A 144,179-nucleotide genomic window follows, 5' to 3' on the forward strand; every position below is an offset into this window, starting at 1 on the left:
ATCTCAGGAACACAAATACGGAAATTTGAAGCCAAAACAAGTCTTTCACACAACACCCAGAAATTACTCAACACCTAGAAATTGCTCAGTTACCTGGTACTTTACAGTTCATCGAAATCTGGCCAATTCTTGAAAATAATTAAGCCAATCTAAGTCAAAATTCAGAAATATTCAGTCAGATTTATACTATGGCAAAATTTCACCAGGCTGGACCACATATCAGCTCTGTAATCAAGCAAAGGCTGTTATGCTGCTATTTAGTGTTATGCCAGATGAGAAAACAGAAGTGCTTCCACACATCACTCATTTAGCAAAGCTCCCACTAACTGCTTGTGGCCGGGAGAAATATCTTGAGGCAAGAAAGGATTCTCATGTCATTATGTGCACTTGATTTTCATCTCTCTATGTGCATTTGGCTTGTCTTCTATATGTTCTGTTTTGTAAAATGGCCTCACCTTTCTGTGGCCGGCTCATGTGGCTTAGCAGGAGATTCCATACAGCCTTTGTGATGGGCTGCATTATACAGTGCTGAGGTTCTGGGTTGTTGTGGAGGTTCCTCCAGAACTCAGCTTCATTTATCTTCCAGATGGTGTCCCCTTCTCTGCCAAGACATCTCCCCTGGTTGGGTTGGCAGCAGTGGCTGAACTGCCAAAGATGAATGACAGCTGCTACCTAAACTAGAATCAAACCAACAATTTGCAGGAAAAGCATCCTGTTCTGAGCAATCAGATTCCCAGTTTCAGGAAGAATTATCTGTGACACCTTCACACTAAGGCATGTGCCAATTTTTGGGTAATGAACATGGTTTTCTGCCATTCAAGACTTCCAAAGACTTTCATTTTATGGACAATCTAATTTGCTACATATGGGGAGGGAAGGCACAGAATTTCTGAACCTGTGTTTCCTGACAGTGGTAGACTTGACATGTTCTTTTTCCATTAAATTATATTGTCAGCTTTATTTTTCTTCTCAACTGTTGTATAGGATGTCGCAGGATTTGTTAAAAGGCCTTTGCTACTTGGCTGTATGTGTGAATCCATACTACACCTGACTTTGAATAGATTGCTTTTCTGCATTCACAATATATCTTTCAACAAATAGCACAAAAGAAAGAATCCAAGTAATGCTGATGGTTAGAAGTTTCCCTTGTTGTTCATCAAAAATAAGCACATTGTTAGCTTAAATCCAGCTGCGAGTTTTGAGGAGAGTGGAGAGAGGCTGCAAAACCCTGGTTAAAAATAAAGAGTTTTAAAAAAAGTTTTTAAAAAGTGTAAATATAGTTTTTACAGATGTCAGAAGGAATTTAAGAAAGGTGCACTAGATCTTGTACAACTTGTGTTTTTCTTTCACTGAAGTTTCCCCACATACTTTACAAATGCTTGCTTTAGCTGATGAATTTAAGACTATTATTCAGTACAATGTGTTTGCAAACACTGGAAGGGAATGTTTTTCTCCAATGAAAAGGGTTCTTTCACATAGCTGTGTTTCCATTCTTTGATGTGGGTGAGGTAATCTGTACCTAGTTAGTGCTTTGGAGTGTTTAAAAATGTTAAAAAAAAAAAGAAAAAGAAAATCTTCTATATTTTCTATATATTAGATCCCTTTTATCCCCTTGCAAGATGCCAAGAACCTAAACAAAAGCTTGTCTATGAAGAGAGCTATCGGGCCAAAGAGGGTCTCACTGAGCTTTTGTTCACCTGTTTGGTTTGTCTGAAGCCTTTCATGCGAGTCGCATTTCTGAATGCTGTTGTTCATGTTTTATGGGAATGGCTAGCTGGTTATACTGGATTTGTGAAATGCCTGCAGATAAAAAAAAACAGGTGATCATTTTAAAGGCTTTTGTAAAGGAGCTACCTTGAGATCTAGCCCAAGTTGGCCACAATCCTTTGCATTTGGGGCTTGAGGCTCAGCATGTCCTGTGCTGTTCCTGTGGTGTTTGGGAAAGCACAAAGGCTGGAGATCCCTCTGTTCCACCCTTGCTCCCAGGTATTAGCACTTAGCAGCAGTAACTAACCACAGAGGTCTTGCAGAGAAGCTAAACCCTATAAGCACAATTTGCATTTACAGCACAACCCCAGTTATGGCAAAGGAGCTCAGCCCTCTTGGTTTCAATTGCCATGTCACCCAAATGAGTTATGTCACCCTTATATGATAAAACTCATTATGAGGAAGATAAGGTTATTCCCCTGTAACCTGAGGTCTGTGAGTTATATTGTTTCTGCACAGCACTATTATGTCCAGCTTGAGAGACTTGCCTTAAACAGCCATTGCAGATAGGGATTTTGAACAGTTTTCTGTTGAATAGAAAGGATTTAAATTTGAAGGGTGTTTTCGGGCCTCAGCAATGCATTGTCAGAGTTCATATTCCTCTAAAGAGCTCATATTCAAAGGCAGCTGGTGCTTCTGAGCAGCTCTGCATTGCCATTGAGGTAATACACCAGTGCTAATACCCACTCTCAAGATCAGATGGGGTCATGGACAGGAAAAGAAAGCTTTTAGCCCTACATCTACCTCTTCCAGTTCTTCCCAGACAGCTTTGTTCAGCTCAGAGCAGGAAAACAGGAGGTCTGTCCTATCATTTCATACAGTCTCATGATGGACTTCATGGGATGACACCAGAGAGACTCACCTGGAATAACCCTGGACTAAAAGGCTGCTGTGCGGCCTGCCAGAGGGTTTGAAGGGATATTTGCATCCTTAATAAGAAAAGACCTTCTTTGTCCTAGTGTAAGGGGACAGAGGGAGACAGCATTATTGTTTCAGGAGCTCCTCATCAGCCTCCTCCTGGCCCTGGTCAGACTGATCTCACATACCAGCAGGAGAAGAAAGCTGTGTAGGCACCTTGGTGGCCTGTGTCCAAACCTAATCCTCTTGAGTCCCTGTGCAGAACAACCCAGTGGTGTCCTGTCTGGACAGCTTCAGGGAATGGTGGGTGCTCTCGAGGATGCTCTACTTGCTGTCTCCTTCCAGTCCTCTACAGACCAAGTTTTGAGTTTGTAACCTTTACACCCTTTCCCTTTTTTTTCTCATTTGTTGTCTCCTGGAAACAGTTTTGGTTTGGGGTTTTGTGGCTTTGGTTTTTTGTTTGGGATTTTTTGTATTGTTTTGAGGGGGTTTTTTTAAGGCCTTTCCCTTCTGGGAAGGGCTTGACGATTTTGTTAGAGCCAGGAGCAGATGAAATGATATGCTGTCCTGGGTGCAGCCAATGGTTACTTGGAGAACTTGGAGAACTTTTGGCTGTGACCCCAAAGGCCTAACCTGCCTGGAGATAAAGTGCTGGGCTCCTGGGGCTGGCAAGAGACCAGAGTGTGGTAAAAGCTGAATTGCCCAATCAGGCTGAAGGGGTAGGAGCTCTGCTTGCTCTGGTAGAGATGGGAGGAAATGTATTGCTCTTTTGGAACTTACTAGTTCTGTCAGAAACTTTACATCCCAAGAGAAGTGTGATTTGTGTTTCCTGGTAATTGTTTGGTGAGCAGTGTGGGAAAGAATATAGGAATTTTCACACAGTAGCTGTTTAATGGGTTTTCTTGAGGTTGGTAATGGCTGGGATTTGGCTCATGGTTTTGAAACCCCAGGCCAGGACACATAGAAGAAAATCTTAGCAGAAGTTTTTATCCAGAATGACTTTTTCTTTAGTTAACACTAGTGAGGTCAGCTCCCAAACATGAGATTTCCATAAGCAGAAGATAACCAGCCCAGCTGAGAAGTTTGCACTGGAGATGTCAAGTTTGGCTGGAAGAAGTTTATATCTGGACATTTTCAGTCTGCTGAAACTCAGGAAGACAATTTCCCATGCAAAGCATTTAAGACTCTTAGCCTCAGACTGGATCTTGATGTTCTCTGGGACATTTGAAACTACTTGGGGTTGGAAAATATACCTGCAAATTGTAGGCAGTCATGTCTGATTGTGATGGAATTTCAGTTCTTGTAGCAGCCACACGCACAAGTGGAGTATAGCTTGTACCAGTGCTGCCTGCTGGAGTTCAACTGGTGCGTGTCTTCTGCCAGGCCCCACAGCTAAATGTATGCCTAAATATTTAAAACACTGTGACAGTGTTTTTGAATATAGGGTGGCATTACAACAACTTTACTCAGCAGTTTTCTGCAAATAATAGCCGCTTTATTAAAGAAATTCCAGATCAGCTTACAGCTTAACCCCAGTCATTGACAACCATTTATAATAACAAACCTCTACTTTTCAGCGAATGGGACTCATGTAAATTATTGAAAGACCAAACTAGTGGCTGACATACTTTTTAAAGATCTTTACAATTCGATATCTCAGATATCCTTGCAGAGTGAATTCAAATATAAAAGGTCTTTTAATCCTTCTGCAGGGGCTGCATTGGCAGCATGACCAAGTCTTGGCCAGGCCTGGGAGATTTGCATCCCCTCTATGCTTCTGAGCCCAGGGTGACTGCCCCTGTGCAGAGGGGTGCAAAGCAGAGGTCCCACAGTCATCACTGGTACAGGTGTTCATCTGTCCCTCAGCCACAATGACAGATGAATAAAAGCCTGAAGATTGCTCTTCCTCCACCTCCCAAAGGAATTTTTTGGCAGGTCTGGTTATTTCATCTAGACGTTAAATAGCTTTGTTTTATCTTCTTGCCATCACTGCCAAAAGCTCTGAATACTCTTGTGTGTCAGAAAACAGTATTCCTTTAGACCCCAGATAATTAAAATAAAATAAATTTTTTTTATTTTTTTTTTAATCTTAAAACCTGTGAGCTGAAATAAGCTGGAGATTTATTCATTTTTAAGAAATGGCTTCTCCGGTTGACAGGAGTTTAGAAATCTTCTTCAGGTACCTACAATCTGTCCATCTCTTAATTTCTTAACCAAGAACTGATGTTAATAAATGGAGAAGACATTCATTTCTTCACACGCAAAGACTCATGTTGCCACATGGTCGCAACATCAACAGGGGCAAATTTTTCTGGCTTCACAATACAAAGACAGCCATCCACATTAGCTTAGAAACCTGGCTGCACTTAATGCTCTTTCTTTTTTCCAACAAAGGTTCATTCCTGAAAACATCTTGTTTTTTGAATAATGGCAATTTTTGGATGTTATTCTTTGATCTTAGTCTTAGCAGGTTGATCTTTGGTCTTAGGCTTAGCAGTTTGCTAGTGCTACTGTGTACCAGGCCTTCCCCTGAGGGACTCTGCAGTGGGTGCATTGCTGGTAACTGCAGCAGTTTGAGTCCATAATTTTCCTCTGAAATTTTCAGAAGCAAAATGTATTGCTCTTCCCACAGTTTTTCTTATTGAAATCTATGGAAAGTTAGAAGTAAATTCACAAATGTAGCTCTTCCATTGTAGACAACAAAAACCCCTTTTGAGGAGAACTTTAAACCACATTGATATTGCTGTATTTAATCCCTCAAATCACTTCTGCTAACTAATAAGTAATTTAAAGAAAGTTTACATCAAAACTTAGGTACTAGGGTATTACTGTGCCTTCATACGGCAGGTTTATGTGCAACAGCTAAAATATACTTTTCATCATACTCTAGCAAGCGTATCAGGCTGGTCATGTAGCATTAGGTCTCATGTAACATAAGTCTCCTAAACTTTATGGACATAATCTTCCATTTTGCTCATAAATCAATAATAATGGTGCATTTGACTTCTAATTTTCTATGTTCTTCTGTTTCAGAACTAGGTCAGCAGATGAATGCATAAGTAAAGAAATCCCAGTTCCATCTCCGACTGTCTCTTCATAAAAGATTGCATATGCTGACAAAATACACAGTGTGACCTTCCTTCTGCATTTCTTATTTATAAGGTTTCTGGAGATGCACTCCAAAGATACATTTCTTATTTAGAAAGAACAATTTTACTGAAAAAGCAAATAATGACTCTGAACATTTGCTTATTCCAAAAATGTGCTTTTTCACAGGTCCAGTCTGCTCCTCTATAGCAGCAGCGAAGTAACCTTTCCTGCTGTTAGATTATTACATCTTGTCTCTGCAAATTTTGCCATCACAGAACTGCACATGGAGTGAAGGAACAGTGACAAGGATGGGGTGTGCCACAGGTGAAACACACTTCTTCCCATGTGAAAAATGCAAAGCAATACCCAGGAGTAATTCTGGTAGTCAGGGGCTTCATGGTCCCCTCCACTCCCAGTGCACCCCCTAGATGCTGGCTCTCCTACACGTGGCCAGCAGTGGCTGCCCCTCTGGCCTGGGCAGCGTGGTCTGACAGACAGGGGTTTCTAAGCATGCTAAGGAAGTTAAAACATAAACATTCCCAGAATAGCACGGTGGAATGATTCACTGATACACAGCTCCACTACATCATCAACTATCCCAAGTGATGCCCATGTCTCCTACATTTAATATGGAATTCTGTGCATTTTCTCCCCCTCCAAATAGGCGTTTAAAAAATGGCCAGTACAAGACAAATTAAATTATCTGTCTAATTACTTCTGGAAAGCCAAACTCCTCCTCTGACACTTTAAAGCTTTATCTCCAGCTGTGTTTTGGCATACCTCCTCTGGCCTGGTTTTCCTACATCCTCCTTGGGTATATTTTCACCATTAACTAAAGATTGTCCCCCAAAACACACCAGTGCAGCATCCTGTGTGGGAGCTGCAGCTCAAGAGCCTCCTGTCTCGCCTCCATTTGCCCTTCTGGTCTCTGCCAGGGTTTGCTCCAGTTCTGCTTATTCCAGGGATTCAACACTGTCTGCCTCAAGTAGCTATGACTTTCCCGAGACTACTCCCAACTGTGGGAATTGTTCCCAAACATCTCTGCTGTTGCGACTGCCTTAGCCAGCATCTCTTTAAAATGCAGGCTCCAGGTGATTGACTTCCAAGTAAGAGGAGCTGAATGGGTTTAGACAGATTAACATTCTAGCAGTAAGTGGCAGTCATTCCAAGGAGCTAAATCAAATTCTCAAGTGCTCATTAGCAACAGGAGAGAAAGAAAAAAAAAAAAAAAAAAAGAAAAAAGAAAAAAGAAAAAAGAAAAGAAAAAGTAAGGGGAAAACTAGTTTAAGAACATAAAAAAGAATGAGCACATAATGGAGAGACATGGTGAAAGCTGTTTTTTCATTAGAGTTTTTAATTGATGGCCATCTCCCTAAAACACCAGGTCGTGGGGTGCTGCTGCATGGCATTTCCTTGTAACACAAAGTACGAAGGTGCAGTTGACCCAGGGTCACTCCAAGTTCACAATCAGCCCGGTGAGTTTGGCTGGCAGGATGTGTGTTAGCCATGCCGGGCTTCGGTGGCAGGGGGAGAACTACCGCAGCTGCCATTTGCTGTCCAGCCTTGGAAGAACTGCTCTGCACCCTGAAAAGCAAAATACAAGTCTGCTGTGATGATTTCACTCGGGTCATCCAGGGCACTTCGTGTGCTCGTAATAATTTGTCTCTTTGGAGTGTCCTACTAGGACAGAGTTGCAGCAATCGTTGTGAGGGGGAGGTAAGGAGGACGCTCACCACTTAGCAATCCGGACAAGAAATACTGCTCTGTCTCGGGGCGTGCGGGGTCAGTGGCTTCACCGCAGGTTCTGAAAGGTGCACGGACACTGGCCATTGCCAAACTGCACGCTGAGGAGGACGGCACAAGCGGCCCTGCGGCAGCCGTGCCCCGCACGGCCATCCTGCGCTCCCCTCCTGTGGCTGCGCGGCTCCCCTGCCCTCCGCTGCTCCCCGCCCGGGCACCCACCGCTCCTTCCCCTCCTGGCGCTCTCCTCGTCCAGGCTTGGGAGCAGGGTGAATCGTGGGTCCGAGTCCTGCTGGCGAGTGGAGTAGTTTACATTTATACAAAATATTTACACTTTTTTCTCAAGCTTGTTTTCCTAGAGTTCCGCAAATAATGCAAACAGATTTTTGCAGTTCAGGCAGTTGCACTGCAGAACTTCACCTGTTCTCACTAAAAGCATATGAAAAGACATAAATAGGAAAGATTTGGAATTATTAACAACTCGTCCCCTAAAAGTAAAATCAGCTCTACCTGAGTGCAGAAGGAAGTCCCCATTTACCTTTGACATTTCAGAAAAAGCAGAGGCAAATCCTGCCTCAGGTTCCTTTTGCCGCTTGATTTACTCACGGAAATATTTTCACTGCTGTTCCACACAGCACTAATGAGTTTAAAACTCAGTGGGCTCACAGCAGCTGAACGGTGGTGAGAGCACAACCCTGAACTGTACCCAGCTACAGACTCGCCTGCAGGAAAGAAGGAATATCCAAAAGAACTCTACAGGCTTGAATACTTGAAGAAAAGTTGTCTAAGGGTTTGGCTTAAATCAGGCACCCACACCTGGTTTTGTACACACCAGAGTTCCTGATGCCAGCCCTCCCAAGTTCTGCTTGGCTGCTGGCTCATGCTGCTCCATTCCTTACTCTCTCTACCTGCTCTGCACAATGCGCTTTGCCTAAGTGAATCTCACCCTTGGCACAGGAGTGTGATGGAAAGTGCCTGGGTGTTCTGGCAACAGAGTCAGCATTAAGCCTGGAGACAGCTGAATACATTCCTTTGACCGGCACCCACATTTTTCAATACCTTTTAGAAAGCAGCTTTCACTGGAAAAAAAGAAACAGCAGCAAAGAGATCAAGATGTCAGGAAATGCTTTTGCTGACTTGGTGTGAAGAAAATATTTTTCTTATCCAAAACAGCAGAAGAAGCTGAATAAGTCACTTGACCTTCCTTCCTTTCCTCTCCTTACCCTCTAGGCCTTCTGCCTCTGCAAAGGACATTTCTTCAGCCATTTGCCATCCTGCCTAGCACATTTCTTCATTATTTTTTCCCTTACATAGTCAACTCCTTGGACTATTCAAAACACCTCTTGATTTGCTCCTACCTTGCACTGATGGGCATGGCAAAGTCTTCTGCTTGGATCCATCACACACACAGGGGTTATAGAAATTTGCTTAAACAGTAGCTGAAACAATAGTGAGTTTTCTTTCTGGTATTCCGAATCTCTGTGCTATACCCTCAATAGTTTACAAGCTGCAAATTTGTGGATCAAAGCCCATTATGCTTGAAAGCACTGCATACTGCAAAAATTCTTGCAGGAATTTGAGTCATTTTGCTAGGAAGTGTCATGCATAGCTCTCATGATCACTATTACAAAGTATGATCCTAATTAAAAGAAACCTAAACCACAAAAAGCACCTTTGTGTTCAGAATCCTGATTGCTAGTGTAAGTTATTGTTTCTTTCCCTTCTCCTCTGTATTTCTTTGATCCTCTAAGCCAGTACAGGTAAGGAGCAGAAAGTTGGATCTTTTTTTTTTCTTACTATATCATGCATCTGCTCTGCAAGTACAGTCCTCACTGCAAGCACTGTGGGCACAACATAGTCTCCAGGCTCATAATTAACAGTGATGGTTAATGGCAAAGTATGTCAGAAACTGTGGGAATAACTGCTCATCCCTTAAGGAAGGGGGATGCACAGGATGACCTCTCAAAGTCTCTTCCAGCACCATGACTCTGTGACAATACAAAGTCCCCCAGCTTGTTTTTCTAGTAGTCAGCTCTTTGCAGGGCTGCAGCTAACAGCTAGGGAAAAACATCCTTCTATCCGCAAGCAGAGCTCACTGATAGGTATGCAAAACTCTTCTGCCATGGAAAATATTTATAAATATTTGTTTATTTTCTTCCAATTATTACCAGAAATGTACTATGATCATAGCTGCTAATGGCAGGCTCTCTGTTCAAAATTATGCTTTTTGTGACAGCTGTAAGGTATGGATCTAGAAATGGAGCCCCGATTGCAGTAGATGTCTGCTGTCTTGTTAGTTTAGAGACTTCAACCCAACGAACTTTTTTAGAATTCAGTCCAATGATATATACTAAAATTACTATTTTCTTACCTGTTACAATGGAAACAGGCTTATATTAGAGAAGAATGGAGATACCATATCTCTGAGATTTAGATTTTTGTAAAGCTATTTCCATCATTGCTTTTCTACCTTCCACAAGAAAACTAGGAACAACAGCATACAAGTCAATGAAAATTTCAATTTTTAGTAAAGATCCTCACCTTGAAAGGGGAAGATTACTTCACCTGGTGAAACTTTTATGATGCTGATATGAATGGAAGTGTGATGGCGTGAAACTGGTGCCACTGCAGTAGCTTGTGGGCATGAACAGGTTTGTTCCCAGGTGGTGACCATTCCTTGATAACTGGGCATTTATTTCCTCCCCTGCTGCCATCAGTGCACCTCCCTGATGGCTTAGGGGCTATTTATGCTGAGTAAGATGGCTCTGACCAGAACTACATTTTGGGAGTGCATATATGATTTCTTTGTCAGCTCAGCTTCAGCTTGTATTAGCAAAGTGGTAGCAGATGGGAGAGAATAGGGTCAGAGCACTCCAGGTTTTTGTGTGGTTTCTGTCTGAAATGTTTCTCAGGTGCTCAAAGCCTGCTTATAAATTTCTCCACTTGCTCCTGCACACTGGGTAGAATCTATGGTTTGTTGTTGTTGTTTTTTTTTTCCTACCTGCAGTTTAAACTGGTGAATTTTGGGAAAAACTGCAGCTGGGAGGAAGTGAGGAAGCGAGGAAGTGAGGAAGTGAGGGAGGAAGGAAGGGAGGGAGGAAGGAAGGGAGGGAGGCAGGCAGGCAGGCAGGAAGGCAGGAAGGCAGGAAGGCAGGCAGGAAGGCAGGCAGGCAGGAAGGCAGGCAGGCAGGCAGGGAGGGAGGGAGGGAGGGAGGGAGGGAGGAAGGGAGGAAGGAAGGGAGGAAGGAAGGGAGGAAGGAAGGGAGGAAGGAAGGGAGGAAGGAAGGGAGGAAGGAAGGGAGGAAGGAAGGGAGGAAGGAAGGGAGGAAGGAAGGAAGGAAGGAAGGGAGGAAGGAAGGAAGGAAGGAAGGAAGGAAGGAAGGAAGGAAGGAAGGAAGGAAGGAAGGAAGGAAGGAAGGAAGGAAGGAAGGAAGGAAGGAAGGAAGGAAGGAAGGAAGGAAGGAAGGAAGGAAGGAAGGAAGGAAGGAAGGAAGGAAGGAAGGAAGGAAGGAAGGAAGGAAGGAAGGAAGGAAGGAAGGAAGGAAGGAAGGAAGGAAGGAAGGAAGGAAGGAAGGAAGGAAGGAAGGAAGGAAGGAAGGAAGGAAGGAAGGAAGGAAGGAAGGAAGGAAGGAAGGAAGGAAGGAAGGAAGGAAGGAAGGAAGGAAGGAAGGAAGGAAGGAAGGAAGGAAGGAAGGAAGGAAGGAAGGAAGGAAGGAAGGAAGGTGGAAGGAAGGAAGGAAGGAAGGAAGGAAGGAAGGAAGGAAGGAAGGAAGGAAGGAAGGAAGGAAGGAAGGAAGGAAGGAAGGAAGGAAGGAAGGAAGGAAGGAAGGAAGGAAGGAAGGAAGGAAGGAAGGAAGGAAGGAAGGAAGGAAGGAAGGAAGGAAGGAAGGAAGGAAGGAAGGAAGGAAGGAAGGAAGGAAGGAAGGAAGGAAGGAAGGAAGGAAGGAAGGAAGGAAGGAAGGAAGGAAGGAAGGAAGGAAGGAAGGAAGGAAGGAAGGAAGGAAGGAAGGAAGGAAGGAAGGAAGGAAGGAAGGAAGGAAGGAAGGAAGGAAGGAAGGAAGGAAGGAAGGAAGGAAGGAAGGAAGGAAGGAAGGAAGGAAGGAAGGAAGGAAGGAAGGAAGGAAGGAAGGAAGGAAGGAAGGAAGGAAGGAAGGAAGGAAGGAAGGAAGGAAGGAAGGAAGGAAGGAAGGAAGGAAGGAAGGAAGGAAGGAAGGAAGGAAGGAAGGAAGGAAGGAAGGAAGGAAGGAAGGAGAGAAAAAAACATAAAGCAAATGCCCATCTGCACCTTGGCTATTGTAGTAGCAAGTGCTGCTAAAAACCCAGTCATATCAGCATTGGCTTGAGGGAAGGTGCTCCTGACTCTGCACCCCATTCTTTTCCATCACTCCTGCTTAAAACAATACCAATAGATATTTTGGCTGTCTCGAGGTTATTATTAACAAACCACTAATTACTAAGCTAATAGAATTAGAAGAAACACCCCACAATTAAGGCCTATAAAATTTATATAATCCCTTTACTTTTGTAGGAGCAGTCTGACAGGCATGGCAGAGCCCCATTACATGGCACAGAGGGTGGCTGGCTTCCAGCTCGTCAGTGTAAGTCATCAGGTCTGTGGCAACTTGTACTTCTTGCTGCTGTTAAGAGACTATTTTAAGGTGCACAGATTTATTTGACCTTCACTTACTAAGACCAGACTAAGCCATTCATTTTTCTTCTGGTGAATCCCATTAATTAACCTGCCAAATATTTCATCAGCATTCCTAATGGGAAAACCCACTGAAGAGCTAATGTTTATTATGGTCACTAATGTGGCTTATCTTACTGTAGATCTGGAGGGACTTGGTCATGGATCAGGATCCTGTTATGCTAAATGCTGCCAAATGTGGATCACATCCCATGTTTTTCCCCACAGAACTTATCATCTGAATAGACTTTGTCAACAGATCTTCTTTAGGGTAAAGTATGCCTGAATTGGAAAGATGAAACAGCAAGGATGGCTGTTTTTGTTTTGAGTTAAACAATATAAATATAACTTTAAAAGATTCATACTTATTGAAAAGTCAAACCTACTGTATCTGTGCCGCTCTTTGTGACTGTGTTCCAAATTCTTCCACTTGCACATTATGTATAATCAGAACCTATAGGTTTTTTTTGATTTTATTCTTATTCATGCCTCAGTTACTCATGGATGGGTAGACTGGAGACAACTGAGGGCTCAGAACCTCCAAGCCAATGCACAGAAAAGAGAAAAAAAGCAACAGGTTACAGCAGTGCATGTGAACAGTCCTACCGAAAGCCTGTGGAGGAGCCTGGAAGAAACTATTTCATGATTATCTGATTTCTCCTGCATCCAGAAAATTCCTGGTTTTGTTGCAAATCGCTAATTAAAAAAAAATTACCTGGCTATTTAATTCAAAAAGAAAAACAGTGTTTATTAACATAAGGCTTATGTGGTACAAGGGATCTTGTGTATCTGGGTGACCTTCCTGTTTGATGGCTTCCTTTTCTGCATTATAGTCCCACAGCCCATGTCCCTTGTCCTGCTGGAGTATTTCTGAGCATTGGCGCGTGGAAGGGGTTCAGTTCTCACCATTATTTTCAAGTCCCTGAGTCATCTGGATCCTTTTTTTCTGGTAACCACCCATGACTATTACGGGATGTGTGTGAACACCCCCTCCCTCCCACAGTCACAAACCTTCCTGGTTGCTCCTCTGACTTCTACTCAAGCTCACACCCAGCCAAGCAGATAAATGTCTACATGCACTGCAGTGATATCTGATGGTGTCTTGGTGGCCTCTCAGACCTCGCTGCTTATGTGTGCTGAGAGACAGAAGTGAATTTAGGCCATGTCTTTCCTCTCCTCCCCCTTTTTTCAAGGATTAATGAATAGCTGAATTCTACTTGGCTTGACTTTTGTTCTGTTCCTAGGTCTTGCTTCAGTACATAACGATAATTTCCTGCTGAACTGCTTCTGCTGCACTTTGCCTGTTTCACTTCCCTTCCAAAAGAAGTGGCTTCAGAGTAAATACCGAACCAGAACAGTGTGACTCCCAGCCAGGGTTAAATCTGACCACAGAGCTTGTGATTTTACCCAGCTTCTGATTTCACCAGCAATGGCTTCCAGTTTTGAGCTAAAGTATATTTGCTGTGAGGAGAGTGCCCAAGTTTTCAGTTGTGAATTCTCACCAATATGCAAAGAAGAAGATAACCTGTGCAAACTGTCTATTCTTCTGAGCTGCAATACTGTGAGACAAGGGTAATACTACATTCAGAGTGGTTTTCCCTTGCTTTTGCATGTCCTCATTTTATTATGAGGTCTGGAAAACCACTTTGTATGTGTGAGAGAGCTCAGCATAATAACAATGGAAATGACATGACTATTATTATTTCTGTGCTGGAGGTGGTGCTGCCTGTGGCTCTGTGAAAGCATGGAGCTCTCTTCCCTCCAAAGTTTTAATAAAATCAAGAGGGAAGAAGAGCAACAGCTTGTTGCGTTACTCTGTGAGTTGTGGGTTTGGTTGGAGGGTTATGTAAGGGCATGTTTGCATACAGCCAAGATGCATCATGCAGACACCCCTGAACTAAAACACCCCAGTATCTGCCTCGGGCCAGAAACCCCCAAAGACTATTTGCTAGCAAATGCACCAGGAGCACGTGGCATATATACCAACATGCCAGCTGCCCTGAGTGAAGGGCTTACATCAAAGAGAAACAGCTGGAGCTGTGACACCCCCAGCCCAGGCTGATGGGCACAGAACCCCTGGCAGCTCACAGGCCCTGGGCCAAGAGAAGCAGCCATGGAGCCACTGTGGCTGCACCTCTGCTGCTGGGGGCTCCTGCATACAGCAGATGCAAACCCACTGCTTTCTACCCGGCTCCCACAGGTGTAAAAGGCTGCACAGCGTGCACAGAGACCTGGAGCTGGGGCCTGGAGATGGAGGAGAGTTATTGCAGTGAGATGAAGGGCAAAGACAAGACAGCAGCTTCAGCACAAGCAGGCCGGCAACAGAGCTTCTTCCAGGGCCAGGTGAGGGCACACCTCCAGGCTTGTCCTCCCCATCCCAAAACACAACACTGGGAATCTCACTGCTGTCACAACAAATAGCCTTTAGGAGGGACTCAAGGAAAAGACACCAGTGGCTTTAGCTCGTTCTTTTTTGGGGGGATTGTATTTGGTGCGAGGACGGCATGGAAGAACACATGAAGTTACCTGTAGAAAATTACAGTAGAAAAAGTAGAAAAGCAAATATTACCATGACCTGGGCTGGTGTTCCTGGAGTTGTGGAAAGACAGAGGCAAAGTGCTGAGATGGAGACATGAATAAGAAGGGATGAGAAATGAAGAGTTTAAATGACAGCCTGAATCTGAAATGTATGTAGAGGAAGCAGCTTTTGAGAGGGGTAGGATGGTCAAACCACCAAGTAGGAAAGCAAGAGATACAGACTGGGAGGAGATGATGGGGGGGCACAGTGACAGAGGTTGCAAACAGACTTCATGGAAGTATCACAAAGAAAACAAGATCTTTCTGAAGAAGAAGGTGCTGTGTTACAGAGTAAGCATATTGAGACCTTCTATGCAGGAAGGGACATGTTTTCACAGACCACTATCAGAAATGTTCACTCTCCAAACTTCAACTGGGAAAAAATCAAATGCTGTATGATTGCAGACTTATTTATAAACTCTTTGTTTACTGAACAATATTCAAATGTTTAACCTGTAGTAGGAAACATTCTGTGTTAGAAAACTTAAACAAAATTTAGAGTTGAAGTAGAGGCTTTTAAATTTTTGACAAAAGTAGTGAGTGTTCTACTTCTCCAGTTACTTTTCTGATAATTAGAAATTCATTCTTGAGTAACGTACACTCACTTTTTCATAGTTTCCCAATTAGAGAGAGAGGGAAAAAAAAGTTTTGCCATAATCTCCTTAATGAAATGTACTCACCAAACTTTCAATGTGCAGTTTTCTTGCTGCAGTGAAGTCAGCTATTGGGCAGGAGTGACAAATTCTACAATAAGTATTTCACAGAACTGATAATACAGTAAGCCATATTCAGAAGGAAAAATTACAGTTCAGGAGACACAGCCCTCAAAAAAACACCCCAAACCCACTGACATTTTTTATTTTAAAATCAGTTTTGGAGGACACCTTTCTTAATCAAATACTATTGCCTTTAAAGATCAGTGTTCACAGCCTAATCATGCTGCACTTAGCTTAATTTGCTTTGCTATGGTCTCATTAAATTCTTTCTTTTGGTCAGAAACCCTGCCATGGCTTGGCAGAAAAACAGGAAATTTCTTCTCCATGTTGGAGGGTTGTGGCTGCTCTTTCATTTTAACACACAGACTGGAGGGTGCTGCAGAAAATTACATGTGGGTCAATCATTCCTTCCTATGTAAGGAGCTCACAACCCCTTAAAACACTTTGTCAGCTGGACAACTGGGACAAGAGGGAGAAAAATAATCCTTGTGTCAAACATGTCTCAGACTGCTATTCTATCAGTTAGATCTAATGTTTAATTTTAGGTTACCTGAAACCTCAATGGCAACAATTCCTACAACTGATTGTTGAGACTGCTTTTATCTCATCTCAGCTTGTGATAGATTCAGCATTTGGTGGTCAAGAAGAGACTTTCCTGAATTGCTACTCTCCTTTGTGCTGAGAAAGTGCACTTAAGGAACCTGGCAACATTACCTATTATTTGATCTGGAATCTGTGAATCAGAGTAAAGCACAAGTAATAAATAGTAGAGGTTTTACACTATTGTTTTGCTGGCAGATGAGAAATGTAAAAATTGCTTTCCTCACTAAAGTTTGGAAGTCCATTAAAAAGTTGCAAGCAGATGTGTCACGATCATCCCTATGCCTGCAGGAGTATGCAGACAGATGTAGTACCTTGCAGTCTCACCTGGGTCCATGGAACATGTCTTCTCACACAGATGGTGAGCAATAAGGAGTATTTTAATTGCTGGATGAGCTACTGCCAGGGATTAGATCTAACTAGACACCTCTAGTGCTGTCACGCACTTCACCTGCAGGTGAACTGAACTAAGAAGAAAATCAACCTCTTTCATATCTTTGGTGTCTTCCAAAGAAATCTATTTGCACAAGAAAGTAATGAGCTGGCTTTCAGAGGTAAGACCCACAAGCACATGTGCAGAGTCAGTAGAACAGGCAGAGCTACACTTTTAGCAGCATACCTTAAAATAGTTGACTTTACCACACTGGTGCAACCATGGCTTTTGGTAGTATTCCTGTGTTCTGGACATGCAGGACAATGCACTCAAATGTCTTTCCATTTTCTGTACTAGTCATTGTATTACAGAGATGCTCATTTAGATGTAATTTGTACAAGTTTGCAAGGAACTACTTCTGCCAGTAAAGCCAATTCTCTCCTCTCAATGGAGCAAATGGAGCATAGGTTCTCTCTGCTTGAGATGGATTGCCTGAGAACTTTGTTGGCAAACTTACCAGATAAGGATTCTATGTGAAAACCTCCCTTTGGGTGAATGGGTCATGATTTTAAAGAAGAGTACTAAAGAATACTTAAGAGGTTTTTGTACCACTAAACCCCTCATTATTTACTATTCTGGACTATTTTTTCCTGAACAATTTAACTGCATATTTGCTGCTAATGCTGAACTCACAATTTAATTCAAGTTTTTTACAAAAGTTTTCCCCATGATTATTTGTTCATTAATGCAGGTAAGTTCTGAAAGTTTTTTGGTTTTTTTTGTTCTTGATGCATTTGCTAAAACTGGAATCACATGCTTTTATCAACTTTTGAATTGCAATGGTTTAGAGAGAAAACACTGTTAACTTGAACTTTGCAACATTTGACTGTGAGCTTTACATATTATACCAGTAGTGGTTTGATTAATTGGTTTCTGCCTGCAGTAAAACTCTCTTAGGGAGTGAATGTGGATTTGCTTAGGTAAAACCTGTGAGATTTTCCTATACTTGAAAAATAATACAATTAGAGATATTATTGTTTATAAGGACAAATTGCTTTCAAAAAGCATAGGTAATATCACAGAAAAAAAAGGCAGTATGGTGGGTACCCAGCTCTGAATAAATCTTTTAGAATTTAGAAGAATTAAGAAGAATTCTTAATTAAAATTGCTAAGAATTAATTAAGAATAAAAAGAATTCTTTTTTAAATTAGGAGAAATTATGAAAATCAATTCCTTTCACTATTTTTGAGCTCCAATATTATTTATTCTTTAAAGATTTAGATTGCAGGACTTCTAATCTACTGCTGGGGATTTGAACTGTCCAGTTAGCCTAGGTGAAGCTCCTCTGTCTACTCATCAGTTACAGATGTTAATTGGAGTGAGGGTCATGATACTATCAGTTGCACAAATGACCTACATGGAGAAACAAATAGATGAATAATATCTCCAGGTCACCACTAGTGGTAAATATTGCTCTGTTAAATATTTGCATGTACACGACGGAATATTGCTTGTTTGTTTTGGGATTTTGTTTGGTTGGTTGGGTTTTTGCTCTCCAGAAAAAAAAAAATCATCAAAATAAAACCAAACCAAACAAAAAAAACCCCACTAAAAACTCCCGCATTTGAACAAAAGTGACTGAAGGGAGAAGCAAAACTTTTTTTTTTTTTTTTTCTGTTTCATGACAATGCTAGCAGGAATTACTACTTAAAAAAAAATCTGCTGGTGTGTGCTTCCTGTTCCAGTTTGTTTAGTCACAAGTCTGAGTTAGATCTCTCTTGGTTGGTTTCATTTACTATAAACAGGTCTTGTGCTTTGTTTCAATACATCAAAGCCCATAGCCAGGCACAGACAGGTAGCGTAAAAGGGGGGGGAAGAAAGTTTACAGTCTCGCTTCATTGTTTCTTTAAGCGTTCCAGACAACGGTCAGAGGGATCACACGGAGTTTAAAAGAAGGCTTGGTTGTTGGTTTTTTGTCTATATAAACTGGTTTCTCTTTTGTTCCTTGTCTAGAAACCACATGTAACTTTAGGTCAGAAAAGTGTAAAATGTGGCACTTCTTAAACCAGCGTTACCGCTGCCTTGGGCTAACTCGATCAGGCAAAGGTGCAGGCTCCTCTCCCTGCGACGCTGATGCCTGCTGCCGTCCTTCAGGTGAGTACCAGAGGTTTATTTTCTTTTCAAATATCCATCCACCTGAAGGAGGCAGATGGCTGAGAAGGGTATTTTCTCATGACTGACACTGCTAAAAAAAAAAAAAATTCACCGTTTTAGCCCTTTAGAGATAAACGTGAATCACTCCCTCCCACAGTATTTTTAGTAAAGCTGCTCTAAAAGTTTGCTTCCTTCCAGTCCTTGCATCTCTCCAGGTTTTCTTCTCTCTCTCTCTCTCTCTCTCTCTCTCTTTTTTTTTTTTTTTTTTTTTTTTTTTTTTGACATTTAGGGGTTTTTGGGTTTTTGTTTGGTGGTTGTTGTTTTGGTTTGGTTTTGTTTCTGGTTTTGTTTTTGGAGTTTGGGTTGGGTTTTTTGTTTGTTTGTTGGGGGGGTTGCTGTTGGTGGTTTTTTGGGGGGGGGTTTGTTTGTTTGGTTTGGTTTTTTTTAATCTGCCCTCTTGAAACAACAGGAATGCTGGCTGGCCCTCAGCCAGCCAGAACTCGGCAAGCAGGGTAAAATTTCAGTTCAGATTTACGGGAAGGTGTTGGGAGTAAAAATCTGGTTTGGTGAGTTTAAGGCAGGGAGTAGTCCGGAGACAACCTTGCTACTGTGAGTGTAGAGAGAAAGAGAGGAGGGGGGGAGGAGGATAATAAAAACCACCCAGGCTGGAGATTAGAGACCAATTTTTCCCCTGTCCGAGTTTCAGTGCGTGTTGCTGAGCTCCTGCAGCCTTATCGAGTTTGCAGGCAGAAAGCCGGGTCTGGGGGTGCGAGAGCTGCGCGGTGCCGGCAAAGAGCTCAGCGCGCCGCTCAGCGCCCTGGAATGTGCGGCTTAGGGCAGGGGCGAGCAGGGGCTTTGACTTAGCTGGTACTAATTGCAAGTTTTAGTGCTCAAAAACTCTGTTAAAAAAAAAAAAAAAAAAAAGAGAGAGAGAGAGAGAAAAAAAAAAAAAAACACAAGAGCAAAGAAGCGAAGAGCCAAGAGAGGGGGTTAAGATTGGGAGAGCTGTTGCTCCCAGCAGCAGTGCAAGGAGTTGCTCAACTCTCACTTAGCAGCGCGGTAGGAAGGACAATGCATTAAGGTCGCTACCCCAAAACGTTGCCGTTGCTGCGAATGGTGCTGGGCGCTGAGGTGGGCTCCAGGTAGGTACCTTCGCTTTTCGGTTTGCTCTGCGCTTCCTCCATCCTTAGCTGTGGATTGGGTTGTACTTACTCTTCTGTGATTGGATTGACAATGTAAGCGACCAGGAGTTCACTCAGAAAATACATTTTAAAGTATTTTTGCAGAGGAGAGGCAAATGGAGAGAACTGCAGAGGTTTTCGGTGGAGTTTTGGTGGCTCTTTCCAACTGACAGATTTCTGGTGATTCTGAAGAAAGATGACAGATATGAGGCAGATGCAGGTACTAAAAAAGGACAGATTGAGAAGTGATTTGCAGATCTGAGAGTTTTAATTTAAAATATGTGTTTCTCCATGTCAAAGGAAAAACACAACGTAACTTGCCTAATGTCTTTGGAGTCAGTTTCGGAAGTAGTGTTTCGTTTCGTGGCTGTTTTTTTCTTTTTGAACACTTAAAATGCTGTCGTTTGTACAGACCACAGAGCCGTGGCACAAGTGACAGGGAGGTGACAAGAGGGCTCTGAGTCTGCTGTCTGCCAATCTGTTATAGACATTAGCATAAGAATGGAATCTTATCTGTGAAGTTTCTGAAGACCATTTAGAATACCTGTATCCAACAGGAGGTCAAGCATCTTCTTCACGCTGAGATATGCGTGATTAGATGAGAAATACTAGAGTTCATGTTAAAAGAAGCAGCAGATTTTAATTTTTTTTTTTAGAGATAAGGCTACACAGCTCATTTCTTCTCAGGAACTTAAAATAAAACTTTGAGCTAAAGCCAATCTATTATAATGGTTAAAGATGGTCTGGGACCTTACAGGTCACAAAATGCCTACTAAAATTTATCGGCTCAACTGGGCTGACCTGGCAGAAGGCAGGAGCATTAGATGGGGCTGAAATGAGCCGCCTGAGGCTAACGCAAGCTGAGTATCGGTGCCCCGATGTGTCTCTCATTCTGTGCAAATGATAATTTGGACAAGCCTGCAATTATTCTCTACCAGTCCGGCCGAGCTCACATGATGCGGGAGGGGAGCCGCGCGTGTTTCGCAAGGCGGCGGCGGCGCGGCCGGCCCAGGCGCGCTGCCAGCGCACGGGCGCGGGGTGCGCTGCGCGCCCGCGCCGCCGCCGCGCAGCTGCCAGGCCCTGGGGCCAGAGGTCGCCCGCGGTGTTAAGCGGAGCCTGGTATACAGCTGGAAAACTGGAAGGCAGCGTGCACTCTCAGAGAGGAGGTGGAGATAACGCCAGGAACGGGCCGCTGCTTGGTGTCCGGCAGGCTCGAAGCTAAAGCTAACAGACTGCTGTCTGCGAGATAAACGGAGAGACAAACACTCCTTTTGCACATTCGTTCTCTCTCCCGCCACCCCCCTGCATATTCCCGTCCTGTGAGAGAGGCTGTTCTCCTGGCTTGTTTCAAAGCTGTGCATCCTGCCGAGAGCTGAGGGCAGCTGTTCCCACCTCACCTGGCAGCCCGGGGAGAGCCCAGCACCTTCTTCTGCTTTTGGGGTCTGGCCCCTTCTGAGACACGCGCTCCGGGCCCTAAGTATTGTTAGGGAAATATTTGGAGTTTTTGGACTGGCATGTAAATAGGGTTGCTAATAATTTCTGAGTGTCCCTGCTGCAGCTGAGGATGCAAAATATTTCTTTGAAATTTTAGAAAATAAAAGAATGTGCTGCCTTCAATACAACAGATTTTTTTAAAGTTGAAAATGTTGTAATAAAAATATTTAATATAAGCAGTGGAGATGGTAGAGCCTTCAGGGAATGAAGGCTCTATGTTAGTTTGGTCTGAACCCTTGATCTTGCGTGGCCCTCGCCAGGCTGGCTTCAGCAAAGCTATCCCTGGTACTGGGGTCTGCTTTTGCAGCTTCCCACATTTTGGAGGCTTGGTCTCCTCCACATGGCAGAGCCTCACACTTCCCTACGACTCTGTGAAATGCTACACCCTCTTCTGTGAAAGCTGTGAGAGCATCTGAGAGCTAGAGGAGACCAGAGTTACCCTGGAATGGTGTGAGATTACCTGTTGGGTTACCATAGGAGCCCACAGCACTGCTAGGGTGACAGACTCCAGCAGAGGTGACACCACATTTATGGGTGAAACAAAAAGGTAATCTTGGCTTTTTCATTCCTGAACCAATATCACTGTGATTTACTGAGAAATTTAGTAGGGGCAAGTATGTGCTCTTTGTGAAGAAACATGGCCAGATCCTGTTCCTGTTAAAAAAAAAAGAAATCAATGATGAACATAAAGGTGAACATAAAGATCAGGTTTGCTTTGTAGCAAGGAAGCAGATCTAACAGATCAATTGTAAGGAGACCATCTCCATGCCTGTATACGGCTGTGTGTAGTTGCCTCTTTTGTCATGAAGCTGAAATCGCCAAATCACTGATGACTTAAACCAACAAATCCTTCCTTATATACAAAGTAGTCACCTTGAAATTTGTTTCATAAGGGGATTTTTAGGTGCAATTTCCAAGTTTGTAAAATGGATCTTGTGAACAGGATATTTTTGTCTGCTCCCTTAGCAGAGGGAAGGACTCTGACCTTTATCTTTCCAGTATGAGGCCTAAAATAATATTTCTTTCTGCTGTAGTAATTTTTTTTCAGTAAAATGCTTCTGGGTACACCTAGCTCTTGCCAAGATCAGGAAGATCTCAGTAGCCTTGCTGAGACAATGCAGGCTTTGTATAGCTATGGCTGGTAGGGCTTTGGTGACACAGTAAACTCAACAGAGAAAAGCAACTTTTTAGTAACTGCAGAGCTGACTACCTGATACTTGAGGGCATTTTTGTCCTTTCCAGGCTTTCATTTGCCCTGATTCCAAGTAAGATTTTATTTGAATAGAAGAAAGAGGTTTCTGATATTTTTAAAGTGTATTTTACAAAATATGCTTAGAGTCTGGATGTTATCTTTTGCTTAGGTAGGTCATAAAGCTGAGACTGAGTCAGCACAGATGAGCTTATTTGCCATGAGATGGAAAGAAGCTACAAAGGCATGAGGATCCTCAACCAATAATAATGTGGTAACAGTAACTTTCATGGATTTCCAAAGGGGTAACAGCTTAACCAGCCACTAACAACTGAGGCTTTTTATCCTATTTGCCAATGTGAGAGCCATTGGAAGGTTTACTCTGGAAAACAACACCCCAAGTGATGTAGCTCGGAGTTTGCATTCATGTTTTGGCCTTTTGAGTACAATGGATGCACTGGAGCTGTGCCTTTAGAAATAAACTGAGATACTGCTTCTGCCTTTTTGTCTTTTACCAAAGAAACTTTGCTCCACCACAAGTCAGGGTGTAGGCTGAGTTTCAGCAAGTTGAGTTCGCAGTAACATTCAAGATGTCATTTATGATTGCTGTGTCACAGACCTGGGATTCCTGACCTGGGTGTTTCTGCTGTGTGGACCTGCTTATACAGGTGGAGTGGAAGGGCTGTCACTGCCATGTGGGGTTTATGCACCAAATAGCTGGTGAGAGGCAAGAGATGGGATGGATGCAGGTGGAGCACAAGGAAATGGTGAGGGGTCAGCTGGGTACGAAGTGAGAACAGCATGCCAGCAGACTGTCTGCTCTTGGACTATCTCAGCAGCAAGGGAGAGATTTTAGAAGGAATTTAGGAGAGGTGAGCAAAATTCCTCTGCAGCTGTGACCAGGGAGGCAGTCCCAGTGAGGATTTATGAAGGAAAACAGAAGGGCATCTGATGAGAAGCATAAAGTTAGTGTTCATAAGCTGCAAAAGACACCTGGTTGTGCTATTCAGCTCTGCCTGCCTAGGCAAGTATTGTGTGTAAGGACACATTTTATTTTATTTATTAGAAGACAGAAAGAGGATCAACAGGAGCACAGAAAATGAGTGGCACATTCAAAGCTATGAAAATGACTCTTGAAGTAATATTTGGAAGATAAAACAGTGGATCAAAATTGTACATCAACCACAGATCAAATTGTGAAAGAGCAAGAAGGAATGTCACCACTGATGAGTTAATGTGAGGATGAGACTCCAGGGAAGTATTTAAGTTTTGAGGGCAGATAGAACAGCCAATGTCTTTGACATGCATGCAGAAAGCATCAACAGGTCTTAGCTATACCTTGAAAAAAAGGCTGCCCAAATAAAAATTGTGCCCTGCCTGCAAACAGAGCAGTAATGGTCACTGTGGAAAGGAGAGAAAAGAGACTTTGGGTATTGCTTGAGAGGGAGGCAGTATTAGAGGCTCTGCTTTATCCACATATAGCTGGAAGTGATGGCTGGGCTTTCAGCAGACAGTCTTTCAACCTTTCTAGCAGAAGAGAAAAAACCGAGGGCTGTTGGTTGGGCTGGATATTATGGGGAAGAAAATCAAAGAAAATTTAAATGAAGGGAGAATTTTGCAATTTAACTTGGTATAAAGGTAAGGGCTAAAAGCAAAAGAGAAGTCACAAGGGTTGATGGAACAGAAATTGCAAAAAGGCCGAATGGTGGACATAACGAAGGAGGCTAATGGATGGTGCTGAATGGGACCACTCATAGCTTAGCACAGGAAAAACTCAGCAGTAGATAGCCTCTGGACACTGCATGCCAACTAAACAGTCTTTTTTAATGGGGAAAAGGATTGGGGCAGAAGAGGAACAGAATTGGTTAAATGGACATAGCATGACAAAGAGGGTGATATGGGTCATCAGCATAAGTCAGCAACAAGAAGAAGAGAAAAATGGGGAATCAAAACCCAAGGAGGAAGGTGATGGACTTGGGTGAAGGGGAGGCATTTACACGGCTGGGAAGAGGAGGGAAGGGAGAAAATGAGAAATGACCAATCCTTGAAAAGAGGAGCGGAAGGAACAGGAGGAGCAGGAAGGAGACAGGGCAGGAAAAGGTCAGCTCACTGAGTCTGATTCCCGATTGGGATCAGAAAAGCTGAGGCAAAGGTGCTTCATTAGGATTTGAAAGCTGTGCTCAAGATTTCAGGACCTGTAATGGTGGAATTATGAAGAGACTGTGGCTAACAGGTCTTAAATCTGGAAGTTTTGCTGGGGGGGACAAACAGAGGATATGAGGTGTGAACAGCACACAAAGTGCAACTGTGGGAGCTCTTATGGCTGAAGAGGGAGGAAGAGCCAGAGCAGGGAAAAAAGCATGAAAGGCAAGGAGGGAAGATAGAGTCAAACACGATCATGCACGCAGGGACATGTCCTCTAGATGTTTTTGCAACAAAAGAGCACGTTCAACTCACCTCAATTAAATATTAACATTATTACCATGACTTAAGGCCATGTTTCTGGTAGTAAAATTTCTGTTGACTGTATGCTGAAATTTCACCAGGGTTCATACTCTACTATCCACATCCTAATGTGAATGTTCGTCCTCAAAGGAAGCATTTTGCTGTCATTAGCATTTTCACTAAAGGTAGCACTAATATGGTGGCACCTGAAGCTGACAGGAACATAGTCACAGGTAAGGCTGCAAGCAGACCTAGACTTAATTGGTGAGTGTATTCAAACTTTTGGGACTGCATTATAGTCTGGCTCTTGAAGATGGATTCTGCCTTGGCTTCTTGGCCTCATGAAGCAGGCAAGAAAAGACACAACTTATCTGACTTACTGAGTACACACTTTCGATGAACGTGGAGGTGCCTCTGGCTGGGTCAAGGAGATCTGAATGTGCTTGCTGTTGCTGCTGTTTGTGGTGTCTTAGTCAGTGTTTACGAAGTACATGGGATGAGTAGATGCTACTGACAAAGCCGTCTGCTCACCCTGAGGACCAGGCCAAGGGTGGCTGCAGATGTACCCAGCGGCGTTGCACAACCCCAGGGCCCAGAAGCAAGCTTCAACCTGGGCAGGGCTCAAAGAGGCCACAGTTGTCCTGCACGGAAGGAAAAAATGTGATTTTCATAGAGGATAATTGTATTGAGCAACAATAAACAAAAAGGCTTTTACATGCTTCTTCCACATACTGAAGTCCCAAGTCTCAACTTACCAATGAGTCACAGGTCAGACTGTATGTGTGCAGAATAAATCTTCCTAAGCACCAGAGGGGTGGCAAGAGGTATCTGGGATGTCAGCACAGTGCCCTGCTTCCCATGGTGTGTGATCAGTGGGAGCAGGGTCTGAGACAGGCAACAACTCCTGAACAGCTGTGTCTGTGCTGCTCTGCTTCTCTCTGCCTTGCCAACCAGGAGCCCTCCCTGATATTTTAAGGTCTGTTCTCTGACCTGTGTTTCACCACAGGTGTTTGCAGGTCCTCGCTGGAGGTGGTGAGAAGATGTCATCCCATGGTCACTCTTTATTTCTCTTGGAAAGCTCTGGTTGTCTGCAAGCTTGCAATTTTGGTAAGCAGCAAGACAACTGGCGAACAGTTTTAGTTTTTTGCTGTTTGCTAACTTTATGAGTCTAAGTAAGAAAATTCCTGTGCAAATTCCTGCACAAATTCCTGGCCATTCCCATGGCCACCTGCCTCAGGGAAACTTTATCAGGTGCAGTGTCTGGTTGATATACAGGGCACTGTATAAAACCTACAGCTCTGAGGAATGTGGAATGAACTGCCAGAAGCCCTGAGTAAATACAGCAAGTATTGCTAAACCAAAGGCACTGGTGGTCTTGTCTGTTGGCTTTTGCATCAGAATGAGAAAAGCCCAGGGCAAGCATTTTGCTTGAAGATGAGTTTCAGGGCTTTTCCCCCCTCCTCTATCTGGAATATTATCTGGAGTTTCAACAATGGCTTTTTGATTCCTGTCATCTCCCAAAGATGGGTTTGTGGTGGTGTGCCATTGGGAAGAGAGGCACCTTTTAAAAATACCAGGGATTTGAGAGGTGTTACCAGTGAATCCTGCTAGTCCCTGGGCTGCGGGGTTGCTGAGAGCCTTTACCAAGGAGACTGAATCCTAGTCAAATCCTAGCATTTCCATCTGCAGATCACTGAGGTTTTGTGTTGTTTGTTTGTTTATAAAGGAAAATATATTCTTTATATTTGTATATTTGTACACATATATAAACAGCATGTGCACTAGAGGTATCAAATCAGTCTCAGTGCTGGATTTTCAATTCCTAAAGCCCTGTCAGTTACCATCTTTATCTCTGTTTCTGGGAGATGATCTTATGGGATCATTTTACCCACTGTGTCATTTTTTTTCTCTCCTCCTGTATACCAGAAATACTCTTGAGGAGTGCCACAAGAGATGAGCTGTTAAAGAATATACTACATATATAAAAAAGGTGAAGCATGAAGCATCTCTGCATTTTCCAACAGATACAGCAGAGTTTTTGCCTAAATAAATAAGTTGTGTAAAAAATACAGGTTATCAAAAGGAAATTTAAGCAAAAAAAGCTATATGTGGCTAAAGCAAAGCCTCTAATACTGCCTCCCTCTCAAGCAGTGAAGTCTATTTACCCATGGGCAGTGTAAGAAACTTAATCTTATAGAAAATGCCATGTATCTATAAGCCTAGAAGGTTAAGTTCTCAACAAAGCTATATACTGGTAATAGTGAAAATCAGTTAAAGACCTCAACTCTCAGTGCATGCTGCCAGTACACAAGACATGGACTGAACAGGGGGTTTGCAAGCTGGGGTATAAGTTTATAGTATCTTTGGATACACCTTCATGTTTTTAATACATAGGCAACTATAAGTTCTCTGTTTTGTTGTACTCCAAAGCAACCACAAAGGATCCTGCTGCAGTTTGGGAGCCATAATTGTATTACCACAGGGTGGATACAAGGTTACCTGTCCCCTGTACCCTAGGAATACCCACCAATGGGTTGAACAAACCCTTTGCAGAGCTGAGGCTGGTGCAGAGACAATTAGATAAGCTTGCTAGTTGTTGTGCTGCTACACAAGTTTCTTTTGGAGTTCTGTGTTTAAAGCTGGCTCACTGCTTCCCCATCTTCAGAGGTTCACCTTTGCCTTCTGGCACTGGTGCCAGTTTCTGGGTCTCCATGCTCCCTGCATGCTCTGTCTGTGCCAGTGAGTCTGGCACTGTGGCCAGGGATCCTGGCACAGGATATGTGCTCTGAACTGGCTTGTGTGTGCCCTGGTGCTCCACAGACCACCCGCTCTGCATCCGTGCAAACACTAGACAGCTGGATGTAGAGATGTTGGAACCATGGAGAAGCAAAAGGGATGAACCCCCTTCTGGCCAACATCAGGAGCTCTGAGTGACAGGCAAGGTGGATGAACCTGCTTTTCCTTTTCACTGCTTTTCTACATTGTTTGAATGTGGGTTTCAGCCACAATACCAAGACACAGAAAGGGCTTAGTTTCTGCCTGAGTTCTGATGAGGGGACACTGCTTTTGTGTCTTCTAAATCAAGCACTGTAACATGAACAGTGTGAGATGAACATAATTTTGTTCATCCTTCTGTAGCTCCAAACCACTTATATCACATTTCCTCTTCATCTAATCTTATCTGTTTTGTGTTGCAATCCTTGCTGTGCTTCCCTATTTCCAAACCAAAGCACAATCTTTCTGAAAAAGAATCTGAAAGCTGCTGCCATTTTGAAATATGGCCTTTTTCAAACAAAGAACATCAAGTGGTAGTTGACACATTGGTTCGTTAATCCTTTCCTGGAAAGTAACTGATGCCAAAATCATTGCATTCTCAAAGCTCCTGCAAAAATGTCAATCACTATTAAATAAAGGTTTCTTTTGAGTTCGCAAGTACTATTGTATGCATACGTGCAACAGGGTGTAGAATAAGCCAGGCAAGAAGAAAAAAGTATACAAATGACTGGTTTTGCAGGAAAAGCACCAGTACAAAACTTAGGAGAGTTCATGTCCCTGCCTTGCCATAGAAAATAACATGCATGAGTTACCAACGGTACAGTCCAGTGGTTTTTGTGGATATCTGTTTTGTGGTTACTGGTCTCTACTGGTATAGCTGAACATCCCATCGGGTTGTGAGGTCTGCTATGGCCAGTCTATGGGGAACTTCAGCAAATCTCAGGGATTTTTCTGTGTTTGGCTTATGCCTCCATTTCAATAGGGTTGGGTCGTTGTGCTGTGCAAGTCCTGGGGAAGGATGAGGGAAGGTGCCAGTCACAGATAGACATCTAACCCGAACCTCTGGCAGCCCCTGGGCTCCTTGCCTCAGCTCTCCTTCCTTCAGTCCCACAGCCCTGGGGTGAAGGGGACTCCATGAAGCACTGCAATGACACAGCCTGTCAAGGGATGGGAAGGGAACACTGCCAGCATTTCATGATCCAGCTGTGTCCCCGTGAAGTGAGAGCAAGGTCCTGCTGACAGAGCAGTGAGCAGCACCTGCTGTGAAACTCCAGGGACAGGGGAGAGCCGGGAGTCCCCAGGATGCTGGTGGGACAAGTCCCAGGTTTCTGCTTCAGATCACTGTTTTTAGAAAAGCTGTTTGAAATGGACTGGTAAAGTGCCTGTAGCTTTAGTGTTGATAAATAGATATAACTGCTGTAGCCTACTCCAGAAAAAAAGTGTCCACACAATATAACCTACAGAGACCTGGGACTTTAACTGCTCCAAGTGCATGACATTTAGCATCCAAAAGTTTCCATTGTACAAGCAGATGTAAAAGGAAGAAGACAGAGCAACTCTGGTTAATAAGGATGTCCTGCATTTTCTATTAGGAGACCATTTTTATTTGCTCATAATTTTGCAAAGCTTTGCATTGCATGGCAAGATGCCTGAGGCCTGTGAATTGTTCTGCATTTACCTGTATAGAGGCCCAAGAGTCACTTAGCCTAAGAGTATTTGGCAATTTCTGAAAATCAAAGCTAGAGAATTCACTTTTTTTCAATTTGCAACTTATTCCTCAAGTTTCCAAAGTACTTGACCTCAAGCAGGGAAGTGGTTCTTGTGAAGGGGTCAAAGTAGGATGTGAACCTTTGAAAACTGAGTTTCCATGTGTTTACTGGGAACTTCAACTTTTAACTTCCAAGTCCCCAAACCCACTGTTGACACCGCCTATGCTCTAAGAAAACTTGAGTCAAAGTTCCAGCATGAGCCTGCTGGGCTCTCTGCCCTGTGTTCAAGAGCAGTCTATAGGGCATCTAAAGATAAAGCAAAGAAACAGGTACTGGGCCATGGGGCTCCAGAAGAACAGGTTGAACCTAGTGGGAATGGAAGAGGGAGAAGAGAGAAAGAGAGGCAGGAGAGAGAAGACCAATGTCTGCCTTGAAAAGCTGATGCAGAGTCAGAAGGCTGATGGAAAAGGGGACTTGATAACTCAGAAATGACTGAGAAGAGGTAGCTGGGCAGGGAGACAGCACATTTGGGAGCAAGGTCTGACATGGGGGGCTGCACTCAGAGCCAGCCAGGCGGGGGTTCTTAGGGCTAGAGACAATAACAGGAGGAAGGAAATGTGGGGTTTGAGGTACTGCTGTTGGACAAGGGCAGGAGCAGAAGAAAGGGCAAGTCATCCAAGGAGACTGGATGCAGCCCAAGCCAGAGCACTTCAGGATGTGAATTCAAGGGTATTCACCACTCCAACTTTCCCTCAAGAAGCTGTAAGGAGTCCCCCACTCATGCATCTTCCCTCTTTCTCTGCTGCTGCCCTGCCTTTGTCACTTACTGTTCCTTTGTGAAACAGAAGTCCAAGCAGTAAATATCATGTGCTACCCCTCTGGTGACACACACATCAGTAGGATGCCTCATGATGGAATTTGGGGTTGGGTTTCAGTTTGCATAAAAAAAAAAAATAAGGGAAGCTTAGGAAACCACGCAGAGATATATCCTACTCATAAAAATACGAAGTGCCAGATTTATAGTCTACACAATCCTAGTTTGCCTTCTGTTATATATATTATTATAGTATGATCATGGCTTTTTGACACATTCACTGCTGATGAGGTTTTTTGAAGGGGCCTTGCCATATGCCTTCCATAAAAATGAGGGTGGACAATGAACTTTAAATATTTAATTTTTTTTTTCCTGCCATTTGGGATGTAAATGGTTCATGCTCTTGAATTCCTTTGCTCTGAAGAGAGATTTATTACTCTTTGGCTTTTTAGTAGTACTCATTACTATAACATTTAAATACTTACAAACAGTAATGAGATAATCTGCATAACAAGCATTTGATATTTATGTACTAAAAATAGGGACACAGGATATAAATGAAGAAGTTTGCCATAGTTTCGATTATACAGTTTAGGATGCCAGGGCCAGGCACAGGTGAACTTGCTTAGATAAAGGTCATTTTCACTGAACAGTGTACTTAAGGGTAAACAAGCTCTAGCTATAGGCTTATGTCAAGCTAAGAGGTTGTTTTGGGTGATCACAAATACATGTACACAAATAAGTTGATGTGTTATTTCCATGTTTTCAAAATTGTGCAATCTTTTTTTTTTTTTTGCCTTAGAGTGGAATTTCATTTAGAAAATATCACCAAATGTAACGATAGAAATGGGGTAAAGAATTCAGAAATTCAGTGTTTGCCTCGAGGCAAAACAAATCATTCTCTTTTCTAGTTTTATTTGCACTTCAGCTACTAGTGTAAGTCAGTCACACTGCTCACCTCATGACTCTACTTTCCAGAAAACTTAGTTTTTGCTTAAGATCCACATTTTCAAAATGCATTTCCCAAACAGTTCCCTTGCAGCTCTAAGTGTTCATTGCTCCTGCAAGCAAATATCAGTCCGAAAATGTTCCCATCTGGAAACAAGGAACATGCCACTGGTCACCATCTGTACAAAGCTTGGTTTAAATTACTTGGCCAGTGATACACAAGATCCATGTGCAGACCAAAGGCAGAAAGGTGTAACCAAGAGCCTCTTTATTTGCCTTAGCTGTGGGGTCCCAGGTGCTCCAGGGGAGAAGCTCATTGCACCACTCACCCCCCACGCACACATCTGCAAGACTCACCCAGACCCAGGCTGGCACCTTCACTTGGTGAAACATGGGAGTGAGGGCAATGGTCCCTGGCATTGGTCAGGTTGGAGGGTACCCAAGGAAAGCCTGCAATGCTTTTGTCCCTCCTGGGCTGTAGAGCTGTGTTGGGGTACACCAGAAATAAGTGGCTGGCTGTGGTGAGGAGATGCCAGCCCCCTGCCACTGTGTAGTCAGGGATCTCTGGGGCCAGGAGGAGAACTCACAAGAAGAGGCATCCCCATCACCAATGGCTGATTAGGTACTGGGCTGGGAAGGGGAAATCCTGGGTTGTCATTTCTGTGCCATGGCCCCTTTCTGTGCTTTATCCCCATCCCTGCATGTTCATGGGGTAAAAGAGGGAGGAGCAAACCGTGGCTTCTCACGGTTGGGAGTCACTCACAGTCTGAATTGTGCTGACTTAGGGGCTGGCTTGAGGATGCAGTGGTCCCACATGCATCCCTGCTGGTCAGCTGGAGATCTAATGAGCCTGGCCAAGCAGCACAGGTGACCAAAACCTTGCAAGGCAAGCCTCTTGCACTGACAACATTACAACTTAAAAAACAGATGAAAACATAAATGAGCCTGGTGTCCTCTGCATGGTAAGAAGAGATAGGGGGGTAGAGAAGGAAGACATATAGTGAAGAGTATGCTGAGAACTGGGATATTACCTATGCTAAGTGTACTAGGGCTAGACATTTCCTTGCTTAGGGAATATGTTCAGCATGGCTCTGGCCACCACAGTGTACCTCTTCTGTTTATTAAAGTGGCCTGTAAAGTGGCAGAAGACAAATGTAGTAATTCACCCTGTGCTGTTGAGGTGTTTTACTCTCCTTTTCCTGGTGGATGACAGTTACAAGAGATAGCTGCCCGAAGTTAAGCTGTTTTCAGGTGAGGAACAGGAAATTGGTCAGAGACTGAGATGATGGCACTGTGGACTCAGGGTTGCCCACCACACAGGGCTGTGGTTCTCCTTTGCACTTTGCCTTCAGGCAGCCTAGGGCTGAGGCACAGCTGTACAATGGGGCTGCTTTCCCTCCTGTCCCAAAAGCAAATGTGACTCAAGAGAGGCGCAGGATCAAAGCCTGAACGCATTACATTTCCTAGCCAGTGCATACTGGCAAAGCTTTGGTTCTTTTTAAAGCAGAAATGGACAACTGAGAAACACTTGTTGCACTGGGTGCCACAGCAGAGGGAAGGCATCCCCTGGTCAACCTTGGAATCCAGGGTCAGAAATGAAGCACACCAAGCAATCTCCTTCATTCATAGCAAATGGCTGAAGATAAGGGTGAAAACTCCTGTCCTGGGTGGGCTGCAACATGCAGATTATGCTACAGCCTTAATTGAGCAAACCTGAGGTAGAAACTAATGGATGAATGATTGACAAAGAGAGAAAAGGACCTCCCAAAAAATAGAAGAGTATGCACTTCAAATAGGGGACAAAGCAATCATACTCTTCTCTTAATCCATGGTGGTAGCATTACATTCCCTTTCATGTTCCTGTGCTTGTGCTCATCTGCACTTTCTCTGTTCTTCTGCAAGGCCACAGGCTCTAAGGAGGACCTGCAATACCTGATGATTGTTTTATAACAGTAGCTAATAACTTTTATATAGTAACTTTTATATAGTAACTTCTATAATAGTGACTTTTGAAAATATGCAGGATTGACATTATCATTTAATGTCTGTCCATCCCTCTGTTCATTTAATAGAGCAATCATGGAGAATGCAAACCACCCTCTTTTCGTCTTCAAAGCTTTTTTATCAGGTCTGTAGGCTGGCCCAGCTGTGTTGGCCAGATCATATTTAGTTCCTTCTTTGTGTGCTTCACCTCTGCTTTCTCCCACTGACAATACCAGGGGCTGTACCTGACCACCATAATTGGAAACATTCTTCATCTACTGGCCAGATTTCACCTGTCTAGGCTGTATGTGAAGTGTGCTGATACAACAAACAGGGAAAACACAGTCCGAGTTTTGTGTGAGCCAAGGCAGCTTGTGGTAGTGACCATCAAGCAGGTCACAGCCGCCTGGGCAGTCTAAGGCCAGTAAGGAGAGCCTGTGTCTGCACAGGTTATGCCCACTTACTTGAAACTGGTGAAAATCAGCATGTGGTTTTCTGGCCTTCAAAGCTAAATTGATGTCAAACCCCCTGGAGATAACATGCATTATTACTGCAGTACTTGAGTGAGGCGACTTCTTTTTTTTTTTTTCCCTTTGTATTTCCTCTCTATTCAGACTTTGATTTAATATTCCTTCTCTCCCTCTGTTTTGGTGACTTTGTGTCTTAGAGCTTAGAGATTTCCTGCCCATATATTGAAAGTTTTTAATGAAGAATTTCAGCAACATTAAGAGTTACCAGTAAAAGCCCTCTGCAGATTTTGACAGAAGGAGTTATATGAAATTACTTCTAATCTCTTTATCCTTGTCACACCACTCTGCTATGCAGTAATACACCAAAGAATTTCCAGAAAGCAAAGGTTGGCAACTTACAATACCTACTCTCTTGGTTGAAAAAAATAATTAATAAAGGCATTGGGATGTGAATTCAATCTGCTGTTTTGTTAGCTGAGGGACAAAGGAGGGGAAAATTGAGGAAAGAAGTCTGGAAAAAGTAAAAGGTTTCCCAGTTTAATTTTTTCTTTTTTTCTAATAAAAACTTGAGGCCAAGCAAGCCATTTCCCTCAAAAGTTTAGATCATGTTCTGAAAGTTTAAAAAATGAAGTGTTTCAGTTGACTTTTATCATGGCAGCTACCAATGGCACGTGGTTAATCCCTGTGGCAAAGCAGAGTGTAGAGTGGCAAAGCTGCAAAACAAGTAACATTATGTCCTTGAGTGCACCAGTTCTGTGCCTGACAGGTTTTTATTTTTCACCCTGTTGCATAACGCTGGCACGCACATCTGACATGCAGTGTATGAAACTGTCTGAGTAGGGCTTGGTCCTGCTTCCATTCAAGTCAAGGCCAGTACTCTTCCAGTTCTCAACACAGGCAAGGTCATGGCATGTGCTGGAGCTGACAGCAGCCCAATGGGGAAGCCAGGCAGCAATATTTTGGAATAAGTCAGCTGTTTCCTACTCTAGTCCAATCTTACCTGCACTTGTGTAAGGACTCAGCATTTGAAATCCCATGACAACTAATGACTTTCGTCGCTTGTTTTCTCAGATTTATTTCCTTGAAAATAAAAACAAGAAAAAAGGGGAAAAAACTCCCAGATATTATTTCCTCCTGAAATACATACGTACAGAAAACAACATATTTATTTTCTTGTAGTCTGTGTTTGTCAATCTTAGCCAAGCATTGTGTGTAGGTGTAATGTGATTTTAAAAATAAGATGAAATGTGGGTGGGACTGAAAATGCAGTTGCTATTATTCATCCGTTTATGCCATCATACACGTGTGATCAGGCTGTGATCTTCTGCAGCAGCCTAGGAACCTATGAATTGCTTGAATCAACTTCTGTAAAAGAGCCAGGAGATTTGTTATTTAATACTTCTACTAGATCAGCAAGATCTGTATATACTACAATTGTATTTCATAGCTACAGCCAGCCTCGGCCCACACATGTGATGAAACATCAGCATAGAAATCCATACCCATACTTTTTCCCCTTAAATATGCAAGCTCATCAGGATTCCAGCTAGGATAAAAATATGTGTAAACAGCTTCCATACTTACCAAAAGTGAAAGTTTTGTAAAAATAAAACTATTTGTAAGTTTGAGTCAAGTTTGCAAAACAGACTGATCTGTATAAAAATTAAAATTCCAAAGAAAATATTTCCAATTTTCAATTGTGAGCACTTTATGTGGAAATTGAAGTAACCTCTAAAGTGCTGGGGGAAAAAATTAAACTGAAATTGATTTTTTATTTGGTTGAGAAAAGCAAGTAAAAATAATTTTTCTTATTGCTGTTTCTGGGGTCAACTTGTGATATTAAAAAAAAAAAAGAAAGGGTTGTTTCTACACCTTTAGTTTTGCTACACCTCCTCAGAAGGAGTAAAAATGTGGCACTGACGCTTGTCAAGCCATCCTCAGCTGGGTAGAGTAGGGAGTTTTTCCATGGGAGTCCAGTCCTCAATGCTCCTTCAACTCTGTGGAAACTTACCTGTGACGTATGCAGACCATCCAAAAATCCTAGGTACAGATCCCTTATCACGTTTTTGCAGGCTCAACCACATTCCTGCTTCCACAGAGAGCAGTTCTTCTAGCTGCAGGCAGTACAAACTTGCAGTGCTAATTATTTGATCCGCCTCAGTATTTCCAGATGTAAAGGATTTCTTTATTTTACTTGTTAAATAAGGAGTTTGGTTTTCTATCTCTGTTCCCCATTAGCTACATCTCTGCTAGTAAATCAAAGGTGCCCAGAATTGCTCTCTGGCACAGGGGCTGGCTGCCTCCAGAGGAGGATGCTGTGTTGCCTGCCAAAACCAAATGACTTCACCCACGCTGTGTGTAAGGTACGAGCCAGAGCTCACCCTAACCCTCGGTCTGTGCCTGCAAGAGTGATGATCTGCCCTCTGGTTTGGGCAACTGGTATTTAAATGACATGAGTCCAAAGTGTGTCAGCTGTTCTGGACCTTAAAAGGTGCAATTGGTTTCCATTCCAGCACCTAGGAATGCTCACTGACATGGTTTGACTTCACTTACTTCTGTAGAGGTAGTTCTTAACATCCCTCCCTTCCTCATTGGCACTGATCAGCTCAACAGCCTTCTTTCAGAGGCTCCAAAATCAGATGTATAGTTATTATGTCCCCAGGCACAGTGTTTGCATTCAAATAAAAGTATAATTAGTGCTAGCAGCTTTAGCAGGTGCTCTAGAATGAGGCTGGTAGGGGAGAATGAAGCCATCAAGATAAAAACCTGGGATCCATGGGATGTCTGCCCAGGAAGGAGTGAAACAAGGCAAAATGACAGGTAGCAGCAGATGCTGATGGAGAGGGCTGCTGGCTGCTGCTGAACTGAACAGTTTCACTGGGAATAAAGTCAAGAACTTCTAAGCAAGCAAAAGACATGAGTCTGTTTGCAGAGGGGGAGAAGGAGGAGTCTAGAGGCTCTAATGCCCTGGGTTTTGTGGGGTTTTGTGGGGTTTTTTTGTAGGGAGAAAACATTTTTTCGGCACAAATATGCTGTGGATCCAAGTTCAATTTTCCCTAACCTGTTCTAACTGGGGATGCAATTGCAATAGGAGTTCCCTACTGGAAGAAGAAAATAGTTGACTTCTGATTCCTATGAAAATGTAAAAGAAGCTGATTCTTTTTAACTGAGACCTCCCCTGGAAGGACAGGGTAGAAAGTCTTTGAGAGGCACTGACTTCCCAGCTGGTCAGTACAACAATGAGACTCATCCAATTTCTCAGTGTAGTAGAAGACAACCTTTCTGATCAAAGTGTGGAGTTGTGTTGTGCTTAGCCAGCTTCTGGGGATATTTGTATATACCTGTTTAGTCAATGAGCTATAGTAGTAAACCTATAGAATAATAGAAAATCCCTACATGTCCTTTCCAAGAAGAATACAGGAGATCAAGACCAATTTTTACTAAAGCTGGTTTTGCCATTTGTATGTAGAATAAATATATCCCCCTGTTACATGGCAATATTGAATTCAAGGAAGCACTTTTTCTGATGGGATATACCTGTCATCTGAGACTTTTGTTTCACCTGTTAATTTTGTTATCCACTCCTTTCACCCGCACACAGTGCGGTAGCATTTTTAAGAATTAACAGCAGCAACTTTGTTTTCTCAGTTATGTCTAGTTTAACTAACATCTAATCTTCTTAGCTCTTATACCCTCACAAAGAGGGGTTTGTTTGGCTAAAAACTTTTAATTAGCCCAATCACATGGAGCAGGTATTTAACAACCCCAAGGCAAACTAATTTCAGACATCAGAGGTGTCTCACCACCAGATTGGGAGAGCTAATTCTAGGAGCCTTTTGCTGCAGGCTGCAGAACTTGAATAACAGGGTTGGTGAGTGGCTGGCACCCAGTTTTTCTGCATAAGTGGGCAGCATTCTTTAATGGCAATTTGCTGGCTCCAAACAGCATTTCATGATCCTTCACTAACCCCTTGTCTCTGCTCTCCCTCCAAAGCAGCCCCTCAGTTTGTGCTTGCACGAGTCAAGCCAGCTCTGAAGAAAGGCAAGAATCTTCTCATGGGATCATTAAGACCTGTGAAGACCTGGCAGGTTACTGGAACAAATAAACACTTAAATGGACTGACTGAGCATAGAACCTGCTGAACGTTTGATCTTAGTAATTTGAATCCAGGAGAAACATGGCTTGAGCAGTATACGGGTCCTAACCCAGGAAGCACAGGGTCACTGCTGCAGGGCAGGCAAGGCTGGGGGAGAATGCTGATACCAATGGGACCTGTGCTCCTGTGGTGCGTGAAATCAGTGAGAAAAGGAGTGGCTATCACAAAGCAGAAGAATTGATACTTGTGAAAAAGCAGGAATAAATGCTTGCATAATATGCTAAACATGCAGTTACTAACTTGAGACTAGCTCTGCCACAGAACCAGGGCCCTGGCTGTGCAAAGCCCACCCATGAGCTCATCCACAAGTGATTCTCAGGTCCAAGCTGTTTCTCCAGCAGTCTCTCTCAGAGGGATCCTTGGGGGCTATGTGAAGTATTTATGAGTGCTCCTCCAACAGGTCCCTGGGGAAACCAGAGCAATATTGTGATCGGTTGAGAATGGAGGGAAAGACCATGAGTGGTGACTCACAGGGGTATCACTTCATTGCACTTTTACAGCAGTATTATCTTCCTCTGCTGTGTCTGCTGCCACTGTGGTGTTTTGGAAACACCTGTGTCAGTAGAAGTGATGCTGATCAAGTCACCCCCATTGAGTGTGCTGCCATGGGGTTATTTCTGGTCTCTACTGTCATCTTAAATTTGCTTTGGAAAATCACTAAACATAGTAAACATAAGTAAATAAGTGAGAAAAAATATCAGCATCTTCTATTTAAAGTTGTAGAGATATAAGCCTTCTGTATCTACCACTTTCAGCCCTGTGTTTGCAATATCATGAGATCTTTCCTAGGCATTAGCTTTAATTCGTTGTCAATTAACCCGAGGTATTTGATACATTTGTCCCACCATTCTGCACGTATTCGTTCCTGGTTCCAGCTGCTCTTCTTCAGGATGACATCACTTACTCTCAGGGCTGGGTGGCCCTGCCTCAGCAGGGGAGAAGATGCTTGGAAGGTCTGCATAGTGAGCAGGGCAGGATATGCTTTTGGGATGCTTCACAGACCTGTGAGGAATATGACTGGCCAAGCTGATTTTTACAGATATGGTTATGATGAGCTGCCCCTGCTGTAAATAATTAAAAATACCCTCCTGCCCCAGTATGGGAGGTAAACTAGGTAGCCATCTGGTGCACATGTAAACACGAGGTACCTGGTTTAAACATATTTGCTTGTGTTCTAGCTAGACATAAAATCAATTTTTAAAGCAAATGATTCTGATGAATGGATGTAAAATCAATTGAAGGTATGTCACCTGAACAAGATCTGCTTGATCACGCGAGATTTCCTTTCCTGCCCACTTACTGAGAGAACTTAAAATAGCAAAAATATGGAGCATTAGAAATCATTCCTTAGGAAGCCAGCTTTTAAAAAAGTCTGCTGACTGAGCTCACACTGAATTTTTTTGCTTTCAGAGGGCAACTGAAAAACTTACTCAGTAGCATCACATGCAGATATTTGCAGGAAGCAATAAATATATGAGTGCTTGCAGTGCTAATGACCATTAAAAGTTCTGTTTTCTGGCTTACTTACAACTAACTGAAAGTCAGCCATAAGGCAAATTAAAATGTGGCAGAATGATGTGATGGAAGGGAAACATGATGTCAAGCAATATAATGAAAAGCTACTGAGTGCACCGAAGTAATGAGGGGATCTTACCTATAATATCCAAAACTTAATACACCAGGTAAAGCAAAATCTTTGGTACTTTGCAAAGTACCATGAAGAGAGCAATTCAGCACTCACACTCTGGCAATTAAATATTCAAGACCAGCGGCTAACACCAAGCTTTGTGTGGCTGTTGTGCTCAATGTCCAACTAGTGGGTGAGGGCTGAAGTTTTGCCACAAGGATGTTCTGAGACCCTGGGCAACAAGATAATTTTAGTAAATTCCCTAACCCCTTGGAAAAAAAGCAGCCAAAACAGATGTGATAGTCAGCCTCTGGCTGAGTAGGTTCAGGCTCAGGCAGAGACCACCACGGGGGTTTCTTTGATTCAGGTCTGTAAAATCCGGGGTGGTGTGAAGTGGGTGGTTTGGGGTGAGCTGTTCACAGTCTCTCCCAGTGCAAGAGGTAGTGACTGTTAGACAAAGATTTAGGAGCCATTTTCAGAATAAAAGGAGATATTTCTTCATGCAGCAAATACTGGATTTGTGAAACTCTTTACCGAAGGGTATGACAGTTGCAGCAATTTTTTTCAGACACTCAAGAGAAGACTGGGTAAGTACTTGGAAGAGAAGTCTACCACTGGGCAATCTAGATCAGGCTGGAGGAGACCCCTGAGCTGAAAATGGTTGGAGGCTGGGAGATGACTTGCAGAAAAGATCAATTATGTTCATCCTATTGTTGCTATTCTTCAGGGGTCAGTTTTTCATCACTGCTGCAAACAGATTACTGGGCTACATGAGCCCCAAAAAATCTGAAATAATAACACTGTTCTTATATTTTTATTTGAATTGTGAGCCCATTGTATTGTCCACTGCAAAAGTAGGGTAAGCAGGGCTGGGAATCAACAGCAAACAGCAAACATAATCATCTTTTCTGAGAACCACTGGGAGTGAGGGCTGAGGATGTAGTGAGCTGGCACTGAACCAACAGCTGAGGAAATGGTGGAAGAAAGAAGGGTTGAATTTGTGGGAAATTAGTTTTCTTTCTCTGGGAAAGAGGTTGTTTTGTTTTTGACAATCTTATTTGAACAGAAAGAGGAATTTGCCATCTGTGGAAATATCACTTCCATAAAATCTTAACCTTTTCTGATGTGTAGATGAATTTCAGGTGCTCTGACTTCCCATCTATGCTTGAGCTGGAGGGGAGAGCACTGCAGGGAGCAGTGGTGCCACAGTACCTCTGGGAAGCAAGTCATTCTGTCAGTACACCATGGCTATAGGTACCAGATGCATGGGGAGACATAGCAGTAGGGCTCAGTGGCAAGGGCAGCATTGCATGATAGTGTATTTTGTCTGGGGTCCAGTAAATTGCAGGCTATGCTTTGTGAAGCCACATGTTATAGTGCTGCCATTTATTTACACTAGGATGATTTTTTAACCTTGTTAAACTGGCCTGACAAGATTGCCCTAGCCAAGAGGACCTTCTCTGTCTCTTCTGTCCCACTTTGTCCCTCTTTTTGTGCGTAGGAAGACTCAGAACTGAGATCTGTGCTTTCTTATATAAAACTAAAATATTTTTTGAAAAGTTTGTGGATTAACAAATGACCCCAAGTTTTTCCTTTGTCCTCCAAATAAGTAAAACAGACATCACAGCAATACAGCAAAACTTGGATTGCCCTTGTGCTTGAGAACATATAGCAAGAAACATTATACTCGGTAGTTTAAATTAACTTGCTTATCTTCAGAGTTCCAGAAAAAAAAAAAGTATGATTTATCCCCCTCTCTTATAGTCCAGCAAAGATAAGCACTTTGTTAAAAACATCAGTGCAATTCCATTGCCTTAAAGTCTGAAGCTCTAAGGAGGGGAAGCTCTGACAAGCTGTTTCTGGCCCACTGTGTTTTGTGGGTTTATCATCTGAGTGACAATGTGGCAAAGTACATGCAATATGTCCTATGAAGAAAAAGCCCACTCTGATATTCCTATGGCTTAGTAATTGTAAAAATTATTTAAATAAACATTCTAATTTTTTTTAAATATAATGAATATTTTTTATTTATAAATACTTTTTAGAAAGGGATACTGCAGGTTTTGTGTACACATATATGCACAAAATCATGAGAATTGTGTCAAATGTGTGCAGAGATGCATGTAGTCATAAGATGTGAACTCTTCTGTGGCTGCAGGGAGCTAAGGCGTGTTTCACATGGGCTTTTTTTGAGATATGTACATATCTGTACTGCCTGGAATACAGGCTTTTATAAAAGTTTTATAAATGGTATATGCATTATTTAAGGTTTTATATAAGCATTAATTGCTATAGCATAATTGCTTAATTGCTATAGCATTAATTGCTATAGGTTTTGTTTCAGAGGGGATAAAGCAACTTATTCCTGACATTAGTCACAGTGCTTGAAGGTCTGCTGTGAAGCCCTCTGAAACAGTACCTCTACCTTGACTCTAATGGAACTAATTTGTTTTAATGAAGAATGCAGACTCATTAGGTTAAAAGAAGTTGTGTCAACCCATGATCTGATTTCCCAGGGATGTCAGTGAATTCTGACTGACACATGAATTTTCATGACTGAGCATGGTATTTTTCTTCAGGTTAGAAATGCAGACATTTATCTTAGATATTCCTTCAGCATCTTATTCACAAGGCAAAAAGGATCTTGGAGACACAGATTTCTGAAAGAATGTCACCAAAATATGATAGGGATGAAACCTCTTTTTGAGTGACTGCCATAGTCCCACCTTTTCCTTCTTCACTCAACCTGAATGAAATAAATAGAAAATTTATTTTCTAGAAATCAGTTTCCCAGGAATGTGTTTTCAGTGAGACCATGAGAATTCCTTTCACCTTCTCTGGAACATCTTATATCTTCTTTCCTTCCTTGCATATACTATTTCACATAGGTGTACAGGTGGCAAGGGAGGAATTTTAGCAGAGCTGAGACAATACAAACCCTTGCCTCCATTTCCAATTATTGTATAGAAGGAACAGGGATGGAGTGAACTTTGTTTTATCAGTAGAAATTCCTTGTAACAGCTCTGGGCTTATAAATCCATCTCTCCTTTGCTTCTCCCCTCAGAGATACAACATCACAGGTGAGACATCTGCACACCAAAGGAGCTACACACTACCATTTTATTTACTGTTCCTTAACAAATAAAGCAATCAGCAAGACACTAACACCCAAAACATTGACTAACACACTGATGAGAATGAAGTTTCAACAAGGCTTACTCCATTTTTGTACAAAGGATCACTAAAGGCTCTGCCACACAGACTGATTCACAGTCTGGAATTTCAAGCTCATACACAGTGTGATCCCACAAGCTTATATTCATCGATGCTCTGCCTTGTTCATGTTTTTAGTAGGTTTAGCACTGCAAGAAAATAAAGAATTTCACTGATGATTTACTTAACCACGAGCAAATGAAATTATATTCAACCTATCAATAAAGTGACATCAGTGAAGAACAAGAAATGAGCTCAGCAACTTGGATTCAATCAATAACTGAACTATGGCATCCATTGTAATAACATCTAAGTGTCAAATGTACAGATGAAGAATAGCAGCAAATCCAAAAGGTGCATTTCTTCCCTCCCACTGTTCTTCTGTTTGTTTATTTCTATTGGCTGAGTTGCCCTCACTTGTTTGTGTCAAGGAGTGACAGTGTTCCAACATGCCGTCGCCTTTGTTCCTGAGAGCGGCCTCTGGTGAAGAAACACCTTACCTTTCCCCTGGATGTGCTGGGGTTACACCTCAGCCCAGGCGGGGTGGCAGGCTCTGGCAGCTCTCCCAGCATCCTCGTGGCCATGCTGGGAGTGAATGCTGGGGTGGAGGGAGGATCACAGGACATCTGCCTGGTGGCAGGCTCTCAGGTCCAGCTGTCAAACCAGTGCCCCAGCCTGGAAGTGAGCTTGCAGAGAGGAGTGAGGCTGGTCAGAGCTGGTGCCAGCTGGGAGGGCAGGCTCACACCGGCTACGTGCAAAAGATGCTGCAATGGCAATTCTTACCTTGGCTCAAACAGACCCAGTGTCTAGCAGGAGATAATCTATCTCTTCTAATGAAGCAAGCATAAGTGGCAAATAGAAAATTTTTAGCAGCCTTGGCGGGTCCCAGACAAAACACAGCAGAGCCATTGCTCCTTATTGTGTTGGACCTATTCTTGTTCTCTGCAGTTCTTTGCTTTTGAGCAGCCTGGGGTCCCCACTGCCAGCCCAAGCAATGGGTGAAGGTATGGAAACACTTTTCATGATCTGAAACCACTTTCAATTTCAATAATTAAATATATTATATCATTCTGGCTTTTCCTGTGATGAATGGTGCTTGCTGCTGGTACGTTTTGTGTGGAGACAGTATTGCCCTTTAGTAAAAAGAAAAATATTTAGAAGTGGCCAAGACACTCAGTTTCCCATCCCTACATTTTTAACCAGTAGCTGACTAATGTGTGAGATTAGATAAATGGCTATTTTATCACTCCAAATGGTCACAGTAAGCATAGTGAAACCAAGTATTATTTTTTAATTTCTGACATTAATCATTCCAGTGTTCTCCTTCAGAGCTGACTGTATGTCAAAGAAGGTAAAAGCACCATATGAAAAACAAGTGAGCTGGGATTCCTTCAAGGGAAAAGCTAAGGAAACATACACCATAAAGAGGATTTGAAAGCCCACAAGTACATAGTTGCAACATGAAATACCAACTATCACTGCAGAATACTTCAGGATTATTCCAAACTACCAATCAAGTTTCAGTCTAGATTCAGGTGATAGATTACAAAAAAAAAAAAAAAAAAAAAAAAAAGGAAAGTATAATCAATCATGAAAAAACCCTGCTAACAGGTTTGTAGCACTGTTTTCACACTTGGGGACAGGACACCAACAGTTTGGGGTCTGAATTTGATGTTTTGATGGTGATAAATTGAGTGACTAAGACTGACTAACAATCTTTACTAAGGCATCTTCTAAGACTTTTCTCATAATCTGGTGATGCTTGGAGTCTTGACAATCATTAAAATATGGTTCATCATCTCCTTTCGCAGTGGTCTATGCCATCATTTGTATGGCTGTCTCTTTGTATGTTATTTCTGAATGGCTGTTTTCATAGATCTACTCTGTTGTTTAAAAAACAGGGAAAAAATGTAGCTTTCCATGACTGATGTGCAGTACCATAAAAATGACCCAGCTAGGAGTCCACAACACAGGCAAAATTTCAGTGCTCTTCAATATCCTCATCCTAGGGACCAATAAGTGGATCCATAAGAAACTCAAGAGGCACAAGTGCTGCACTTGGGTAAGGGAAGCCCCTGGTATCAAGAGAAGCTGGGGGGCGAAGGAATTGAGAATGGCTCTGTGGAGAAGGACCTGGGTGTGCTGGTGGATGACAGGCTGGACATGAGCTGGCAATGTCCTCTCAAAGACCAGTAAGCCAACCACAGGCTGGGCTGCATCAAGAGAAATGTGGCCAACAGGCCAAGGGAGGTGATTCTCCCTCTCCACTCCTGTGAAACCACACCTGGAGTGCTGCATTCAGCTCTGGAGGTCTCAGCAAAGGAAGGACATGGACCTGTTGGAGCAAGTCCAGAGGAAGGACATGAAGATGATCAGAGGGTTAGATCACCTCTCCTATGAGGAAAATCTGAGAGTTCAAGTTGTTCAGCCAGGAGAAGAAAAGGTTCTGGGGAGGTCTTATAGCACCTTCTAGTAGCTAAAGGGAGAAAGATAAGGACAGATTTTTAGCAGGGCCTGTTGCAATAGGATAAGGGTAACAGTTTTAAAGTAAAAGAGGGTAAATAGATATATCTGTATCTATAGATATATATATCTATATAGCTATATCTAATATAGCTATATCTATAGATAAAATATGCAGACTAGATATACGGAAAAAAATTTATTATGATGGTGGTAAAATGCTGGAACATGTTACCTAGAGAGATGTTATATGCTTCATCCCTGCAAGTGTTCAACTTGATCAAGTTGATATATCTATTCACTGAAGGTGATGGACTAGGTGTCCTTTAAAGGTCCCTTCCAACCCAAATTATTCTATAATTCTATAATTCTAGTATTATAAGATCTTGCTCTAGGACAGATGAAGCTAAATTCAAATGCAAACTTTTGTTCTCTGAGAAGGTTTGTTCTAAGCAGAAGACTTGCAAGAACAAACTGGTCCTGAGAGTCCTTCCATCTTGTGCAAAGATTAATGAGAGCACAATGTGTAACTCCAGTTCTAACATAAATTAAATCCAAGCCTCAATTCTGGATTGTAGCCTGCATCTAAGGCAGACTGAGACCCAGCCAACCAGAAATATCTGGGACTGTGCTTATAAGTAGATTGCACTTTTTTTCACTGAATTACATGTATAGAATAGCTTCTGATTTCATAGTAGTGAGTAGCAGCAGGGTTCTGTATATCAGTTCTCAAAATATGTTGTCTGCCTAAAATGAAATGTTATAAAGTGAATTCTGCATAATCTGGTGAAAGGTTTTTAAATTCTAAAATCTTAAGCAGGAGCAAGATGAATTTTGTAACTTGGGAGTTTGAATCATGATTTTTTCACTAGCCATGCTGTTTGCCTCAGAACAGCCAGATTGAAGACCAGTTTGCCACTGAGCTCAGAAAATGCATCAATGTGCTTGCCAGAGTAGGCATTAGAGATTTGCTCTTAAATATTTTTTTTGCATGGAAAAATAAATCCACTTTCACTGTTACTAGAAGGTTTAAAAAATAGAAATACCATAAAATTACTCTGGGGAACTTATAGAATGGCTAAATGCTGCAGTTTTCTGGTACAGAACATTGTGTTACTCAGCTCTCCAGTTTTCATACAATAGATGGGAACTCTACAAGCAGAAACTATTACTGGTTGTGTGTGCATAGGAGTAAATGATATCTGGTTTTAGTCCTTACATAGAAAAAAAACCCAAGTGTAACAACATTATTTTGTTTGCACATGTGATGTAGCTATTGTAGAGAAGGAATCACTGGTTCTTCTAGGAGCCTTTTATATGAACATTTTTATACGAACATTAGTATGAAAATCTGCTTGAGGGTATTTTTAGCATAAATAGTGTTCATTTTACATTTTTATTCCTCAGCCGTTACCCCTGCAGTTCCCACTCTTCCTTTCACCCTGGCAGCAGCAGGACCTGCCCTCCCCAGCCCTCCCTGCTGCCTTGGCAGGGGCCCATCCCCAGCCACTGCTGCAGCCACAGTGCCCACCCATTTCTGACACTGCACCCCTGGTTGTCAGTAAAGGTTAACAAGCTTGAGTCCGTGCAGATTGCACCCAGCACTGCCTCTCTTTCCTCCCCCTGCTCAACCACCTGCTGACACACTGCTCCCCATTGTTTTCCTCGCAAAATTTTGCACCTCAGGCACTCTCCTGCTGCCCTGAAGAGCTCTCATTTCTCAGCACAGTGACTGTCATTCGATGTCCCATGTCCCTGTTAGCTTTCTACCTTCTCAGCCTCACGGCTTTGCTTGACTTCTTGAAAGGGAAGCAAGACTTCAACCTGGTAACAAAAAATGCTCCCTAACTGATCAGATCCCCATAGGCAGTTTATTTTCTGATCTTTAAGCCTCTGAGCTCTCATCACTTCAGTTTTCCCACCAGTCCCTCTTGAATAGCTTGCATCCTTCCAGCTTCATCACACAATTAATTTTGTCCCTAACATCCCTGTTTTAATGTGGTTCCGTTGCACTGTTCTCTCTGACCCTTTTCCATTTCTTTCTCTAAGTGGACTCCATTTCTTCAATTTCTGAGCAGTGTGGCTCCAGCACCCGGTGCAGTGGTGCCAGATGCCTGGCTTGGAAGCACACTACCCACCAATTCTTCCTTCACCCAGGGACTAGATGTCCTTTTGGTTATGTACTTCCAGTATGCTATTATTTTACCTGACTCACAGGCACTCCTTCAGAGCCATCATCTGCACATCCTGTATTTGTTACTTCCTCTTTCCGATTCCACCCTCATTTTCTCCCTTCTCACAAGCATTACTAGGTCTCATCAGCTGTCCCTCCAAAACAACTTACTTTGCTCCAGCAGCTGGGTTGCCCCATCCTTTTTATTTTCCCTTCAGAAACTGGATTTCCTTTTATCTCTTCTACCCACAAGATGCCTTCTAGCTCTATCCCACCTTCCTCTGCATCTATCACTCACCCTATAAGCAGTTCCCAATATCCTGTTCCTCCTGAACCATATCTGTTGATCTCCATGGGTTTTCTCTTAACCTTCTTTCAGACAATTATCAAGTCACTCACTCTATCCTTGGCATTCTCAACTAACTCGTGTTTTTGTGGTAACCCATCTACCTCCAGCTGTGTCTTAGCCATTCTGCTATTTCTAGGCAGGAACTCCTCATGGGGTTCCACCAAAAGAGAGAAGTGAGAGGCAGCCAGACACCTCTTACCAGCAGATGATAGGAAGCCACAAAGCAAGAGGTCCACTGTGTGGGTCCCACATTCAGATCTTCATCCCATTCCTCTGCAAATGTGTTTTCTTGTGCCTTGAATTTGGTGATGAGGTGGATGTGCTGTAAAAGGCATCTGTGTACTGAAGCTTTGGGATGTTTTGGGCTGCATGGAGATAATTAAGTAAATAATAGCTTCCAAATATGTAAGTACAGTCCTCAGGAACTGGCCTCACAGAGATCTGTATCAATATCTCCTCTGAGATTTTGAGTAAAGCAAATAAGAACAAAAATATTTCATTCATCATCTTGGCAGTATGTTCTGGAAAGGCTGATTCAGACGCTGTCTTTTCCATTCAGCTATAAAATCTCTATATGTACTATCTTCTTAAGTGTTATTTTAAATTAGAAACATTATTTGTCTCCTGGGATTTATTCAAAGCAACTAGCTGCACTTGTAGAGTCTAATGAAGGTTCTTTTTGTCGTCAAATGTGAGGAACTGAATTTGAGAGCAAATATTTGCCCAGATTTAACATAAGGCGCTAAGGACAGTGTAAGAAGAATGCTCAATGCTAAAAAGGCTACAAGCTAGTTTCAGTTCCAATGTTAATGGCCAAGAAAGTAGAATTAAAGTATTGTTAACAACACATGTATTTGCTTTTATTAGAAAGTCTAACTTTTTAGAGCTCCACATGTCCAGTCAGCTCTTATAAAGCATTTTAAAACCTAATGTATCGTGACATAAGGATAGATAATGGATAATAGATAATAAATAAATTAATGTCATGGTCCCTGCACACCAATGCTCCACAGACACTGCTGCCTGCAGCCAGTGCCATCCCAATGGCTGCCAGGCAGTTGTGGTGCCACAACAGAAGGCATCTCCGCCCAGACCTGTCCATTTGCCCCTCTGCACTTGGTATTTACAATTGGATGCAAGGGTCCAGGGATAAGAGGACGACATTGTTAAAGCATCCAGACCACAAATACCCCTCCCAGCTGTCCAGTGAGGATCCTGACTAAATCAGCACCACCAAAGCCTGAGCTTCTCCCTGTTTACACAAAATTGTCCAATCAGCGAATCCCAGAAGCAGCTTCGCTGACTTTTTCATTAAAATCAAACCCATGGGGTATGTACATCCCTGATTTTAAAACATTGAGTTTCCCAGGTCCTTTCCTAAGAGTGACTGTGGGTAGCATCACAAAATGCAGCAATACATATAAAAGTGGTTTAACAGCTGTGTGTTCAGAAGAAGAGAATGTTTTGAAATACTTGTCCACAGTGTGAAGTTGCCAAATCACTAGTGTAGTGTGATCTTACAAAACAAGATAGAGTAAAAATAGGCAATACTCCCTGAAAGCTTTGGATGATAATGTTTCACAATACTATGTTAAAAAAAATGCTACAAATAAGGGAGTGAACCAGAAAGGTGGGATATGTTGATTTGATTTTTTGAAAAAAAAGGCCTCTTTTTGTAGGGTGTTTTCTAGCCTGATATATGATTTTGTATCAGTGTTGCCCATTCTTTGATAGCAGCTCTGCGAAACTGCTTGCAAATGTTCTTGCCCAACAATATTTGGTTTCTCTGTGAATCATGAGCAACTTTTCTTATGTGTCTTGTGTATTTTGCACGGTCTGCTCCCTCTAAGGGAATAGTGATGACTGAAACTCCTATCCAGTGAAACCACAAGCCAAACAGCTCTGGGATCAGCTAGCAGCAATGTTTCGTTTTCCTTACCATCTCTTTTATCATCCAGAGAAGTATTTTGTCAAATGCTGAGGACTCATTCTCTGATAGATGAATATCTACAGGGCATTTTGATCTGAAAGCTCAGCATAAGGTACTAAATTATGGACAAAAAGGATGAGTAGGTATGGCAGGACAGTAGATCTTGCACTGCTGGCATGTCCAGGTAGGATTTCCAAGAGCCCAGACACCCAATCAAACCCACAACTGGAGAGGTGTCCCCATGTGTGCAGCATTCAGGCCACTGTTGAAATAGCACTCTCAATTCATACTTCAGGTCTCTGCTGTTTTACTGTGGTAAAGATCTTCCACAGCTCACAGTGATTATTTTTCCCCTCCCAGCTGCTTTTTAGCAGCAGGTAGTCGCTAGTCCTTCTGCTCCAGAGAAGGGGATGTAGCTCCTGTTGGAGATCAGTGCTGTACCTGCATTTCCTGGGGAGGTAGTTTCGACACATTGCTTAGGGACGGGTCTAAACATATTCCTAATAGCCCCATGTGCTCAGATGCAGGTTCTTTACTGGGAATGGAAAATTTTCAAAGCCTCCACAGTAGCCCCTCTGGATCCGCCTGTACTCTTTTCCAAAGCAAGTGTGGCCCTGCAGGATGAAATACAAATGCATCTGTTGAAAGAGAACTGGAACAAAATTAAGCCCTATTTAAGATTCACAGAAATTTCCCCTCTGTTACCTGATACCCATGTTTTAGTTTTGTTGTTTGGTTTCTGTGTTGTTAAGGTTGTTAACAATTTGTAAGTAGATTGGTGTTTCATTGAAAGACCTTTGTGTATTTTAGGTGCTTTCTCACTTTTAATATCCCCATGTATTAGTTGCTCCCAAGCCAGTATGAAGTTATACAATGTCTGTATTAAATTAATGTTTGACTTTACAGTCTGTATGCTGTTCAACCTGGCACCTCCTCCATTTGCAGTAAGTAAATATACAAGTGTTACATTGCCCTTGAAACCCGTGCTCTGTGACAAAGGTTGCATGCTGAAAAGAGACTGAAATGCCAAGTTTCCATGGGCGCCAGTCCCTTCTGTGAGCCGTGTGTTAATCAGAAGCCCACCCCCAGAGACCTGCAAATGCCCGGTGCAGCACACTTGGGACCAGGTGACACCAGGGCAGACTTGGCCTCCTCAGAAGCATCCGCCTCTCTCTGAGCCTGTGGGAACCTCATCTCTGAGAGGGGAAAATGTGTGAATAACAGACTGAGTTTTCTCAAGTTGATGGCTATATAGGGAAGGCTTTTTCTTTTTTTTTAATTTCTTGTGCAACAATGAAAAAAAGGTTTGGTTTCTGTTGCTTTATATCAGCTAATCTACAAGGGCAGATTCAGAGGGAGGACCCATCAAATTTTCCACTGCTCTATTTGCCATGGGGGACATGATACAACTTTAGGTGTGCTGTCATAGAGCCATCATTTTTCTGTGGTAGTTATACCTGGCAGCTACAACTGATAACTGAGTTTCCTCAAAGTCCTCTGGCCTCGGAGTGTCAATACAACACACTATTTGACTCTCATAGGCTTGTACCAGGCTAACATGATTTGTAAAAGTGTTAGAGCTGTGCAAAATTGAGTATTTGTACAACCTTCCCATAACAGGCAGTAACTTTGTCTATGCTGCCAGGCAAACTAAATTTGAGCTGGCTCCATAACCCAAGTACCAATGTGCTGCTCTTCTCCTTCCAAATCTCACTATTGCAGCCTCAGTTTTCAACTTGCCAAAGACCAGACCATGGCATGGAATACAGCAGTGACAAAAACTATATCTGGTGAAGATGTGTAGCCAGGTCTCTCCAGAGTCTTCCGTGAAATGCTACTGCAACCAGGAAATGTCAAACTGGCAAAAGTAAATATTTTCACAGAAACATGGTCTTTTCCAACTAGGCTTTGTTGGGAAAATCTGAGAGATCTTGAATGGGCTCCTTATCCAAACTGAAGAGAGAAACAGCTTGGCTGGACCTTCTCCCTTGCCTGTGTAGTGCACCTCTCTGAGAGCAGCATTCATTACCAGGTGGAGCAAGACTGCCGTGAGAACTTCCTGCTCCTTAAATCTGGTAAGGCAGGGTCTTAAGCCTAAATAAGCTCTTTCAGATAAATCCCTCCTTCTGCCTGGGGGTCTTGGAGTTGATAGCCACAGCTGAGACTCCAAGTAGCTCTGTGAAATTGCAGGGTCTTCTTACTTCTACTGCAGTATCAGCAAGGCACAAAGAGGCTATCATGATGTGGCTTACAAGCCTGAGAAGCTGGCAGAAGAAGCAACAAAAGATGGGTCTCTCCCTCCCCTGCACAATTATTGCACTTTTTCTCACAGTTTGGGAGCAGAAGCTGTAAAGCAGCTGTGAGGGATTTTCATCCAGAGGGTATACAAATTGATGTTGGGAATTCATGAGGTTCGTGCAAAAGATATTGATAAGTCTTGAGGGTTGTCCTACAGCAGCAGGACTGTGTCTAGCAGCTGTAGGGAAGTCCACATGCCTTTTCTAAACATGCCAGCATCCTGCCCATTCCCAGTAAAGACCCATCCTAGCAGGCAGTCATAGGCTGCTGCCATGGTGGCATAGTACCACATGCATGAGACATTCCCCTTCTGCCTCACCTTTTCCAGGCAAAAGGGGAGGGGAGGTGAATGCAGACTGGCAGGAGGGAGCGACACACCTGAAAACACACAGAGCAAATGGACCTTGGAGAGCTGAGCAGACTTTTGTGTGCTGGGCACGCTGGGCATCTGGTATAGGCTGTAGCCACAGGGCTTGTGTTGCTGCAGCAAGTGGCCATGCAGCAGCTCCTGCAGGTTTGCCCTGGGCTCTGGGCAGTCCTGGCTCAGGCAAGGCACTCCTGATTCCAATGATACCTCTGCTCGAGTCAAGCCACGACCCATTGCTGAAGCAACAGCGTCACATGTGTGTGCAAGCTGTTGAGCTGGATTGAGCTGTGCTGCTGACCGCCTGTGAATACACACACAGCAGTGTACCAGCAGGCAGAGAGTGCCTCTCCAACCTGACTGGACTCAGCTGGTGTCCCTCAGCCCAGCATCACGGGGTATGGACATCCTCAGCCCTTTGCAAGGTTGTACAAGATCCAGATCAAGAGCAGCCCCATCATATGGACCCCATTACAGTGATCATTGTTGCACCATGTGGCATGTCTTAGCAGCTAATCTGAGTAGCTGGAGCAGCTGTGGTGTAGATTTTCTCCTTAAACATGTACATTAAAATACACACTGTTTAGGCTGGGGATCCAAATGAGACAAAAGTAATTGCTCTTCCCCAAATCCCGTGACAGACAAGGCAATATCACAAAACCAGAACATACAACATAGCCTAGATTTTCCCACTGTTCCTCCATGAGCAAACATCTGTGTACCAGGTCCAGAAAATGTCTCCCATGTTGGGAGCAGCCACTCCATGTTGAGTCTCAGCCTCTGGGTGCTTCCCAAGTTCAGCAGCTGCCCTTTCCTCCTCAGGGAGCAGCAGTGTCACCTTATCAGCACTGTGCTCAGTTGCCAGCCCATTTCATCTGCCCTCTGCTTGTAATTGTTAACTTCCTGAGAACAGGAAACCTCTGTTTAGCACAGGTAGAGCTTTAACTCTGAGGCACTCCTGAAAAGCCAAGACACAGGAGTGGAATGAGGTGTTGCAGATTGCTTTGGCCACTTCTTTCCCGTGTCTTTGTGTTTAGGCTCCCTTTGCGTTACTTCATCATGCATTTCAGGTCTTTTTGTTATCATTTTGGAGTTTTAGCTGTCATTTGTCTGAGTGCTCTCTTGTGCAAAAGATTTACTTGGAAATTTATGTACTCCCACAAATCAAGCATTCACTCAGCCCTCAGCAAGGCACGCCTAGGCTTGCCTGCAACCTTAGAACAATACAGAGAAAGGTTATCATGACTTACCTGCCACAAATTATCTATTAATAGCACCACTTATGTACCTTTTTTTTACCCTTCATGACATGCTTTCCCTAGATCTCCCTCTTTGCAAGTTTTCATTTTCTTGAGTGCTTTGTTTTCCCTGTGGAGAACAGGGCAGGTAGAAGAGCACTGGCTCTGCCCCCTGGCCCCGGCACTGCCTTCTCCCACAGGTGTTTGCCAGGAGGGTGGGACAGGGGCTGTTCACAGCCTGGTAAAACATTGACCAGCGCGGGCAGACGAGGCGGTGGAAGCACAGGGCTGCCCAGGCAGGCAGGCAGGCAGAGCCCAGCGGTCGCCAGTGCCCACGGGAACTCACCAGCTTCTCCCCAGGTACCGTTTTCCACTTTCATTTTCCCAGCCTTGAAAGGCAGAAGGGCAATGGTGCTGGGTTATAGGGTTTGCCAAAGCTTGTCTCCCTGGAAGTAGTAAGAGGAGTTAGCCTTGTTATTGTGCAGTTTGCTTTTATCAACTGTAGTTGGCTGAACCGTGTCATCTAGAGCGTGGGTTGATTAACTCACGCTTGATTAGCTAGTTGTTTGGATTTTATCGTCAAATAAACAAAATTAGTGCATAATTGCATTTGAAAATGTCATTGTCTTCTAATAAAACTCAAACCTGACTTCTGCTCATCTTCTAACTGAAGAGTAGGAATAATAGTCAGAGATTTTAATGAAAATGTGTAATCCAACAGGGATGTGGGTAGTGACTCATGCTGAAAAATACGTGCTGATTTTTGACCGAGCTTTGCAAAAATAGGCAAAGTGACTAATTTTTTCAAGATTATTTCCATGTTCCTTGGAACATGGAACATGGACACTAGACACAGAAAAAATGCCAGGATTTAAGTTCCTAGTATGCACATGCCACTCAGAGGGGTTTAGATGAATAGATTCAAATAATTGTTGAAATTTTGCTCAGTGACTGAGAGTTTCTGCCAGCCAATAGAAACCAACTCATTCATGAAGGAGCCATCCTCCATGTGTGCTTTGCTGATCTGGATGTGTCTTTATAGAAGTACATATCATGACTCCTCAGAAATTACTTTTTACACCCCAGGCAACTGTTGAATAATCCTGAAGAGGGCTCAGTGTGAAGTAAATGACATGTCTGTATTCATGGTTTATCATCAGTATGTTTTCTGTGCTAAACAAAATGCAAGAGATTTAAAAAAAAGAAAAAAACTTGTTGCTTCCAGTTAATCAGTGTCTGGCCCTAGCTGTGCTTGCTTCATGTTTAAATCCTTCCTGATGTGACAGAGATTTTCTTGATGTGTTTGCTAACTGTGCTTGCACATGACATGATATTTATGCTCAGTACATGCTCCGTGGTGTAAAGTTGTAGTGGAGTGTGGTAACATATTTGCTTTATTAAAAGTAGTCTAAGTGTGGCTCCAACTCTTAGGAGTACTAAAACTCCTGGAGAACAGTGCAAGGAAAGGTTGCTGGAGAGCAAAGCAACTGGATTCCCACAAAAGGCTGCTTTAAAGGATTGAAATATGATTCAATAAAAATTTTGCTAAAGGCTGCATCATAGTTTCAGTCTGTTGGTGAATTTGTAGACATAAAGCATGACTATGATTAAAACCTGTGATTTTCATCTGTGTCACCGTGTTGTGGGATTCTTGCCCTGTCCTCCCAGGAACAGTATTTGACAGTAAATCGGACTGATGTAAAAGTTTCTTTTGCAGTAAAAAGAAAAAAAAAAGTGGTAAAATCTTATCTGACAGTTCACAGACAATATCTGTTCAGTCTTTAAGTCCTGTTTGAGACAACTTTCAGGATAAGGGAGCCATAACAATCGGTAAATTATGAACAATTTAAATTGTTTCAGTAAATAGTAACATATCATTGCATGCTAAAATGAAGCAAACCAGTTTCATCCCCTGTGCTTGGTTTTCAGCACAGCTGTTTACCAAGTTTCAGTTGGTTAAACCTGTGTACATAGACTGAAAGGGGCAGGGCTGCGCAGGGATCACAAGGACAATCTGGTCTGCAAAACCTTTTTCTGGATATACAAGGCAAAAAAGACTGAGACTAATGTTTAGACTGGGCTAGTTATAGAGTTGCTAGTTAAAAACAAGTCTCTCTTCACTCTTGAAGGCAGTTCCTGTGACACAGGCGTTAATGCTAAACCTATATGAAATGAAATGTCCTGGATCCCACAAAGTTCACATAATGATGCTATTTTAGATTTCTAATTTATATTTGAACCAGAAATTACCATATTAATGGGGTATATTAAGTGGAAATGATCTCTTCAGATACTTTGGGAGTGATGCCCCCAGTCTGAGGGCCAGATATTTGAATGGCAAAAAAAAAAACCCTGCCTAACAAAAACCCTCATGCACCCAGGATTGCAGAATGGGTATTGCAAAAATCTGCTGTTTCCTCCCTGGAAAGTGTCAGGATTTCCCAGCTTGCCCATGCTTGCCAGGGTCCCACAAGGTGAGCAGTGCCCCTTCAGATGCTGGAGTAGCCTCATTCCCTGCTCTCTTTGGGTGAGTGACAGGGCTGTCACTGGCAGGGTGCCAAGAGGAGCATCCAGGCCCTGCTTGCAGTGACCTCCTGCACCTGAGTGCTCGTTCTGGTGGCTTACATTTGCTTACTGTACTTGTTTGTGTAGCAGCTATCACACCACTGGTGAGATTCCCCATTACAAAAATGTTGACAACAAATCACCTGGATCAGATGGGTAACTTGTGTATTGCTGTGCTGGACCTTTTTGTTTAAGAGCCTACCCCAAATGAAAACTTCATAGTTGCTTTTTTTCCCCCTGACAGCCACATGGCAGCTGATTATGGCCATTGCAGATGCTTTGGGCTCGATGCAGAAGAGCAAGAGCTCTGCAGTCTCTGACAGAAAACTTATTCCTTCTATGAAGAAAAGTTACTGGCTTTTCTTTCTAAATATTGAGCTATCTTTTCTATAGCAGTCTACTTGTACATGACCCACATGACCAGAAAAACTTCTTTGTGTCACTTTGGGAGCAATTTAAATCACTGGCATTTTAGTAGCTTATTTCCTTAAGGCAGAAGTGTAAATCTTACTGGGGGACACTTTCTTTCATTAGGGTAAGAGTTTTCTGAGGGAAGTTGTTTTTTCAAAGCCAGTTGAAGAAACATATTTTGAGACAATAAGCTGACTTTCCTCTTTCTGTTGCAGTGAATGAAATTATCAGGTAAAATGCAAACATTAAAAGACAGTGGTTAGAGATAAGCAAACTTACCTTTGCACATTTCTAGCTGAGCTGAACTACTAGTGATGCATTAAAACCCCAGCTTTTCAATTTTGCTAAAATAACACAAAGTTAACCTATGAGTTGCAGCTGAATATGAAATACAATTTCCATAAAATGAAGTAACTTTAATTATTTTAATTACAAAAATTATTTTGTGCTGCATGCATGTATATGTGGTTCCCAACGGCGCCAAAGAGAAATGAGTGCTTCGATCTTGATTTAGTTTTTCCTCCTTTGCAATGTGTGCTTTCAGTGACATTTCTTTATGCAATTTTTGCTTCCTGTAATAACTTTCAGAACTTTTATTTCCTCAGAGGTCAGGTGCTGCACGGATCAGAGTGCAGTATATAGTTGATGATTGAGCATATCTATCCAGATGAATGGCAGTTCTGCCTTCCCCTCCTTGGTGCTGGGCCACAATGCTTCCCTTTAATTCCAGCATTAAACAACTGTCAGTATCAAACACCATTTGCTTGCACATTAGAAGGCAGAAGTAGAAGTTACAACAAATAATTCTGCATAGATGTTTTTTAATGGCTGAACTAAACAAAGGCTTATGTCTCATACCACAGTATTCTGATTCAGAGATTTACCACTCTTCTTCCCTGCAACTCCCAGGCTGTAAGGGTGAAAAGCAAAAAGACACTGAGCAAAAGTGCCATAGTGCCACTGAACCTTTGTATTTTGAAAGAAAAAACGTTGAGAGGTCATCAGATTGTATCTCTTGCATCTAATGAGTATTTGGATTAAAAATGAAAATGCATTGTTCAAACCAAATCTTTTTGGTTTTTGAGTGAAGAGTCAGCCTCTACCAGCTTCTCATCCCTTTCGAAGAACTGCAGAAAACAGTTGTTATTCCAGTCTTTCCTACCTCCTGTGAAGATTTTATCAGACAAAATGCTGTGGTACTATAGCAGCAATGTAGTTTTTAATGGTCTCCAGAAAAATTGCACATCTTGCTCTTATCTTCTTTCCTCTGGAAAATCTATGTTACTGCAACTGGAAGCAGCCCCCACAACAGCCCTTAAACAAATTGTTAGCTGGGATCATGCTAAGCTTTACTGAACAGAATACTTTCACCTGAAAAATTTGGGATGCTTTAAAAGGAACATTGCTATGTAAACATTCTGTAATGCAGAGAAACAGCTTTTGCCACCCTCGTTTATGGCACTTTTTTAAATGCTTCTCCAAGTCACAGCCACTCTTTCATGAAGCTCTTCCTTGAATGATTCCCAGAAATGATCAAACCACACCTGTAGTTAGTTCTGTATGGGCAGACAACTTTATAAATCTGAAACTAAGGACTTGACAATAGAAAATTCGTGGATAGGCATCTTCAGGATGAATTTAGCAGGATTACTTGGTCCAATATTGTTAATGGGAATAATTGATAAAATTTTGATTCTGCAACCCCCCCCCCCCCCCCATCTGGTAGCAGGTTTATACCTGTTAACTTTATCCTGGGGACCTGCATTGCAATTACATCCTACATACTGAATGGGCTGTGCTCATGAGTAAATCTGAAAGGGCAATGCATGTCTGGGTCATTATATGGATGTAACATCACGGATAGCTCTGAATGGATTGCCAGGGGAAAACAGGCTGTAGTACCAAAAAACTAGTAGGATGTGCCTATGGACCCCAGTCTATATATTGCTATATTTTCATCTGTGCAATGTCTTTATTACAACTTCTTGTCAATCAGTATAGAAGTACAAAGCCTAGCTCTGCATCAGCAGTCGGGTGGGAATCTCTCAGCAGAGGGGACACTGTTTGAAATTGAGTAAAGCTGTCATTATCATACCACAGTGCCTGCAAAACCAATATCATAGGGGAGAGTGGGAGATGATCAAGTACATCTATCCAAATGAGCACGACTGATCCCGGAGATCTCTGTGGAGAGGACTTGATATGGTGGTGGACATGTGAGAACCCTGCTGCCCTTGGGTGAGAGAAGGCTGAAAGGCAGGAAAAGGCTCTGGACACCTGGTGTATCAGGACAACATTGAGAAAAATTCCATGGAAGGGAGCAATGTCACAGAAACAAGCAGGGAGAATGGTGGGAGAAGGGAGTGGGGGAGAAGTAAGATGGGCTGATGACCAGCTGCCTGGACTTCAGAAGAGCTGCCTGTTTCAGGGGTGTATCACACTCTGTAGCAGAAGGGTGTCATTTGGCTGGAAATCCAGGACTAGAGTGCTGAGGAGCAATATAAAGGGCCTAAAAAAGCCTGTCTTCTTGGCAACAGGCAACAGGCTCCTCCTTTTCACAATCCGGAGATAAGGGGAATGGTCAGTACATCCAGTGCAGATCTGTTTTGACAGGCAGCAAAGACCCTCCTGATCCATTTTGTGTTGTGCACTTGCTTCAATGAGGCTGAATAAAATTTCTTTCTGATCAGCCAAAGTGAAAACCACCACTGTGATTCTGTACTACCACCATTATGACAGCCCACATTAAAGCTAGAGTCGAGCACAGCTGTTGAATATGGTACTGTTCTATACGCCATTTTTCACTCTAGGAGTACTGCATTTTGTGGTGCAGAATATTTGGATGTAAATGGGAAGTTAGTGTCAATGTTGGATACAAATGCTATGACTTTCACTAACTGGAATAATGTACATACCTGCAACTGAGCATTTTTCAAAGTGACTTCTTTCTGCACAGGTGTAAAGGATATGTTTCAGTGAAGAATGTGTTTCTTTTTAGTTTGTCTTAAAAATGGTAAATGGAAAGGTGAGCAGCCCTTTGTAAATAGAAAGAGGATACACAGAGAGATTTATTTTAAACTTCATGATGACACATCTTCCCAACACAAGGAAAGAGGGAAGGCATGGAAATTAAATCCGGTTAAGGCACTTCAATTTATGTTCATTCAACACTGTAGGCTCAGCTCTGGTCTTCATTTGCAGTTAAACAAGGAAGTTTCAATAAAGGAATTGTTGAATTACTTGGGAGTGTCTTTAGGGCAATGTGAAAAGACAGTGAAAACTCTTCTGTTCATTAACCACAGTGGTAGGAAGTTTACTGAGACTTCTGGCTACATTTTGGGAGATGCAGGGAGGATCCACCCCCAACAGCACATGTGTAGTTTTAGACACAGTGTCATTTTGTTAATGTGATGAAATTTAAACTCTTTTCACTTGCTTAGATATTTTGCTGCATCAGGAGCCTAATTAGAGCTTTGTTTTTTGGAAAACTAAGAACTAGGTTAAAAACAGGTCAAGGAGGAATAACTTCAAAAACATGCACAATAATCATTCTTAATCAAATTTTAGAATTTCTGATGGACAATAGCAAAACTGGTAAACTCATGCTTTCATGAATTCTTCCCTCTCTTTCCTTATGGTGATGAGCAGCCTTCTTAAACTCCTACCTGAAGAAGTGAAGGGACTCTGTGCTAGCACCACGTAGCAGAACTTCACAGTGCAGATCTCCATTAGCCCTGGGTATGTAGGACACTCCTGTGACCTCACTAGACTTTGTGTCCAGAGTCCACGATTGCTGTCCTTGGCAAGTTATTAACTGGCACTTAATTTTATAATGGCGCTGCACTTTGAGGCCTGATTGTTTTGTTCTTGAATATACCATAAAGGTACACTAAACAAAAAAGGAGGGGCAGGAGGGAAGGGGGCAGGGAGGTTATTTTCAAGAGGTCAGATTTTTGCAGGTTTTTAAGGAAGTAAATTTTTTGGAATAGAGTTGTGCTAACATGCCAGGCTATGGGAGATAGGATCTGTGTTTTGGTGGTTTTTTTGTTGTTGTTTTGTTGTTTTTTTTTTTTTTTCCTCATGCTTGTCCAATCCAGTTCCAGGGATTTTGCTGTTTTGTTTAAACTCAGGTTTTCCAGAGTTGAAATTATGTAAAGTACTCAATGTTAATGTTATGTTTCTGAGAGTGAACTGAAAGCAATTAAAAAAAAAAAAAAAAGTCATTCTGTCTTGTAGATGAGTTGCTGTGCCAAGACAAGCAGGCACTGGAAACTTCTCTGGTTTGTGTCCTTCAGGCTGTTAGCAAGTAAGATCTGTGAGTTTGTGTGAGGGGGGTGTACACAAGGACCTGACAAAGAGATGTGCAAGCAAGTCCCTCTGCTCCTCTTCTTTAATCCCTCTGATCACCTTGACTCTGGAAGGCAGTTAATATTCAATATTCCTATATCTGCAGGTGGAGTTTTGGTATTAGAGATTAGGACAATTCCTGACAGAAAAGCGATCGCACATAGCTCAGCAACTGGCATATGACCATTCAAGATCTGACTTTCACCTGATCAAAAAAGAAAAAAAACTCTATTTTTTTTAATTAAGCAACTTTACAGATGTTAAACATTTTTAGCTGTGAAGGCAGCTTTTTGAGACCTCAGATTAGCATATTACATTGGTGGTTTTCTTGCATGCAATAGATTTTCCTGTTTGCTTATAAAAATATCTGGGACTGGCATTGCTTGCAGTCATATAGTTAATTCATAGTGTGCATAAGTCTGCTGTCAGCTCTATCAATAACAGATCAAAAGGGTCAAATATTTGGGTTTTGCTGGGGTTTTTTTGGAAAATTAATGTGGGACAGACTAAAGAGGCTGGGAGGCTGGTTTTTTATAAAGACCATCACCAGAACAAATGTACTCATCTGAAAAATCTCTTCCGCTTTCAAAGAGGATTTATTTCTGATTCCTAACACAGTCTATTTCTCATTTACTCTTCTGACTGCTCATGTGAAAAAGAACAGACACAAATACCAGGAAGATGGGACCCCTTCCCCAGCCATAAAAGCAAGGAAAGTTCACAGGAAAGGACAGGAGAGCTGCAGCCCAGGTCACAGTCCCAGCTGTCCGGAGGGCCTGTGCATGGTGACTCCATACCCTGCTCCATAACCAGATAGGTCCAGTGGAGAGAGAGCAGTTTTGCCTTGCTGAGGAGGACACAATGCACAACCATGACGGATGTTGACTGGGCAGGTACTGAAGGGGGAAGTGTTCAACCCTTTGCAGCTTCTCAGATTATTATACAGCAATTAAAATAGCTCCCCCCATGTAAAAGCATGCCATCAGATAACAGGACACTCTGACTCATTAAATGGACCCTTGCCAAAATTGTTTCTGGAGTGTTCCAGTTTCTTGCTTGGGTCATGATGTTAAATCATTGCTTGTACTCAAGTTCTATGAGCCAACTCACTGGTTGAATAGACCCATAAACACAGCTGTGCTGGCAGCTACCTTTTAAAAGGTTTTATCCAAGCATTTGACTTGACTTTTAAAAATAGCCTGTTTCTTTTGCACAGCCTCTCATCTTCAAAGCATGACCTCCTTGCTGAAATCTGGGTGTGAAATATGACTTTCCCATTCACCTGCTAGCAGTTGGGATGCTTTCTGTGCAAGTTGGGTGTAATGGCACAGTATTTCATTCCTGTTTGGTGATTTAAGGCTCTCAGCAGCAGGCTGGGCCATGACGTGCCTCTCTCTCCTCTGCTTGCCTGTCTCTTCCCAGGGGAAGATGCCCTTTTCCATTTGTGTGGGGTTTTTTTAACCACTTGCACTGCAAATGCCTATGAGATGGGGGCAGACATACGGATGTTTGCAGCATCCTCTAATTGGTCCCATGCTAGATGCAATTTTCTGCACTTTTATAAATGAAATAACCTTTTAGTTACAGGCCACATTTCATACAACTACTCCACTTCTGAGAAACCAGAAGGAAAATTAATTTTGCCTCACCTGACCCCAGGGTAGGTTTTTCCTGGCAGGTTTCAGTAGAATCACAGGAAGTCATTTGGAGGTATGGCACCAAACATGTACAGCTTGCACTTCAGACTTCCAAATTTATTTTGCCTGCTAGATATTGTTTTTGTTTAGAGTAACTTTTGTAACCAGCATTTTTCACTTGTATTTACAAACTATGCTGTGTTGCTTAAGAAAAATAAAAGTAGGTAGTAGACAGTTTATTAATTTAAATTTGTATCAATGTATTATTTGTGTCAGAAGCTGGAGGAGGCCTGCTAACCTCTCTGGAGCAGGCTGGCTCATCCATATAACAGGTATCCCATGTCTTCTCTTGTACATGTGGTGACCCTCCTAGTTCTAAGGCATAATTATAATTTTTCATATGCTTTGTGTTTGCTGTCAGCTCCTGAAGTATAGCAGAGGGGTGTCATGAAACTGTGCATTTGACCAGGGCATAGGGTCACACAGGGTCACCTGGGAGTGCAACAATCCTCTTAGAAGATTTTGCTGCATCAGCCCAGGCAGCCATTCCTGGCACTAGCTAATCCATTTTGTCTGTCTCTGGAGCCACATCTCTACTTTGGTCAGGAAGAACTGGCTGATTCTCTCTGAAAAAAGGACCCAAAAGAGAGCAGAGGGGTTCATTGGCTGGGAATGGACAGGACACATGTACCATCCCCTGCTGTCTCACAGGTCAAATGGAGCTGCAGCACAGGCAGTGGGCAAGTCCTTCCTTCACCAGGAATCTCCTACTAGGAGTAAAAGGGATCCTTGTTCAGAAGGGAGTTTCTGCAGCTCCTCTCAAGATATGAGAGCTAAAGTCCAGGTGATGTGCTTATGTTATGGCCTGTTGAGAATTTTTTAAAGCAAAACACAGTTTTGGTGCAGCACATACATGATTAGAACCAAAAATGTTCTTTTAAAAACTCAGTTTTGATTGAACTTTCATGTCCAGAATGTAATTTATGGCCAAACCAAGAGACAGAACTGCTACAAAGCAGGGCAGAGAACCTATCTGAGTTGTGAGATGCCAGCAGTAACCTCTATCCCAGCTACAAAAGTTGGGGCTCTTGTGTGCCACTCTGCACAGAAATGCAACATATTCCTTTTCCCATGCCACATCTCCAGTTGTTTGTTCCTTTTTCTGAGCTAAGAACTGACACTGGGTTTTATAAAATATTGTGCTCATAGCTTGACAGGCACTTGAAGAAACTCCTAACAGGTTTTGCTGCCATCGTAAATTTGCCCTGCTTTCACACTGTTCCTTATTTTCTTTTATCATCTCAGTCTAAACATATAATTATATTCATTCTGGCTGTGCTGCTGAGGAAGCATTGACTTCCCTGTTCTGATGAGAAACAAGAGTAGTGTTTGATATTAAACAGTATGTTGTTTTGCTGCTTTTGCTGCTTTTGAGTGTAAGGGCATCAGAAACAAAGCCCTGTAATGGGATAATAAATAAACTGTGTTTTCCCTTTGCTGAAATAAAGGCACAGTAGCATGCAGTACATTAGCTGTCAGAGGCTTCCAAACCAACAGGCAGGCAAGCAATGGGATTGTTCCCTTATACATCCTTATCAGAAGATATCCTCTACTCTTCAGATTTCTACCTGTCCTCAGTGTTTCTTCCTTGTTTCATTATAAGGTCAGCTCTTCCAGAATATGTTTCTTTAAGTTTAGGTTAATTTTAAAATTAAGCCTAATGAAATGAAGTACAGCATAATCTCAGAAAATTGATTTTTACTCAGGGTTAGAATGTTACTGTGTACTTTTTTTGATAAAGTTTCTGTGACCTGGGCAATATGTGAGTGATTGAAGTTTGTGTTTGAAAGATAGAACTGATATTTTATATGTTGCTGTTTTAAGACATGAGTAATTAAAGTCAGACCTCCCAAGCCCAGTATCTAGGCACCCATACAGTCTTCAAAGGCTCTTGAGCATGCTTAGTTCCTCTTTATCTCAATATGTATTTGACAGACAAGGACTGGAGGATTTAAAATGATTACAGCAGGCTGATCTATGACTAACACAACTTATTAAGTCTGTTTTTCTACAATATCACTGTACGATTACAGAGCAATTCCAGCTTTAGTCCAGGCTCTCAGCAATTCCCATCCTCTCAGCCTCTCCCCTTTGCCCCTCTCTGCACCCTGTCCTGCAGGCTGTGTGGCTGCTGAGGGCCATGGGTGCCATCACCTGCACATTGTACAGTCCTGCTGGCCACTGCTTCCCCAAATAGCACTGGGGAGAAGCTCACCTCTGCTCCTCCCTCAGCTTCATACATATGTAATCTCAGAGTTAGTCCTGGCTTTCCCAAGGCTGCATGAACTCTCTGAGATCTCTCTCCACCCATGAGTGGCTTGACTGCACCTAGTGAGAGATCCACAAGGGGGAATGTGGAGATGAAAGACTGGGTTTGTAGGCCCTGCAGGGGCAGGGTGTGGGACCATTTTTAGGAAACCAGGATGTGAACATCACACATTCAGCAAAACCAGGAAGAGCATGCAAGTGTTAGGATGTGCAAACAGGGAAATTAACTCAGGCAAAGACAATGAGTCTATTATTGCCTGTTTGAGCAGTTACAGCAGCAAATGTTGTTTGTCTTCTGTGTCAAAATGCACTCTCTCCCCTTCCAAATTTTACAGTAGTTTCTATGTGTATGTTTTCAGTGTCACAGCAGCTTTACTGCTAGAGTACCTGCCATAAGCCAGAGTGGCTTTAGCCTTTTAACCATGAACTGCTGCTGGACTTTGTTCACTTTGACATGCTAACCTTTGGCCAGCTGAAGTAGGAGAGAAGCTGGCTGCTCTTGACGAAACACGATCACAGTGTACCCAGGGAGGAACCTTTTGTAAAATGCCCTTTAATCAGTTCCAATCATTGTTAAGGGTTGTAATGATTTAGGTTTCGTTGATAGTTTCAGTAAAAGAGCATCTGAAAGCACAAGGTCTGTCCTGCTGCTTCTCTGTGACCTCCAAAGTCCCTGGCTGAGGTTTTGAAGCAGTGGATGGTGGGGTGCTGGGGACACCACATTGAGGGAGGCACCAGATGTGTGACAGCTTAGCAGGGCACAAACCTCCTTGTGGCAGCCAGCTGAGGAATGATCTGCAGGTTAGTCACCATAACCCATGGCAGTACTGTGGTTGTGGTTATGTTTCCTATGGTATTTAGAAGGTGTTCAGGCTGTGTCAAAGGCAGCCTGGACAGTGAGACACCTTTTCAGTCTCTCAGGAAGTAGTAGATGCCCTAAAACGCAATGTTCATTGAGGATCTCAGATTATTTCCATAATCTGAGGGTTATGGAAAATCTTGTTTCAGACATCTGTCTTCTTAGTTATTAAATGCAAGAGATTGCCTTATGCTTTAGATAGGGAAGTTGATCCTTTTGTGAAGCTGACTATGCTCTGAGCACGACTGAGAATCCCTGTTAGAAACAGGCAGTCACTGTGGAGGCTCCTGTTTTTCCAGGTCACCAGTGTCCTGTGCCACAGCATGTACAGCAATCCCCATGCTGTGCTCCCCAAGTGCTCTTTTAATGTTATGTTTTATCTTCTAAGGTGATCAATAATAGACCAAAAGTAACCTTTTCAAGTGTATAAAATGGTCTTTTCTGGAGTAAATACACAAAGACAAAATATTACATTTTTTTCCTCTCTGAGTGATACAGCTCAGTAACTATATAAAGAAATTTCTTTTGTTGGCATCATCAAGGCAATTTTAATCCACTTAGATTTCATTTCTAGCAATAATTGTTCCCCAAAGAATTGAGAGCTTCCAAAGAAAAACAGTTTAAAGCCTCAGAATAACCTTACTACTCTTCATCGTTCCTGTGGTACATCTTCAGAAAATAATTTTGCTTCACTTTTAAAGGTCAGAAATGAGAACAAGGCAAACCTCATGACCTGATAGCTTTATTTGCTTTTTCTGGCATGTGGTCTCTTTTACATACCACCAGGTTCATACCATGAAACATACAAAAAGTCAAATTCGTATGTCCTGATTTGACATAGTTGATGTCAAACATGATGATGTGGCACCAAGAGTGTATTGGTTTCCTTCAAATAAACTTAATACACCAACAAAATTTCAACCACTTCTTCATATACACCCCTAAATAAAAAACAGAACAAATACTTTCTCCTACAGATAGAAAATTCACATCTCAGGGTGATGTGAAAATCTAAGCATTTGGACGGATGACAACCTGGTGGTTGCCACATTAATCTACGTACTAGATAGCAATATATTACATATTCATATTCAGACATTCTGTGCTAATCTTATGGAATACTCACCAGTGAGGCAGCAGGAAGGACAATGTCCTCATGCATAAGTCTCTGCCTTCCTCCTTTGGTTCTCTGAAGACAGCACACAGCCCTACAAAGGTCACCTTGCAGCCATTTTAGCTTGCATAGAAACTATTGCAGCTCTTTCTCTGGATATTTGGTAAAATGCTTACTTTGAAGATGTAACCTATACATATTCCCACCAATTAAATGTGCTTCCTTTAGGAGTGAGTTTACCTTGCTTATTTTTAGGATAGGCAAAGTCACTGACCTTTTAAAGTTCCTGAGAAGATTTTAATTTTTTTTCCCAAAGAAAGGGAGTATCTCTGCACACTGACTGCCATTTGTCACTCATTTAACTCACTGACAAGCTGCAATTTCCTGCTTAATTGCAGATTCATCCTTGCAAACAGCTCATATCTCAGGTGCTTGATGAGCATTATTTCTGCCCCACAGCAGAACATTTGATCACATGGATCATATATCTGCTAACAAATAAAACATGCTGGGGTATCTTCATTGAACCCAAAGACAGCATAGCAGACAACCTTTTAGATGAAGCCTTCTCCTTCCCCCCAAAACAAGGTGGCCTTGACCACACAGCCTGGCTTGGGTAGTCCAAGTGTCAACATCCACCCTGTAGAAGTGAAGAAATCTGAGAGAGAAACACAGCAGAGCTGAGAGTGCAGATACTGCTCAAAAGAACTCATTTTGTGGCTCCAGCCCCTCCTTTAACCAAAGTAAAAGTATCTCCCTGTTTCTGGACCATTTCATGTAGCTTCCAAGTCTGAACTTAAGGATTTCGTTACTGCCAGTTTGGAAATGCCCTCTTGAAAATACAAACCTTCTCTTAGAGATAGGAAGTGTGGGACTTAGGCTCTTCCTGAATGAGACACATCTCCTGCTCAGGTGTTGTCAATGGCTCAACAGTGGCAGATCCTGGGTCATTGTAGAGATATTTTCTTTACCAAGAAAGGGAAAGAGCAATTTGGCTAGTGGATTTAGTAATTACTGCAATTCAGACCATTCTTTTCATTCCTAGATATTTCAGCTATTACAGTCCTTGAAATCACAGACACTGCCTGGTTTATCTTGTCAAATATCTATTGAGGTATGTCACCAGCGCTCTGAGATTTTTATTTTTTTTTTTGAGAAGAAAGCATTTTATAGCAGAAGTGTAGTTCTGTAAAAAAATCACCTCACTGTGGTTATTGAGAGCTACCCATTAACACAGCCTTTGAGCACTTTCAAGTTTAATTAGACTGGCTCTACCCCACAGGGTGACCTGGGCAGCTCTGGCAGTCAGGGGGACGATGCCTGAGAGTCCCACACCAGCAGTGGGCCCTGGCCCAGGTGCAGCTGCAGAGGTGAAAGTGCCCTTTTACTATTGAAGCATGTTTCATTAAGGCGCGCATTTTTACTGCAAGGTTGCAAAGTTTCTATCAAGAGTCACTAAGGTTACACTTCTGTTTGTGTGCCATGCAGGTGGCTGGGTACAGATGTAGCTCTAGGACTTGCCTGTGCTGTAGATAACGTTTGGTGGAATAACAGGCAAATCCATCCTGTTTCCTACACTGCAGAAGCACACCTTAGACTGGCAACATAGTTCATGTCACCCCAAAACAGTGGCTCAGGAACAGCTTGTTTCTGGTACAATGTTGGCTGCTGAGAAGAAAGCTCAGCTGGAAGCAGGTTTGCAGCTCCAGTCCTGCCTGCCCGTAGGGAAGGTCAGCAGTGGAGAGGAGCAGACAGGATGCAGAGGCTGGCAGAGGAGGAGCCAGAGTGCTGGGCTGAGGTTAGGCAAGGCAAGAGCACGTGACAGCATGGGTAAATCTGTGCTGGACCACGTGGACAAAATCTGCCGTGCCATGGGCCAAGAGATGTGGCCCCACTCCTGCCTCATGGCAGCACCCACCACTGATGGGTGACTGAGTCACAGCAAATTCCTTCCTTGTGAAGTCCCGTTACAGTCTGCTTAATGCAGACTTCTCTGCTAATGGTGCCTTTGCTGTGCATGCCAGTTCAGACTCTGCCGACATCAGCAAAAGCTGCTTTTTCTAATCCTGATAGTAAATCTGTTCTTTGAGAAATGGAAGTTGTGGACATGTAATAAAATATAATATAAGACATGCTGGAGTTAATGGATATTGTAAATTCCCCAGCAGATCATTCAGTCTCCTGTAGTCTAAAATTTTCCTTCATGTTACTGGGAGGCAGAAAAATAAATTTGCCCTCCTAAAGGAAACTGTCAGTTTCCTTATTGGATAACTTCTTTTTACACACAATTTCCATGTGATACCTATTGTTTCATTTTCAGTAAGACATTAAGAATGAAAATAGAAAAGCTTATGCCCAGACCAAAGATGATGTCTGTTTTCTGGAGGAAGAGTTTTTCCCTTAATATACTTATACTCTCCTGTGAGCTGTAAAAAAGCAGAGCAATTACGGGAAGAGACTGTGTGTGCTAATCACACTCATTTTCATACCCTGATTCTGAAAGCTCCTGTAAATATACATTTGGAGGTCTTTACTCTCCTTTTTGTAAACGCGTATCACATAACCCTGTGGTTTTCTTTGCAAAAAGGCCCTGCAAGGAACCAGCAAGAATGTTATTTGCCAGTAACCTTTTAATAATCAGAATTGATTGGTACATGGTTGGCTTGTGCTGGTTGGATATCCCTGCTAGCCAAAGGAGGTGACCACTGGGTACCTTTTGGTGACCTATTGAGCTCACACTACTGTGCTGCCCCTCCTTCCTTGATTCCTCCAGGACCTTCAGCCCCTCAATAGCTACAGTGCTAAAATCCACCAGCTGCACACAGACTTATAAAGAGTTGCAATTTGCTTTTCTACCCTCTGGTCTCTCTGGATGATTCAGTGAGCGCCTTGGTGTTACAGAAAGGCTGTCATTTACCCCATTGTGGAATCTCATTGGCCTCTGCAGAGGAGGAGCTGTGCTGTGAAACTTGATTCAGCAGGTTTTAAAAGAAACCCTTCCCCTGTTTTCCCATGAATTTGCTCAATGCTGGTGACTTGATAAATGCTTTGAGCCAGCAATGCTGGCAGAGGGACAGGTCCCACCCTCTTTTACCCCTCTGCCAGCACAGGTGCTCAGGTGGTGTGGGTGGGTGCATGGTGCAGCTGCACAAATGCTTGTGGCAACACATGCAGAGGCTGCAGTAAGGATGGAGTGGGACCCTCTGTAGACAGCACCAGTTTACCGTGTTGGTGAAGCTGTGGTGTGAAAGAGTGGTCTGGAGCAGCCACATCAGGCTAGCAAGGACAAAACCTTTTTCCTATGGAGTGTTTTATTTACCCTAGGACTGAAAGGCAATTATTATATTAACCTCCCTTGTAGATATGTCTATCCAGATCCAACCCTGTATTTATTTTAATGGAAAGCAAACATGCCACAGAAATGTAATGGCTATGGCTATATAAAAACAAAAAAAAACTACTTTGTGTTCTGCGGGTTTCTTTCTGTTGTGTGTGCTAATTAAAAAGCTATTACACTCCATGGGTTTATTCAGTATCTGTCTTCTTACATTTTGCAACCCAAAGCCTGCTTTCAAGTTTAAATGAAAGCACAAAATTCTGCATGGGGAAACTGAGCCTGACTGTTACAGTGATCCTCTGTGCTGACTTTCATTGTAGAATGACAATAAAATTTATTTTAGTTAAAAATAGAACAAAACCTTTGCCTTGTGACTGTAATGGTTATCAGAGCAAATCCCACTGCCCATGAACTAGAAAAACCTAAGACTAAAAAAAAAATGGGAAAGCCCAAAGTGCCCTTGGCCAAATTTCCCCCTGTTGGTACTCCACCTTCGTGTCTGTAACTTTGTCATCTCCATGGTGAGATAAGGCATGTGGCTGGCTGGCAGAGCAGATGGGGAGTCTATCTTTAAAAGGGCAATTCTCTGTGTGGCAAGGTAAAGATGAAAACATTGACATAGGTTATGTGTAGAAGAAGCTTGGATGTGGGAGAACTTGGAAAGCTGTACCTGTTACAGACGTCATGTTCTCTGAAGGATCTCCCCAGGTTTTGATCTGCAATAGCTTAGGGAAGTCAAGAAATGACAAATCTGCTGTATTAACTCATATTGTATAAGAACATGTGTAAAATAACATGTTATTAATTTAAATAAAGTGGTGTTGTCCCTTTAAACATTCAAATAGGCAATAAAATTGTTCTATAAACATGTGGGAACCTGTTCCACCAAATACAGAGTGGCTTTGTTAAACAGAGAAGGAAATTATAGAAAAGGAAATAAAATGTTGTTTGTTACATTATGAGATCCCAATTTTTGTGGCTGTATTGTGACTGATGGGTTCATGTGTTACTATACCGATCAAGACTTTCTGAGACTGAGATTAGAGACCGTGCTGGTCACTCTTAGATTCGTGTGTCTTTTCAGTGAAATATTTTACTTGATACATTCCCTTCTCTTTGATACATTCCCTTCTCTTTCTACTGCGGTCTCTCAGTAGTTTTTGAAGACCAAATAAACCATAAAGGCCAACCCATTGCTCACTCCTTACTCTCCCTTCTCATTCTCATTTCACTTGCTCACATGCCTGCACTGTCACATAATACTAAGTTTCCATCATGAAATATCTCCTGAAAACCTATTTACTACCATAATCATCAAAAATACTCACTCTTATCTGGACAATGGCATCCTGCTAATAAAATTATGAGCCTGTGGTCAGCCTCTGGAACTCCCAAAGCATTTGGGTTTGATCTTTTTAAAAATCTCAGAAGCCGATCCAATGTTTCATTAGAGCTTGTCATCACACTGAGGAGCCCAGCGCACTCCATCTGTAAAGGCCAGTTGTTGTGTCTACTTGTAGAGGAGAGACAGCTGAGGGGAAGCACAACAACCCGTTGGAAGTCTTTTCTGCATCAGGGAGAAGGTCCCCATTTTACCCCATTCCCCATATTCCAACGAATATCACTTTTTTTCTTTACATTTCCAGCCTTTTCTATCACTGTGTTCAGGAGAATAATTATTTAGGAAAAATCTTTCATCTGCAATCTACTACAAGAAAAAATAAAAGGCAAAGGAAGGTTTGGACTGGTCTGGACAATTCCCTTTCACATCTCTTAGGATTTAACCCCTGCTTCACTGTCAATAACTAAAATGACAAAACAACTAAATATATATATTATTAATGTAACAGTGGGTGGGTTTTATTCATTGTAGTCAGCTGTACATTAAGAAAGTGCTTATATTTTTACGCCCTAGCAATGGATGCTGTATGAAGAGAGGAACATGTGGTGTATATACAATCCATTCTTTCTGCTGCTTGTATGGCTCTGCCCTTAACACTTTTCCACTCTTCCTTACGTGGTAAGGTATATAAAGAGTCGTGCAATCATTATGAACACAGTGGTTTTGAAGTCAAAGGAAACCAGGTGTCTAATGTCAGGGAAAGCTGGGACACACACTGCAGAACTCTGCCCTAACTTCTGAAGTTTCTTATAAAAGCACAGCCTGCAGGAAAAACTAATATATTTTTAAATTCTGCCACTGGGAATGGTAACACCTCAGAATACCCTGTAACAGATGATCCATTGATGATCCTTGCTTTAAATAATAATGGGAAAATAACTTGGAAACTAACAACAGGATGCAGCTAAAAGTGAACATATGAAATGAAAGCCATGGGTTCAAGAGGCCTCCCTACATGATCTTAATTGACACAGCATTTGAACAGCCTTCTGAAAATAAGCCCATCAGCTCACTAGCATCAGTGCTTTTTCACTTCCACCAGAGTAGTCTTCTCTGGGCATTTAAGTACACACACAATTGTAGCTGATAGGATTCACTTTACAATATTTTTAGCTGTAAGTTTGGTTTGTTTTCCAACAGAAAAATATGAAGTAAGAGAAAGATACTGAATTTTAAAAATCAATTAATTTGATGGAGTTTCAAAAATTCATAACTGCCAATTTTTTATATTCACTTTCTTATAGAGATCAGTGGGATTGAGGCATGGATCTTATTTTGGCAGAATCTCCTAGACTTTTTTTTTCCTAGTTTTGATTCTGATTTTTTCCATAGTCTTGAGTAAACCATTTAAATTTCCATGCTGCAGCTTCCCTGCCTGCAGGGCAGTACCTGCTTCTCTGCAGCTCTTATAGCTTAACATTTGCAGGGATGAATTCTGAAGATGAAAGACTTGCACAGTAGACTTGGGCTGCTAGCACTCTGGAACCAGGATCCAGATTCCAGGTGTGTTTGTACAGTGCCTAGCACACCACAGCCCAGTACAGTGGATAAACAAGAATAAAAATCCAGAACAGAGTGATTGTAATCACCCATTGGTTTGCAGTGTAAGTAGAACAGGTCTCCTTCCTGTTTGCTTTCAGAAACCACCAAAAAGATGCTTCTTTTGCCAGTCTTTGCCATCCTCCACATTTTTCTAACTTGGAGCCTTCTAATTTAGAGTGCTTATCTCTACACCCACTGACTCCCCTACCCCTCTTCCCTATTGACCAGCCTCTGACTTGGCAATATAAGGTTATTTCTTAAGTTTTACGTGCCCAGACGAAAGGACTCAGAAGACAAGAATAAATTATTATGTAGGACCATCTCAAACAAACGGGCAATGCTTCCTCTGCAGAATATACTTGTATTTATGGTTTGTCACTGAGAGCTTAAGACACATTTTCTTGCACATGTGGATGCCCTGAGGTTGTTGCTGTTGTGCTTTGGATAGAGGTTTGGATCAAGCTTTCTTTTTGGGGTGGGAAAAACAGTAAAAAAGGAGAGAAAGAAGAAAGGCATGGTTTTGCCTATAAAAAACACCTGGGAAAGGACTGAAAACTGCAGTTGTTTTGCTACTGCAATTGCTTTTTGCCTTCTTCAGGCTGTCTCCTTTCCCAGAAATTAGCCATCTCCCAAGGTATGCCCTGCTCCCTCTTCTCCCGCCAGCTAGTTGTGCACACTGCTTGCCAACTGGGCAAATCTATCATCCAAAGAGTGTTTCGGAGCAGTTCCTCCTCTTGGCTGCTTGAGAAGGTGTGTTGTTTGCTTTGCCTAAGTGCTCCCAGGGCCTAATGCTCCGTTGTTATGTACAGACCATTTCTACTGTCATGAATCATGTTTTACCACCCCTGTGCTTTTACTTCTGCACCAGGTGCCTTTTTTCCTTTTGAGCAAACACATTGGAGTTTCCGTGTTTACTGCTGACACAGAGCATGTCGGGTACACGGCATAGGCTGAGTTATTCCTACCGTCCCACTGCCGACATGATCAGTAAATCTACTTCTCACTCCAGGAGCTGCAGACCCTTTGTTTTTCCTTCAACCAAAGGTAAATTGATTCGGCACAGCCTGAAATAATTTCGCCAGACACACATAAAGAAAAAAAAAAAAAAATTCACTGAAAATGCCTCATGCAGTCAAGCAAAATATGCCCTTTTCTTATCTTATCTGTCGTGAGTAACCCAAGCTATTTGCACAACGCCTTGTGCTAGGAAGGAGTTGTTTGTACATGTTTCACTCCTTTTTTCCCAAGTTTTGAATTTTGAATGAAATCTTTCTCTTCAAATTCTTTTTACCTGCAAAAATGTTACAGTTTCTCTTTCCTATGCTTCCCCGAAGGTTGGACCCAGCCCTCCCTCCAAAGATCCTTTCGTTGCAGATAGTTTTCTATTAATCTTCAAACCACTTTGGAGAGCTCGCTGCGTCTGGCAGCACTAACATCCCCTCTCCCTCCCGTCCCACCCACTTAGCCTCAGCCTAAGAACCCTTAACAAATGACTCCCAAGGAATTTAAATGGCTAACGCTCGCTGGCCAATAAAGAGATGCATAAACTCTATAACCAGGTTGCACAGCCCTTGCCATTAGGAAGAAAGGCTGCTCGGGCAAAGGCGTGAGTCCCCTTAACCTGTTGCACTTCGATCGCAGGAGCAGAGAGGTAAGGGAAATCTTGTTTGCTCTGTAGGACTTTTTATCTGGTTTTCATTTATCAGGGAGTTGAGACCAAAAGTATGTCATCATCAAGGTATGGGTTCAGGGGTTTGCCTTCCTTTAGAGGGTCCTAAGGGGTTATTTGAGAATTAAGCAACTGCTTGTAAGATTGAGCTGTGAGATCAACATGTGAATATCTAAAAGAATTTGCATAGCAAATACCAAAACAAATGTCAGAACAATGAACACTAAACCACCGATATTTTAGACAGAAGAAAACAAAATCATGTTTCCGAGATATCTTTTCTGCTATCTTAAATTAACGAAGCAAAAGGTAGCCAATTGCAACTGCTTGACATTGTGTTTTCAATCAGTTTGTCTCTGCCGCTGTCTGTGCCACCTGGTATTTTGTTCTGCTTTTTCAAGAGATTGACATAAAAAATCAAACTTTAGAAGTGGATTATCAGTTTTTGGTGCAGAATTTGGGGTTTGAAGGTGGCTAGGAAGGTTTAAGTAAACAAGGTATATATCCAAGTATTATTAATACAAATGAATCTATATAGCTCAATCTGCATACTGAAAATTTGAAAGCATTAAAGAAAGTCTGCTTTGATATTCATATTCTACTTAAGCAGCATGTGAAATGTATAAAACTTGTATGTGACTTTGGACACATGACACTAATCTGTTCGCCCTTATTTATTTAATTATTATTTTATTGTTTTATTGAGGTCAGTGCTGATAACAATAGTGAAGTTTGAACTTAAACCAGGAAAAAAATAAATGTAGTTGTTGAAAGTAAGGTTCAATTAAAACCAAAGACAAAAATGTGGGTTTACATGTGGACCAGATGCAGCAGATGTATGTAATGTTGTCCTGTCCTGAGCTAGGTGGGATTGAAACCGTGATTCAAAATGTATCTGTAAAGCACCCCCTCTCCCTTTGCACATCTAAGCTTGCCATGGATGACAGCCTGTGCTCAGAATATTTGAGGGATGTCATGGCAAATGTTACTGCCATCCCCTGCAGTGCTCCATGGCCTGTCAGACTGGGTTGCAGAAAGGACATCTTTTTCAGTCGTTTTATCACAACTGATCTCTGAAAGCCTTCACACCCAATGCAGTCTGCAGTTGGTGTTAGCTGATGGTGCTGCACCAAAGACCTTGCCAGTGTGTGTAAGAGTTGAAAGAGTTTTCTAATTAAATTGACACGGTTAATCCAACAGAACATCGAAACGTGTCCTTTATGTTTGTCAAGACAAGGCCACATGACTGTCTGTCAAGAATTTGTTGTAATGTTGTTGGTTGGATTATTTTTCCATGGGTTTCTCATATAGCTTTGCACTGTATAATCAAGATTAGATAATATGTTGCATAAAAATAAATTTAACAAAGTAGTCACCATTTTGCTACTCTTTTTAATGATTTCCATTCAATTCTGCATTTCACCTCCAGACTTTGCTGAAAAAAATTATGTTGAATCAAATTATCCTTGTCTTCTTTCTTCAGCTTCTAATTAAAAGAGAAATAATCTCACTTAAGGTCAACAAAAGGTGAATTTCAAATTATATGTGTCTTAAACCCCACTCCTTTTCTGGAGTGAACAGAAATTTCATTTCAAAATCATAGATATTTCCAAGTGAGCTGTAATTTCAGTAGACTTAAATTGTCTTGAATTAACCCAGCACAGGACAGTTGCCCTCCGAGAGATTTCCTGCCTTGGTTAAACATTTTTTTTAATTTATAATATTAACACTGGGCACAGGTAACAAGTGCTGAAAATCTCTTCCTTGTACTTGTAAACCTCGTTTCTCAATTCTCCAACCCAACGTTCAAAGGTCTGTACAAACTTCTTAGATCAGAGGTCAGGTACAAATTGCTGCACTTTGCAGCTCCTTTCTGCCGATATGACAGAATTTCACAGGAGACACGACTGACTTCCAGCCCCCACTCCTCCACACACAGGCAGCGCCAAGCAGTTAAAATGGTGATATGTACAAGTCAGCCATTGGTACCTGGGTTTAATTAATAACTAACTGGGTTTCAGTGGTGCAAGGTGCATATTATAAAAAGGGTCAAATGTCAGTGCACAAAGGAAAAAAAAAAAAAAAAAAAGGACAAAACCCCAGCCACAGACTAAGCCAAATGCTTTGAGTTTAATGTACTTTTAGCAGTGAACATTCACATCCCAACTGTGGTTTGCTTTATGTTGATTTTCATTTCAGGGACCTGAGGGGGAGGGAACATGTTGAGCCACTTTCAGCTTTTCCTGGAATCTCTGCCTCCTGCTGAAAGCAGGGTTGCAGGTTGGGCCCCCTGTTGTTACAGTGTTCACGTGGTATACACAAAGCTTAAAATGTTGCAATAAAGGTAGTGCATGGGATTAGGGTAAACTGAAAATTCTGAAGCTATTTTTATTGTAATAAAATTGACTAAGTGAGTAGACTTTATATGAACAGGCAGGATGTGTTATGTTTCACTCTGGAATCTCCAGGAGAGTTAGAAGAAAAGGTTTGATCAGGAAAGCTGAAAAGGTTATGAACTTTTTAAGATACTATTGGTAGCACTGCAGAGTGGAACATATTACTGTAATATTTGTGTAGACAGACAGATAGATACTGTGTTATAAATTCCTGCACCACAGAGTCCAGCAAAGCCTTTGACAGATATTTTCAATTATTGAATTAAATCACCATGTTCATATATAAGATTTTTCTTCAGAAGGACAAAAAGTGAAATATCGTTATCTTTCCTCTGTAATGATTAACAGATGAGTCTAGTTGCGGTTTTATTTTTCAGTTGCAGAACATTGCTTCTCCTGTCCTTCTTATGGCAAAAGTTTGTGAGCTTCTAGTCCATCCTGAATGAAACTCTTCTCCCTTTCCAAGCAGAATGCTTTCTAAAGCAGGCAGTTAGTGGCGAGGACACACTTACCTATATCAGCACTTCTGCAGAGAACAGTGTTTAATCTCATTTTTGGTAAAGAAACACTGCAAAAAGTTTCTCATCAAGTACAGGTCATCCAGAATAGGAAAGACTACACTGAAATTCATATATCATGCATTTTCCTGTCTGATCATGGTAATGATAGACTTTATTGACTAGATTAAAATATGGAATTTGGGGAGAAGGGGATGGTTGTGCTGTTTCCTGATTTAGGCAGCTGATAATAGTAATTACACAAATCATGTCTTGTCTTCTCGGTCTTCCTCAACGTGTGGCTTCAATAATTGCAGGGTAATAACTTCAGCCTCAGCCAGTAACAAGTCCTATCAAAATAGGTCAGAGTTATGAATTAGTATCAACTGGAGTGGGTAAAAGATGGAGCTGGGGCAAACAGGATAACACAGGGGTTACACAACTTGTTGTACAAAGTTCTGAATGACTTGCAGAGAAGTGCATTATAAAATAAGGGGGAAGACTAGGTTTTGCTTACCCAAACTTCCTTCATAAGTGGTTTCAGTTGAGGTGGCAGGTTTGGCACTGCAGTAGTATAAAAACACTCAAGAAACACACTCTGCATTAACAGAATTCACATTGCAGAATCAGGGTCATGTTAGCAGCATGCTCTAGGTGTTGGTGGTGCTGTGATACATCAATAACTTTTTCATCAGCATGGGTTCATTCTTGCCATGGTAAAACCATATATTCATGAACACATTTTGACTTGTGATCATCAAAAAGCCATGTCAGGAAACAAAGCTACACTCAGGAAAGTTTTCTGCTTTTATTATTTGAAATATCATTACTCATATCTCATTGAACATAATTTTTGCAGTTTTTAAGCAGGAGGTCGGGTCATTGAGGGATCTTCCTCCTGGGAATGTTCACTGCTTGGCATGGATAGTGCTTACATATAATGCAAGCGGAACACACACATGATTAAATACACCATAGAAAGATGCCGAGAGAGTTGATAACAGAACAGGCAGGAGGTTTGCACAACACAAGGTGACTTTATTTTGTATGGGAATCATCATTTTAGCTCAATTTTTTAAATTGTAGATAAAGTTGCTATGAGGTAAAATTAAATGGCCAAGGGAAATGGTATAATATGGTTAAGGGAATTAGTTCCATGATTGTTGTTTTTCTAATGATAATGGTGAAAATAAGAAGTTTAACCTTCAAATCCTAGTTTGAAGCTGTAGCCAATAGTTGACTGTACAAATTCCTTGTTGGATTATCTGATTAGCATTCAAGTTTTAACCTGGGAAATTCCAGGATGTTAATTTACAGAAAAATTTCAGGTGTTTTCCTCCTAAAAAGGAGCAAGAAGCAAAAGAACAGATTTCTAGTAATTTTGTTACAATTTTTTAAGCCAAATACATTGCTTTTGATTGGTGCCTGGAGAATATGACCTGTCCCTGCAAGACCTTTAAAGCAGGATTTTCTGTAGTGCTCATCCCTATCTTAAATATATCCCTCTTGCAGCCATTAGAGTCTCGTAACTGTCAGGGGAGTCAAGCTAGATGTGAGTACTGTTAGAAATATTACACTTTATTTTCTGTTTCTGTCTTTGAACCTAATACAATCAAAAGTTAAAGTCAACAAAATTTTGGTGAGTTTTAAATGGAATCAACCATTTTTAACATGTTTAGCTGCTTAGGACAAATTTAATCAACTGAAAACGATGCACAGACCCTCCCTGCAGTAAATCCAACCTGAAAACTGCTTTTGAGGCCCTGAACATTAACTTGCCCCATACAAAGTGAACATAACTAACTGACCAGAAATAAATTGAAGTTTAAGCATGAAATATGAACTCTTGCAATGAAATCAATGGTCAGAGCTCTAATGATAGGCTCTAGATTAGAAGGCCAATTGTCACCACAGCAGAAGTGGGAATTTCATAAAATCATAGAATCTTTAGGTTGAAAAAGACCTCTAAGATCGTTGAGTCCAACCATTAGCTGAACACTGCCAAGTTCACCACAAAACCCCGTACCTAAGTGCCACATCTACATCTCTTTTAAATACCTCTGGAGATGGTGACTCAACCACATCCCTGAGCAGCCTGCTCCAATGCTTGACAGCCCTTTTGACGAAGAAGTCTTTCCTTCCCTGGTGCAACCTGAGGCTGTTTCCTTTTGTCCTAATTTCAGCAGCTAGCCTCAGGATGTAGAAGGCTGGTTTTATCCGACCTCAGGCACTGTTGCTCCCTGTATTTAAGTATAGTACTTCCAGTGGGCAGAGAGCCTCTGCTTGTGTGTGTTCTTGTCTGAACATATGTGGGAAATGCACAGTGCAGCAAATGCTGCTCCATGCACATCTCATTGTGTTTTGTGCAGCACCTGAGCCAAAACATTCCTGACCCTGGCTGGAGAGGCACAAGTTCGATCACCCAATGAAGGCATGCAGATGATGATGAGAATAAGCAGTCCTTTAGCAGTGCTGGCAGGAGGATAAATTGCACAGCAGACAGACATGTCATTGTCAATGATCTCTGAGGTTACTTTCTTCCAAGCCATTCATCGCAAACTACTCATCAAGTCTCTCCCCAGCTGTTCCTGCCCTTTCAGGTCTGCTGACACAGTTCACCACTTTTCCCACTGAGATTTGCCAAAATGGTCCAGATTATGAAATTTCACCTAGCCTGGGGCAACTTCTTCACTCAGTTCAACTGCAGGTAAAGATACATGTCTGATACCCTGCAGACATTGTCATGGCCTGTTGGCCTCAGTTATGTTTTTTTGTAAAAGGGTGAAGGCATCATCCATCCCATGCAACCTTCACTTTCCTGCCTAAATGACCTTCAGAAAAGGGCCTTGGCCAAAACGTTGTCCTGAAATGCTACACACTCTTGCACTGACCCACCACAAATTTCAGCTTTGGACACCTGCATTTCACTAATGGCAGAATGTAGGAAACCAGGTGTGATCCAGTTCCTGCTGATCCCCACAGTGGCCCCAGATCCTGCAGTTGGGTATGCCATGTCTCAGCTTTGGCAACAGTCTCAAAGACACCTGCTTTGTTCAGCTCATTGATGAAATTAATGAGGAGGAAAAGAGTGACAGCCTTGTCAAGAAAGAGCAAAGTGATGTATAATGATACTGTAATCATCTTTAAGCAGGGAGGTAACTTGCACATGACACTTGAAGCAATGCACAAGTCACTACCTTATTTAGAATTGATGAGGCCATTGAATTTTTCTGTTCAGCCAGTAGATCTCTAAACAGGTAAAATGGGTTTTCAGCAAAAGCATTTCTGGGGTGTCTAATGTTTGTGATAAAATTACACAGTTGTTCTTAGTAAGCTGCTGTTTTTGTATGCATTTTATGAATATAAAGTTGTCATGAGAATAGAGTCAGGATTGGAAAATAAAGAACTTTAATGACAGCCATGCTTTTAGAGCTGCTACCTATCATCATCATCAGGATCAACACTTTCCCTTATTATTTCAAGTAAAATACTAGGAAGGTCACATTTAAACCAGTAGCTGTTGTTTTCCTCTGCCAAACTCTGGGTGTATTTAAAATTTCAGCAACTGCTTTTCCCTCTGTGGTTTAAAATGCAAAGCCGTGGCAGTTTCTTGAAGGAAGCAGTAGCTGTGCAGAGTCCATGAGGACACGCCCGGTCAGCTCAGTGGGAGTTTGTACGGTACAGGGTCTGCAGGTGGGGCACAGGTGTCCCCATCCCTCCCCTGGACAGTTATCACAGAGACAGCACATCTCCCTGGTCTCTCCTGTTGCCTGTGGTGGTGTTGGCACCTGTCCCCAGGCTTTGTGACTGCCGACAGTTGTGTCACCCACAGATGATGCCACTAAATCCATGTAACACAAAACTGAAGGGATGAATCAAGTCCAGACATAAACAACCTCATTTTATAAGAGCACGTGAGTGAAGTGGACACACAGTTACTGCCACAAGGACACTGGCTGTGTCCCTGTGTTTGTAAAAGCCTGTTTGACCACACTAGGATCAACAGAGGAGAACGTGTCTGCCTAACTTCACAGGGCACTGCCCAGTGCTGGACTAACCCAGGGATAAGTTCATATGTGGACTTTGGGCATTGCTTTCTTGATGGGGCCCCAAGCTGCCTTTGCCCTGGGACAAGGGACATCACCATTTGGCCCTGTATTGTTGTTGATCAAGGTGTGGTATTTCTACTTAATAAAATACCTGCCTCAGCTAATCAGCCTGCTCACAGTATGCTTTGGGTCAGTCACTGCCAACACAGTAAGCTTGCCATTTAATATTCTAGGATGTGGGAAAAAAAGAAGGTAATTAATGTTTAGGGCAACAACTATTTACACTTTTCCTACTGGCAGCAGAGGAGTTTCGTAAGCAAGGTGAACTGAAATTTGAATGGTTTCAGTGACACATGTATGTCCGAGTTCACCTGTGCAAGGAAGAGTCCTTGGAACAGAGATGCTGAGCTGAGGGGCTCATGAGCCTCACTCCTGGGTAGGCTGGCAGAAGTTAGCATCTGTCTAACATGGTGTGAACAATCAAGCAGGATTTGCCTTTTTCTAAAAAGAAGCCAAGGACTTGTTTCAGTCCTGATAATGAGTCATTTAAAACTTAGCTGTCTCCAAAACACAACCTTTCTTGTTAAAAATATTTTTGTCCGTCTCTCTTTTTTTGAATCGATGTTATCAAGATCAGGTGTGCCTTCCTCCTCAGAGTCGAGAAACCAAGCACATATATTTCACAAGACACTTCATTTTAATGGAGATTAAATTTTTGCCTTTTCTAGCATTAATCTCACGTATTGGATGCTGGAAATCAGTTTGGCTTTATTAAGGCCACTAGACCCATACTACCAGCCCATGCCTTGTGTAGACCTGCAACACAGAGTAGCAGGTTTTCATGACCAGTTTACTGTTGACTTAAAAAATGCACAAGCAGGTTTGAACACTTTGGAAACTGGTATTTTCAAAAACTATTTTCTTGAGAGGGATTGCATTTCAGTCTGAAAAGGGTTAAATTGTGTTGGTAGCCTGTTTTGAAAGACAGTAACAGCAGGAGAGAAAAGCTCTCAGACCAGACAGCCTGTGCATTTTCTCATCAAGCCACAGATGATCACTGATGATAAATGTTCGGGTAACATTTATCAAGGTGTTGATTGTATAACATAGCAGTGAACAAGTTGTTAAGTGTGTATTTAATTACAAAACTTAGAGCTATATGGGCTTTATAACTTTCTTAGGTAGTACTTACTTATGAAACCCAGTTCCATGTAGCTGCATAGGAAAAAAAACCCAAACCACATTTGATCATGAATCTTGATTCAAAATAAATTACACAGGGATAAATGCTTTTCAGGTTCACATGGAATTTTTAATTATGCACTATCACAAATGGTGTGTGGCAGTGTCTGCAGCAAAGATGCCAGCAGCACTTAGAAGCAGCTTCATGTACAACTTGCAATATGAGAAATCATCTTGCTGGTGCAATGCAAAGTGCTGGAGAACATGCAATCTCCTGCATGGCCATTGAATTACCAACTGATTTCTGGGGGTCAGGGGAGATTCGTTTCATCTCCCCTCACTCCACAAACCCAGTGATCATCTGTAGCTTTCCAGACTATAGCCCCAGACACAGAGCCCTGCAGATAAAGAGATATAGAGAGTATTTTGTAAGTTGACATAAAACAGGTGGTTTGAATGGAATTGGTAATTTTTAAACTTAGCCAAACTTGGGGTGATAAGTCCTTGACTTGCCAACAGGTGGCCCGTGTAAAGGTAATGATTATTTCCCACCAAAGTGTTTGTATAACTACCTTTGCTTTTAGTCCACGAAAGGTGAAGTTACACTTCTAGGAGCAAATTGTCAAGTGACAAATGACGCTGTTTTACTCTACCTTAACTTCCTTAATTATTTCAAATAATTCCCAGGAATAAAATTTAAATGTCTAACTATTAAAGGGTAATATTAGAATCTGAGGGAAATGTGTATCAACAGCAGTTCAAGAATCTATCCATGACAGACCTGGCTTCAAAGAAATTGTGTTTACTAAAGTATTGCCTGAGCATCAGCATCACTGTTACTGCCCTCCACTTTCCTTATCTTCTCCTCCATATTTTTAAATTAAAATGGCTCAGAAGCATCATCATGCAACACTCATGGCCCAAAAACACATGCAGAATCAGGTCCTACCACAGACCAAAGCTCAGAGGTCTGGTTTCCCAATCCCAAATGCATTTAGGAGACGAACCAGGCTCAACAGTGTTTGCCCTGGCTCATGCAGAGGCACCTCTCGATATAGACCAGCACAATTTTGGACAGCTCAGGATGTTTACTGAAAAAAATCTGAGGTGCTGAGGTTACTAGGATTTAAATGGATTTTGTGAACCATACAAATCAGACTTTGGTGCCTAAAATTTGTGCTGATATTTTTGTGGACTTGGGCTTGCTGCACTAATGAAAGATCTTCCTTGGTGGTCACCAGTGCAATTATGGGACAGAGAGAAACCTGTGTCTCACTGAATAAGATAACTGTATACAGTAAATAAATCTCACTGAAACTTCATTCTTTTTTATTAAAAAAAAAAAAAAACAAAAAAAAAAAAAAAAACAAAACTGTCAAACCCATATATTGGAGCATTTCTTATGGTGGTTTGCAGTGTCCTACAAGGGTCAGTGTATTTTGACAGTTCCATCAACAGACTAGTGATGAATGCAAACCACGACAAATAAATCAGTGAAGGAAAGACTGATGGAGTTGTAAAACACAATTGTGTAACATTCAATAGGTAGGACTGATCCACTCAAAAGGCAGTTGGGATAGGGCTGAATGCAAGGTTGTGGCATTCAGGCATAATAAACACAATTAATACCCACTACATGGGATGTAAGCAGAGCAAGTGATGCTTCTATAAAGGATTTGAGGTTAGAATTGAAAAAAGCCCCACCCAACTCCATGTGACTTGCTAGTGAGCAGGTGTGAAGAAAGAGGATTTGGCAAGGCAGAGACATGGGGAGAAGGAGGGATGATCTTCACCCCTGTATATAGCAAAGGAGAAAAAGACTGAAACTCTAGAGAACTGCCCAAAGACCAAGAAACAAGAATTCTAAGTGAAAAAATGACTAATTGTGAGCTCAGCCTGCAAATTTTATTCAAAAGACAGTGTTGTGTCATAATTAAGTGACATAAATATCACTACAAGGCATAAGCAGAGGTCTTGAAAGACTCTTTAGTCTATCTAATCCTATCTGGAAGCAAAAGCCAGACAAATTCTCATGAGAAATGCTGCACACTTGTTTGTATGATGGAGTGGTTAGCAAACAAGTCATACAGACATGTGACAGGATCCACAGCTCTCTGATTCCTTAAAGCCAGGGTCCTTGTGGAAGATACAATTTACTCTCATAAATGCTATAGCACCTAATGTGCAAATAACACTAAAAGGTAATGGTCCATGTCATATACAGTCACTTGTATTAAATTGTCTGATGGACCATTGCAGCTTTAAAAGTCAATGAACTAAATACTCTCAGAGTCCAAGGTGTCTTATTTAATTGTGCTCAGAAAGAAAGCCTACTGTCATGCAGTTTTGGTTATTAGCATGGTCATTTCCTGCATGTCTGCATTTCCTGCTCTCTGCCTGTGTTCAAATGAAGAATAAGGTTTCTGAGACTTGCCTTCCTCTTGCTGGCTTGCAGTGCTGTGTTTGGTTTAAAGCACATAAAGGAGTGATTATCTTCGGCTTTTGTCAAGTCCTGCTGTAATAATGGAAGAGACAAACACATCAGACATTGTAACACAAGCAGTAGGCAACTCAGAAGCTTGTCAGATCACTCCTTGCACAAAAGAACAAGAATTGTCCCCCACCCCCACTGCTAAAGTGTATTTATTATTTCCTACTTGGCAGTTACTGCAGAGGTCTAGAAGAGCAAGGGGTTGTTATCAAATGGAAACTGTCTGGTGCTTCTCATGCATTTGCCACCTTTCACCATGGAATATGGCACCTGGTGCTTGTGCTGTTCAGGATAAATGGATTAACTGATGAGTGACTGAGAGGGAGGAGAAGGCTCTGTAGGTGGGTACCTCTGGCTTCCTGTCAGTATCTTCTCTCTTCCAATTCTGTGTAATATTCTTCCTACCATTTCAAAGAGAAGACAAGGGTCTCAAAGGTCTTGGGATTCTGAGGTACTTGGTGTCATTATTCATGTGCCTTTGGTGTCCTGTGACAGCAGCTCTTGATGCCTGGGACATGTGGGCAGGTGATCCTTGACCATTCAAAGAGGAGTTTTGCCTATGTCCAGGATGCACTGTCCCTGAAGTATCACTCTTCAGGCTGGTGTGGCTTGTTCCTCTGTTTTTTTGCAGCCTTAGTCCCAGTTTGAAAAACAAACCTGCAGAACAGCTACAGGGAAATGAAAGAGAGAGGTGGATTCTCACGGTAGCTAATAGCTTTTAACGAGTGTCCTCCTTCTTCATTTGCCCAGGTTTTATCACGCTGTGAATGAGTTTGACACCATGACCGCTGAGGATTCCACTGCAAGGATGAGCAATGATTCCACTAATGTGGCCACCACAAAAGTCCCTGAAGGTGTTGCTGGGGCGCCCAACGAGGCAGCTCTGCTGGCCCTCATGGCCCGCACTGGATACAGTATGATCCAGGAGAACGGGCAACGCAAGTATGGAGGCCCTCCTCCCGGCTGGGAGGGCCTGCACCCTCCTCGTGGCTGCGAAGTCTTTGTGGGCAAAATCCCCCGCGATGTCTATGAAGATGAGCTCGTCCCCGTCTTCGAGTCTGTTGGCCGCATCTACGAGATGCGCTTGATGATGGATTTTGATGGGAAGAACCGTGGCTACGCCTTCGTGATGTACACACAGAAGCACGAGGCGAAGCGTGCTGTCAGGGAGCTGAACAACTATGAAATCCGCCCCGGCAGGCTGCTGGGTGTGTGCTGCAGTGTGGATAACTGCCGGCTCTTCATTGGAGGCATTCCCAAGATGAAGAAGAGAGAGGAGATCCTGGAAGAGATTGCCAAGGTGACAGAAGGCGTGCTGGATGTCATCGTGTATGCCAGCGCTGCAGACAAGATGAAGAATAGAGGCTTTGCCTTTGTGGAGTATGAAAGTCATCGAGCAGCAGCCATGGCCAGGAGGAAACTCATGCCCGGAAGGATCCAACTGTGGGGACATCAAATTGCTGTTGACTGGGCAGAACCAGAGATAGATGTGGATGAAGATGTCATGGAGACTGTTAAAATCTTATATGTGAGGAATTTAATGATTGAGACCACAGAGGACACCATTAAAAAGGTGTTTGGTCAGTTTAACCCTGGCTGTGTAGAGAGAGTGAAAAAAATACGTGACTACGCCTTTGTGCACTTTACAACCAGGGAAGATGCCATTCATGCCATGAACAACCTTAATGGTGTTGAACTAGAGGGCTCATGCCTGGAGGTTACTTTGGCCAAGCCAGTAGACAAGGAGCAATACACTCGCTACCAGAAAGCAGCAAAAGGAGGGGCTGCAGCAACCTCCGAAGTAACTCAGCAACCTAACTATGTTTACTCTTGTGATCCATACACACTAGCATACTATGGATATCCATACAATGCCTTGATTGGGCCCAACAGAGATTACTTTGTGAAAGGTTAGTAAGCACAATTAGGGAATGTGATGGGCAGGTTTGATCTTAGGCTGATGCCAGAGGTCTGCCTCAGCCAAAGGTCAGCAAGTGCCATGCAATTTTTTCTTAATACTCTTGTATAGGCCTTTTTGTCGTATTTCTGTTGGGTCTTACTTTAGTTCATGACTGCACAAAGTGTAGTTATCTATAAATAATTGCAAATGTACAAGATAGTATGAGAGAGGTATCAAATATATGGTTAAGAATAGGTAAAGACCAAGCATCGGATGGAGAACAGAGGGATCTGGGTTTTATGAGTGATGTACTAAGTCTGAGCAAGTTTAAGGATTCCATCTTCTGATGTCTCCTTTCAAAGAGCTGGATCCTATGACAGAGTGCTCTGGAGGTGTGGGTATGGAGAACTATCCACAGGGAAGGAGGTTAGGGAAAGCCTTAGTTAGGAGCTCTCTAGGTGCCATTTACCATCCACATTAAAATGACAGCAATGCTGTCCCCCATAAAGTCATTTGAGAACTACAAGCAGAAGGAGTCATGTGAGTGAAAAATAATTCTTTTATTATGTATACCTTAATTAGTTATCAGTTACAGTCATTAAAATTTAACCAAAAATCACTTATTCATAAAAAAACCCTAACAGCTATAACTGGTATTATAATTACAATTATCCTGTACTTACAGGAATTAGAGTTTCCTGACATTTGATGTGTATTTCCATAGAAGAAGCAATTTAGCATAAATATATTCTTAAAGCACCCACACAAACCGAGAAGTATTTTTAACCCTAGTCATTCAAGAATTTCAGCTTCTTCTCAATTTCCAGATTTTCACTTGCAATGAACTATGACAGAGTTGAGTAACAGTCTAAATATTCAATTAGACCATCATAAAGTACATCAATACTGCAGTGTTCAAAGTACTGTCATAACACATTCACTAAAATGAATAAAGGCAGTATTTTTGGCAATGGGTTATATGCACCTAATAAAATAGCAGAGAAAACAAGCAACATAAGTAAAAATATAAGCAGTCATGGGACAAAGTTGTTTAAAGGGCAGGTGTGATCTTGTGCCATCCCAGCAGGGTCCCATTGCAGCCAGTTGACAAGTTGGGTCTCCTCTGGAGGACAGCTGAAAGCAGAAGTTGTTCCTAATGCACAGAAATCAGCCAGAGGAGCGCCTTGCTCTCTGCTGACTGCATTGAACCTGTAACACTTGCCACAAGAGTTCCACCAATATAAATGAGCAGTTAATATATGCTCACAAACATCAAAAGCTAAACAAGCATAGACTTACTGGATGCTTCTTAGGCACTTCTTGTTTTCCTAAGCAGGGTCACTAAGACTAAATCATGCTAACTTAAGCAGCCACATTTCTAAGTGCAAGCCTCCAGATTTCAGCCTGGGGTCACTCGTGCTCCCCACGGGGCTGTCACTCTCCATTATTCACCATCTTCTGTGTTGTTATCATAAGCAGGCAGCATACGAGGCAGAGGGCGAGGTGCAGCTGGCAACAGAGCTCCGGGTCCCAGGGGCTCCTACCTGGGGGGATACTCCGCCGGCCGTGGAATCTACAGCAGGTACCATGAAGGCAAAGGAAAACAGCAAGAGAAGGGATTTGAACTGGTTCCCAACTTGGAGTTACCTGCAGTCAATCCAGTGGCCATTAAGCCTGGTGCAGGTTAGTATGTGTAAGGAGGGGAGGAAAGCAGGGGTGGTGGGCAGGCCTCCACTCCAAGCCCTGTCCCAAGCATGTGAGGACCCCTCCAGGGCCAGTCCAGGACTGCAACTGCAGCAGTGGGGATGGCCCCAGGGCTGGGGCTCAGTGCTCCCTTGTGCTGAGTGCCTCCTGGCCCTGGCCAGACCTTCACACAAGAGGCGGGATAGAGGACACAAATACCTGGGAGTTCTTCAGGCCAAAGTAAAAAGGACTAATAGAGGACACAAATATCTGTGAGTTCTTCAGGCCAAAGTTAAAAGGACTAAAGCAACTCCCACTCCTCCTCTCCCCTTTTGCATTTGTTTAGAAGGAAGCAGACTTTCCTCTCCTTCTAGTCATGTAAACCAGAACATGGTGACTAAGAGCAATCTTCCTCTCTTTTAACATCTTCAATGCTAATTTCACCCTGGGAGATTCCTATCCTAGATTTCCAGCCAGGCTGGAGCCCTCCCCTGTTTAGTCCATCTTGCTCCAGTGGTACAAGGCTGAGAAAAGGATCTGGGGCTTTCCCATTGTAGGAAAGTCCCTGGCTGAGGCAAGCTCTTCCATCTCCATCAGTGGCGTGGGGAAGGAGCAAGTCAGGGAGCCCTCAGGATCCAGCTTTGCAGCTGTGCAGTGCCACAGGAGTGCTCTCATCTCTGCTGGGCTCTGATGAGCCAGTGCAAGGGCTGGGGCAGGGATTGCCCCCTTCTGCTGCTTTGTCAGCTGAGTATCCAGCCCTTGCCATTCCCAAGTGAACAAGAGGAAAACTGAAGTTCTGCAATTTCTCAAGATCCTGTTTGGAAAGATTTTTATTTTAAAAAGTAGCCTGAAGAAGAAGGCCCTTGAAGGGGATGGGGACCAGCTCTTTTGCAGAAGTCCTGATGTCTTCTCTCCATTTTTCTTTACCAGTAAACTGTAATGGCAGGATGTAAGCATTACTTAATAGTAGAGCTACTGTGGTTTCCCAAAACATGTTTCATTTATGTCAGTGAAAATTACAGCTTGCATCTAATGAAGTCTGTGAAGAGTTCTTCATAACAGCTGGATGAGACAATGTCAGAAGTCTAGAAACAAAGGAAGACTGTTAAGATTAGAGTTGGAGAAAGATCAGACTTCCTGAGAAAACTACCCACTTGCCACCAGAAAATATTACCGCTATGTGTGTTTGCAAAGATACTTTAGGAATTCCAGATATTACTAAAGGATGCTTGAAAACTGAGCCTGGAAATGCATGCTTATTAGTGGTGTCTATATTTCATTTGACTGCAAAACAAAAACTTGAAGCTCAAGTCAAAATATTTCTACACTTGAAGCATGTTGAGATTCAGGTTTTTTTATCAGACTTTCCCCTATCATATGGTTCCAGCACAGCCTCTGAGCACAGAAGCACCTGGTCTGTTTTCCCCAGCCAGATCAGCTGATCTAATAAGAGGTACCACACACAAGAGTTACCTCTGTTATTAAGAGGATATGACTTTGAAAGCACATTACCAGAACAGAGGAATAGAAATGCACTGACTGCAAAGTTCCTGCCTACTGTTTAGGCCAACCTTAAAGCTCATTTCTTTGCAAATAGTTGGAATACTCCTGGGAGGTCACCCCAATACCCCAGATGCCTGCTACTGGTTTTCTGCCAGAAGTTACTGCAGAATGGAGTATGTGAGCTCTTTGCCTTGATGAGAAATTATCCAGGATATTTAAACCAGAGACAAAACTGGTTTGACCTGACCAGGTGAACTTGGTGTAGAAGGAGAACTGGAAAACCTCATGAGTTGGGGGTCTCTGCTTGAGGAAACAGTGGTAGTCCACTGGTGAAGGACACATCTCTGCCTGAAAGATATCTGATCAGCTCCCTTGTTGCAGTCTCCAGGATCAGAGCAAGAGTATTGCTTTCTGTCACCTCCTACCACCAGACATAACTGCACACTTTAACATTGCCGTTTCATTGCACAGAAATAAACCTGCATACATATTAGACTTCATTTCTGGCTTAGTGGCTGTACCTCCCATAAGTGCCAACATCACCCCTTAGTCCATCATCCACTATTTATTGATTACTTTGTTTTCCTTGTGAATAACCTTACTGCTAAAAAGCTTGCAAGCTGATTGCTGAAGTGTGCAATATGAGGCAATGATGGAAATCATAGCATCATAGAATGGTTTCCATTGGAAGGGACCTTAAAGATCCCTTCTAATCCAATGCTCCTGTCATGGGCAGAGATGTCCTGAACTAAATAAGGTTGCTCAAAGGCCCATCCAACCTGAACTTGAACACTTCCAATAATGAGGCACACAAAACTTTTCTGGACAACCAGTCCAGTGTCTCATCACCTTCATTATAGAGTATTCCTTTCTTATGCCCAACCCTTTTTCAGTTTGAAACTGTTACCCCTAGTCCTGTCACTACAGGCCTTACCATAAAGTCTTTCTTATAGGCCCCCTTTAAGTACTGAAAAGCTCCAGTAGACGTCTTCATCCCAGAGGCATCTTTTCTCCAGGCTGAACAACCCCAACTCTTTCAGTCTGACTTAACAGCAGAGGAGAGGTTCTCCATCTCGTTTAACATCCTCTGAACCTGCTCCAACAGGTTCACAACCTTCTTGTATTGGGGGCCCCAGAACTGGACACAGCACTCCAGGTGGAGTCTTACCTGAGCAGAATAGAGGGGCAGAATCACCTCCCTCAACCTGCTGGCCACACTGCTTTTGATACAGCCCAGGATACAGCCACTTTTTCTGGGCTACAAGTGCACATTGTCAGGCCATGTGCAATTATTGTGATTACTGGGAATGTTGAGCAAAGAATGTTTCTTCCCTAAGCAAGCCATGAAGCTCCATTTTGGACCATGTACAAACTCACATTGTCAGGCCATGTGCAATTATTGTGATTACTGGGAATGTTGAGCAAAGAATGTTTCTTCCCTAAGCAAGCCATGAAGCTCCATTTTGGACCATGTACAAACTCACCATTCTGAACTCCATTATTCTGACCAGAGTGTTCTCCCTTTGTCTGAAAGACCATGGCTCTAATTCTACCATATTGTCTAATTATATCATTTTGGCATGAGGGAGAATTCCCTAAAGAGAAGTTTGTGGGTTTTTTTTTTTTTTAATGTCATTATGTAGATTGATCCTGTAGCAGATAGATGAGATAGAACATATTTAGCCAAGCTAGTCCTGGGAAATGCTGGTAAAAGAGCTGATATTTCACAGGATTGGCCAAAGGATGGCACGCAAAGCAGACCCATTGCTGCCTGTAACTTCTGCAGTACAAACCACAACTTTCTGTCCTGGAGCATATCTTCTTATGGCAGCTACATATTCCTTGATGTCAACAGCTAGAGCAAGGACCTCACTGGGACATTACACACTCTTACCCCTTGTGTTCAGGCCACACTCTTGGCCAGAGGGAAGGACAGCAGTGGTCAGAAGGAGTTGTGTAAACCTGGGTCACAGCTCCCAGTCCCCAGGAGGACTCTGGCCCTAGGATACTCATGGCAGGAGCATGGGGCAAAATGCTGGACCAAACAGCACTGAGCCTGTCACTGTGCATCAGCTATGGTGCTCCCATGCATGGAGAGGGAAGAGGTGCCCCAGGTCCCCTGTCTGCACAAAAGGCTACCTCCCCTGATAAGAGCAGCACAGGATCACTGCTGGAGAGGTGGCACAGCTGGGAGGGAGAGCTCTTTGACAAGAGGTCCTGGAAACTGTCTCTCAATGTATCTGGTCTGTCTGGTCTCTCCTAGTGGCCATCCCTGCCATTGGTGCCCAGTACTCCATGTTTCAGGCCGCACCGCCAGCCAAGATGATGGAAGATGGCAAAATCCACACTGTTGAGCACATCATCAACCCTATAGCTGTCCAGCAGGACCCAGCTAGTGCAGCAGCTGCTGCAGCAGCCGCAGCCGCAGCTGTAATACCAGCTGTCTCAACACCTCCTCCCTTCCAGGTGAGCTCAGCACAGAAATCCTGCTCCCCATACATCCTGCTATGCCTGCCCAGTGTGGGGGGAAAGCTTAGTCTCTTGCCCTGCTTCCATTCAGGACGTGCCCTTGAGGATGTCACAGTGCCCAAGAGCCCTGAAATTCATCTGACCTGACTTAGACATCTGCACATTGGGCTGTTGCTTTCCCCACTGTGGGAGACCCAATCTGTGAGGAGGGAACAGCCTCCCATGATAACATAACTCTCAGTCAACAGGGCACATACTGCCTCCCCTCTCCATTACCTCCTTCCCTTCCAGGGGGTTTGCCATTCAGGGCATGGAAGTGGGATGTCACAACAAAGTACTTTTTTTGAGGTCTGAACCCTTCCCTTCCAGGGCCGCCCCATCACACCGGTGTACACCATGACTCCCAACATGCAGCGGATCCCTGCCGCCGGGATTTACGGGACAAGTTATGTGCCATTTGCGGCGCCTGCTGCGGCCACGGCGACAATAGCCACGCTACAGAAGAACGCCGCCGCTGCTGCCGCTGCTGCCTACGGAGGATACGCTGGCTACATCCCCCCGGCATTCCCAGCTGCCACCATCCAGGTGCCCATCCACGACGTCTACCAGACGTACTGAAACTGTCGGCAGAGGAGGGTGGTGGAGAAACACACACTGAAGGAACACTTTACTATTTATGAAGAAAGAACTGTCTGCGAAAGAGTAAACATTTGGGCTTGGTAAAACAATGCAGAAAGCGAAGAATGTCATAGAAAAACATGTTTGAAATATTTTCTATGCTTGAAGTTTTCACTAACGTTTTTAGGCTATTTTTAAAAATTTAACATGCCTGTATTCATACATTTCCAAAGGACCTCAGTGCATCCAGCCCACCACTGACATGCATTTATATGCACTGCAGTAGGGTTGCATAGGGTCTTCTTTTTTTTTTAGCAATTATATTTTCAATATATTTGTGGTATGAAGGTTATTTTTTAGTAATTTCTGCACTCCAGAGATGTCTATTTTGTAGTGCCTTTAATAATATATCAGCTATATATTAAAAAGCACACCTGAGCAGCTAGGGAAAGTTTTAACAATATATTTTGAAGAGTATATTCAATATTTAAAGAATACATACCTTAGTTTTTTGTTTTGTTTTGTTTTGTTTTTTAAGAAGAAAACAACAAGTATCTTATTTAAAAATGATACTGGAAAGTGCAATTTGAAAAATGTGCAAGACCTCTGCATTTTTTGCTGGCATTAATACAATCTGCGCATTCTCATTTGAAATCACAAGTAACTAATATTGCCTGTTTGGAAGAAAGAGAAAAGAAAAAAAGCCTCCTCACACATACCTCTTCACAGTGTGATTTGCAGGCTTGTTTTTAGCTAAAGAAAGGCTCAAGTTTTACTTAGCAACTGGATTTTCTATTTATTGAAGCTACTTGTAGTTGCAGCATGTACAGAAACGAGTAGCTGATGTTTCGCGCGAGGTGTCTTGACTTAGATCTTCATCCAGTATAAAGCCAAGGCTTTTTCTCAATGCTCTTCATTTTATTCTTTGAAGTATACGTTGTAGTGACTGAGAACGTATGTTGCTGTTAGCAAGAGTAGCCACACTCTCGCCAAGAGGATGTGCAGCCTTATTTACTCATTGCTCCATCATGTTCCATGAGAAATTTCAAAGGTACTAGGGGTGGTAGTGATACTGGAATTAGTGAAACAGGGCTAGCCTCCCTCCCAGCCTCCCTCCCACTTTTAATTCCCCTTCTCCACAACTGGAGTTCTACATGCACATCAGGGGTGGGAGTGATTAGACCCAATGATTTTAAGACATACAACTTGTAAATATCCTTTAATATACATTTTTAAAGTCATTTTATGTTGCAAATTTACATGGTATGTGGTTTGCCACAAAACAAAAACCTTTTATTGCAATGTTATAAAAAAGTTTGTTTTATTAAGAAGTAAATATATTCTTGCAGTGTTTTGTGGCCTGTTTAAAGGCTTTTATTTAGTAGTGCAGTGAATGTAAAATAGAGTAAAATGGTAAAAAATATCTTGCCCTTTGTATGAAGTGCATCAGCTCTACAAACACAAGTCTGGTGACAAAAGATGAGAAGCAGGGAGTCAGTAAACAATGTTCCTTTACTTTTTGAGGTATAAGTACATACCAAAGGGGCTTCACATTGGCCATATTTTTACAACGGAACCACTTCCAGACTGTATCGAGCTCAGTTAAGTGACCTTTTTAATACGCTGCTTTTGCTTGCCTCAAAATTGAGCAGCTGTATTTTAGGTGCTCTTGCTCAGACAAGCTGAGTTCCCCTTAACCGTGTCAACCCATTAGCAAAATCACCGTGAGGTTACCCATTAGGTTGGACTCTGCCCCTCCACGCCCCTTCCCAGGAAACTTTTATTGTCTGTACCTGCACATCTGAAAGCACACCCAGACCTCAACCCCAAGGTCCTGCCCTTGTGTAGGGTGAGAGAGCAGGAGATCTGGGCAAAGCCTAGGGGCAAGCCCCCAGCCAGAGTCCAGCACTGCCTCCTCCAGTCTAAGGTCTTACATGGCTCAACACTAAACACCAGCGTGGGTCCTTGGGCCATGCACTGACTCCCCTGGGGCCAGGAAAAGCAGTCCAGTGGTCTGGGCCTCTGTTGGCCCACTTCCAGCCCCACACCACGGCTGACCCCCAGAGGAAAGAGGAAGGGCGATGTCTCCCTTCCCACTAATCCTCTCCCTGCCAACAGGACAAGGAACCTGCCACTCCCAGAGATGGCAGGAAGAGAAAGGAGCCAATGAGGGAAAACTGTGAGGTGTGCCCGGCCAACAGAGGGTGCTGCCTGTGCCAGGGGGGTAGCAGGCAGTACCCAGGGATGGAGGCAGGACCCAGGCATGCAGGCAGCCAGGTCATGCTGAGCCTCCTGCTCATGCCTGTCTTGACATTTACTTCTAAACCATTTCATGTACACTACTACTGAGGTAAGTCTAATAACTTGAAATGTGAACATCTTTAGGTTAAGAACAAACTATTCTAAGAAAAAAAGTATATATAAAAAAAACAAAACTAGTGTGCCTTATTCTCAAAAGAGCTGATATTTTAGATATTTTATTGTATCTCTCTTCTCTGTATTGTCAGAAGCCTCTGAGTTTATTTAGTTCTTGCTCCATTTATGGTACATTTCTAGGATGTAGTGAATAAAGCATTCTTTAAAAATAGAGACTGTTACTTCATTGCAACATCCCACTATGCCAAGGCTGTGCTCCCCTCCGAGCTGGGAAGAGGGTGTTCAGGGCAGGAGGGGAGCAGGGCACTGCAGCCAGCATCCCTTCAGGCTGCTGCAGGGAGGGGAGATGAGCTGTCCCACTGACTCCTCTATCCCATCACCTGCAGAGGACAGTGACCTTCCCAGCATGCATACTGGGCATCTCTCCATTCTTCCAGCATCCTCTGAACAACCTAAATCTCCCCTTGCATGCAGTTTAAAGTTGGTGCCTAGATGTGGATGGAGCTGGAGCTAACATCTCTCTGTGCTTTCCATCTACCCAGTGCACAAATTCCTCTATCTCTCTTGTATGTCCTTACTGCCAGGCAGGAGCACTGGGAACTGCTGAACTTTTCATTTCAGCATGCTCCATGCTTCAAACACACAGAAAGATAAGCTGCACCTCATTTGCAGTGCTCTAGACTTCCTGGCTATTTCCTTGGTGTAAATACACCTGGAGAAAATTTGCAGCAAATACCAAGTCTGTGGAGAAGAGAAGTCTGAGGCACTAGTCCTGGCTAACCAGAGAGGTCCCAGTTGATGGAAGATATCAAATCTGACAACTATCTACAAGAAGGAGTGGAGGAGAAACCAGGGAACTATCAGGAGTGACCCATTTAGTTGGTGAGGCAAAGACTGTGGAAGTTGTCCGACTTTATTTTAGTAAAGTTAGACACTGTCTAACTTTGACACTGTCTCTCACAATATTCTCCTGGAGAATTTGGCTTCCCATGGCATGAAGGAGCATACCATTCACTAGGTAAAAAACTGTCTGAATGGCCAAGCCCAGAGTTACATCCATGGCTGGAGTTACATCCAGCTGACAACCAGTCAAGAGCAGTGTTCTCTGGGGCTCAGTACCGGGGCCAATCCTGTGGAATGTCTTTGTTGATGACCTTTGTTGATGTTGAACAAGAGGATTGAGTGCACATCAGTCAGTTCACAGATGACACCAAGTTGGGTGGGAGTGTTGATATGCTGGTGAGCAGGAAGGTGCTGCAGAGGGATTTGGACAGGCTGGATCAATGGGCCAAGGCCAACACTGTGGGGCTCAACAGTGCCAAGTGCCAGGTCCTGCACTTGGATCACAACAACCCCAGGTAGTGCTACAGGCTGGGGTAGAATAGCTGGAATGTGGCTCAGTGGAAAAGGAGCTGGGATTACTGGCTGAGAGCTGCTGAACATGAGCCAGGGTGTGCCCAGGTGGCCAAGGAGGCCAATGGCATCCTGGCCTGTGTCAGAAATAGTGTGGCCAGCAGGACCTGGGCAATGACTGTTCCTCCGGTACCCAACACTGACACATATCAAATCCTGTGTCCAGTTCTGGACCCCTCATCACAGGAAGGACACTGAGGGGCTGGAGCATGTCCAGAGAAGAGCAATGGAGCTGGGGAAGGGTCTGGAGCACAAGGCTTATGGGGAGCATCTGAGGGAGCTTAGGGTGTTCAGCCTGGAGAAAAGGAGGCTCACAGGAGACCTGATCACTCTCTACAATTGCCTCAAAGGAGACTGTAACCAGGTGGGGGTTGTTCTCTTCTCCCAAGGAACAAGTGACAGGACAAGGGGAATGGCCTGAAGATGTACCAGGTGAGATTTAGATTGGATATTAGGAAAAATTTCTTCACTGAAAGGGTGGTCAAGCATTGGAAAGGCTGCCCAGGTAAGTGGCAGAATCACCATTTCCTGGTAGCGTTAACAAAGTATATGGGTGTGGCACCTGGGGACGTGGTTTACTAGTGAACATGGCAGTACTAGGTTAGCAGGATTCAATGATTTCAAAGGCATTTTCCAACCTTAAGGATTCAATAATTTGGATGAGAAAGAAACCACCAGCAAACCACAGCCCTTTTTAGAAGTTTAAACATGAGGCATGACCTTCACAAAAAGCAATGCTTTCCAAATAAGATGAAGTGTACCACATTTAAATGTTTCTGCTCTTTCCTTTTTCCCTTTACCCAAGCTACCCAAGATTAAAACTAATCTACACAACTTTTTCTAAACATACACTTTACAAGATTATTTATTTATTTATTTTTCTAGACTGCTGGTTTCTGTCTTCAGTTTTGTGAGATCTTAATTAATTATTAACTCATCGTAAGGTTGAAATATGCAAGTCATTCTCAGGATATTAACATAAACAACGCCAGAGAAATGCAATTGTGCTTTCAAGATGACCTTGCTGCCTTGGGAATGTCAGGAGCTCTGCTGAGGCCTTGGGCACTGTGACAACTCAAAATGCTGGGACCAAGGTGATCCCATTCCCTTTTTGAATGTCTTTCTTCATGGCCTTGAAGAACAGATGTGGTCTTCCCTGGCTGATATCATCCTAAAAACCATACTAAAAACCAGCTTTAGCTTTCTTCTGGAAACACTATTCAGTAGCACAACTGTGATACAACTATTACATGAACAGATTTAGAAGAAATTCAAGTGCACCACTTTGATATGGCAACATCTCATCTATAAAACACTCAGAGTATATGTAAAACGCATTTTTCATGCATACAAAAAAGTAGATGCAGTACTTCACCTCCTTCTCTGTGGCTGCTGTTACACCCCTAACATTTCTGGTCTGAATGAGTCCTGAGCACTTACAGGACTCTCTGCTCCCTGGATGCCAATCAGCTGCAAAACTGGCCCATCATGCTGACCTGTAAAATAAATAAACCCAAGACCTACATTGGAACAAGAGAAACTACCTCTGCTGTGCATCTAAAAGGCATCAATATTCAGGTTTTATGCTCCAGTGTGTCAATTAAATGCTGAATCACACTTGACTGAGTTTTAGAGCCAAGTCCTGCCTGGCAGCAAAATGGTCGGGATGGTGTTGCAGGGAAAAGCTGCAAGCTAGGGAATAAAAAAAAAGGTAGTTTTGTGGCACCAAGCCCCTCCCTTTTGGCACAAAGACAGGCTGTGCCATGCGATTATGATTGTTCAAGTTGCCAAAGAGGAAAGAGACAACAGAAAGTTTTAGAAATTTGGAACTGTAGAAGTACTTACACACGAAATATTTTCTGTGAAACAGATGAATTAGATCAGCTTTTTTTCCTCCAGACAGAAGACAAGAACTGGAGTTCACTTGGTTCCTAATCAAAGAAGATAGAAGTTCTGTCTCACAGTCCTCACTCAGGCAAAACTGCAAATCCTGCATGTGGGAGGTGACCAATTAACGACCATCTGCATCAGAAAACTTTACAGGGAAAAATGCTCAGGTGTGCTCAGCTTTGTCCCACATGTAACAAATGCCTGTGTCTTCCCAACACAGTGTCAGAGGTCTTTGTCTCTTTGTCTAAACAGGCCGTGTCAGTTGTCAGACATCTCCATCTAACAGACTCTGAAAGTTAAAACTCTGCCCCACAGTGGGCCCTGGGGCTTCACCTCCTCTGACCAGGGCTGCCCACAGCCACCTTTCCCCAGGGCATTTGGAGACATGCCACCACAAACCTGGTGCCCGCCCTGACTGTTCCTATGCTTCTGCACGCAGCTGGTTTGTGGGGTGGTGGCTGCCCTGGAGGAAGCTGGGTCACTTTTCATGTTTTGGCTGACACCATCATACTTTTACTGTGAAGGAAAATATGCTTTTGTTCTTTTTTTTTTTTTTTCCACCTCTCTCCAAACACATACACATTATTTTTACCAGCCAGGTTGCACTTTGACCCCATCCTTGCATGTTTTTGCAATGTCACAGCTCATCATTATCTCAGCCACTGCTTGCAATCTGTGCACTGGTGGGAAGCAGGAAGCCACAGGTAAGCCCAAAGATCTTCATGAAGCATGAAATAAACCCCTGCAAACAGCCTACACAACCCACAGAAGTGACCTCAAGCTAACCAGCAGGGAGAAAAATGCACTTAAGTCAGTCAAAGGCAAAACAGCCTACCCTGAAGCAGGTCCTTTGTTCCAAATCTTTGAAGCAGTAACTACAATAAGCAGTTCTCACTCCTGTAAAAAATCCATAGGTTATGGACCAAGGTGTCTTACAGTCACTCCAAAGGGCATGTAATGACAAGGGATTACTTATTAAAGTTGTTATGCATGCATTGGCCGTGCACAGGGCATCCTTATTTCCTTGAGTCTTTGACTTTTCAGATGCTGTCCCTTGCAGGAGGCTTTCTGGCCACATGGATAAGCTAAGTATTCCCTTAAAGCTTTACTTCACTCCAGTAGATCTCCCTTGGCTCACCAGCCTTTGTGCAGGTCACAGAGGGACACAATCCTAGTCAGCAGCTGCAGTGCTGGCATCCAAGCAGCAATGGGGCAGCTAACGAGAGCTTGGCAGAGCACTGAAGCACTGAAGCTGCTTCCACCATAGTGAACATGAGCTGCTGCTCATGGAAAAAGAAATCAGGAAGTCTGCTGTAATTTGTAGCTGAGAAGAAAAATCAAGTCTTACATGGCACTGTACTGTCTCTGAGTCCCAAACTCCTTTACACCCATGACCCTTAGGAGCCAAATTCCCAAATGCTGATTCAAACCCCCAGTCTCCTCAGTGTCTAGCCAGGCTGGTGTTCACCAGGTTCAGCCACCTCACCTTTGCCTGAGCCCCCTGCCTGGGTCTGTGGACAGCCCAAAAACACAGGGACCTGCACTGCTCTTTCCACAAAGGGCTACATGGTGCACGAGGGTCTCATCTCACATTTCTGGACCTACTCCTTGCAGCTCATGTGAGGTTTTGAGACACTCTCAGATGAAGTGACTTTGTTACACACTTTGGCTTTTGTAGAAGTTTTTTTTGGGCTGTTCCTTTTGGATTTGGGACTAGGACAGCAGCAAGGTCTAAAAGGATTAAATTTAAGGATAATAAATGGTACTTCAAATTTACACCAAAAAAAAAAAAATCTGCCTCCTGAGAAAATGAACTTCCTTGTCTTTCTGTGACATCTTTGTGAGCTATAGGAGGGGAGGGAGAACACGGAAATGTACAACACTTGGCACTGGCTACACCTCAAACTAGTATTTCAACATTTTACAATCAACTTTGGCCATGTGACCTATGCGGAAAGATAAACTGAGATATTTAATCCTATTTTTCTTGTCTTTTTTTTTTTTTAACATAAGGAAGTGAATTTCATGTAGTTGTTGTTAAATTACAGTACATTATTTGCCCATAAGAGAGAAAAAAAAAAACATCACAGAGTTGTTTAACATAGGTAAGGCTGGGGCTGGGCGTATGTTTGTGACCAAATACTCTTTTCTACCTTGAAAACTTCCAGTGAGCTTCACTATTTCTCCCTGACTGTGGCATTTAGGGACATGTCAGCATTGCAGGTGAGGATTGCCCACCATTTGCTTTTGCAACCAGAGTATGAATAACAATTTCCCAAAAGCCAATTGCATTTTGAGATAAAGCAGCAGCAATTACTATAATTTTTGCTTCATCTCCAGAATATTATAAACTGTTGAAATGACAGCTGGGTATTTGGTGAGCTACACATTCTGTTATACTGTGATGGGGAAAGCCAGTTCAGACCAACCAGAGACACAGGTCTGCCACCACCCTGGATCAGGAGAATGCTCCAAGAATGTGTGGAGATGCCAGGGTACACTCAGCAACTCCCTCCTAATGGAGCATCCCCAGGGACCAGCATGCAGCCCTGAAGTGGCAAGGGCAGTCTTGGCCCCTGAGACACAGTGGGTGAGGTTATGAGTCCTTGGCAAGGCAATATTTAGTCAGCATTGTCAGCTGAGATGAGGACACAGGCTGGGAAAATCTTAATGGGGACAGAAGATGTTCAAGAAACTCTGCAGACTGTGCCCATGACTTGCCCCAGCGCAGTCCGGAGGGTACGCTCTGATTTTCCTGTTAGCATGAAGAACGGACCTCAAATGACTGAGGGGTGCAATAGCTGTTGTTAGAGTGCCAGGCACTGGAAATTGTCTTCTTCAGCACCTAGGGTGGTGTGATTTCTGAGAACTGGAGCTTTTTGCTTTTGGTGTTTTTTGTTTGGCTTCACTCCCACATGCTAACACATGCCAACATCTTCTTTAGGGCAACATTAGTTTCATCATATTATTTAAACAGCTTTTTGTTGCAGTCCTCTCAATCCATGGACATGTTGGCCTAAGCGTGATAACAGCTAAAGATGAAACATACCTTTGTAAAGGCACTGCTGCAACCTCCTGGAACCTGCCAGCTGGACATCTATACAGGCTAAGCAGGGCTTTTCATCTCAGGTGTTATGAGAGAACAGCACCCAGGTTTCCAGACTGGAGCTGGCTCAGCTTTGTCCAGCCCAGAGCAGTGGCAAGTGAGCCATACACCCCAAGTACCTGTAACCATCCCCGGAGAACCGCTGCTGCCAGCCCCAGCCTGGCTCCACCAGCTCCCACCGGCCAGGACGGAATGAAAGGGAGGAGCGAGGGCTTGTGTTTAACCAGGCTCAGCTCCCTGATGCCGTCTGCCACGTCCCCACAGGAACTGTTGCACTGACACAGGCAGGAGGCAGAGGGGTGAGCTGTGCAGCCCAAGGCAGTTCTGCAGGATCAGCCCAGCATCTGCTCCCGTCTCAGCCTGCCTGCATCCACAGGGCGATGCTGAGGGCACAGCAGCAGCAGCACACCTAGCAATGCCCTGGCAGGTAAGCACAGCACGGCAGAGCAATGTGAAAGCCCCACCTTTGGCACAGAAAACATCTTGTACGTAAAATTGGGCAACGCCACAATGCACTGTGACTCTGCCTGTCAGGCTGCTTCTGATGCTCAGCCCCAATATTTTCTGCTATGAGCCTTTTTTATTAACTGGCAGCTCTGCTGCTCCCATTCATTCTTGTGAGTAGGTTTATTACTAAGATAATTCTTGGGCCCAACACAGCCCCCGTTCCCCGGCAACTTACTCCACCAGGCTCCTCTCATCTCTTCTGCTGGCTCGCCCGCTGCTTGCACAATGGCATTACGCATCTGCCCAGGGCTTAGGAGGGGCCAGCAGCAGGATCCACCAGTGAGAGAAGGATCGAGCACCAATAGCTTTTTCACACGTGGGCGCTGCCCCGGCGGCTGCTGCCCCCAGCTTGCTCCTGCCATGGTCTCAGCATCCTAACGATGGCAGTGCTCCCACACACACCGCCACCACCGTCACCTTTAAGGGGTTCACCTCCAGTTCACTTGAGAAATGGATTTTCATGTCTGCAAACAGGGAAAGCTGTGGGGAGACCTGACCTGGCTGTTGTGATACACAGAGGCTACATTGCCTGTAATAGGGAAGAGACAAAAATATTAATGAAAAACAAAGGATGAACAGGCTTCCTGTGGCATCACTCCTCTGTGGGTCTGATTTGGCTGGTATATCAGACTGCAGCTGCGCAGAGGTACATTCTTCTCATCTTACCACAACCGTGGAAAATTCCTACCAAGAAGCATTTCAGGATTTGACTTTGGCAGAACTTTGGAACACCCTGGAACAGATTGTATAAGATAAGGGATCACATGTAATAGACTTATATACACATAACTCAATGACTTTGTATATTTCATGACAAGTCTTTAAGAAGAGATTACTAAAACATCCTAGCACAACATGTTATGCTAGGGAAAAAAGAGAACATGCCTGCCAAAAAGATGTTTCAGAACAGCTTTCTGATACTTCAGTTATAAATTAAAAAGCATTATTATAAATTAATCTTGACAGGCTTTCTTAGAGTCTTTCCTGTTTTCCCATTGTCGATTCCAGTCTTACCAGTAGAGTCCTTTTTTTTTTTTTTTTTTTTTTAATTAGTTGTTACCTGGCTATTTCTTAATTGACCGATTGATAAGTTCCAAAATGAGTAGAGGGGATGGAAGCATAGTCATAATCTGACAAAATTCTGTCTATTTCCTTGCAATCTGACATTACAACCTCAGTGTAATGAGCAGGACAATGTCACAGGGTTGGATAGGACTTAGAGGTCTCAGGTCTTGTTCCCTGCAAGTTTTCTGCTTTTGTTGAGTTTGATGTGAAAGCAACACAAAAGGGCCAGCACGTGAGCGCACATGGAAACACACCTCCCAAAACAAAAGATGAAAGCTACTGTTTTAATGAAATCAGAAGGGGGAAGGAAAAAAGTGAAGGCAGAGTGGAAAAACCTGCAAGAGGTCAACAAGGAAAACAAAGGGCAGCTTTATGCAAGCAGCTATTTCACTCCAGAAATGGCAGGGCAGGCTAAGGAGCTGCTACCCAGTGTTTTTAATATAGCAATTCAATGTAATTAGGGCTTTGCTTGTTCCAAGAAGATAATGGCAACCCAAAAGATAAGCTTTAATAGTGATGAAGCTTAAGAGGGCGGAGAAGAGAGAAAATAGACAACGAATGAGGCTCTTCTTCTCAAAAAGCAGAGGAATGCTAAGGAAAATGGAGATGATTCTCTACATTTTACTTTTCCACTTTGATCAGAAGGAACAAAAGCTTTTGATGACTGCTATAGGATCTGTTGATCAAAGATAAAAGCCAGGTCCAAATGAGCTAATATCTGATTGAAGGGTAAATATAGCAGATCACAATTTTCTAGTAAGAAAGCAACTTTTGGACATCTAGCAGATGGCATAAGACGCTCGAACTGATGAAAGCTAGAAATAGATACATTTAAATTGACATAAAAGGCTCAATAACAAGGATGAGCTGATACAGGAACTATGATACAGATGATAAAGCTGGGCAAATCATTGTAAAATTTCTGCCAAAAAGCTGTTCAGAGGCATCCACTTGAGCTGCATCCCAAACAGGACAGACACGTTGAGTGAGCAGTGCTGCATTGGGCAGCCATAGCGTCAGCCCCCGTACTGCAGCCCTGACCCATCACTTCTGCTCCCATGGGTTTAAGCTGCCAACACCTCTCCACTTGGTAAAGAGTTACCCTGGCAGCTTGCTAGATGACAGCTTGCTAGCAGGCTGTTGCCAAAGCAACTGCCTGTGTGAAATTTTGATTTTTGGTTGGACATTCCCATTATAAGGAGCTTCATGCAATGGCTGTTCTGGTCCAGTGTGCTATGGGGGCTCTCTGCCAGAACAGAGACAACTGTGACTACTTTGAACTCTTATTTCTACATTTGCTCAGCCCAAACTGCAAAGCAGTTCAAATGTACTCAACTTGCTTGCTACTAAAAGGAATGCTAAGAGAGAAGATGGTATTTCAGAGTAGCCCAAGATGAATAGTGGAGAAGAAGCAGAGTGATAGATTTGCTTCCACACCATTTACAACTTAGGAGGAATTATATTAACTCCCCAGGAAGATCCTTCCATCTCTTTAGCAGCTGCACAGTTAGAATTTATGGGTATCTGTGCTGAGTCTGATGCAGGATACATTTAGCCCAAGATTTAGTGTCAGAAGTCAATAACCAGAGAAGAGAAAGAACAGGACAAGTTTATCTACTGTTCCCCAGCATCCCTTCAGCCTCCAGGCAGTTCCAGCTTGGGGGATTTCTGCAGATGAACAGGTTTTCTGTTTATTTAGTAACTGTCAACACACAAGTACTCTCCCTCTCAAATAAAACAGATGGAAGCTCAACCAGAGATTGTTTTTTTTTATTTTGCATAGGTACTTTGTACACTCCCTTTACCTTCCTGTCATTACTTTCATTTAAACTATACATGACCTTCCTGGGCCTGAAATACAGAAGGAGAAAAATGTCTCATTGTGGGGAAGGTGGGAAGGAACATTCACCTTTGGAGACTGTGGTAGTTACTCTGACATGCTTACCCATCTAGCAGCATTTCTTCTGCAGTTCTGAAGATTTAGCCCTCATTCTGTCTTGGCTTTTGAGGCACTAAACTCAGTTTAGAGCAATGTGCCTTTGAAAATCTCACTTTGAGCATTTCTGGAAATGTTGGTGCTTGCTATCACTGATTTTAAGGAAGGAGTTATGGATGAGAGAGCTAGTTTCCACAAGGTAATTCAAGATAAGCAATTGAGAAATAGCACACACACTCTGTCGGCATGAACAAATAAACCTTACAACAGCCCCAATATTGCAGACAGCAATTTTTGTTGGCAGATAGGTGGCAACTTCAGTGCCAGGGGCTGCCATGGGTGTTCAGGCTATTCAGATCATGCCCAAATACTGTACTGGTTAGGAAGACAGCCTGATATCTGGCAGAAATGCAGCAGATGTAATGGACATACTGGGCATAGTACTGCTAATGCATCAAGTATGTCCTGTGTAAAAGGGGCAACAAAGTCTGGCTCCAGCTGGGAATCTCATGTATCCAAGATCAAGGACATGCTGCAAGTGATTTCCAGGCTGGGAAGTGATAGAGCAGAGGAGCTGTGAAGCTGGGCTTTGGAAAAATGAAGTGCCGTGACTAAGTAAAGAATGAGGAAACATGAGGAGTGGATGTTCTAGAAAGAGAAGGCAATTGCATCTTAAGAATAATTTTTAATGTTGCCTTTAGATCTTGCTTGGAGGGCCTTTTTTTCTAAAGCTGCCCTTACTTTCACTACAGTGAAGTGCTAGAAATGCTGCTTCAAAAGTACATTTTAATTATTGTATTCATAAATTCTGTGCTAAAACATAATCCAGCAAAGGCACTGGAAACAGCTGAAATCAGTTTTTCCCCAGTACAACAGGACACAGATGTTATAGGCTACATTTCTTCTTCAAATGCTCTGCAAAACCCCCAAAGGCTTGGATTTGCATGGAGAAGAGCAGCCAGGGGTGGTCAGGCAGCTGCAGCACTCTGGCCCCAACCCCTCTGCCTGAGCTGGGGTTCAGCACTGGGAATTGGATGAGCAAAAGAGCTGGAGAGGGACTTTTCACAAGGCCATGTAGTGCCAGGGAAAGGGGAAATGGCTTTGAACTGAGAGACAGTTAATTTAAATTAGGTATTAGGAAGAAATTCTTCACTATGAGGGTGGTGAGGCACTGAAACAGGTTGCCTGGAGAAATTGTGAATGACCCATCCCTGGAAATGTTCAAGGCCAGGCTGGATAAGGACTTGAGCAACTTGGTCTAGTGGGAAGTACTTCTACCTGTGGCAGGGGCTTGGAAGTAGATGATCTTTTATGTCCTTTCCAACTCAAACCACGCTATAATTCTACAAATGCAATGATTATATCTTGCCTTGTGATTTATATAGCCATATGTATACTTTATTGCCTCTTTTTAAAATTATAATCTACATTTTAGAGGTACCACAGTGGCTTTGTTGCAACTGCCTTGGAGATGATCTTGGTAGGAAAGGCAAGGCTGCAATGTGAGGCCATAGGGACCCCAGACCACAACAAGGAGATATTTGAGATGTCCCTGGGTTGATTACCTCTGCAGATAGTGGCCTTCTCTGCTGCAGTGGCTCTGGGGAGCTTTCTAAGCTTCAGCACATCACAAACAGCTATACTCCAACAAGTCCAGAAGAGCGGCCATGCCAGCTTTGCAATGCTGTACCCAGTGCTAAGGCAAGGTAAGAACCACCTCGGCAAAGAAAAGCGGGAGGGGACAGCCTGCAGAAGGGACAGGGGCATTTGCTTTTACACATCCTCCCCAGCAGCTCACCTCAAGGGCTATTCTGCATGATCTGGAATTAACTCAGCTGTCCCCACCCTGCTGGACTCTGGCAGTGTGACTGTCAGGAACAGCAGTGGAGGTGGCATTTCAGTGCAAGGGAGCAAAGGCTAACCAGGAGTGCTGGATGTAAGGAACAGCAAGAGACCAGCTTTCCATGACAACATCCTGCTCCTAGCTTGCTTCTGGTTCTCTCTAATAGGAATAGGTTCGTTTAGGGCACCAGGTCCCCTGTTGGCACTCAAGCATAACTTTGGAAAGAGTATCTTATATTCAGAAGCACACATTTTCATGAATGAGTTTTCTGCAGGGGCTAGAGTGAACGTTGAGTGCTGGTTTGTGTGGCTTTAGACACGAAAACACTGTTGTTTTGTTCTCAGGCTTTTTCCAGTTTCATTCTCAGGCTTTTTTCCAGCCCAGAGATTTTCTTAGCAAAGGCAGAAAGTTTAGAGGGAAAGCAAAACCAGCAACATGCCTTCCAGTCTTATGAAGAAGAGGAAGGCATCTATGCAAAACACAGTTCAGGATCAGGTTTATGTTTGACAAACATAAACTCCTTTTACCATCTGATTGTGCTCTAGTACAATTAGAGGTTCCTAACCCAGCTCTGAGATATGATGCAAAATTTTGATGGAAGTGAACTACAAAGGCAAAAGAGTTTTTCTTTATGATGAAACCTCAGAAGAGTAATTAATTTAATCAGCAGAATTCAACACCGCCTTTCATAACCTGAAGTGTGCCAAGAGGTTAAGCTATAGGGGCCAATCTTTATCTTTGTGACCTTTACCACCAGGAAAATTTACAAATGGCAATTAGTAGATTCAGAGGCCAAAAAAATTAACTCAGACAGAGAGTATGTAATAAAGCTCTGGCATTTAAGCCAGCAAGGTTGAAAGCAAAAAAGCCAAGACAGAAGTTAGGCTGTGCAACATCCACCAACAGCAGCAAAAGGAATTAGCATTGATTCCAGAAGAGGCATGCGAAACATCAGTTGTTGTATACTGAGGTCATAAAAGTAAACACATGGAATCCAGAGTTGCTGGACACTATTTAAGAGAACAAAAGCAAAATACAAGTGATTGTATAGATCCTTGATAAGATACTTTTTCTCTTAGTTTTGCCATGAACCTTGGAACTTCTAGCTCCCTACCAGAGTAAAACCCTTTTCTTTCAATAGCATGCAATTAGGTGAATTACCTGGTATAGATAAAGCTGCTCTTTGGAGAGATCTTACTTACAGTGAGACACCATGATCCATAGGAACAATAAAAAGAGGGGAGGCTCACGTACCAGGTAAAAAGTCAGAAAATTCTTACAAAGCTCTGTTTTGTTCAACATATGCTCACCACCACAGCTCTTCCTGGACAAAATGAAGTCTCTATTCCCTTTCCCTACAGATTTAATTCCTTTTAAGAGAAATCTTTATCTCTGCAATAGAAATTGCCAGTGTTTGTTTATTCAGCAGTAATGCCTGGGTGCACCTGAAGGGTCGACACTGAGAACTGCAGAGCTGTAGGAAATCCTGCCACACTTGTGGGGAAATTCCGAAGTGGTGGTCCTGCTGCCAGGGCATGAAGCACCTCAGCAGGACCCAGAACTTAACCAAAGTAGCTATTCAAAACAATGCTCTACTTCTACAAATGCCATCTCTAAAGTTGTCAAGAGACACTTAATTTTGAAAGAAAAAACAGCTACAGTCATTAAGTAAAAGGAATTGGGAAATCACTACCAATACACAGTGTCCTAGCTAAGCACCCCCACTAAACACAGTGAAGCAGGCAATAAAAAACCCCAATATCATTCTGTTATTACATTCACCCCCATCTAGAGCAATTTATTCATACATCCTGCTAAAGAAAAATATATAGGTTGCTTGCTGATATACAAGCCACAAGAGCAGGCCTCAGTCACAGCAAGACAAGCAGCAGCAGGACCGTGGCCCAGAGCTATAATAATACTTTGCTGCCTCATCTTTAAACAAACATCTCATTAAAACTACATGCCACACCACTGCAGATCTGCCCATTGGCTCTCTCCACTCTGTGATAAAGCCCTATTACCTATGTGTAAAACCTGCAATTTTAGGTCCCACTGCATCTCCACAAGGTTTTCTTTTTTTGAGTTAATTGCTTGTAACTTTTCTGATGTCTGGTATGGACAGAAATTTCTGAAATCAGTAATTGTGCCATGTTCTTTCTCAATAGGCAGGTCTTTGTATATTTAATGGATTGAAGACAATATTGATACGGGTCTGATTAACATTCACCTTCTTGTCCCAGCTATTTTTTCTGTTTGTGGGTTTTTTAAAGAAAATACAAGTTACAGAAGAGCAATGTAACAGTCACAGTGGCAGCACAGTGGAAGTGAACAGTGACTGATGTTTTGCTGCTGCACAAGATGAAGTCCTTCCCCCCAGGCAGGTCATATCACCATTCCAGCAAATACAGCTACCCTGATGACAGAGTCTGGTGGTGTGTGCAGCCATTCTGCCTGCTCAGTGTGTAATGGCTCTGGTGGTGTCAGCAGCTCTGCCTCCTCCCCTCTGCCATGTGCAGGGAGAGCTTCAGGTGTGAGTTCCCCTGGGATGGAGAGGGAAGGGGAAGGAGTCACCTGCCTGGCTGGGCTCGAGAGGACCACCTACAAAGCACATAAGCAGGTGCAATGGAAACAGTGTCATGGGGGAAGGCTAGAGTATAAACCAGGCCCAGGCAGCAGTTAAAGTGTTCTGGCTCTCTTGAACTGGACCAAATTACCTTCAACACAGTCTTATTACATCTATTACCTCACAGGAGCACTTGCACAGTCTCTACACTTCAGGAATTCTCCAGAGGATGGTAATCTGATACACCAGTGAAAGTTTAAGTTGGTATGGTGGATTGACCCTCACTGGACACCAAGTGCCCACTAAGTCACTCTTACCATTCCCCTCCTCAGCGGAACAGGGAGGGAGAAAATAAAGTGGAAAAAAAACCCTCATGGATCAGGATAAAGGCAGATTAATAAAGCAAAAGCAAAGGCTGTGCATGGAAGCAAGGGAACAAAAAGATTTATTCTCTACTTCCCATCAGGAGATGGTGTCCAGCTTCTTCCTGAGGAGTAGGGCTTCAGTACACATAGCAGTTGCTATGGAAGAAAAATTCCCCACTCCTTCCCTACCACCACCCTCCCTCCCTCCTTTCCCATAGCTTTTATAGATAAGCAGATGTCTTACATTATGGAATATCCTTTGATGAGTAGGTCAGCTGTCCTGGCTGTGTCCTCTCCCAAAATCATACCCTGCTCCAGCTTCCATGGCGAGGGGAATGCTGGAGAAACAGACTTGATGCAGTGAAGCACTGCTCAGCAGCAGCCAAAGCTCTGGGGTGTTAGCCACACTTTTCTAGCTACCAATGCAAAGCACGGCTTTCTGAGGGCTCTTATGGAGAAAATTAACTCCACAGCCTGGTCAAGGGCTCAGGTTCCTCCTGTCATAGCTCCAAATACTTCCAGCAGGTATTTTCTCTTGGTCCCAGCAATATACTAGACTATTCTGACCAAGTGTGGGGACCAACCCCCACTGCTCATGGAACCTTCAGCCTGCAGTACTTCAAGGGCTAACAGCCTGCCTGAAATCAGATCTCTTCCTAAGACTGTTCGCCCCTGAATCACACTAGAAATTAAAGCACAGCTTCTGAGGAAGTAATGAAGCAACCTTTCAGAATAGCAATCTTTGTGCTTACCCATAGGATAGAATTCTTCATTTACTTAGTCCTTAACAAAGGATTAACAGGAGCAGCTGTGCTAACAAGGCTGCATCACTTGTTGCATCTTGGAGAAAACAGCACATTTAGGGTTAAGAATGGCTTTTTTTTGTTGTGTTTTTTTAATTGCCTACAAGCATGGCCTTGAAGCACCCCAGCAACTAGAACAGTACTTGTATGACCCCTAGAGGTCTCAGGATTTAGATGAGGAACTAACTCCTCAGAAGGAATTTTTGCAAGATGCATTCACAGCAGAGACATTTGAGCCCTGGACATATTCTTTTCAACACCCTTCACCTCTCTACCATTCCCCTGAGGGCAGGACCCCCATACTGGTTTGCTGCTGGTGCCTTAGGAATCTAAGGTCCCAGTATAATGCTCCTGGAGACACAAAACTTGCTGGCTTGAAGCACTGCTGAGAATTCATGCAGCTCAAGGGTGCTGTCCAAAATAACACACTTATCCAGCCCAGCCCACTTTGAACCAAGGTGTTGAGAATGCTCTTTGTTGCAGGTCAAACAACCTCTGCAGGGTAGTGAACATGGCATTCCATGAGACACTGTACCTGAAGGTGACTACGTTTTGCCCATACCTGAGCAGCAAAGCCCTGAGGTCATTTGCACTCCTGCAACTGAAACTACTGTTTCAGAGTGAGGGAGTAAGAAGCCAGTTCACCCTTGGGTTTGGGATTGTTAGTGTTAAGCCTTTTTCATAAAGTTTTTCATAAACTCTCATCCTTTAACTATGAGGAAAGAGATTATCTTGTGACCACCATTCTGTTTTCAGCTATGTTAAAATCAGTAGATAAAAGCAACAGAAGTTTAATTCACCACAGTTATCTTGCTGGCATTCACCTAGAATATTAAATTGTTAATCAAAGGTAGGCACAACCTGCAGGACAGGATAATACACCTATAACAGCTATGAACCATGTCAGGCCTCCTGTGGAGGAAGCTACCAACTTCCTGTGAGAAAGTGGGTGAGCTGGACAGAAAATTATTTGAATAATCATGGTGCCAGAAGGAACTTAGTGCTATTAAGTAGCCCAGAGAAAGCCAACCTTCCAGACTGTGGAAGTGACAATTTTCATACTGAAGGTCACCAGACACTTACTTTAGGAACTGAGCAGAGAAATGATGTAGATCTGCTTTACCAGTATGTGATGACTGTGGGTCCTCAGGGTCCCACCAATCCATCAAGCTAGTGAAGGCTTGGACACCTCTTCAAGATTCAGGGTAAGCTGGCACCCTTGTCCTTGACTGAGACAGTCACCCCTTACCCCACAACAGACCCACTGCTGTGATGCAGCCCCAGGATTGCTAACAGCCCACCCCTGGACACAGGCTGGCCAGTGAATGGGACATGTAAAATTAAAGTAGCTATCCCACAGCTTGAACATGCTCTAGTGAACTCACAGGTGCTGAAAAATAGTCTCAGTAATTTTATATTTTTCACTTCATGTTTGGTTAACTTTTCCCATCTCTTTCCTCTTCTTCATTTTGCTAACATTATGTAGCATTATTTTGCTAACATTATGTAGCATTATTTTGCAACACAGCTGTGTCTGCTACCATCCTCTGACCAATTGTGGCCCTATGGAAGTCAAACCAACACTGTCATCCCCTTTGAACATGGGCTCCACATTCTAGCCAAAGGATTTCTCTTAAAGGTCTTTTCTAACTGCTGGAGATTACTCCAGATGACTTTACCATCTATTTGACGTTATTGTTAGGGTATGCTTTTGCTGCAGTGTAACATTAACAAAAGGCCCTCTTGTCACTTAAATGTCGTAAGAGCTTGGTACTGCTCAGTTAGAACTGAAAATACAGAATGAATAAAAGAGCCAGATCTATTACTTATCTATGGCATATAACAACACAAGCATGCAGATGTGTGCATTAATGACACTATCATTCTTCATTTTTTCATATTATATTGTCTCAAAAAACTTCCTGCTAACTTGTTGTTAAGCATGCTAATGGAGAATTCAAAAGCAAACAAAACCAGAATATGATGTGATTATACAGTAATTAAGACTGCTATTAATCAAATTGTCTGTTAGTGGTGACAGACACATAACAAGCAAATACTCAGTGAATCCAGTTCAATAATTCTATTCAGTGAAACATTCTGCCTACAATAATCTGGGTTAAGTTTAAGTAATTTTTTTTAAAAGACTGTGATTTTTTGCTCCACTGTTCTTTTGCCATCTCTGGCATTGCATTTAAATTAATCAAAACTGGTGTGTTCTTCAAACGAAAGTGAAATGTAGGAAAGACTGTGGTGTGCAGTCTCCCCAGCACTCCCAACACCATAGATAAAATCTTGTTCAGTGAAGAGAGATATGGATAAAAAGAATGACCTATGAACATCTGTTTCAAGTTCTTTTAAAATAAAGATTTGTTGTGAGTAGCTGTGTGAACGTCAAGACACAGAACATGTTAATGGCAGATGAAAAAAACAACCCAGAAAAATCCATAATCCTAGATGGGTTACTTAAAAGTTAGTACTAGATCACCTTTTAAATAAATGTCTTCAGAAAGTAGAATAAAAACCCTACTTGAAATTACAGGTGCCCTTTTTTAATCTCGATTTGCATTTTCTGGATGTTCAGTAGATGGACTTCTACTCTGAAGCAGGAATACCCAAGAAGAGACCATGGCAGCTCCAGATGCCAGCTTTTTCACAGACCCTATTTTCCACCCTGCTATGCTCCCCATAAGCTCACATCCCAGCCTCTACAGTTAGATTTGTTTTTCATCCTGATACAAAGGTACCTCTGGGTTGCCTTCTCAACAGCAATGGCTAGAACATACAGTACTGTCATGGCCAGACAAAGCAACTCATGTGACTTAGGCATGACTTAGTTTACGACCAACATCCATCCCTGCACCCCAGCTAACCAGAAGGCACCACCTGAGACACTCACCTTTGTGGTGCAGTGTATTCCTGGTGGCCTTGCAGATCTTCAGTGGTCTGTGGCCTGCAGACTAGGAATCAAAAGTGTTTAGAAAGACAAACATAAGAACAAAAGTGAGCTAGGTACTTGCTATCCCTGTTATTCCTTACTGCAAAGGTAAAATGGAGTTCTTAAAAAGTGTCTGGAGACAATGAAGCCCTAATTTGCACAGCAGGAACTAGATACAAACACCTTCACTACCTTCTGTGTCCCTTCCACAGAGTTGGACTTGTCTCTAACAAAGAAGAAAGATTTCTCCTTTTTAGTAGGCTTCAGAGAACAGTGAGAAAATAGATGTTCAGCTTGCTCCCCTCCTTTAATTGAGCTCTAAGTCACTCACTGCCTGCAAGCACAAAGGAGGTGGCTGCACACAAACTACAGAGGTCACCTTTGGTCCTATATATTGTCACTGATGAAAACATGTTAAGAAAGAAAACAAGAGTCAATATATTCTTTTCTTCAATTAATAACAGAAGTTTGTAAGAAAAGATGGATTCTTCACACTTTTGTAAACAGAATGAGAGGAGTTGCCTTTCACCCCATAGTCTCCTTTTCCTTTCTCCAAAACAATCATACTCAGGTCCTCAGCTTCTCAAATTAGGACTGGTGCACAATCAGGAATTCTTGCCACACTCCTGCATTTCTTGAGAAATTACCGTGAGACATGTATCATAATCCTGGCAGTGTCAGAGAACCAAGCTTTGCTAACCAGACAAAAGATGTAGATGTATAGAATGTGACATCTGAATTCCTGAAGCATGGGAAAAACCTCTTCTCTCTCAGAATGTCATTTATTGTTCAGGATGATCCTTTTTTGTTTAGTCTGAACCCTCTTGCTTCAATTTCCATGAACACAAATAGATTTCCTCGGTTAGGAAAGACCATCTTTTACTTTTCTTCATTGTTGAAAATTCAGCACCCCAACATCCCATTACACTTCAGCTCTGTAATTCTGCTTGCAAAAAGAGCAGTGAAGGCATCACAAGAGACAGTTTCTATTTTTCCTCATTTCAACACTGCAATGACTCAGTACAAGAAAGGAGAGTTCATCTCTCTGCCAAGAGATGGTACAACAAAAGAATCTGTCAGCTCATCCCTCGAAGGCCTCTGCAGCACACAGATCTACAACAGTATTTTTACAGCATCATTGTCTTCCTCAGTAAATAGAAAGTCAGCCTGCTTCCTTCATGGTAAACAGAGTTACTCAGTGCATAAATAGCTAATTTTCCGTTACTAGAATCATAGTTATTAATAATTTCTGGATTTCATCTTCCTCAAAGACTACTGGATTTAAGCACAAGGCACACAAAGGAAAGAGGAAGAGACCAAGACAGATAGAATTATATTAAACAGTCCTGTCTCACTCAGCACTACAGCTGTCATGTACAGTTCTGCCTAGTCACACACAAGACTGATTTAAAGCAAATTTCTTCTTGATGAAATTTCTTCTTGGAAAGGGTTGGCATGAACTGCCCAGGGAAGTGGTGCAGTCATAATCTCTGGAGGTGTCCAAGAAACAACTGGACATTACATGATGATCTCAGAAGTCTTTTCCAATCTAAATGATTCTGTGATTCTGCAAACATTAAGACCTAAGCTACTGTCCCTACAGTTTAGTCAGAAACTCCTGAGCTAGCTTCAAGCCAAGTAGCCCTTGCATGGCAGTAGCATGGGCCTTGGGTCAGCCTTGTCACCATGGCATGCAGTGTCACATCATGTTTTTTACCCTGAATGATGATCAAGTCCAGAGACATGACTCAAGGGTCCTAGCATCACAAAAATTCAGGGACCAGCTTCTACTGGTGCTCATCATCTGCTACTCACAATCCTTACCAAATCCAGGACTCTTATGAACTAAAAATCGAAAAGTCTTTCTTACAAGATCAAGAAAAATCACCAAATGTAAATAAAGGGTGAAAGAAACACTTGAGAATGTCTGGTGATCCAAAGAAAAGGATAAAAATTTAAAAGCAAATTTAATAGTTAATAAGTTTGAATAATGAGAACTATTTTTCAAATCATATTCTTACAAGGAAGGTATTTCTTATACCATCACATCTTCGCATAAAAAGTATTAGGGAATTGCAAAGCATGATTTCAACATCATCATCCAAGCATGCAGAGTACTGAAAAGCACCAGCATGACAGAGGCCCACAATTCACCCATGATTGCAAACTTTCCCTTACACGTGGAAAGCCCACAACTGCAGCAGTTTGCTTTGAACAGAGCGACATGGACAAAATCTGAATTTCTAAAAAAGATATTCTGAATCAGACTAAAGGGCTGTCTAAATCTTGAAGCTGCCTCCAGTGGGTGCCACCAGTGGGATGAAGAGCACTGAAAACCATGTAGTCATGAATCCCTACAATATTGCTCCTCCTTTAAATGCTTGGTGACTGTATTTAGAAGTATGCCAATAGATTTTTCTTTTTTTTTTTTCTCTTAAGTCTTGAAATCCAAATAATCTTTTGGCATTCACCAATCCTGGTGCAAAGAGTTCTTCAGCCTTATCATATGGTGTACAGACTCTTCCACTGCCACACACAGTGTACATTTCATGTACCCTGTTCCTATATTGTAAGACACTGTGAACAGTAGCTCTTTATGCCACCCATAAGCCTTAAATAAATCCTTGGTCATCAGTTTTCCATGCTGAAGACTCATGTTCTGAATATTTTACCCTTATCTTTAAATACCTTACTCCCTCAGTTTTACAGACAATATTTTTTTCCACGACAAAGAGCAAACCAGTTTCCTAAAGCAGGCAGTGTAAATGCCAAACCCTGAACTATGTGGCAAATGGCTGCAATCGTTTTTCTGCACAGTGAATTAAAATGAACAGCTTGTCTTCTAAAGGAGCTACTCAAAGTTACCCTGGTTGAGTGGGAACTGATAATACACAGGGAACACACTTGAGACTTTTTCCACATACTGAGTTTATTCTTGGCTAGACACCCAGTTTAGCTTTACATTAAAACCTGGACTTTAAGGCTTGCATTATGTATGAGAATCCAGATAAGTTTACAGTGTTAATTATTCCACACAAAAGAAAACCTGCCATTAGCAATTCAATGCATCATTTACATCATCAAAATAAAAATAACAATTCCCTTTCTTCTAATAAATCTGGGCATAACAACTGCATCACTTTACCAGTTTAGCTCCTTGCTTTTAAGTTACTGATTCACAGGTATGCTCCTATTGACTGCAACAATTATGAGAATTCGTTTTATCACATGAACTTTTGACTGGGATCCATTACAATGCCATTCTGCCTCTCCCACTGCATCTAGAATATCATGGTTTCAAAGTTCAGGGTGCTTTGCAAAAGCAATTTATTTGCCATGGGTATGCCCAAGGTACTGGTTTCTTACTTTGTTTCTTACTGTATTACAAGAGACATCCTCCAGAGCTCTATCAGTCTGAGAGGGTTAACAGAAATTAACAGACAGGAGAAGGGTTTTTGGTTTGGAAAACAATCATTTTCCCATATATGTAAGAACTAAGGTGTTGAACAAGGAGTGTTGATTATGGCACTATTTTAAAGGGTCTGTAAATCATGGTTTTGTGTTAAGTAATGCACAGAGCAACCTTGGCATTCCTGTAAACTGTTTAAAATTTAAGTATTAAAGAGCTTGTAAGAGTGAACCAGGGACGCAAAGGGTGAACACTAGCAGGTAAATACAGTGAGAGAAGACAGAACCCACAGCCTCCTATTTTAGCAGTCTCAAGTAGCATTTAAAGGCACATCTTGAACAAATGCCCAGGGCAATGAGACATGTAGGAAGGACAGGAGAAGTTCTTCCTATTATTATGCTCAAGAGAAAGAATCGAAAAGAGGCCCTCTGACTCAGTGAGGAAGAAACCCTGGGAATCTGGCTTACTTTAGCCATGGTGACAATACATTAACATCCTGCAGCAGAAAATGATAAAGAGGAAGATCATATTCAGTAAGCTCAACCATATTAGAAGCTAAAGGCACAGCATGTAGAGCCTATGAAATGAGCAGTAATCTGTGAGCTGGAACAAAAACCGTAAGTTTTCAAGTCAAGCTAAAATAAAAGAGAAAAAGGCAATGCCATGAAGGGATGGTCTCCAGAAAATGTCACCATTTCACAAATACACTTTTTTTTTTCGCCTGGGAGAGAGAAAGGGCTGATCAAATTGCAAGGTGCAGAGATGCAGCCCTGTGAATACACAACTCCCTACTTGGCTGTGTGCTCCACTGCTGAAATACTCTGGCCCAGACAGCCTGAAGTCATGGCCACCACCCACCAAGGTGACTGCTTATCCTGCAGCCTCATCAGCACACCCATACTAAAAGGCAAGGACAGTTTCCAGCAAAGTCCTCAGTTTTCCAATGTCTCAACTCACTGTCACAGCCTACAGAGTCAATTTGTTTATTGTTATAGAATGCAAGACAAAGATCTCAAAAGCACCCCTATCACAGAACTCCTCCTAAACAAACTAACATAGAATATTCAGATTTACAAAAGGAACATATTCATTTTCAGTTAAGCAGCTTTCCCAATGATCAGCACACTCATAAAAAACACCATGATAAAGAAAATCCACATGAAAAACCTGTCCATCACTTTTGCAACTTTTTTCCACTCAATTCCTTTGGCCCGGTTAGCTTTATGGTCTCTAACACAATTAGCAATATACTCAATATTTTTAATTAGCATTTTGTAACAAGAACAGCAATTAGCAGTCTCCCTAACATTTTCACCATGAACTCCATAGCTTTTATTCCAATTTCCATTGAGCTTCTCCTTGAGATTACAGTCATCATTCCTAGTGGAAAGAGGACTCCTTTCCTCTTTGTGCTTCCTCTGACACCCATCATCCCCCTCTAATCTACATTCTTCTTCCTTCTCTCTTTTTGGACTTGTGCAATTTTCACCCACATCATAAACAAAAAAGATTTTTGACATATAGTCCAAAATAACCACCTTGGCCCACTGCGGAACAGGCTTTGCTTCTGAGCCACAATGATGGAGATTCATTATAATGATTGTCAATGCAGTAGAAGCTGTGATCATGGTCATAGTTGCTATGTAGTACTTCCCTAGAACACAAAATAAAATTATATTAAAGATGTTACTCTAATAAAAAATTTAATGAGAAGTGAAGTGTGACAACATAGTGTTAAGCATAAATGCAAGTGAAATAAAACTTTAATCACCTTAATTCTCTTAGATCAGGATTCACCATTTAAAAACAAAGATAAAAGCCATTAAAATAAAATCTCATACTCATTACTGGCATGTCTTTATCAGATGAGTATATGACTACTGTATTAGCATGGTAAATATTGGCAAGCTAAAACCTCTGATTATTTGAAACACATCCATTCAGAAACCAGATCAAAAATATTTCTCAAGAGCCTTGCTCTTTACATAGTATCTGCAAAATCCCCATGCCAACGGCTTCACACGGCACCTTGGAAATCCCATTTCCTCAGGTATTATGTGTGATGATCAGACTTTCTTTGAGCTATTGATGCACCCACACCAGCAGATCCATGCTTTCACACTCAAACATGTCAGTGAATAGGCAGATTTTGCTGGTATCCACAACCAGTGTGCTGCCAGCTCCAAGGTCAGAGCACAGAGCTGAAGAGAATACAAGCTGTGCTCCTCTGTCTTTGCTTTTGGCAAGTGAAGTACACAGCTGAGCACCCAACCAACCTATGCAGAGAGGCAGCTCCCAGCCCTGCTCTGCAGCCTCTGCAGGAGAAGCAAGAGCTGACAGCAATGACACAGGCAGGACATGCCACAGACAGGTGTGACGTGAGCTCAGTTCCAAAGAGATTGGAATGGATGGCAAGGGAGAGCGTGGGAATAGAGAAAACAGACTGAGCTAGGTTCCTTTCATGGCACATGAACTTTCCTGAACACCCAGACATAAATTAAATATCAGCATAATGAATTCCCAACAACTATAATCCAATGTAGCAATTGTCAGATATTAAGTCAACTGTGAGTATGCCAGCCAGGCCATCCAACCATCTGGATTGGACAGAAACATATCTTGAAACAGTCTGACCTGGGGCTTATAGCTTTTGATTGTACTTCATGTGTTAGTTCTAAAATTGTTTTCCACTACCAGCTTTATTTCAAGATGTGATAGCATAATTCAAAATATCTAACTATATTTAATAAATATAAAACAGCTAGCTAATGTATGATTTAAAATAAACACAAAATAACTTCAAAAAACTGCAGGATACCTATACAGATTCCACACATATTTTAAGTACTTCACTATGTTTCAAAAATGTAGCAAATTTATCTTCCCAGAAATCACAAATTACATGAAGATTCCCTGACATACAGCCCTGCTATTAGTAAGTCATGCTTAAAGACAAAATGTGTAAAGCTCACCTATCAAAGGTACATTTTCAGATGGAGGCATGATCTCTGCAACCATCAGCTGGAACACAGTGAGAGCAAGAAGAACTGTAACACCCAGAGACACTTTCTCACCAGAGTCTGCAGGGAGATAGAATCCCAGTGGGGCCAGGAAAGAGATCAAAATGCAGGGAAGCAACAGATTAAATATGTAGAAAGAGGACTTCCTCTTCAAAATCAGCGTGAAGGTCACATCCGGATAAGGCTCAGAGCAGCAGCCATAAGTGATAACATTCTTAACTGCTGGCATACCATGAATCTCCCATTCCACATCTTCTATGAAGTCAGAGAGGTCGCCACTATCTAGAGAATTGATGAGGTCTACCTGATTACCATTATAGGTCCAGGACCCAAAGGTAAGGTTGCACTGCTGGCTGTCAAAAGGAAAATAAGACACATCCACTACACAAGAGCTCTTTGTGATAGCAGGCGCATCCCAAGTGATTTTTCCGTCATATCTCAGCACTACATTAGTATTTACTGGTTCTGAAAAGTCATCATCAGCCCTAAAAGACAGAAAAATGGCAATCAGGATTGACAGACAAAAACTTAAGGGTGAGGGCCAGAGAAGGTGGGCAATGGGGAAGACCCTCCTTTCACACCATTAAAAGCATGCTTCTGAAATCACATTTACACTGAATTTTAGTAGACACTTACTATTAACCATTATTTACAGGTATGAATGCCAAACAACAGTGCTGCTAAATTATGTTGTATTTGTTTGCCATAGTTCCTTCAGAATTGCCCTCAAACAGAACACAGTAGGATAAGAGTCCATTAAAAGATGAAAACAGTCTGCAGGTCATTATTGGCCAGGCAGAGCAGACGAGGAGTGCAGCCTTTATGTATCATCTTTTTGTGGACAATCTTCCAGAGTTCTCTAGGAGCCTCAGCAGAAAGCATCTCAGACAGCCAGGGTATTCAATTTCCAGTGCAGAGAAATTCAGAAAAGCTTTGTTGTGTAGCATAATTTTCAGACCTTGTCTATTGCAAAATTTGCTTTATTGGAAAATATTTAGATTATCAACAACAAATGTTAAGACTACAAACATACCCCTTGCTAAGGTAAGGTAGAGATGAAAGTTCAGTCTCTGTAGACCAGTTACTCCTTTAACCCCATCCCTCCCTCAAATATGCAAGCTGATTTTCTCCAGCCACACTCACTTGTTATATAGGACAATATCTGGTCTCCAAACCAAATTGCTTGGAATCCTGATAGAATCCAACCCATCATATTTATCTTTGTCCCATCTGAGGTATGCATCATACCAGCTTTGTCGAATCCATAAGTAAGCTGACAAAATTTGGTTCCTTTCATCCTGCATAAAAATGTAGAAATATTTCTAGCTGAAGGTGACAAAATCACATCTTAGACAAAGACAGAATTTGTGATATGGCTTTGATGTAGTGCTCAAAACAGGCCAGAATACAAAGAGGCCACAAAATAATTCTCAGACAGTCATCTAGGCTCATACACTGTACATTGGTTTGGACTTTCACTTGTACAAACCTTCATCTATCAGCACCTTCCCTAGTTTTAATCTCAGTATCTAATGCTCCCAGATCTTCCTAATTTCCTTTTGCAAGCTTCAGAATAGCAAATAGCTAACAGATCCAGGCTACGAAATTCTTTGAGAGCTTGGTGAGGCCTTGAAATTATAATTCAGAAGTCACAAAAATAATCTTTCCTTCTCCTTCCAGACATATTCTCTTTTGTCTTAAAAGTGTATCTAAAAAAACGTATTTATAAAAATTACTGAAGGCTAATTTTAGGGATTTTATGTAAAAAATAATTGCAGCTTAGAAAAAGCATTTGCTGTATTTAAAATTGAGCAAAAGTTGCCTAGAGGGTGTGATACCTAACTACAAAAGAAGTCTTAAAAATTCAGCAGCTCTAAGTTTCCACACTTTTAATGAAAGCCTTAAATGATGCAGCCAGAGAAGAATGTACAAAAACCTGGAGAACAGGACACACCTCCAATCCCTCAGGCCACCCCCTCTCCCTCGCCTGTGAGGAAGCGTTTCTGAAGTCGTCACAACAAAATGAAGGTTGCTTTTCCTACTCCAAACAAAAGGCTTACATCCAAACAAAAAGCTTGCATCTAGTATATTCCTGTGTATTTTTAGAAAAACAGAACTCTACTTTTACTCACCATGTCTTTAATTTGGGACAAGGTGATCTGAAGGGTGACATTCAGTACTTTATCCGTGTCTTCCACTGGTCTCAGAGCATTGGAGTAGTCTTCAAACAGTTCATTAAACAGCATGTGAGCATATTTTCCTTTGGCTGATTCTACAGCTAGAAAACATGGACTTGTTCAGCACATTAGATTAAGCACTGAGCAGCATCAGAAAACACCTTCTTTCTAGTGCTTCAAGCAGTATTTGCTATAACCTTATTTATCATTCATATATGGTAGAATATCATTCGTTCAGATGCAGAAGAGTGCCTGATGAAGTTATTCAAATAAAGACAGCGTTCACCTGGAGCAAGGGAAGAGCTAACTTAAGCTTTTCACACCCACTGAAAAACACTCTGTATATAATGATTCCTACATTTTTTGAAAGTAAACATAATTACTTTTATTTTACCAATGACTTTCCAATTACTTCCAGTCAGCAAGGTCTGAAATTACACTTACTCACGGGCTAATGGCTTTTGGTGTGTCCCCACATGCAGCACTGGTAAGATTCCTGCTACTTCCAGAATTTAGTCTTTTTCTTTTTAAAATACCACCTGTAAAATGTCTGAGCTGCTTTTCTTCACAAGCTGGCAATTGCTTAATGTGTGAATACATCTGTGCACCAACATCTTTTCCAAACCATGTATTTGGAGATGCTTCTTGCTATCCAAACTTAGATACTAAAGGTAATTGACTGAAACTCGAGGTTTTAAATGACACTTTTGCTGTTTCATAGTGCTTTGTACATCACCGTTTCTCTAGGCAGCCTCTTTACATAGATACACAAATTTCTGCAAGCAAAGGGCAAGGACAACAGGACCTCTCTGTTACAACCCACCCCTAAAGGTGGAGTAACTGAGGTTCTTCTTAACAGATCCCTTGGGATGGGTAAGAGTAAAACAACACTGAATTACTAGTTATGTATAAATACACATATTTATGTATGGCAGGTTCATTTTAGAACTATTTGATGCAATGGTGTCACTGAAACTACAGGGAAAACAGAAACTCTCCAACGTCTTTTCCATGTTAGAGAATTAGGCATTACTTTATTCTGGGCAGGATGTTATTCTGAGCAGGATATGCAATAGAAATTATTTCATCCACACATGCCCGGGTTGTGCAATGAAAATCATTCCGTCGTACATGGTTCTTTACCAGACTTTTCACCTATTTATACATAAAAACCCCAAAGAAATTCCCGTTCACTCTTTTTAAATGACTCAGTGTTCAATCTTCTATTGGTTATTGATCCCTTCGCCTTCGATACTAGTTCGGACCTCATTCCTTGGTTCTCTTATCAACATTTTCCCAGACCAAGTGTCTCCGCGGAAGTAATGCCCCTTAATGTTCGTTTCCTTCCTGTGTACCTTCTGGCTACTCCCCGTCTGTAGTTCTTAAACTCGTCAGACCTCAGCAGGTCTTTTGAAGACAAACTTCAATTCCCCTACCCTCGGGCAAAGGCGAGCAAACCCCTGACTAAAGCTACAAAAAAATTTTTCAAGTTGCATCAATTCCAACTAGAGGTACGTAGTCGTATCGGTTATTATCTATAGAAATGAAACAATATAAGAGCATAAAGATTACACCTAAGAAAATTCAGAAGAAAGAAAAAGAAAGAAAGGATAAGAGCAGATAATGGAGAGGACCGATATCACTATACACGATTAAAAGTATTTATCCCGTCTCACAGGGTCGGCTTTTTATCGGTCTTCTCCCTTATCTGGTTCAAAGCCCAGCTTGTTGCTAAACAAAGGCTAATTTGCACTGGTGATCTCTGGTGATGGGCGCTCACCGCTCTGCGCCTGCCTTCCTCCCCTTCGGCTGTGGGGTGAAATCCGGCCTCATCAGAGCCCCCGCTGCTTTCGCAAATGGCCAATTGCTGGAGCCATTCTCACTTCAGCGCTCCCGTCTCTCACACACTGGCAAGACTCGCGCAAGCGCCAGGTGGCAATTTGTAGGGAACAAGTGCTTTGGAGTACATCTCTGGTGATTCACGCCGACTTCCTGGACTAATTAAGAGTTCAAAGCAAATCTTCCTGACTAAAAAGATATCCCAACAAATCAAAACTTCCCGAAGAGCACTGCAATTCTAGTCGTACATGATCATTTTGTCTATGCATCAGTGAGACGAAGTTAAACTAAACAGATTAAACGCTTCTGGGGCTCAGCCATGTAGGGTACATCAGGTCACAAGATCCTATCAGAATAAAATAAACTTCAGCGCAACATTTAACTAGCAAGCAGTATTCTCACCTTTGAGTATCACTGCTGTGAACAGCAGCCACAGAGAGACGTAAAAGGAGGAGAGGCGCCTCATCTTCATTTCTAGACCTTAAATAAAACTGTTCAGCCAAGGGCACAGAAGTGCTTACCACCATCCAAAACTATCCAAAAAAGTAAATCAAGTTGTACAGCAGCATCAAGGTGCTGATACACTGATGCAGTTCTAGAAGCAGCTCGTTCGTCCCTCAGCAGCGATCATGGGCTCCGTCCCTGCCGCCGCCTGGGGCTCTGCTCAACCCTCCCTCTCAGTAACCTGAGCGCTGCCTGCTCTCAAGCTAAGGCTGAGACAGAAAACCAACAGATTGAGTATCAGTGCAAAAATTGTATTCCATTGCATTTTTACTACAAATGCAAGATTTCGTCCAATTTATGACAAATCCTTTTACAGTTCTCTGGAGGGCTTTGTTTTACTGCACTTACATTCTGCAATAGCCCTCTCAGAACCAGCTCTGTGGAATTTGCGGACCTTCACAAAAAAAGTGATCTGACTCAGTACTTTAATAGGAATAGTAACACTGTACCTCACACATCCAATATCACACAGGAAAAAAAAAAAACAAAAAAAAAAAACTATACCCACGGCCACTTCCATGCTAACAAAACAAGGTTTTCATTACCAATGTGCTGCCACATGGAAGAGTTGCACCAAAGTCAGAGAACACATTTAATATTTGCAGTAGCCCAATATCACTGTGCAAACAAGAACTTCAACAGGTGTAGACAACTTGAAGACCAGTACTCAGCACAGTAAATCAAGAGCAAAACTGGACTTTGCAGGTAAAATGCCATTTCCCTGTTACAGTACAATTTTTCACAGGTAAACTTGATTAAAAAATTACAGTTACTGGACCACACTTACATCTAGCCAAAAGATTTTCAGGAGAAAAATATGAATATGAAACAATACCTCACCTGGCCTTCCATCTCACTCTGATGGTCAGAACTTCAATAGCTCTGTCTATATTACTCATGTTTTCAAGTTAGCTTCCTAGTACCACAGACATTTTCTTTCAAGTTTCTCAGACAAGAGATTACTTCCTCCTCTCCACAGTCCAATCCATCCTTCCTGATACACTGCAGTCCATTCTGCCTTCCTTTTAGAACAGATAACAGAAAATAGTCACTAAAACAGAAAGTGAAAATATAGAATGAGCTACCAGGGGAAAAAAATGGTCCAGAATAGTCCTGATCCACAGAGGACATAAAATATTGTTGCTTTACTCCTGCACAGTCTTTTGGCTAGAAGAAAAGTTATCCCTCCATACACATAATTTCTACACAGCAGCACTACAAGCAGTCACTGGCTAGTGTTTGGCTTTTGTGGGATTTATAAATCAATTACATATATAGCCAGGTTTACTAGGTAAGCAATAAATAATTTTGGTCAAAGCTCCTGTAATAAAATCCATCTCTGTCATTTCATTTGCTGAATTGTCAAAGGAGTAAAAAAGTAGAAAACTGTTTACAAGTCAAAAAGGTCAGCCAAACAGCCCTTAGGGAGTATGCAGTAACCTGCATTCTCTGTGGGGTGAAGGTATATGATGCTAGGGACAACAAAGGTTGTGGACAAAAGACAAAAGATTTTTTGATACAGTCAGATAAGTCAGATTTTGATACATTCTCAGGGGATAATTTTAGTCTACAATAAATTTCCATTCTGTCAGCAAGGAGCTACTGCATAACATCTCTTGCTCAAATCACAAGAGTGATGAGTGGTACTGCTTTAAGATTAGAGTTGCTATAAACACTACTGGAACCAGGACTAGCCTTGCTCTGCCACAGGTTTGAAACAACCATGTGACCTGTTACATCAGCAATACATACATGTCAAGCAGTGTGGAATGATGTACTTAAATTAAACATACAGACAGGTAAACATGAGCACACATTTATATTAGACATGTTTGTTACGTTTGAGACACTGCATTGATTGCACAGTGCTTGCAAAAGTAAACTAAAATACTTCTAAAAGCCTTTTCCATATTGAAGACACAAGAAATTTAACAATGTTAGTATGACAGACCATTTGGCTTCTTTATGTTTGTTCACAAAATATCCGATTTGTATTTTTAATCAAAATATCCCTAATGCATATATTTTGTACGAATGCCAAGCATTAACATTAATTTATGGTTGATCTGAGAGATTATTCTACAAACCCACACTTCCTCAGGACATAGTTTTTAAGTTTTGGCATGATCTAAGACAATATTAGCCCCAGATCAAACATCCCATTTAACTTTTGAATGAAGCTTAAATTTATAGTTGAAGAGTTGTCTTTCTTTGTAGTAAAGAGTTCTGCAACCAAATCAGAAATTAATACAAGATACGAAGCCGCTTACAAAGATAATTTAAGAAGAGTCACGGGTGTTTGGAAGTTGGAATGAAGCCATTAACCACTCCCAGAGCGAGTTCCCAGCGGAATTCCCGGGATGCTGTCGGAGTCCCTCTGCCAGCAGATGGCCCTGTCACCCAGCCTACTGATCCAGGCGGAGCGACGAGGCGGCTTATCACAAAAATCACATCGCGTTACAGCCTACCTCCATCCGTTTCGCAGATTATTTGCCTTACATTTGATGTAAGTCGCAGTGAGACAAGATGTTCTTTTAAAGAGAAAGATAGGCAGAAGGAGCAAAATCGTTTGGTGGCTGAATCCGGGGACTTTCCGGACAGAGGCAGCAGAGGAGGCAGCAGAGCTGAGACCAGCCACGGGAGGGTTCCGAGGGAGCGAATTCCAGCCGTGGAATTCACCAGCTGGGAGTCGGTACAAAACCTCGTCTGGAGCACAGGCTGCTTCTGCTGATGTGGAGAGTGGTTGAGGCCCACGGCACACTAGCCAACCCTGCTCCCACGTGTTTTGTTCGAACATTTGACTTCGTGGGAATGAGTGTGGGCTATCAACAGAGCTATTAGCACTCAGGGGGACAAGAGTGGACCATTCACTGGTGCACTGAGCTTGTACGCCGCTCCCATAACACATGTAACTTTTTGTGCTTCTAGACACACATATACTGTTATACATCATCAAAAATATAAATAGGGCAGACTGAAGTGGACATGACATAGATCTCTTTCATATTAAAACTTACAAAGTTAGATATTTGTCTTAGCCAAACTATAAGTAATGTAGGTAAGTGTAAAAACATATTTAGAACTTTGTTCTTTCAATCCTTTTTCTCCTGCATAACATAATAATTTGCTCTTGAGCCTAAGGTTTTTACATGCATATTTTCAGAAATTTTAATGGATTCTTACCCTTTTTTTGCATAAAAACCATTAAGAGTTTTCAAGCCTTCAACTGGAAAAGCTGCAGATACTGTACTATCACAGCCCTCAAGGCCGTCTGTACCATTTATAATCCATCCCTTCATCAGAGAACAATAAAGAAGAACAGATTGGTTTCTAAGCACAGTTTGTAAGAAATGTCTCACAGTCTGCTTCTACTTGCCTTCCTGCCAATTTTTACCCACAGAAGCTGTTGCATTCACTTTCTTCACAGCATTTGCTACTGAATATTATCTTGTGATAGGGTCACGCAGCACACTAACTGTTCAGAGTCAGACTTCTCTCCTGAGACTAACTGGTCTTAACAGCACGGGTAACAACAGCTCTGGAGAACACAGCACTTCATTTAGATGCTACATGGTTCTCTCCACCTCATGTTTTCTCACCCACCTACTGCCTCCTCCTTCCTTCTCTCTCAAAATCCCCTACCACTCGAAACCAACACACTCATTCATATTTTCTTCCACCCTGCTGTACACACAGAAGATAGGAGATACATTAGGAGAGTTCACAATTCTAGCTCATGAGATAATGTAGAATATTAGCCACATTTTCCAGAGGTGGGAAATCCTCATTTGAATGTTACAGTTCTGGGGTTTACTGAATATCAATTTTTTGGGTGCACTTACACAGGCAGCTCTGCCAACCACCTCCCAGACCCTGAAGAGAAACTTTCTGAACCTAGAAGTCTGGTATTACTTGATATGATTTAATATGGAGCAGGTTACCCCTTTTCCACAATGCTTACAAGCTCATTAGTATTTTGTCTATCAGCATCTGGCAGGGTGAAGGACAAAGCTAGTTTATAATTTTAGGTATCAGAAAGCTGTTTTATACACTGTCTCATTGGGATAATTTCCAGCTTTGTAGCATGCCTTTGAATGGCCAATTGCAGAATCTGTGCTCTGCACAAAGGCAACCTCTGGGCCTAGACACAAATCACAAGTTTGCTCTGATAGGCAGCCTGATGCTCCAAACCAAACTGAATTAGAGAAAAATTTCTACACTGCTACAAGTGTCCTGACAGACTCGAACATCTTCCTCCTGATGATCACTCTTGAGCCATGGAAGGCACCACACTACCTCAGCTTTTGGAGTAGAGGGAAGTCTCCCAGCTCCCACTGCAGGCTAAACACAGCTCTAGGTGCCCCAGCTTGTATGCATAGCACCAAAAAACCCCAGACATTAAACAGATGTCTGAAGAGGTGAGACTGAAAGGCAGCAGTTTAGGCACTAACTCAAAACTAAAGTTTCACCCTCTCCAAAATTGAGTGATTGAGAGGAATACCCCTTTAAAACACTACCAAAACTCATCATGACCATAGGAGTACCTGCATAGAGGGTTTAGCATTTCCTGAAAAGATATGCTTTCCTGGTAAACTCACATCCACCTTGCGACAAAAAATACGGCACAACTACATGGGGGAGGACACAACTCTAAATAAACACAATGCATTTAGGCCCTAACAAACCTCCCTATGGGATAAAGCAAGCAGCAACTACTCATCTCTGAGGGAAAAGAACTTTTGATAAATCATGGGTTTAGCTACTGAAACATCTTGTGGTACATGGGCACTGACATTCTTTAAAATGTCCTAGCATGAACACACCTACATTTTGCTAGGTGTAATATGTAATATATGTTATAAAATAATTTGTGCTAAACTAAATTAAAAACCACAGCATCTTGTGTACTAAAACCAGTGTCAGGCAACAAGCAAGCTAAGTGATAGAAATCTAAGACACTGTCTCCAGAAATACATATTCCAAGGGATTTCTCATCTGATAAGACCCCAGCTGGAGACATTTCTGATAGGCATCATCAGAAGCTTATCCCGGAAATTTTCACCTGACAGGATTCCAGCAATTTTCCACCTGTTCCGGGAAAAGCACGATAACATGCTAAAGAAGACCCCTTTCCAAAGCCCGAGAGACTGCATAAAAATGGACCCCTTAGAACTGACCCTCGGAGACCTACAGGGACTTCGGTGTGACAGAGGCCAAGTCCTAAGTCTCCCTGACACTGATCACCTGGCTCAGTGTCGAATTGCTTGTGGCTTTCCTTTTTTTCCAAATTTATACTTTGATCATTTAATAAATTTCTTTAATTATTAAATCGGAGCATTCATTTATAATATATGGTTTAAGCAAAAATATTTCCTCCTGAGCAAAACGTTGTAGTAAACCTGCTGATTTATTCAAACTCTGCAGCTACACTCATTCCAGCACAAGAGAGTCATTTATATCTTGGGAACAAAGCACCACCATTTCAGCTGAATACAGCATCCCTTTTCTGAAGTATCTGTAAGCACAGTGGCTAGTTAAGAAAGGCTGTATTCATACTGTCAATTTTCATCTGCAAAATTCCAAGCAATTGTCCAAAAAACATTATATTGCTTTCTTCTTTTCAACCCATAACAAATGTATTGAAATGAAGTACTTCCAGGGGGGAAAAATAAGTTGAAGTGTTAATAAAGGGAGTCAGCACCAAGGAACATCTTTTCTTTGGATGAGTGAGCTGAAAAAGCTTATTTTGCCAATAAAGACATAGGATTCACCATCTAAAAATGTTGGCCTACAACACTGACCTGAATCTTACAGGCTTAAGTATGCTTGTAAGGCTTAACTGCTATTTTTCAAGTACTGTGGAAGGTGCACAGAATATTCTTAGCTGGAAGGGACCCACACGGTGATATGAGGTATAAAAGCTGTAAAGGCAAAAAAAAAAAAAGTGTTTTGACATTAAATAACTACTATAAACACATATCATATCTGATTGGTTTGTGTGCTTTGGAAAACATTTGCTCCTTGCTTGCCAGCAATTGGCAGGGGGCTGTGAAGTATCTTTGCCAATTGCTCAGCTGCCTTTAGCTTAAGGAATTGCATTTTATTCTGAAAGAGAAACAAAATGCTGGACAAAATGCAAGAGGGACTAGTGCAGTTTATAGCTAACAGAGCTATGAGAAGTCAGACTATCCTGCAGTCATCCTGCAGTCATTGTAGCTTTTGGGAAATGTATATAAAAGTACAAGAACCCGTTCCTCAAACTAGTAGCAAAGAGTTAGTATAAGAGCATTCCTAAAATATGGAACAATTTTAACAACAAATTCCATATTGGCTTTACTCCTGGGCTCTAACAAAAGGAGCATATTACATTGCCATATGAGACAGCTGTTTCTTATCCAATGACTGAGGTAAGGTCTACACTGGCGTCTGATGGATAATTTATTTGTTCTTGGTGGGAAGCTATACATAAAGAAAAAAATCTGGGACGTACACATTGTTCTGTAATTCTTTCTCTTCTGCCAGTATTTCAAGGCAATAGAGGTAGCTGGTATGGTTAAGCAGCACATTGCTGTGAATACACAGCCAACCTCAGAGAGCAAGACAGCAACACATTATGACATCTCACTGGAAGAGATGGGTCAGTGAGCAATTGGTGCATTTGGCACTATGCTAATGCTTCTAGCCAAGCTTGCATCATAACCTGTCAACATTCACCTATCTTGACTGAAAAATATTGCTTTTCCTTTTGATATCTTTAAATACTTGTAGTTTCTAATTCTATATGGTTTCAAAGTCTGCAACATTAGAAATCACAAACCTCCTGAGGAGGAATGACTCAAGAATATGAAAGGAAACACCTTCAACAGAAAGCACGAGCAGGGTAAGCAGAGCAGTGGTATGCTGTGCCCAGCACGCTGCTACTACAGCTGCTGAATGTCAGTGTCCTCCTTGCTGTGGGGAAGAATGACCAGGTGTCTTCAATGTACAGGCAACATCACAACTGATGGATACACATATCTGACAGCAAGTAGAAGGAAGAAGTCAAGGCTACAAAGACTTCTAAGTAGATATGTGAAAGGCACTTTTCAAGTAGCAAATCAATGGAACCCCTCAGTTTACAAGGGTTCTCTTTTCCTAGCTACATTTCATCCAGGTATTGGTTGCAGACAAGAAACAAATATGGGAGACAAAATTGCTTGCCTTAGCAGTCTCAAAAATTCTTCTCAGAACTTTTTATATCCCAAATAATTTTCCATATAACCACTATAAAGAATACCCTAAGAAGTTTAAAGGCATTTGACTATTTATTCTCCATTTTCTGGACTTGTATCTTGGCTATCAAAGGACACTGAATGCTGCTTAGTCAGACTGGCAGAGGATGCTTTCATTCTGCAAGCAAGAAATACTCATGGATCCTAGTGTGAAACCTGGCAGATATCTGATTTTGTTATTTACTTCATTTTTAGTAGAAAATAAAGAAATACTTTCAAATCTCATCTCTTTCAGGATTATGAATTCTAAGGTACAGTTTTAAAAATTAAAATTTTAGCTGTATAAGGACATAAAATTTACAGTTGTTTGATTAGTACTGAAGTAATGAGCAGGCCACATTACTCCTGTCATTCTAAGTATTTGATATAAGCATCACAATCAAAATGGAATCAAATGCATACTGACCAGGTGAAGAAGAAAAAATTCTGATCTTTTTAATGAATAAAACCCTAGGCACAGATATGTAAACCAGGAAAGGAACCTCAAAGAAGGTGAAGCCTCTCTGAAAAACAATGTTAGAAAATTGGTAAAAATAGATGAGGAAAAGGCTAAGGTATTCAACAAATTTTTGCTTCAGTCTCTAATATCAGCCTTTCTTCCCACACCTCTTGTGCAGGTGGACAGCAGGATGGGGAGTGGGGAAGCAGAGCACTTGTAAGAGAAGATCAGGTTTATGACCACCTGAAGAACCTGCACTCACAGAAGTCTGTGGGACCTGATGAGATGAATCTCAGAGTATTGAGAGAATTGGCTGATATAGTTGCAAACCACATTCTATGATATTTGAAAAGTCATGGCAGTCAGGTGAAGTCCAGATGACTGGAAAAAGGGAAACATTGTACCCATCTTTAAAAAGGGAAACTACCAACCTGTCAGCCTCACCTCTGTGCCTGGGGAAATCATGGAACAGATCCTCTTAGAAGCTGTGCTAGGGCACATGGAGAACAGGGAGGTGATTTGAGGGAGCCAGCACAGCTTCATCAAGGGCAAGTTCTGCCCAACCAAATCAATGGCCTTCTACAATGGAGTGACTGCCTCAGGGTACAAGGGAAGGGCTACAGACATCATTTATCTGAATTTCTGTAAAGACTTTGACACAGTCCCCCACAACATCCTTCTCTCTAAATTGGAAAGAGATGGATTTGATGGGTGGACTGTCACATCTACAGGATAGTGGTCAATGGCTCAGAGTCCTGATGGACATCAGTGGTGCCCTTCAGGGATCCGTACTGGGGCCAGTGTTATTTAATATCTAAATTAACAACATAGATGAAGGGATTGAGTGCACCCTCAGCAAATTTGCAGATGACACCAAGCTGAGTTGTGCTGTTGACACTCCTGAGGGACCCAATGCCATCCAGAAGGGCCTGGACAAGCTTGAGAAGTGGGCCCTTGTGGTTTAACAAGAACAACTACAGTGTGCTGCACCTCAGTCAGGACAACCCTTGGTATCAGCACAGGCTGGGGGATGAACAGATCCAGGGCAGCCCTGCCAAGGAGGACTGGGTGATGCTATGGGTGAGAGGCTGGACATGACCCAGCCATGGGCACTCACAGCCCAGAGAGCCAAACGTGTCCTGGGCTGCATCCAGAGCCCCGTGGGCAGCAGGGGAGGGAGGGGATTCTGTCCCTCTGCTCTGCTCTGCTGAGAGCCCACCTGCAGTGCTGCAGCCACCTCTGGGGTCCCAGCACAGGAAGGACACAGACCTGTTGGAGGAGGGCCACCAAGTTGATTAGAGGGATGGAGCACCTCTCCTATGAGGAAAGGCTAAAGATTTGGGTTGTTCAGCCTGGAAAAGAGAAGGCTTAGCAGTGACCTAATTGTGTCCTTCCAGTAGTGGATGAAGCCTAAAAGAAAGATTGAGAGGGATTTTTTACAGGAGCATGTAGTGGCAAGACAATGGAAAATGGATGCAACTAAAAGACAGCAGGTTTAGATTAGACATTAGGAATTTTTTTTTTTAGAGAGTGGTAAGGTACTCCCAGAGTTTTCCCAGAAAAGTTGTGGATGCCCCATTCCCGGAGTTATTCAAGGCCAGGCTGGATGGAGCTCTGAGTAACTTGGTCAAGTTAATAAAGGTTAATAACGGTTAATAAAGGTTAATAAAGGTAACTTGGTCAAGTTAATAAAGAGAGGCTGGAACTGGATGGTCTTTAAGATCTCAACACAAAAAGTTCTGTGATTCTATTACTTCCCCTTCTTTATTCTTGAAGAGTCTAACTGCTTAAATTAATAATTACAAATTCTAGAAATTTTAAGAGTTTGAGCTTCCACATGAATGACTCACCAGTATCACCATAATACAGTGAAATCCCAGAGCAGAGAGTCATCAGTAATACAAGACTCTCTTGGTTTGAAAAGACAGGTATCTGTTAAGGAAGGCAGGAGCTTCTCTTGAAATGGAAAATGTAAAACCTCTCTTTCTGAATTATTGTAATTTTGAAATTAAGGGGCTCTCAGGCAAAGATATGGGAATAGGAATAAGAGGTTTTTATTAGGAAAATTAAAATAAAAATGCAGTAATACAAAACAGCATTGACAGAGTCAGAATACAACCTGACAACCTGTTAGTGGCAGTCTGATTAAATGGTGGCTGCAGTCTTTTTGGAGTGGCAGATGTAGTTTTATTGAAGCAGTGATGTTGTAGAAGGGTGTAGTTTTCTTCTGAAGTTCTCGTGGTGGTGTAGATGGACCTGGTCTTCTGGTAAATCAGTGGAAAAAGGCTCTCATGGTGTTCTAAATTTTAGACTTTTATCCAGGTAGGAATGCTTGGCTCTTCTTGAGTGGAGCATCTTACAATGTGATGATGTAATTTTATCAGTTATGTAGTGTGACTTAATGGCCTATTAACAGAAGATATTCCCTTGGACAAAGGATGGGTTGTAGAAGAGATAAAGAAAACTGCCCCACCTGGTTTTAACAGCTGGCCTATTCACAGAGGATATCCCCCCTGGAGTTACGAGGGATGGGTCATGGAAGGGATAAAGAACACTGCTCTACCTGGTTTTAACATAACCAAACATACTTTTGGTTACATCTTGCGTTGCAACCTATGATGAAGAGTTTTTCAGCTTTTTCTAGAGTCAGTATGTTTAGCCTTTCACCCTTAACATGATAAAAATGCATGAAACCATTAATTGACATGGTAGGGGAAAATGTGACTTGAACTAGTTCCCTGTTTTACACCTTGAAGTAAATACCCTTCTTATTACCTATTCTTTTTTCTGTGTTTTAGAACAGCTAAATGAAAAGAACTAGTGTATTGGGTTTGCATGACCAGGTTTTGGTAGCAGGGGGCTAAAACTGTGGCTTCTGTGAGAAGCTGCCAGAAGCTTTCCCCATATCTAGCAGAGCCAATGCCAAAAGGCTCCAGCACAGCCGTGCTGCTGGCCAAGCCTGGGCCAATTAGAAATGTGGTAATGACTCTGCGGCAACATATCTAAGAAGGAAGAAAGTTATTGTGCAGATGTAACTGTGGCCAGAGAAGAGAAGGGTGAGAATATGTGAAAGGAACAACTCTGCAAACACCCAGGTCAGTGGAGAAGGAGGGAGCAGGAGGTGCTATTTCTGAGATTTTACTGCCACTTAGGAGTGGCACAAGATCAAAACTTTGGCTACAGCTACAGAATGTAGGCAGAAATAAGAACAAAGATAATCCTCCTTTCTGCTTCATGTATCAGAGACATAGAAATTACAGAAAAGACGGGCATCCATTTTCTCAGTATTCCTGAACAATCATCATTACATTTGTTTGCCAAATACCAGGTCCCCCAGACTTACCTATAAGCTTTCAAAACAGCACCTGTATTAAAGATGCAAGCATTAATACAGCCATTCCTGTCTGCTTAAGACAACTATTCACACCCCTAAAATACTTGCCAAAAACTTTCCTGTATCCCCATTTGGGAAGCACAATTTATTGCTGAAATCAATTAAATGGAAGAGTCCTAGCAGGTAGTTAAATGGTCAGGCTGTTAAAATATTTAGGTACTGGGAAACAAAAATATGAATGGGGCAGCCCCTTTTACCTCTTTCTACAGAGCCCGTTCCCGCAGTCCTGCCTCACATCACTACTAAAGCCGTGCAACACAAGGCAAATGCACAGACCTTTCACAGCAAGGCAACACAGCATTAGAAACTGGCCTGCCTAGATAGAGCACAAGCCAGTGAGCAGATACATCACATAGACAGGGGACAGCAAAAACCCAAGGCTTCCACCGAGCACAAAGCACTTCCTCATGCAGGTATGTTCTCAGTATCTGCTCAGCCTAAAAAGCAGCAGCAGCTGGTGGGCATCTCAGAATAACTCCTGGAGAGATGCTACATTTGCTTGGCTCTATTTACACTTCAGATTTCATGCACAGAAATGGAAATTACTGTGCAAACAAGCAATTCAAGTGAAAAAGGAAAGAAATGAAAAAGACATTTTAGCTGATATCTCTGATACCAGCACAACCGCAGAAGTGTTGCTGCACTGTAGTTAACTCCCACAGTGAGCCCAACACCATGCACAGTAGAGATGGAGGGGCTGCCCTACATCGACAGGCTGTATTTCAACTAAAAACAAAAAGTCTCAGAATTCATGGCTGATCATCCACATGGAGATCAAGCCAGCATTCAATTTCAGCTAGCTACCATCTTTCTGTTCCCCATAATTTTGTTAGAGAAGGGTATAGTGCAGAGCAAGATACAAAACCACCCTTTTGAGCTATAATCATAGTACAGGATTGAAGCAGTGATAGTAATAAGGGTGATCTAAAAGGCTTGCTCACCACAGTTCTCAGATAGAGGACTGTCTGACTCACCAACTCCTGTCCCCATCCAGCCATATGATGAAAAATATTTTCCACCAGAGGCTATCAAAGTGCTACAAATGCTATTAACACCAAAATTAAAAACATTCAAGCCATTGTACTTTATGGTTATGGTTGAAAAGTCAATTTTCAAAAGTAACTTAAAATTCAGGAAAAAAGCAGATCAAATTAAGGCCAGGAAGTATCACGTCCTAAGGAAATCATTAACTGTTAGGTGAACCATGTGCTATTTTTGTTATTTAAAATACTGATTAAGCTAATTATGCTCACAGGGAATTGAATCTAGAAGATTCAATTAAATCTTTTCAGAGTTTGATGAAAAGTTACTATCATCCATTTAAAGAGTAAAAGGTATCATTTCGAACATTTTATGATGATCAACATTTTAATAAGATCATCCTTTGTTGTCTGTTATTTGTCTAATAATGTAGCTTATACTCTCCTTTTCACCTTGGTGAAATGTTAGTGTTAAAACATGTAGAGCTGTGCCAAAATATAACACCATTTAACTACTTCCTCTTTAGGACTAGTTCCTTAAAAGCTTAGTTTTTCTTTGAGAGCAAAGAATGACAAACAGACTTTTCTCAGTTTGTCATTCTTTGCTCTCCAAGCCAAGATTATGATTTCTGAGTAAAGAGCAGCAATAGTACTAGTAGGCAGAAACTGTTTTTAAAAAGGCAATATTTATTATCTCAAGATAATAAAGATACTATACAAGATAAAAATGCAGTCTATGCACAAAGGTTTGACATTCCCCCTACCTTCAAATACAGACAGAACAAACAAGAAGTTCTGCGTGAATTTAGGATCACCCCACTGTGAGGTAGAAAATTAATTTCAGGTATTAATACTAAATTCCTGTCAAAGGCTAGAAACTATACAGCTAAATTTGACTCTGCATAACAAAGATGATTCCTTAGCTTCTACTCTGTTCGTCTCCTTGGTAAGAATCTTCCTGGGATCATACAGGGCCATCTTGCCAGGCGAGTGACATCTTCCCCAGGATACCCGCAGCGCACAGCGGTGACAGCAGTCCCCAGCCAGAAGGAATGCACGCCGTACTGCTCCGGAGACAGCCCCAGCAGGCACAGGGCCCGTCTGAGAACCGCCAGGAACTCCCTCTTCGTTACAGTCCTGAAGTCTGAGTGCACAAAGAGTGGCCCTTCCTGCCGTGGACGAGCTGTCAAATAGCTCCGAAGGGCCAGAACAGGGCACACCCACGGCTCTCCAGACAGCGCTAGGCTGATGACATGTCTCTCCTGATCCACAGGAGAATAAGGAAGAAAAAGCAGCACTTTCCTCTCCATCAGCTGGAGATCACGCAGGTACAGCAGCTCAGGCTGCAGTACATTACGATGCTTTGCCACCATCTCTCCTATTCGAAGTGCCCCAAAAAAAGCTATAGTAAATAATGCACGAAACAGTAAGCATTCATAGTGAGTTATGCACGCAGACTCCAGGACTCCTAAGAGAGATCGCAACATCTCAATTGTTACAGGCAAATATTTATCCCTCAGGATACCCGCTCGACGTTTCAACCCTGTCACCATGCAACAGGTTACAGGATCTTCCAGAGGATCAGAGTTACCAGTCAATTTTGATAAATAAGAAAGTGCTGCCATGTATATGAGCGTCTTCGAGGAGGAATCATTAGATTCCACAGCCAAAAACCCTCTAATTTGCTCCACTGGAATTGGCCAGGCTGCAGGCATTCCCATGCTTTCCCTGAAGACAAGGAATTTCTTCAGTCCTTCGAGGTAGGCTTGCCAGAGCCTACTATCCCCCGAGTGCTCCAGCAACGACAAAGTCTTCAGAGGCCAAGGTCCCAAGGAATGTTTCTGATGATAACTGATGTCGCTTTCTGCCAGAGAAGATCCGCATTAGCACATGGTGACAAGAGGCATAAGCATACTGCTTAAACGGCAATAAAGACTCCAGTGCTCCCGAGTGTATTGCACCTCCAGATAACGCTGAGTTTATCTGATAGACAGCTCTCACACAGGTGCACCAGAGATATTTTTCAAATGAGAAACAAGCAGCATATCAGGCCCGTTTCAGGCACTGGATGCGGTAACACTCCGTGAATTTACAAGGTTTGGAGTAGTAATGGAGAAGACAAATATAAAGCAATTTTTATACCAAGGGACGGCTTGCAGTAGTAACAAAAACAAAGGTCAGACAGCACACTCCCTCCAGTAGGTAACATTATTTCCCAGCCCAGGACGGAGAACTCTGTCGACACACCCGTCCAAACCCTCCAAGAACCCGAACAAAAGCAAGGAGCTGCCCGGTAGGAGGCACGGCCGCCGGCGGCGCGGTGCCCCTCGGCAGCGCCCGGCCCGGCCCGGCCCCGGCCCGCACTTACCGCTCCGCGGTGCTTCTGGGCTGCGAGGCGGGGAGGTGACTCTCTGCCCAGCAAGGCTCGGCTCCAGCCACTCCATACCCGGCTCCCGGGCCAGCAGTGCCAGCATGTCCCAGAAGAGCGTGGCGGCAGGAGCGGCCGGAGCGCGGGCAGTGCAGGCCATGGCGGGAGGACGAGCAGCCGCTCCGCCGGACGGAGACTGCCAGAGCCGAGCCCCGGGGGCACTTTTATCGAGCGCCCTCCTCGGAACAGCCCCGGAGGTCCGAGCGCTGCCCTGGGCCATTGGGTGGAGGATGGGAAGCCGGGCGCGGCCTCAGAACTGAAAGGTGTGAAACGGCCCGGCCTTCATTGAGTCTTCTGACAGAGTCTGAAATGTGACCGGATTTAGCGATAAGGTTAAAAAGGAGAGAAATGTACTTGTGTTACCTCCCAATTATTCTCCTGGGCTCTGCAAGATGTGGTTTCCAGGTTTGGTAGAGAATAGCTCAGGGCAGCTGGCTCTGTTCTGAATTACTCAAGAGCCTTCCTTCGCTGTTAAGTACAGGCTGTGCACTGAGATGCTTTTGCACAGTTCAACAAGACAGCTGCCTTTCCACAGTAGCCATCCCAGAAAAATCCTAAGAAAAAACCAAAGCTACCAGGCTGCTCAGCCGACAACTTGAGCTTTTGGTCTCCCCTTGAAGAAAGCTGTACAGGGATCCCGGCGGCCGCCTTCCCTAGGAGCTTCCACCCCCTCAAGATTTGAGTATGACTCCTGGCCGTCATAGGGACCTGTACTGCGTTTGTAACTCCCCTTGCTGCCGTCTCTGTCCTTTTAGTAACAAAATGGCACGGGTTTGCGGCAGAGGTAAACAGGTTGAGCCACCCGCGGACACATTCTCTGCTCCTTCCTTAGCCCTCAGCTGCAGCACAATGGAGGCGATAATGGGCCGCTTAAGCAGTTCCCAGGTACTGGAAGTCTCGCCTTCCAGGGAACTCCCCCGCAGGTCCGTGGGCAGAGGAGGCAGGATGGGGGGACCCCCGCTTGGACCCTCAGGCACAGGCTCGGATTGAGCCGCAGAAGGACACGTAAGGGGGCGCTCCAATTTGGATAGGAGGGCCAGGGTATAAAAGGGCAGCACGGTAGCACCATCGAGGAGTTGCTGTTTCGTGCTTCTCACGGTGTGGCTGCTGTTTTGTTGGTGATGCAGAGAACAGCTGAGCTGCCTGCTGCCCCTTCACCCTTCTGGTCGTTGCTGGCGCTTCTGCGGCGGGAGCCCGGCATGGGGTGGCTGCCGTGTTGTCCGGGTGACTGCACCGGATCGTGTGGTACCAGTGGACTGGAGGCTGGCAGCGGGGAAGGAGCTGGTAACTGTGCCCTTGGTGGGGCAGGGAGGGGCAGTCGGCAGCTGCGTGGTGGGGGAGGTGGGTACAGTCCTGCCGGGTTCTTCCATGGGGTCTGACCCCACTCTTGGAAGACTTCTGAGATCTCTGCGCGCTTCTGAATATATTGTTTACTTTGTGGTGTCTTTGTCACTCCCGGCCGCTCGTGCCCACTGCGGGAGGTCCGAGGTCACAGAAACCTTGCAATAGGGTGTCAGATCTGTCACTAGGCTTGAGATGTTGCTTTAAAGAGACAAATAGGTGGGGGGTTATGGGTTTTGAGAGCGTAATTCTCCTCCTGTGTTCTGGCTGTTGGAAACTCTGCAGATGAGAGTCATAAGAATGCATGGGACAGGGTTTTTTTCTGAAAAGTTCAAGTAAAGGCTGAAGCGTGTTGAAAGAGAGGGAAATTCTATCTGCTTTTGCTTGCCATTACTAACATGGTTTTCTTTCAGCAGATAAGCTCAGCCAGGTTCCTGAGAAGCATTCCTTGGGCCCTTGGCCCCTGAAGGCTCTGCTGTTACTGGAGGACTCAAGAGAGAGACACTTATGGCAAGTCTACCATGAAGGCCTGAAAAACTTTCTTTCCTTTAGAGAAGGCATGGCTCTGTCTGCAGTCTGGCCAATTCCAATTGAACAAATTAGAGACTTTCTGGTCGCCATGGAGTCCCAGGACCTGCCTCCCGTGAAAATAATAATGTATATGGAAGGACTGTCCTTCATCTCCAGAATGGTAGATCATCCCGATCCTCTTCCAGATCCTCTTGTCTGTTACATGATGTCAAGGCTGAAACAGAGGACTAGCCGTTCAAATGATGAATACTCTCCTGTAACAATTGAAGTGTTAAGATCTCTCCTGGGAACTCTGGAGTCTGTGTGTAGCTCTCCTTATGAGTGTATGTTGTTCCGTGCTATTTTTACTGTAGCTTTTTTTGGTGTGCTCCATATAGAACAGATGGTGGCAAATCACCAAAATATAGCACAGCCAGAACTCCTGAACTTGAGTGACCTCCAGCTGACAGAAGGACATGCAACCCTTTCTCTGCATCCATCTCATGTGGGCCAACAGAGGTGTTTGATCCAACTGAGACTACGTAAAGAGATGTGGGTATGTCCTGTTGAAGCTCTCCGTATCTACGTGGCATCACGGCCACGAGGAGAGGGCCCTCTCTTTGTGCACTCAAATAGTATGGCTGTGACAAAGAGGGAGTTCCTCACTGTCTTCCACTGTGGTCTTAAATTTGCTGGACTTCCTCCAAACCAGTATGCAGTGCATTCCTTTTGGCTGGGGAACCCTAACAGGAGAATCTCATGGGTGTCCCCACAAAGTGGGGCAAGATTAGAATAGAATGGAATACAATAGAATGGCAAGGTGGTGGTGAAGATTCTGAGAAAGACATACTTCTGTCTATCTCTTGCACTTTCATAGTAGAAGGTATCTTCTGCAATGCACAATTTTTATACTTTATACAGGCTAAATTTTCAGTGCTCTGTAAAGCTAGAGAGAAGGGGAGGAAAAAGTGGAAGGTGACATCGTACTTGTCATGGTTTTGAGAATGAAATGTCATGGGTTTAAAACTGGGACTTGTGGGGCACATGGTATTCAGCATGTTTGTTCTAACTGCACTTTGACCTTGTGTAATCTTACATTAAATGGTGTTTTCTTTCAAGAACTTTTCGAGGTTGTTTGGTTTTTTTTACACCCTGGTCAAAGGCCATTCCTTGCAGTGGTGACAATGTAACTTGATACAAGCCTGCACTCTTTTTACTGTCTAGCGTGATGAGAAGTAAAGCTAACTGACAGCTGGTGATAATGTGACACCAGCAGTGAAGTTACTCCATTGTCCAAATTGCAGTTCCATCACAGCTGCATCCAACCTTACCTGTCGCTGATGGAGTCTCAGTCTCCTTACCTACAGAAGCCTTCCCCTTGAAAATTCTTAGTATCCTTCACTGATCCGTCTTGAAAGGATGTATCAAACCTGGATACTGTTCAAAAGTGGCCTTTTAATTGAAGCCTGGCTGACGCATCAAAGTTGGCCCTGCTCAGTTCAAAAGTAGAAGAAGACATAAAGAGATAGCTAACATAAATAACACTCACTCTGTAATTGATGCACTAGTAATTTATGACTTTTAACACAGATTAAATGACTAGTGCCTGAGAAGCATGATCATAACAAGGTTGAGTGTCACTTTCATACATAAGTGTGTTTGAAGAAATGGAATCCTGTGTAGTGCTTTGCATCAGTGTTTTCAGGACACAACTGAACAAGGTGATAACTGGATGTTCAGAAAACAGCCAGCGTCATACTGCACTGCAGTCCTGCGGCTAGTTTCCAAGAGGATCTTTAGTTAGAGGAAGCTCACTCTGCAGAAACAGCTGTGATAGTAGACAACAATCTGTTAATTCCCTGGCACACAAGGTAGCTCCCTTTCTACAGCTTTACTACAAGCTGTAGTCCCAATCATCTTGCTCATATTCATGAATGTGAATCTGGATCCTCCGACACGGTCATCAGGGAGCCTTGATCAGGTTCCAGTATGCGTTGATGCATTACCTGAGGGCTGGCAGCCTTTTGGACACTTTCAGTCAACTGATCCATAGAAGTTACTACAGCAATTGGATCACCTGTCTCGAGGGGAACTCAACCCCACAGCCCAATAGGTGGCTCTTTGGGTGAGGGACCAGGGAGCTCTTACTCCCTGTCACTAAGAAAACCCCAGGTCCCCAGTTGCTCTCAGCTTCTGTTTCTGTTAGCATTAATCACTCTCCCCACGTAAGGGAGACTCTCCACACGTATTTAGTTTCAGACTCTTTCTGAGTGTTTCTTGTAATTTAGCCAATTCAATAAGAGTAAAAGGCATTTCTTTGGTAATTATGAGAGGGAAAGCATCGTTAGTTCCTTTGTATTGATATTCTGTTTTAATTAACAACCATAATTTTTTCATATCCAGTTGGCACAGTGAGATGCTTTGAACTTAAACCAGTGTACTGGGAGTATAACCTCCTGACCTGTTGCTATAAGGCTGGAAGTTTCATTTGGGGCTTTTCTTTATACAGCCCAAGTGAACACAGCTTTTTTGGCAGGTGTTTCCGGCAGAGAAAGAAAACAGCTCCCTGTGGTTAAGCCACATAGCATACTTGAGTTTATTCACCAATCGGCACCGAACACAAGAAACTCCCCCACCTTATCTGAGCCCCTGTGAAAAAGCTCCAGAACCAGGAGAGTA

General features: G+C 42.6%; 3 protein-coding genes across 6 annotated transcripts; 2 read left to right on the top strand and 1 right to left on the bottom strand.

Annotated features, from left to right (window-relative positions):
* Positions 1-19,560: 19,560 nt before the first annotated feature.
* RBM47 (RNA binding motif protein 47) lies at positions 19,561-95,967 on the top strand. 3 transcript variants are annotated; one of them, XM_053976406.1, is made up of 5 exons: positions 19,561-19,704; positions 85,958-87,117; positions 88,584-88,790; positions 92,557-92,759; positions 93,132-95,967. In XM_053976406.1, the coding sequence occupies exons 1-5, from the start codon at positions 19,676-19,678 to the stop codon at positions 93,378-93,380; spliced, it is 1,848 nt and encodes a 615-aa protein (XP_053832381.1). In that variant the 5' UTR covers positions 19,561-19,675; the 3' UTR covers positions 93,381-95,967. The 3 variants fall into 3 exon arrangements, with proteins under 3 accessions (XP_053832381.1, XP_053832382.1, XP_053832383.1); XM_053976407.1 differs by having other exon boundaries at positions 88,587-88,790; XM_053976408.1 differs by lacking the exon at positions 19,561-19,704 and adding an exon at positions 53,685-53,741.
* Positions 95,968-118,694: 22,727 nt separating this feature from the next.
* CHRNA9 (cholinergic receptor nicotinic alpha 9 subunit) lies at positions 118,695-125,105 on the bottom strand. The gene is made up of 5 exons (XM_053976203.1): positions 125,036-125,105; positions 122,750-122,895; positions 121,761-121,915; positions 120,570-121,102; positions 118,695-119,251 (listed from the first exon to the last, which is right to left on the bottom strand). Exons 1-5 carry the CDS (start codon positions 125,103-125,105, stop codon positions 118,695-118,697), a joined length of 1,461 nt encoding a protein of 486 aa, XP_053832178.1.
* Positions 125,106-140,741: 15,636 nt separating this feature from the next.
* Positions 140,742-142,557, top strand: LOC128806598 (uncharacterized). 2 transcript variants are annotated; one of them, XM_053976286.1, is made up of 2 exons: positions 140,742-140,933; positions 141,404-142,557. In XM_053976286.1, the coding sequence occupies exons 1-2, from the start codon at positions 140,771-140,773 to the stop codon at positions 142,294-142,296; spliced, it is 1,056 nt and encodes a 351-aa protein (XP_053832261.1). In that variant the 5' UTR covers positions 140,742-140,770; the 3' UTR covers positions 142,297-142,557. The 2 variants fall into 2 exon arrangements, with proteins under 2 accessions (XP_053832261.1, XP_053832262.1); XM_053976287.1 differs by having other exon boundaries at positions 141,407-142,557.
* Positions 142,558-144,179: the final 1,622 nt, after the last annotated feature.

Source organism: Vidua macroura, chromosome 4 (assembly GCF_024509145.1).
Source record: "Vidua macroura isolate BioBank_ID:100142 chromosome 4, ASM2450914v1, whole genome shotgun sequence".
Taxonomy (NCBI): Eukaryota; Metazoa; Chordata; class Aves; order Passeriformes; family Viduidae; genus Vidua; species Vidua macroura.

What these genes read in the sequence shown, in the direction of transcription:
- RBM47 (XM_053976406.1), top strand. Translation starts at nt 19,676, where the DNA reads ATGGTGCTGGGCGCTGAGGTGGGCTCCAG. An exon ending in GGCGCTGAGGTGGGCTCCAG is followed by an intron (nt 19,705 to 85,957) that starts GTAGGTACCTTC and finishes TCATTTGCCCAG; the next exon opens with GTTTTATCACGCTGTGAATG. An exon ending in CAACACCTCCTCCCTTCCAG is followed by an intron (nt 92,760 to 93,131) that starts GTGAGCTCAGCA and finishes CTTCCCTTCCAG; the next exon opens with GGCCGCCCCATCACACCGGT.
- CHRNA9 (XM_053976203.1), bottom strand. Translation starts at nt 125,105, where the DNA reads ATGAAGATGAGGCGCCTCTCCTCCTTTTACGTCTCTCTGTGGCTGCTG. An exon ending in GATATTGTCCTATATAACAA is followed by an intron (nt 121,103 to 121,760) that starts GTGAGTGTGGCT and finishes TCTGTCTTTTAG; the next exon opens with GGCTGATGATGACTTTTCAG. An exon ending in TGAAAATGTACCTTTGATAG is followed by an intron (nt 119,252 to 120,569) that starts GTGAGCTTTACA and finishes TTTGTGTTCTAG; the next exon opens with GGAAGTACTACATAGCAACT.
- LOC128806598 (XM_053976286.1), top strand. Translation starts at nt 140,771, where the DNA reads ATGCAGAGAACAGCTGAGCTGCCTGCTGCCCCTTCACCCTTCTGGTCG. An exon ending in TGGCAGCGGGGAAGGAGCTG is followed by an intron (nt 140,934 to 141,403) that starts GTAACTGTGCCC and finishes GTTTTCTTTCAG; the next exon opens with CAGATAAGCTCAGCCAGGTT.